The sequence below is a fragment of the Henckelia pumila genome, chromosome 1, assembly GCF_033568475.1.
Source record: "Henckelia pumila isolate YLH828 chromosome 1, ASM3356847v2, whole genome shotgun sequence".
Classification (NCBI taxonomy): Eukaryota; Viridiplantae; Streptophyta; class Magnoliopsida; order Lamiales; family Gesneriaceae; genus Henckelia; species Henckelia pumila.
In genome coordinates, this window is record NC_133120.1 from 77,324,979 (window position 1) to 77,469,157 (window position 144,179).

The 144,179-nt window shown below is 38.1% G+C and overlaps 6 protein-coding genes, 3 long non-coding RNA genes and 1 pseudogene across 18 annotated transcripts; 4 read left to right on the forward strand and 6 right to left on the reverse strand.

Annotated features, from left to right (window-relative positions):
- Positions 1-12,286: 12,286 nt before the first annotated feature.
- Positions 12,287-15,002, reverse strand: LOC140876421 (subtilisin-like protease SBT3). Its single transcript, XM_073280372.1, has one exon. The coding sequence runs from the start codon at positions 14,805-14,807 to the stop codon at positions 12,480-12,482; it is 2,328 nt and encodes a 775-aa protein (XP_073136473.1). The 5' UTR covers positions 14,808-15,002; the 3' UTR covers positions 12,287-12,479.
- A 2,746-nt stretch (positions 15,003-17,748) lies between these two features.
- On the reverse strand, positions 17,749-36,900 carry LOC140876419 (subtilisin-like protease SBT3). Of its 6 annotated transcripts, none has more exons than XM_073280371.1 (4): positions 34,266-36,900; positions 34,142-34,165; positions 33,940-34,028; positions 17,749-17,777 (listed from the first exon to the last, which is right to left on the reverse strand). In XM_073280371.1, exon 1 carries the CDS (start codon positions 36,838-36,840, stop codon positions 34,510-34,512), a length of 2,331 nt encoding a protein of 776 aa, XP_073136472.1. In that variant the 5' UTR covers positions 36,841-36,900; the 3' UTR covers positions 17,749-17,777; positions 33,940-34,028; positions 34,142-34,165; positions 34,266-34,509. The 6 variants fall into 6 exon arrangements, with proteins under 6 accessions (XP_073136472.1, XP_073136469.1, XP_073136471.1 ...); XM_073280368.1 differs by lacking the exon at positions 17,749-17,777 and adding an exon at positions 25,959-26,296; XM_073280370.1 differs by lacking the exon at positions 17,749-17,777 and adding an exon at positions 26,842-27,023.
- On the reverse strand, positions 23,893-25,383 carry LOC140865772 (uncharacterized). The gene has a single exon (XM_073270542.1). It carries the CDS (start codon positions 25,381-25,383, stop codon positions 23,893-23,895), a length of 1,491 nt encoding a protein of 496 aa, XP_073126643.1.
- A 5,385-nt stretch (positions 36,901-42,285) lies between the features above and the next one.
- Positions 42,286-43,264, forward strand: LOC140864856 (uncharacterized). Its single transcript, XR_012144389.1, has 3 exons — positions 42,286-42,411; positions 42,961-43,022; positions 43,102-43,264. It is a non-coding gene; the product is annotated as an uncharacterized lncRNA (long non-coding RNA).
- Positions 43,265-48,792: 5,528 nt separating this feature from the next.
- Positions 48,793-49,626, reverse strand: LOC140865781 (uncharacterized). Its single transcript, XM_073270554.1, has one exon. The coding sequence runs from the start codon at positions 49,624-49,626 to the stop codon at positions 48,793-48,795; it is 834 nt and encodes a 277-aa protein (XP_073126655.1).
- A 3,000-nt stretch (positions 49,627-52,626) lies between these two features.
- LOC140890397 (subtilisin-like protease SBT3) lies at positions 52,627-55,178 on the reverse strand. Its single transcript, XM_073298164.1, has one exon. The coding sequence runs from the start codon at positions 55,120-55,122 to the stop codon at positions 52,765-52,767; it is 2,358 nt and encodes a 785-aa protein (XP_073154265.1). The 5' UTR covers positions 55,123-55,178; the 3' UTR covers positions 52,627-52,764.
- Positions 55,179-81,838: 26,660 nt separating this feature from the next.
- Positions 81,839-88,270, forward strand: LOC140875345 (uncharacterized). 3 transcript variants are annotated; one of them, XM_073279010.1, is made up of 15 exons: positions 81,839-82,023; positions 82,152-82,298; positions 82,706-82,779; positions 82,859-83,003; positions 83,090-83,178; positions 83,269-83,419; positions 83,504-83,697; positions 84,715-84,917; positions 84,997-85,095; positions 85,806-85,927; positions 86,142-86,243; positions 86,829-86,938; positions 87,067-87,154; positions 87,375-87,571; positions 88,035-88,270. In XM_073279010.1, exons 2-15 carry the CDS (start codon positions 82,167-82,169, stop codon positions 88,252-88,254), a joined length of 1,926 nt encoding a protein of 641 aa, XP_073135111.1. In that variant the 5' UTR covers positions 81,839-82,023; positions 82,152-82,166; the 3' UTR covers positions 88,255-88,270. The 3 variants fall into 3 exon arrangements, with proteins under 3 accessions (XP_073135111.1, XP_073135110.1, XP_073135112.1); XM_073279009.1 differs by having other exon boundaries at positions 81,839-81,993; XM_073279011.1 differs by having other exon boundaries at positions 81,839-81,993; positions 82,916-83,003.
- Positions 88,271-88,623: 353 nt separating this feature from the next.
- On the reverse strand, positions 88,624-89,860 carry LOC140876145 (cytochrome P450 76T24-like; annotated as a pseudogene).
- Positions 89,861-92,305: 2,445 nt separating this feature from the next.
- Positions 92,306-120,010, forward strand: LOC140893680 (uncharacterized). 3 transcript variants are annotated; one of them, XR_012153283.1, is made up of 3 exons: positions 92,306-92,831; positions 93,098-93,533; positions 103,809-104,105. It is a non-coding gene; the product is annotated as an uncharacterized lncRNA (long non-coding RNA). The 3 variants fall into 3 exon arrangements; XR_012153289.1 differs by lacking the exon at positions 92,306-92,831 and adding an exon at positions 118,331-120,010 and having other exon boundaries at positions 93,017-93,533; positions 103,809-103,879; XR_012153277.1 differs by lacking the exon at positions 92,306-92,831 and having other exon boundaries at positions 93,017-93,533.
- LOC140893668 (uncharacterized) lies at positions 116,833-118,294 on the forward strand. The gene is made up of 3 exons (XR_012153266.1): positions 116,833-117,384; positions 117,472-117,495; positions 117,763-118,294. It is a non-coding gene; the product is annotated as an uncharacterized lncRNA (long non-coding RNA).
- Positions 120,011-144,179: the final 24,169 nt, after the last annotated feature.

Consider the following 144,179-nt stretch of genomic DNA (forward strand, 5'->3'; position numbering starts at 1 on the left):
TTTTTATTTAGAGTTTTAAAATTTTAGGTTTTATATTTAAAACTTTTAATTATCCTAAAACCTATTTTAATTAAAAAAATAAAACTCTAACCTAATCTACCCCAAACCCTTAACCGATTACCCTGGTAGCCGCCTCCCTCCCCTCTCCATCATCTTCTTCATCGAGCCATCAGCCAAGGAGGTTCCATAGCCGAGTTTTCTTCGAAACTTCGAGTTGTTCGTCGTCCCGTCGTCCCGGAATCGTCGCACACGCCGTTGTCGCTTCAAACCACGGTGCAAGGCATGTTTCCTTTCGATTTTTCTTGCCATGTCAGTTATGATAGTGTGTGTAGTGTTGTGCATCGAAAACTTTTAGTTTTTTTTTTCAGAAAATGTTTGAGTTTGATGAAGGCGTACGGTTTTGGTTGGATTATTAGTTCATGCTCACGTTTTTCTTCTTCCATGGTAGACTAGCTGCTGGTCGAGGGTCCAATGGGTGTGTGTGTGTGACCTGGACTCGAATGGCTCGAGTGGTTCGAGCCAAACAAGTCTAGGAGGCCTGCTGTTCAGATCGAGTTCCCTAGAGGTGCAGTTTAAGGTTGGAGGGAAGAGGGGTCGGCTGGGGCATGCAGGGCCGAGAACCAGCCGACCCATGGGCAGGTTAGGACCGGCAGGACCTTGGGAAGGTCCTGCTGGCGGCGACCGGCCAGTGGTGGCCGGGCTGGAGCGGCAGCAGCCCTGGAAGGGCTGCTGTACGCAACCAAGAGCAGCCGAGAGGGAGAGGGTTCGGGTTTTGGTCTTGTGGCGGGTTCTGGGTCGGGTAGGAGTCTGGGTCGGGTCTGGGCAGTATCAGGGTCGGGTCAGGTGGTTCGGGTCCGGGTTTGGTGGGCCGGGCTCGAGTCTTTTTATTTTTAAAATATTTTATGAATTAATGGGTTTTTGGGTCAATTAATTTGAAATAAAATTATTTGGACTCCCAATTAATTTTATTTGGACTTTTAAAATTTTAATTAAGTTAGTCCAATAATTTTATGGGCTTTTGAGCCCATAAAATTTATTGAGCCAGTCTTTGGGCTTTTGGGCCCATTGGGCCAGTTTAAGTTGTTATTGGGCTTATAATGTTTTAAATGGGCTTTAATTAATTTAATTGGGCTTAGAATAATTTTATTGGGCTTAAGTATGTTATTGGGCCAGTCTCAGTGTTTATGGACCAGATTTAAGTAAATGGGCTTGAGTGTTAGGGCCAGCAGTCCAGGACCATCCATGAGAAAATTGCATGTGTCCTGATTATATATTTAATTATTTTTATGCATTGAAGTTATTTTAATATTTATATGTTAGTAATAAATTTAAATTAAATATATATGAATGACACACATTTTAATTAAGTACATGCATTCATGAAATAATTTTATGCATAATTAAATGTTTAAGGTTGAGCAATAATAAAATATTTTATGTTGGAAGTTGAAGTAGTGTGACAATTTAAGGGGGATTCGTCCCCATATGTGAACTATTGAAGGGCAGTTTACTGCCAATTTAAGAGGTGATTCGTCACCGCCACGTACGTTGGTTTCCACGCTGATCAGTATTTAATGTATGATTTAAGGTTACACTACGGATACAACCATGCGATGTTAGAAAATTAATTGCTCAATAATGTTTATGTATTATGTTATTTAAGTTAAGTTATGTTATGTTATGAAATTTTCAAGTATGCTCATTCATGTATATGTATGTATTAGTATTTAATTGTTTTAAATTATTTTAAACCCTTGTTATGTTAGCATGTTGGGCCTCTAGGCTCACTACACTGGTATGGTGCAGGTGAGTACGTTGAGGATGAGGTTGTACCCACCGTAGGCGAGGATGTATGAGCGGGCATGCAGTGACCCCGTGACCGTGATAGATGTCTGAGTCACATGCATGTTTTTGATTATGTCAACACGTTACACATTTTATATTATTTTTCAGTGGTTGTGAGTTTTGAATATTTTATTGAATATTGTCAGTGCATGCAAATTTTAATCATTTTATTTATGCAGTATTTTTAATTAAATGTTTGACTCAGATATTTATTTTATTTTAAAGAATGCATTTTTATTTAAGTATTTAATTGTTTATTTATTTTTAAATCTTTTTATTCTGTGCATATATGTATGGGCATATATGTACATATTTTATTTAGTAAGTATAAAAAAAAAAAAAATTCCGCATATTTATTTATTTAATAATTATAGAGTTAGGGTCGTTTCATATCTAGTGCATAGAATATACTTATTTCGAAACTTTTCTATAGTCAAACATAATATACACTGAACCGAAATAAAAAGAATCTAAGTTCTAGATCCCATACCATATCATCATATTCATATGCACTTTATGTTCTTATTGATCTAGCTTAATCGCTTCTTATAATCAATCTTTTGCTATTCTGTACTTGGTTATTGCATCTTCATCTATCATGCAACATAAAAAAAAATTCCAAGTACGAACAAAGGCATGTTCCATTTCATTTCATCAAAAACTGTGGCTCAATTCTTCAATTCCATTCACAAATTCTCTTTTCTAATACAGATGTTAAGACATAACAAAGCTTTCAGCTAGCAATATATTTCTTGCACCAATAACGTAAACAGGTTAAAACAAAATAAATCTGTTACCTGCAATCTCATTTTCAGGTGAAACTTGAGTCTGATCCTCTGTATGATTTTGGGACTATTTGTCATTCTCATTTCCTCTGAATATGCGTTGCTTAGAACATATTCTAATACATATGCTTGAAACTTCTCTGCACTACTTATTAGGATGTATCCCTCCGCAATTAGTGCAATAATCACTAACATACTCTGCATTATGACCCAAACTAATCTGTCTCATCCGCTAGAGTTAAAGAAACTACTCCCATATCGCTTGCCTCGTATCTTCTCTGTGATGGAAATTGTGGCTGAAGTTGTGATTATCTCATATACTGTGACATGTCTAAAGTTTCCTTCTCACTTATTGAATCAACTTCAGTTCTCTTGGCTCTGTCTATGGCTTTCGCAAAAAAAATTTCGGTCGCCAACACAGGAATAAATCTCCGAGTTTAAGCCATTAATAAACAGCTCAACTTGAGATTTTTCATTATCAGCAACTCAAGGAATACATCGTAGCAGGCTTGAGGATCTGGTAACTTCTTCCTCGACATTCAAATTGTTCTGTTTCTGATTGGCATATTCTGTTTTCTTGGCATATTCTTTTTTCTTAGTATATTCTTCTTTCTTATCTGTTCTATCTGCTGCGGAAAGGAACCGCTAATAAAACTATGTTCTACACACTTGCCAAGAAATTTATATACCTATGCTCTCTAATAATTTCTTTATAACCATCCACCAGTTGTTTGCTAAGTATTGAAGTTGATATACAATCAGTTTGCTTCTACATTCATCTACATATTCTCAGGATTCAAACAACTAATCAAGCTCTTCGAACCAACTTCTACAAGCAATGACATCTTCTGTACCCGTCAAGATGGGCGGATGATAAGTCTGAATCCTCTCTAGTAATACTTCATTGATGTGAACGTAACATCCAATGATTCTATGGTATGCTGTTCTGTTCACCCGGAGGTGCTTACTTCATCTGAGAAATACGATTCTGTTCAATCTGGGTGCTTACTTCACCCGAAGAACACTGTTCTATTCAATCTGGGGTTCTTACGTCACCCAAGTTATCTTATAACACAATCTATAAGAAACTTAGAAATTTGTAAATCAGTAAGGCATGCATTTCTTCCAATAGGAGATTATAATCGCATGCAATTCATCAAATCAAGTAAAGCAATAATCATGCAATACTATACATACATGTGATGCAATTTACCCCGCTCAACTTCTATCTTAGTCCAAGAAACTTACGCTCTGATACCACTTGTTGTGGGGACCTCGGGTGCTAATCTCCATTCTTATTGGTTGTTGATATTAATAACAATCCAACAAAGAAGTAAGGAAGAAATAATTTTTTTATTTCGGGCGCGGGTGCGTCCAAAGTGGCAGAAAGTTTTACTCATCAGGGCGCGGGTGCGCCCAGAAGACCAGAAAAATTCCACTTTGGCATTTTTTGCTGTCAAAATGCATTTCTAAAGCATAATTGAATATAAAACCATCTCAAGTCAATTCTAACATGATCTAAATACATAATTCAAGCTAAAACATAAATCTCAAAGTATAAGAATCTAATACATAATTTTAGAAATACAAAAAAACAAGTTCAAATCTAGTTCTAAATTCTCAAATCATTTTAAGACTTTAATAACAATAGTTTGACAGCAAAATCTAATTCTTAACCCGAGTCTCCACTTTTAAATCTTTCAATCTCGAGCTATCCAAGTCTAGGCTAACTAGCTCCTGCCTCACCTGTTGTCATGCACACATACAAAACAAGACAAGAGTCGGATAACTCCGATGAGAATATATTTCTCAGTATAAAAGACATATACATGCGTTAAAATAATATCATCTCAACTTCTAACATATCGACTCAAGAATAGAGTAATATAACGCATATATCAAGAATTGATTCATATCAGATCTCTGCCATCAAGATTCGTATCCGATCTTGACATGGATATCCATCTATCGTCGTCACATATGACTCGAAAATAAGGTCGTATCAGACCTTGGAAGTAGAATCAATTCATTTATCATATCATATAAAAACCAAAGATCCACTACCTGAAATGGATCAACAACTTCAAGTTCTAAAACAAGAACAAATAATAAACAAGTATGTGATTTACGGGACAACTCAAGAATCATCATTCTCGAGTATCGAATCTCTGACTCTCTATGTCATCTTATACCTTTCGTTTTGTTGAATCATAGACGCTTCAAATATGAACAATCTACATCAAAGAACATCAATCAAATCTGATCAAGTTTCTTACTCAATCTTCAAGGTAGAAACAACTTCAAGCTTTGATCAAATCTTTATCGGTTCAAAGCTGAATTCTCAAGTCATCAAACTTCATTACCAATCTGAAAAAAAGTGATCATAATATCGAATTATCAATAATGAACTCACATACTTCATAAAAATCATAAAACAGCAACATATCATCAAATCATAACCAATGTCATGAGTTTCGAACCATGTTGGAATTTTCATATCAATTTCAATATATAGCTCAAGACTCAATCAATTCTTGATTCAACTTCAAACACTTCAAACTCGAATTCGTCGATTCGAATTTGATAACCTCAACTAAAATCTGAAATGAAGTGTTTAAAATCAAGAAATATCAGCTGTCAATTCATATAATCTTCAGCTCAATCACAAGACATCAAAACGGCTTCAAATCGTAAACTGGCGGCGTAACGACTGAAAACCGGAAATCCAAACTATATCTAAATCGATCCCACAATCTAATACACCACATATCACAACAATATAAGCATGAAACCCATGAAATTCAGCAATATCAGATATGGAGGATTCTCAAAATTCATAAGAAAAATTATAACAATTCCATACGTCGTTCTTTTCTCGATCCGTCTTTGAATATACAACACATGCTAGCTCAAGAACATATATAATCAATAATACTTTAATTCCATCTTCATATCAAAATTCAAAGTATTATAGAACTTAAGAAAACTTACACCAAAAAGTAGCTCTCGAAGAGGTGATCGCGAATATATGTTCAAATCTGAATTCTGACGGACAGATGAAGAAAAATCGGAGCTTTGGATGGGCTGAAAATGGCGTGAGGTTGCTACTGATTCTTCCCCCTCTTTCTGCCGCTAACTCACGTGAATATGATGATATATCAAGTGGGAGTTTAGATATATATATTGAGCTGAGATATATGTGAGTTCAGTACTGATAATTCAAGATTATGATCACTTGTTTTCAGATTGGTAATGAAGTTTGATGACTCTAGAATTCAGCTTTGAACCGAGAAAGATTTGATCAAAGTTTGAAGTTGTTTCTACCTTGAAGATTGAGTAAAAAACTTGAGCAGATTTGATTGATGTTCTTTGATGTAGATGGTTCAGATTTGAAGCGTCTATGATTCAACAAAACGAAAGGTATAAGATGACATCGAGAGTAAGAGATTCGATACTCGAGAATGATGATTCTTGAATTGTCCCATAAATCACATACTTGTTTATTGTTTGTTCTTGTTTTAAAACTTGATGTTGTTGATCCATTTCAGGTAGTGGATCTTTGGTTTTTATATGATATGATAAATGAATTGATTCTATTGTCAAGGTCTGATACAACCTTATTTTCGAGTCAGATGTGACGACAATAGATGGATATCCATGTCAAGATCGGATACGAATCTTGATGGCAGAGATCTGATATGAATCAATTCTTGATATATGCGTTATATTACTCTATTCTTGAGTCGATATGTTTAGAGTTGAGATGATGTTACTTTAACGCATGTATATGTCTTTTATACTGAGAAATATATTCTCACCGGAGTTATCCGGCTGTTGTCTTGTTTTGTATGTGTGCATGACAACAGATGAGACAGGAGCTAGTCAGCCTAGACTTGAATAGCTCAAGATTGAAATATTTAGAAGTGAAGACTCAGGTTAAGAAGTAGATTTTGCTGTCAACTATTGTTATTAAAGCCTTAAAATGATTTGAGAATTTAGAACTAGACTTGAACTTGTTGTTTTGTATTTCTAAATTTATGTATTAGATTCTTATACTTTGAGATTTATGTTTTGGCTTGAATTATGTATTTAGATCATGTTAGAATTGACTTGAGATGGTTCTATATTCAATTAGAAATGCATTTTGACAGCAAAAGATTCCAAAGTGGAATTTTTCTGGTCGTCTGGGCGCACCCGCGCTGTCCCCGGGCGCACCCGCACCCGAAATTAAAAAAAAATTTGATTTCTTGCTTACTTCATTGTTGGATTGTTATTAATATTGACGACCAATAAAAAAGAAGATTAGCATCCGAGGTTCCCACACCGTAGCCACCACACACACCAGAAAATATCATTTTTTTTAACATATAGCGGAGAGAAAGAAATTGAGCCTGAAAATTATCGAGATGATATCGGGAGACTTGGGCCTCGAAGAAGAGTACCTGAAAGGAATGATCCAAGTGCATTTCTTGACAGTAAGCAATTACCCGTCATGCTTGAACTCAAGCTTGACACTATGATTGCTAAAGAATTTCAATCAAAGTCTCGTAACCATCATATTCTAGGAAGATGTTGAGGTTCTTCAAGTTGATATCCTCCCGATTTGGTGCGCCTCGATTTTGTGTGCTTGTTCCTATGGTTTTCAATTTGAGAGAAATGTGAAGTCATTAGTTATCAATATGATTTAAGGGAGATATAGGCTTTTACTCCGTTATTTTTTAACAGTTCACTGACGGGAGGAACAATTTTGGAAAACATTTTAAAACATTAGGGATCAAATTGGCAGCCCAAAAAGACAAGTGACCATTTTGAGAAAATCGAAAAACAAGAAAGACCAAAATGGACTTTGTTCCCTCTTGTGTATTGTCAAAATATTATGGTATAATTAAGTATGTTATCAATATATTTCGATAAATTGTAAAATAATATTAAATAAATATATATGTTGTAAGACGATCTCACGAATTTATATCCGCGAGATGAGTCGCCTCGATCAATATTTCACATACAGAGTGAAAAATAATATTTTTAACGTAATTTTTTTTTATAAATCGGGTCAAGAAGATATGTTTCACAAAATTAATTTGTGTCTCACAAGAAGACCCATCTCACAGTACTGTATATATTGTAAGATGGTCTCACGATAATATTTTATATATAGAGTGAAAAATAATATTTTTGACATAATTTTTTTCATGGATCGAAACAAGACCTATCACACAAAATTAATCCGTGTTCTCACAAGTTTTTTTTTTTGGCAATATTAAATAAATTGATCGAAATTGTGGCAATTTTCGAGTTGAACTACAATATAGACACTTGTAAAGCCTTTATTTGATGCGCCATTGTCGATTTTGAAGAAATATGACAATTTAATATGAATTAAAATGTTCAATTATTTGAGATGAACGAATTCTTTACTAAGTTGTCATCCAATTTACGTAATTGCGACAAAAGTGGACTCGATATTTTTAAAATATTGAAAGAGGGCATGGTCGGCCTAACAAGTTAAATAGATTCGGCAGTAGCAAGCACATGCAATATATTTAATGGCAGTCTCTTTTATTCTTAAAAGACCCCATCCTATTAATTAACTCCCATCCATTTCCGTAGTACTAAACCATTCAAAAGCCACAAAGTCTTATACTTGAAAGTTGAATCTTAGTTCGTGTTTGGATAGAAAAATTTTAAATATTTTAAATATATTCAAATGTATTTTTTGTTGTATATAGAATTAGTAACATAAATTTCAAATATACTCTTTTCATGTTTATATGATACTTTATGTTAGTTAGGATAAATTTCAAGTCCTTCCAATAATGAATTTATTTGAAATGCATTCTACTTTATATAACTAATGTGTAAATAAGTATTGTATAGATTTAGGATTTGATCTATTGTTTTATTGTTAACAATTAAATAGAATCAAAATTCATGTATTTGAAATCCTTCCATCCAAACGCAAATTTATTGTTTGATAATTTCCCAAGAACCGCTTGCTTAATTCATGAAGAAAAAAAATATACGTCCCACCTAGTGTGTTATGCCAAGTGGAGAACAATCATTGGATGATTTCAAAATACACGAGTCTAGATCCCCTTAATTCAATATCCTATTTTAAGAAAATTATAACTTTTGGACCTAGCTAATCACAAATTTTATGAACATAACAGTAGATTTCAACCTAGCTATGGGTAATATCCCAATGATAGATCTAATGTCTCATGATTTGTCACGTCAACAATATATAATTAATTACGTATATGTGTAAAAATACGAACCGTTGGATGCATGATTTGAGTATTACCCATATGCTAAGATGAAGATAGCCCAAAATTTTAAAAATAAATTAAAACGGGCTCATCAATCTTCTCCCAAAATGAAGGGACCAATATATTAATTACTATACCTTTTTATCAGTTAATGAGACCCTACATTAAGTATATTATCCAAATTATATATCAAATGGTTTATATCAATACACAAAGATATAATTAATGTTATATTTGTGATTTCGCAAACCAAGAGCCGTTAGATCTATTAACGTAATAACCTAAAGATAGGTTGAGCTTTACCTCTTTGATCTCATACAAGTGCTTGACATTTACCGTAACTTATGATCAATACCTGATTAATCTATTTAAAGAAAAAAATATAGGGATTTTCCTTATTCAAGAAAAAGAATTAGCTTGAGGCTTTGACCACTTGAGCGTTTCCTTTCATACCGCTGGATATAATGAAGGAAGGAGAGTTAGTTTGACACTCAACTTATCCAATGATGGTTCCTCTACACACACATGCATATACATATATATATATATATATATATATTGTATTATATTATATTATAACATAAATGTATATATATATATATATATATATATATATATATATATACATTTATGTTATAATATAATATAATACAAAAACCCCAATAAATTAATTAATTACAACCAAAGTAAAGATTCATCTCCCCCAGCCTAATGATATTATATACAGAGCATGCATGTTTGAAAAAGAAGTGAAGCTCTATATTCAAAGTATGGAGTCAATTAAATGCCTTATATATAAATATGTTAGTATTCCTACTATTATTATTATTATTATTATTATTATTATTATTATTATTATTATTATTATTATTATTATTATTATTATTATTATTATTATTATTATTATTATTATTATTATTATTATTATTATTATTATTATTATTCTTATTTTTAAGCATCAACCTTTTTAAAAAAATATTAGAATTTGTTTTTCTAAGTAATTGGGAAATAAATATATAAATATGCTTTAATTTATAAAATTTACCATAAAAATCAATATTTAGTAACTTGGTAATCCGTTCGTAACTATCATATCCTATATATTATCCTCCCTTTTTTCCCCCAGAATCGCTAAGATATTTCTCAGTCTTTAGCAACATTTCTTGAACTTATTAAACACATAAATTATTTTTAAGATTTATATTTTAAAAAATTAATAATAATTAGGATAAGTTTGGATAACTGATGTTGTACGAAATCTTGTTACCCTGAAGATGGACTTTCGTGCGCTCAGTCAATTAGAGTAAACCACACCTTAATTTAGGAAACCAACTGATTCTCGCGTGTCCAATCCAATAAAATAAGAGTCGTCACTTGCGTCATGAAATGATGTTTGAGGCGTCGGAGAATGTCCGACGAAAATCTTTCAACGCTCAAGTCAGCGATCTACCCAAAATATGTACTAAAAAACTAGATAGTTTTTAAAGCATAAATTGTAAGAGCGTATTATCAAATGAAGAATGTCCTCTTATTTATAAAATTTCAAGATGTTGATGGGCTTCATTCCTGGGCTTAATGTCACTTAACTATTTATGGGCTCATTCTTTCTCCCACTATATTATTCATAATTCATGCAATTAATTTTAATATAACTAGAATAATTATAAGAAAAATGATCACTACAGTTTAAAAAATATTTAAATAATTAAATTTTTTTAAAGTGGTTTTATTACATAAAAAATTGATTTTGACATTTGGAAAAATGTTGAATTTTTTTAAAAAAATAATAAAAGCAGAAGTAAAAATCAAAAAACCAAAATTTCTGACTTTTAAAAAAAAACTTAAATAAGTTTTTTTTTAAAAAAAACTGTTTTTTAAACAAATGTCAAAGTTTTAAGAAAAACACTTTATTTTTTCTTTTCTTTTCATTTTTTTTTAAAAAAAAGCTTTTCTTTCATTGACTTTGTAACCAAACACACTATAAGCCCAAAGTCTCGACCGAACACTCTCATTTATCATATGAGATCGCTGAAGATTTTAAGAATCATGCAATATTGGGATATTAATTTGTATCTTTTTTTTTTTTTTTTGTGGTGGGATATTAAGTTTTGGAGTACGAAAATGTATTATCTATACTATTAATAAAAGGAAAGATGCTAATATGCTTTTCTTAATATTCCAAACGCACTTTTAATTAGTTTGTTGTGACTTTTGTTTTTTATTCAACTTTGATTTACTTTTTTTATTTTCTTTAAACTTTATTTTATTTTCTTTAGTGAAAGAATGTTTGAATTTGTTCCAATGTACAATAATCATAAATCATTCAATTTTATATAATCATCTTTTTATTAAAAAAATCGTTCATCCTCTATATTGTATAAATTAATTCTAAGCCATAGACAGTAAAATGAAATTAAAATATTGCTCTCTACAATTAAAAAGTTAAAATAAAATTGCCATTGTTCCATCAATTTTTTTTGCAACTGACAACGCACTTTTATACATGTCCCATTTAAGTATTAGTGGGCTGAAATAGATCTTTATTTTGGGCCGGTTCGTTTGTTTGTAGTCTTTACTTCTTTTTTAGTTTCATATTATTTTATTTTTCAGAGAGATTTGATTCCATTAAATATATTTATGAGTTTTTCGACAAAATTTATTTCAAATATTTTATATGGTTTAGAATTAATAAGGTTTTTTTAAAAATGATTTTGCTTTATGCTTTATTTAAAACTGTTTTTCAAACATAATAAGTTGAGGCGGGAAATTTTAAAAAAATAAAATACACTAATATTTTAATGCACATATCGTGTGCTTATATAGTTTGGCTTTCTCAACCAAAATGATTAAAAAATACATGATTTTTTAAAGAGTGCACAAAAAAACACACGGTTGAAAAACGTGAAAAAAAAAAGGAAACCAAGAAATATGAAAAAAAACAACAAAAAGAAAAACAAAGACACAAAAAAAGGGAAAATAAAAGGCCACACCAAACCTACACACTTTTTCTTATAATAGGCTGATTCTTAATAGATAGTATAGAAGTATAGATATTGAGACGATTTTGGTTATTTTGAATTCATAATATGATCACGTGACATCTTGTAAAAAAATAGTATTATTTCTTATAATTATCCGATGGATATCAGATATTTTTATTTTGAATTCAGATAATTATGCAATATCTAAGCTTGTACAACAGTAGCTAACTGTCCTTATGTGAGCATGAAACAAGTTTGATAATAAAATTTGGGATCATCTTGTACGTTTAAAGAAAACATGAAATTATCCGATGAACGTCGTATATTTTTATTTTGAATTAAGACAATCATGTAATATCTAAGCTTGTATAACAGTAGCTAACTGTCCTTATGTAAGCATGAAACAAGTCTGATAATATAATTTGGGATCATCTTGTACGTTTAAAGATAACATGAAATTATCCGATGAACTTCGTATATTTTTATTTTGGATTAAGCTCATCTTTTATAAACATAGTAATACTTTTTTATGTAAAGCATGAAACACAACCCTTTTCACTATGACATTTTTCAGGAAGTGATTTCAGCAGGATTTATCAAAAACCCAACAAATCGAGTGTTGGAGACACATCGATGGGACTCCTCACAGTGTGATTGCCATTCTCTTCTACCCAAGTGAGCGATCCATATCCAGACACTCCCTTGAAACGAATCGTTAAAGAATAACTCAGCTTCTCATATTTCTTGTTGAATGACAAAATCCTCGGCGAAACTCTGATCTGTATCCCATTCGGTGCTGTTTCCACCTTAGCTTTGTATGTGGCTGCTCCATTCCCTACGTTTGTCACAGTCCTTCGAAACGTCCGGCTTACCGTCTTCTCCCTTTCTTCTGCACCGTATAGAGCTATGAACGACGGGTAGTTGAGGTCCGATGAGGGATTCGAGCAATTGTAGCTTGATCTTATGATGGTTTTCGTTTGCTCCAGAGTGAAGTTCATTGAGCAGACGAGGTTGACGAAATCTTGTGGTGTGGCTTCGTATATTAGGCCTGGATCAAGAGCTCTGTTCGGGTCGACTTGCCCTGCACCGATTCCTTCGGGTCCAACGGTAGATGCATAGTCAGTGGCCATATCCTTGATGGGTTGGTTAGTATTATCAAGTGGATTTGCGGTGGTCATCATGGCGGATTGGATTGCCGAAGGACTCCATTCGGGGTGGGCGGCCTTGAGAAGAGCAGCGGTGCCCGAAATATGCGGGCAGGCCATGGATGTCCCTGATAACAGAGTGTAATTACTTGTTAGTTCCGTGTTGTTGATCCTGGCACTCGGCCTGTGAGGATTGTAGGCCGCTAAGATCAACACTCCTGGCGCCATTATGTCAGGTTTCAAGATGTACTGATAATTCCTGGCCGGGCCTCTTGAAGAATCGTCGGATAAGGCCGGAGCCGGTCTCGGCTTAGTACCAAGAATCGTTTGCTGGAAATCGATGCTGGCCACGGGTTTTGCGTTTTCTTCGGATGCGTAGCGAATCACGTCCAAGGATTCTTTCGGCGTGATCACCACTCCAGGGTGAGAAAATGAACTGGATCGCTGAAGACCGATTTCGTCAGCAATGATAACAACGGCTTTCACGTTCGTTCTGCGTAGATATTCCATCAAGAAGAGGGTAACATAAACTTGGCCAGTCATATTGCATATGATGATGCTGTTACCGGGGGCTTCCGCCAGTAATTCAGACGAATCGCAAGCAGAGAGGGTCCTGTTGTAAACGAGAGGCAAGTTCTTGATCACAGGCCGAGCCGGGAAGGTGCTCCACCCAGCAATTTTTACTCCATTCCCCAATGTTAATGTCCCAGAAAACCATCGATCAACAGTTCCGGATGCCACCACAGTAGCCCAAGGGTACCCTTGTAGCAGAGATGCAGTCTCCGGGCCACGATTCCCCGCTGAGACAGAGACTAAAACTCCCTTCTCCCTGGCGCCGAAGCTTGCTATGGCAAGAAAGTTCTCGTACAACTCGACTACTCTAGTACTTATAGATACCGACAGAATATCAACTCCATCAGCCACGGCTTGGTCGATTCCAGCCAGTATATCAGATTGTTGAGTCCCTCCGGTCCAAAGAACCTTGTAAATGGCCAGCCTAGCGCGCGGTGCTACCCCTCTAGCAGTTCCGGGGGCGTATCCGAAATACGACACGCCTTCGACATAGTTACCAGCGGCTATGGACGCCACATGTGTGCCGTGACCGTCAGTGTCTCTCGCAGAATTCACAGATATCTGTAAGTCGGGATCCGCCGCACGTGCCCCTGCGTTGAAATACCTCGCACCTATGATTTTCTTGTTGCATAACGATGAATTGAATTCATCCCCTTCTTGGCAGATTCCCTTCCATCTTGCAGGAACTTTCGTCATACCATCGTCTTTAAAGCTCGGGCTTTCTGGCCATATCCCAGAATCGACGATACCAATGATCACATCTTTTCCATATTCTGAAGCTGGCCAGAGACCTGCTGCGGTATTAAGGGAGAGAAATTTGTAGGAATGCGTGGTGTCGACTGTAACAGAACCATCCGGATAAGCCAAGAGGAACCCAGGAGACTTTTGTAAAGTTTGGAGTTCATCTTTCGACAGAACCGCGCTGAATCCGTGGACGGCATTGTCGTAGGTGTAAATGAGATTCGGGCCGAGTTTTCGGTCGTCCGATGATGTCTGGGGAACGGATTTTGTGGACTGGAGTATGGAAGAATACCAAAAATGGTGACTGGTGAATGCTTTAGGCATGTAGGATTTGTCCATATGGACAATATATGAAGATCTTTCTGCTGAAGCATTTGGAAGCTGTTGGGACAGAAGAATCCATAAGAATACATACATTAATGTAAGAGCTCTCGTGTCAGCCATTTTCATTTCGTCTCCGAACATAGGCCACTATTTTTTATGTTCTTTCAGCTCAATTATTGGTTTGCATAGTATCAAAATACACTATTTTAACCTTTAAAAAAAATACAGTATTTTCTCTCATCGTGTGATTTGGATCGAAACAGATGGCATCGTTTTGTTGAGATATATGTTAGAGGCGTGGGGTTTTCTTCTCTCATTAATTAGTTCAAATATCACTGTCCTTTCAACGATTTCTCTTCGTGTTTTGGTTTGTTCGTTTTTGAAAAGTAACATTTATTATTCGAACTTTGTAATTGAAAAATTGAAATCTTCAAGTATATTCAAATAGAACAGTGAGGGTAATTTTTAAATTTTTTTTAGGACCAATGTATTTGGCTATCTCGGATTCTCGCGCGTTACATATAACACACACAAGAAAACATTTTTTAGTGACTTGATAATCATTATACATATATTTTTCAACAGCTAATACTTTTTTATTAAACATTTGTGAAAAGATAATCAACACTTATGCCGTTGTGTGGACTGATCAATATTAATAACTGAATATAATTAGGCATAAATTAAATCAATTATCATATATATGAAAACATTACAAGTTTATACCTTGATGCAATCTTTGATACAATAGTCTTCAATCCGTAAGGAGAATTTAAAGGCAGTGGCCCCCCATTTCACCTAACACCCTTTCCCCAGCTTCATCCATTTTAAAGCATGGATAAATTAAAAGCTATCGTGCTCGTCCTCACACCGACACTATATTTTAATACTAAATTATGAATGATAAAATAATAATTGGATAGTACGAGCACCCAAGGAAAAACTTGATCATATCCCCTTTCCAATCCATTGAGCATTTAAATGATTTGTTTAGCGATCGATTTCCGTACTATACAAAACTCTTTTTGAAATATTAGTAAAATAAGATACGTGAGAACACCTTTTATTGTCGATAAATGTTGTTAAATAAATGAGTTGAGATGAGAAGATCAGATTAATGTGAATGTAATTAATGATTTTCATGGTATTTTAATCAATAGTGAAATGAATATGAATTGTGTTGCAAGAAATAAATTTCTTAATGATATTTTCATAATTTTAATGAAATTTTATTTATGATTTTTTCCTTTCTAGACTTGTTATTTTCTAGATTTATAATTATCCTTGATTAATAAGATATGGTCGGTTATTTTATTTAATTATCAAAATATGATTCTTTTGTATTTAAAATAATTTATTTCCTAATGAACTTGATTTCCTTATTGTGTAAGACTCTAATTAAGGTTTGAAGACCTATCTATATAAGGACTACTGCACGCATATTAGAAGATGGATCAACAGAGAAAAGAGTGCAGAACAAATTGAGAGGTTGATCGAGATTTTTTTGAAGAAGTTTTACAGCCGGTCGTTGATGTATTTTTGTGCTGCCGTGCATGCATGGAGTGTTGAAAACACTGAAGACAACATGTAGTGCAAAGAGTTGGTGAAAAACGTTCTCTGGATTATCAGATTTCGGCACCCAAGATTAATACCTATTGGTTTTTCTGTTTAGTTTTTATCTATTTATTTTTAGGGTGTTAATTATTTTCTCATTTTGTTGAGAAAAATAGTTTTTTATAGACAATCACTAGTATTACTTTTGTAATCTGAATATTTTTTTCTACTGATTATTTTGCCATGAGGTACTGCACAAGTACTAGTTATTTGTGCATAATTATCTATGTGTTATTTATTGTTTAAGTTTATTTATTCAGTTCCATGTTGTCTTATAGTGTTGACAACACTGAGAGATAACACTTACTAGAAAATTTTGCAGTTATTAATTCATGTTGAGACGAAAAACCCTTTCAAATAACAAAATTCAATGTAATATAATATGTACAACATGCATTATAAAATGAGTGTGAAATCTTTGTTCAAAGATTTTATGTGTTACAAATCTAATGGAATCTATAGTTTTTTTTAAAAAAATAAAGCCGTCTGTTGTGGGCCCTTGTGGCGGGGGCTTAGGCAGACCCCTACCCGTATATTCCAATAAAAAAGAAAATACAAGAGAGAGACTAGACCAATACCTCTCTAAATCAAATACAATCTAAACAATTTTTGAACTAGTTCTAGTGTAAGGAAGACTAGTTCTATAAAGCTTACAAATGCCCAAAAGTCGACCAATAATCTAATCTGGCATAAAGATTGCCGACCCGTGGAGAATACCCATATTAGCTAACTCGTCAGCTGCCGCATTCGCTTCCTTGAAAAACATGAGCTTTGGATACCAGATAATAAACAAAATATCCTGAATATGAATGAGAGTGTGACTGAGATCCCAACAAGAATTATCTGCATTAATAATGCTCAAGGAAGTTTTGGAATCCACTTCAAGCCAAAGTGGAAAATAGTTAAACTCCTTGGAAATATTAAGACCTTTCAGAATTGCAACCAATTCAGTCCAAATAATGTTGGACTATTCATTCATTAATGTGAATGGAAATGGGCTATTATTTTACCCTACCCTCCATTTTGCATTTATTAATGTCAGTGGGATGTCAACAAAATTGGCTTGTTTCCTCCGCATTTATTTGGCCAGCTGTTGTGAAGGCGCTTTGTCCGGCTGCTGTTTGACCTTTCATTTTCAAATTGCATGCAAAATGCTTGCATGATTGAGTTGTTGCTATAAACTCTCGGCCTTGGCTTCTACTGAAAATAATTCCATTACCTCTCACTTACGATGTCACGCCCCAAGATCGGAACGCAGCATCGGCGTTGTTAACAATTTTAAATCGTAAAACAACAAGCCATGTAGTGTATAAATAGCCTTCAACCAGTCTTTTACAAATCTAGAAATGTTTTTACAATATCAAAACATGACAATAGCGGAAGCAAAACATAAAATATAATAAAACTAATCAGACTGCTAGCATTTTCATAATTTTAGACTTGATCACCAACCCCAGAATGCGTGTTTCTCATCGTCATCCAACTGCTCTTCGGTATCTGGGAAGGGAAGTAAGGTGGATGAGTGTTTTGGGAAACACTCAGCAAGAGGGGGCCAATCGTACATGCAAATGTCGAATATACATATATATGGGAGTTCGAAGGGAGCATGTTCCAACACATGTCGCAACATAAATCAAGACAAGGCAAAACTTGAAACTGAGCATCAACACATATCATGAATGAAACATAAACTTAGACATAACACTGTTATTCATCTCGTTAATCATGGCTACTGATCAGTCCCTAATTTTTACTCCTCTAAGGGGGCGAGGTCTTAAACGGTTATTATAACCCACCGCATCAGGGTCATATCATATCTTATCATGTTTTCGGAATTCCTTATCCATTTCTTAAGTCGAATTCTAACAGTGCATAACAAGGAGTTTCATGGAATAAACATGTACGAAATTCAAAGAAATATGAACCAGACGATGTACGATTGAATTTTTACAAACAAGATCATGAACATTTTTAAAAACATATGTAAATATAAGCCGTCTTACCTTAAGTGATTTGTAAGAAAATCGTGCAGAAACTGATGTTGATGGTAAGCCTCAAACGTGAGCAAAATATAACATAATGCTTGCTTTGAAACTGGGACAGAAACCTTGCTCCAACTCTGGACAGGAATCTGCTTGAACTGCTGCTATCAAACAGGTGTTGCTTCTACTATGCTTCGAAAGTGGCAGAAGGTTGGAACTCGAAAATGTGCAGAGTTTTACTCAGTTTTTGTGCTAAAAAATGGTGTGATTTCCCTTCTGAATCTGCCACTATTTATAAGTATAAAAAGTAGCTGAAGTGTAACGCCCCGTTTTTTATCTTAAATGAGTTTATTTGAGTTAATCGGAGATTGCAGAGTTCGCGAGCCGACTTGATTTTGATCAGGGTCTTTTTTGCAAAAATTGGATTTTTCAGGAACTAAAACGCAATTAATGGATTTTATATATTATCTTGTCTAGTTTGACTTGGTCCATTCTCTCCCTCTCCTTCCCTTTGCACGCATCCTCCATTGAAGACGCTCCATTGAGCTTCCAAGCTTTCTGATTTCAGTCCGAGCTCGATCCGGCCATTGGAATTTATTTCTGAAGGCAGATTAGTGATCACTGCAGTGAGAGCTCCGTTATACCGTAAGTATTTCTCCGATCAGATATGTTTTGTTTTTCGGAGGTTGTTAGAATCGATCTAGATTCTAGTATGTTGTTCTTGGCAGAGTTCTGATCGTTTATTATCTGTCGGTTTTGAATTAGAGCGACGTTCGGATTTGTTGTGATTTTTGGAAGCCATTTTTGAAAGTTTGAGTTTTGAGATTTGTTGGGATTGCCTTGTTGTTGTTGTATTAGCATTGTTATGAGATTATATCGGTATTGAACTGCTGTCTGCGTTTCCGGTTTGTTCAGTTTTTAGCCGTTATGCCGTCGGTTTGAGTTTTGGGATTTCGAACCGTTTTTGAGTTGTTGAACTTGGCTTGTAAGTTGACCATGGTTATTGATCTTTGATTTGTATCTGAACAGATTCGTTTGGAGTTTGTCAAGCCCAGGGTTAACAACATTTGTTCGTTTCAGAGATTTGGACGAATAACGGTATAGATAATTACCTTGAGCCTTGTTGTTGTTTAGATTGGTTAGACTTTGATACAATCTTTTGTTGTAGCTTCCCAGAAGTTGGAACTACTGCCTTGAAAGGTAAAAGCAGTCATCGATAGCGGGATAGCATACTCGGGACAGTTGGTTCTCGAGTTTCCCTTAAAAGCACATACTTGCATCTACACTTGTTCTAGCATGAGGAACTTGTGTCTTGTTGAATTGCTTGAGCTTTTATTATATGGCTATGTTTTATATTATGTTATGCATTCATCTTGAGCCAACTTTGATTTCAGCGGGCAGAATAGCCCTTTTTGTTTAGATGTTTGGGAACTATAATTGAGTGGCCTAGGTCGTAGTCATTTCGCCTAGTGCTAGCATACTCATTATAGTTGCTCAAAGTTTAGAGGAGTGGGATACGTGACACCACCTCGATTGGGAGAGTCGGTGAGTGGTTACGTGATCTCATCCTCGGGATCCCAAAAGCACTGCAGAAATCCCTCGTTTATCAGATTTGATATCCCGGTTTAAAGACATGCATTTCATTTCGTTGTTATTGATTTTGTTGTTGTTTTGAAAGCATGTTTGTTGTTGTATTACTTGTATGTTGCTTTTACTGAGATTATCATTCTCACCGGTTATCCGGCTGTTGCTTTGTTTTGTATGTGTACTTGGCAACATGTGGGGCAGGATCAAGTCAGAAGAGGCATGGTTAGCTTTGAGGGAATGATGTAGAAGTGAGACTCGGTTTAGAAGTCTTGTTAGCATGATAATCTAGTTTATGTTTTGAAGCATGTTAAGAACTGGAACTTGGATTGGAAGTGGTCTTGCTTGTGGTTAGAACTCTTGTATTCTGTATTCGGCTTGTAATAGCTAGCATCGATGCGTGTTCTTCACTTTTATGTATTTAAATGCTATGTTGTTGGATATATATTAGTTGGATCATGTTAGAGTTCTTTTGGTTATGTTATTGCACTTTTGGAGGCTTGTTTTGAGCCAATTCAGCAGGCCATGCGCGCCCGCGCCTCAGGTGGCGCGCCCGCGCGTCCCGCACTTCGTTTCGGAAGTTTTGGGCAGAGCTTCAGGCGCGCCCGCGCCTCGGGTGGCGCGCCCGCGCGAGGGCTTGGGCAGGACGCCATGCGCGCCCGCGCGTTCCTTTTAAAAAAAAATGCTCTTGGCTTTTAATTGCTTACTTATTGAATTACTCCTTTAATTGTTGTTTAGAACCGAGGTCTCACATGAAGGGCCTCCCATTCATGGCCAATAACTTATATTAACAGCCATCATTCTCCATTATTGTGGCTGTTACATTTCTGACTATTATATGCAACATGAATTTCGAAATTAACAACATAATCCATCAGTTTCAGCAGCCACTACTCTCCATCATTGTGACTGTTACCATTCCTTATCTTCAGTTGGTTCTTGCCCCTTTGTATTTCGAAATTCAACATCATTACAGCATCAGTTACATTTGCTTTTATATGACTGATAGAGTTACAGCTTTTGTCTTCAAGTACATGCATATAACCATGGCTTCACATTCCTCCCACCTTGGGAGAAGTTTCGTCCTCGAAACTTGGGTTGGCTTGTTCTGCAAAAAGAAATGGATACAGGTTGCGCATCTTCTCTTCCAATTCCCAAGTGGCCTTCCTCTCCGTGTGATTAGACCATTGGACCTTTACATATGGACTGGTCCTTCGCCTCAAAATTTAATCCTTAGTATCAACTATTCGAATTGGAACCTCTTCGTACTTGAGCCCCTTATTCAGATTTCCTTCAATTACAAGAGGTTCAATTTCAAGGACATGACTGGGATCTGGGATGTACTTTCTTAATTGAGAAACATGGAAAACATTGTGAATCCTTGACATATCTGGTGGTAAAGCCAGTCTATATGCCAAGGTTCCTACTTTGTCCAGAATCTCAAATGGTCCGACATATCTGGGATTCAATTTTCCAGTTTTACCAAATAGAACTACTCCTTTCATGGGTGAGATTTTTACATAGGCCTTTTCACCTACTTCAAATTCCAATGGTCGTCTCTTCATATCAGCCCAACTCTTTTGTCGATCTTGAGCAGCTTTGAGTCTTTCCTTGATGATGGTTATTTTTTCTACCGTTTCTTGAATCAGTTCAGGTCCAGTGATGGCTTTCTCCCCTACTTCATCCCAGTATAAAGGTGAGCGACACTTTCTCCCATATAAGGCTTCGTATGGTGCCATTCCAATACTGATGTGGTAACTATTGTTGTAAGCAAATTCGATTAAAGGCAAGTGTTCACTCCAATTACCACTAAAGTCTAGAGCACAAGCCCTCAGCATGTCCTCCAATATTTGGATCGTTCTCTCTGTTTGGCCATCAGTTTGAGGGTGATAGGCCGTACTGAGAGTGACCTTGGTTCCCATGACATTCTGAAAGCTTTTCCAAAATCTGGATGCAAACCTCGGGTCCCTATCTGACAAAATACTAGCAGGTACGCCATGTAATCTTACGATATTGTCCATGTATAGGGTAGCTAGTTTATCCAGGTTGTAGTTCATGCGGACCGGTAGGAAATGCGTTGTCTTTGTAAGTCTATCTACAATTACCCATATTCCGTCATGACTCTGCCTTGACTTGGGTAAGTCGACAACAAAATCCGTAGAAATGTGTTCCCACTTCCATTCTGGAATTTCCAACGGTTGGAGTAATCCTCCAGGTCGTTGATGTTCAGCTTTGACTTTCTGACAGACCTGACATCGAGACACAAACTCAGCGACATTCTTTTTCATTCCATTCCACCAAAAATTTCCTTTTAAATCTCGATACATCTTGGTGCTGTCGGGATGAACTGAAAATTTTGATTTGTGTGCTTCAGACATTACTTCATGACGAAGATTATCGATGTCGGGTACACACAATCGTCCTTTCATCCACAAAAGTCCATTTTGATCTATTTGGAGATTAGGCGTCTTTCCTTCCTTGAATTGGTCCTTAAGTTTGATTAAAGAAGGATCTTGATTCTATTTCAACTTGACTATTTCTCGAAGACATGGTTGTGCTGAGAGTGAAGCTAGAATTACTTTACCCATATTCTTCCGACTTAACGCATTAGCGACCTTGTTTGCTTTTCCAGGGTGATAGCTTATCGTCAAGTCATAATCTTTCAGTAGCTCAATCCATCTTCTCTGTCTCATATTCAACTCTTTTTGAGTAAACAAGTACTTGAGACTTTGGTGATCAGTAAATATTTCACATTTTGCCCCGTAGAGGTAGTGCCTCCAAATTTTTAGTGCAAAGACTACTGCTGCTAATTCAAGATCATGTGTGGGGTAGTTTTGCTCATACGGCTTCAGTTGTCTTGATGCATAAGCAATTATCCTTCCTTCTTGCATGATTACGCATCCCAACCCTCCTTTTGACGCATCACTGTATATGGTAAAATATTTACCTTCCGTTGGTAGAATCAACACTGGAGTGGATGCCAACTTTTCTTTCAAGGTTTGAAAGCTCTTCTCACACAATTCATCCCAGTTGAATTTAGAGTTCTTTTGTGTGAGTTTTGTGAGAGGTATAGCTATCGAGGAAAATCCTTCCACAAACTTTCGATAATAGCCAGCCAGGCCTAGAAAACTCCGAACTTCAGTTACCATTTTTGGTCTAGGCCAATCCATGACGGCTTCCACTTTCTTGGAATCCACTGACACTACTCCGTCTTTGGAAATTATATGACCCAGAAAAGTTACGCTCTTTAGCCAGAATTCGCACTTCTTAAATTTGGCGTAGAGTTCGTTTTCTCTCAATGTCTGAAGTGTGAGCCGGAGATGGTCTTTATGGTCCTCGTCACTAGGTGAATATACGAGAATGTCATCAATAAACACCACTACAAACTTGTCGAGGAACGGCTTGAATACTCTGTTTATGAGGTCCATGAATGCTGCCGGTGCATTGGTTAATCCAAAAGGCATCACCATGAACTCGTAATGTCCATACCTTGTTCAGAAAGCTGTTTTTGGAACATCTTATGTCTTGACTTTCAATTGGTGATAGCCTGACCTTAGATCGAGTTTGGAAAAGACTGTTGCTCCTTTGAGTTGGTCAAACAGATCATCAATTCTTGGAAGAGGATACTTGTTCTTGATTGTGATTTTATTGAGTTATCGATAGTCAATACACAATCTCATACTCTCATCCTTCTTCTTTACAAACAGTACCGGGGCTCTCCAAGGAGATGCACTTGGTCGTATTTGCTTTTTATCCAACAATTCTTGGAGTTGGTCTTTTAATTCTTTCAATTCTGCTGGAGTCATTCAGTATGGTGCTTTCGAGATAGGTGTAGCACCAGGTACCAGATTAATTTCAAATTCCACTTCGCGGTCGGGAATTACCCCAGGAATTTCTTCAGGGAACACATCCGGAAATTCTTGAACTACTGGAATATCTTCTAATGAAAGTGTAACTTCTTCCTTTGCCTCGCTTACCACTGCTAGGTATACTTCTTCGCCACTTTTCATAGCTTTCCAAGTTTAAGAAGCAGATAAAAGAGACTTCTACTCCTTGACTTTGCCAAGATAAATGACTTCGTCGAGATTTGCAGCTCTCAATTTGACATTCTTCATGCGGCAATCTACTAAATCATGGTTATTTGCTAGCCAATCCATTCCTAAGATGGCATCAAATTCTACCATGTTTAGTTGAATGAGTTCAGCGTGAAATACGTGTTCATTGAGGTTAATTACACAATCTCTGTGTACCCTATGTGTTTCAATTGGGTTGCTAGTGGGAGTTGCTACTCTAAAAGGTTCCACAAGTATCTCAGGAGTAAGTCTTAACTTCTTAGCAAACCTCTTAGATATAAATGAATGTGTAGCACCACAATCAAACAACACATAAGCAGAAGTTTTGTTGATTAGAATGGTACCTGCTACAATGTCATTTGCATTCTCGACCTCCTCTTGGGTTATGGCAAAAACTCGGGCATTCGGCTTGTTCTTCTTTTGTTTATTCGGAGTAGAGCTGCCTTTTGCCTCAGTTTCTTTGCCCTTATTTTCTGGACAATCTGCAATGCGGTGCCCAGTCTTCCCACATACAAAACAGGCGCCACTTGCTCTGCGGCATTCTCCGAAGTGTTTAAATCCACAGGTACTACATGGTTTGAATTCTTGATTACTTGGTTTTGAAGGAACGCTCTTGTTTGTTCCAGTAAATTGATATGGTTTCTTGAATGACTGTTTTCTTGTTGAAGATTGCCCCACAAGAGGTCTCTTGTTCGTGTTCTCGTCTTCCCTTCGCTTGATATCGGTCTCAGCTCGAATTGCAGCTCCCATTAAATCAGCGAAATTTGTGGCATGGTATACTGCTAAAGCTGTCTGAATATGACTGCTCAAACCTCTTTTGAAACTGTGCATCTTCAAGACATCATCAGCCATGATAATAGGAGCATACGTTCCAAGTGAATTGAATTTTGAAGTGTATTCAACCACTGACATATCCTGAGTCTGAGTGAAATTTTCGAACTCACTTAATTTTTGCAATCTGACTTCAGCAGGATAATACTGCTTCAGGAACACATCCTTAAATTGTCGCCACGTGATTGGACCGGCTGCAATCATAGGTGGTGAAACTGCCTCCCACCACTTGGCTGTTTTTTCTTCCAAAAATGGTGTCACGACATCTACTTTAAACTCGTCAGGAATCTCGAGTAGGCGAAGTTGAGTCTCAATATTCTTGAGCCAATTTTGGCCAACCTCAGGATCTGGATCTCCTTTAAAGGTTTGGGCTCGATTCTTTCTCAGTGACACGTAATGATACTTCACCCCTTGCACCTGTTGTACTACCTGTGGTGGTGGATTTCCATTGGCAGGCGGGTTTCCCAACCCTTGAATGGTGGTAGCCACAATGGTTGCTATGACAATCAAATCTGCTTGATTCAAGCCTAACCCTGGTGGTGGTGGTGGTGGTGGTGGTGAATTCCCTTCATTGTTGTTGTTGCGGTTTCGATAGCATGGGTTATGATTGTTGCGTACCGGCCTCTCGTCCATGTCCTACAATCGCGTAAAGTTTCTAAGATTTTGATAGATTTATGTATTAGAAGCATAACTGGACAAGTTGGACACATAGATAATCAAAAGATCATTCATTGAATCTCAAAATAACACTGAATCAAAATAACAACTGATAGTTTTTTTTTGTTGGAATTTAAAACAACAGAATTGGAAATAAGTGACGAAGAAACACAGCTGAATAGTGACTAAAGCATCCATACGAATCTAAGTCTATAACTTCTCCATCCCCCACGGCCTCGACGGGCTTTTCCTCAACCTCTATCTCTTCCGGATCCTCCTCCGGATCTTCCTCGGGTTCTTCCTCAGAATCCTCTTCTTGCAGCTGATTTACAGCCTGAAGTAGAATAGCATTATGATTATTCAATTTTGCTACTGTACCCTTCAATTTATGGACTTGAGCTTCCAGCTGCTGGATACGATGTCGCATCTGTTGATGACGCTGCCCATGTTCTGCGCAGGACTGCTGCCCCAACTGCTTCTCATGCTCCACTTGTTTAGTCAAGTGGCTAACAACACCAGACAGCTCTGCTATGGTGTCCTGTGCTGTCCTCAATCTGTCTTTCGTCTGCTTATGCTCTATCTCAGCTGCCTCCATTTTTCCTTTCGTTTTGTTACGCTCTTCTTCAGACTTAATCACTTGGTTGCGCAGAGCTTTCTCACGGAAGTGATTAAGGTCCATGTCATCACGGAGATATATGTTATCCCCCCTCACTTGCTCTAACTCATAGAAGTACTTGTTGACCCTCTTCTCCCATTCTCGCTGCTCAAGCCTAGCAAGAACAACCTTAGCGCAAAGTCGAGTAATCTTATGCTTCTGGTTATCAATAACCAGTTGCTTCATGCGAAAGATGGAATGGGCACGGGTACGAGGAAAACTGGGCGCCATTTCCTGAAAGAAAACAAATGGAAAGGTAAGGCTTAGAACAAAATATCAAAAATCAGCAATTACACAACACATGAACAGTTTGCAATAATTACAAACGAATCGGGGCTCTTCGAAAAATTTTTCCAAAAATGGAAAATTTTGAGATTTTTAGTTGAGCTGACAGTATCGATTGTGAGAATCGTGACACAATCGACGGAATTGGATTTCGAGTTTTATATAAAAAGTTATAAGCATTCTAAATCTTTCCTAAAACGGCAAAAACGCGATTTCGGAGGCCTAAACGAATTAATTCGGTCGAAATAAGAGTTACCTCATAGCAAAATGTAATTTTGCAATGACTTTGATTTGTGAGATCGTTTTGGAGGGGACTACATTGGCCTTTTGGCCTACTATGAGAAACTGCCAAAAATTTTCTAAGGAATTCCCACCCGGATTATGAACCTGGCAGCTTTGATAGCACAAAAATGTCACGCCCCGAGATCGGAACGCAGCATCGGCGTTGTTAACAATTTTAAATCGTAAAACAACAAGACATGTAGTGTATAAATAGCATTCAACCAGTCTTTTACAAATCTAAAAATGTCTTTACAATATCAAAACATGACAATAGCGGAAGCAAAACGTAAAAGATAATAAAACTAATCAGACTGCTAGCATTTCCATAATTTTAGACTTGATCACCAACCCCAGAATGCGTGTTGCTCATCGTCATCCAACTGCTCTTCGATATCTGGGAAGGGAAGTAAGGGGGATGAGTGTTTTGGGAAACACTCAGCAAGAGGGAGCCAATCGTACATGAAAATGTCGAATATACATATATATAGGAGTTCGAAGGGAGCATGTTCCAACACATGTCGCAACATAAATCAAGACAAGGCAAAACTTGAAACTGAGCATCAACACATATCATGAATGAAACATAAACTTAGACATAGCACTGTTATTCATCTCGTTAATCATGGCTACTGATCAGTCCCTAATTTTTACTCCTCTAAGGGGCGAGGCCTTAAACGGTTATTATAACCCACCGCATCAGGGTCATATCATATCTTATCATGTTTTCGGAATTCCTTATCAATTTCTTAAGTCGAATTCTAACAGTGCATAACAAGGAGTTTCATGGAATAAACATGTACGAAATTCAAAGAAATATGAACCAGACGATGTACGATTGAATTTTTACAAACAAGATCATGAACGTTTTTAAAAACATATGTAAATATAAGCCCTCTTACCTTAAGTGATTTGTAAGAAAATCGTGCAGAAACTGATGTTGATGGTAAGCCTCAAACGTGAGCAAAGTAGAACAGAATGCTTGCTTTGAAACTGGGACAGAAACCTTGCTCCAACTCTGGATAGGAATCTGCTTGAACTGCTGCTATCAAACAGGTGCTGCTTCTGCTATGCTTCGAAAGTGGCAGAAGGTTGGAACTCGAAAATGTGCAGAGTTTTACTCAGTTTTTGTGCTAAAAAATGGTGTGATTTCCTTTCTGAATCTGCCACTATTTATAGGTATAAAAAGCAGCTGAAAGACCTCCCATTCATGGCCAATAACTCATATTAACAGCCATCATTCTCCATTATTGTGGCTGTTACATTTCTGACTATCATATGCAGCATGAATTTCGAAATTAACAACATAATCCACATCAGTTTCAGCAGCCACTACTCTCCATCATTGTGACGGTTACCATTCCTTATGTTCAGTTGGTTCTTGCCCCTTTGTATTTCGAAATTCAACATCATTACACCATTAGTTACATTTGATTTTATATGACTGATAGAGTTACAGCTTTTGCCTTCAAGTACATGCATATAACGCATGCATATAACCGTGGCTTCACATACGAGCCTCTTCATCTTCGTAGACAGAGCATCTTCATCTTCGCATACAAAGCTCTTCTTTCATGTCCTGGGCTCCAACTGATGTGTGCTCTTGTTCGTGATGTCCCTGTGTTCATGCATGCTTATTTAGTGCGTTTGTAGATCTTCATCTACTACATGCTTCAGCTACTGTGTCCCTCATAACTCGTTCATAATCTCGTGATTTTAAGTTTATACGTGATATCGTGAAGGTATATATTCAGTTCGCCAAAGTAGTACCTTGGTGCCAGGTGACTACAGGGTTTTACTGTTGTATCCTGGGAAACAGGCATCCGTCTTGATCCTCCGAGCACATCCGGGAGGGGACGAATATGTTTTAAGAAAACTGTAATTTTACAGGCCTCGGTTATGTTATTCTTGATTTGAAGGAAAATTCATCTATTCTCTCGGCTTCTACAGATTATTGTTGCTTTGGTTTTATTAAGCTTTCGGATATTTTATTTCAAAAGGTGGTTTTGGTTCGTGACAAATTTTGCTACAAATATTGGAACCAATTCCGATGAATTCATGAAATTCCATAAGGGCTGCCCCAAATTATCTCTAATAATCCATCCAATGGCCGAAGAACCATCCTCTTTCGAGCAACCATTAGTATTGAGTTTGTACATTCCACCTGGAGGAGGTAACACCTCACCATTGTAATGAAGGTGGTTCGAGTACATGAAACATCAACTCCAAACAAACTAACCACGTCCTCAATCCCATTCCAATGCTCAACCTTTATTACCCCAACTTTTGATCTAGACAAGATATAATCATTCAGATTTCTTACCACCGTAGCTGTTGATCCAGAACTTCCTCGATGCTTGAAGTCAAGCCTGGCTTTCCAAAGGAATCAAAGAATAAGGAATTGAACAAGTTCACTAATGTGCCCCTTCTTGCGCCAAACATATTTAAATCTCCAGTTACCAAAATTATTAGAGTTCTGAACTAAAAAAATGTGAGAATAGTAGGCCCAAACAAAAGCAATCACAGGTCCAGAAAAGAACAGGTGTTCAAAAGATTCCTGGCTCTTGCAGCAATGACAAATCGATGCAAGTGCCAGATCCCTCGACTTAAGGATATCATCCACCGAAAGTCTCTGATAAAACCATCTCCAACAAAATATAGATGTCGAAGGCCTCATTATAAACTTATTTGTTGTTTCTAGAGATTGACGGATCTTGATTGGAGTTTCATGTTTTGACTATTATTTTGCCTACTATTATTTATTTTTAACAATTTATTTGTGTATTCCTGTTTTGATTGTCTTTCAATTACTTGATCAATAATTGAATTGTTATATTTATTTGAAATCTGGCACTTAGGAGAGGAGATTTTGAATAGGATCATAGGACAACACAACCTAGAATTTTTGTAGAGGTCGAGAGGCCTACAAGTTCCTTTGAGGTCATTGAAAGAGAACTATAATTTGTTTGATTTCTGATAGGGATATCGAAACTAGCATTAGAATAATAACATTTACTCGGCGCTCGGGAGATGCAGTAAATAACAATTAAGGGTTCTTGGCCTATAAATTGGAATAGATGATATAATCAATTGATATGATTTGCATGAATGAAAATCACGTGATATCTTGTATCTAGAACCCGTCTCAGATCGTGTACCTAAAGTCATCCTTCAAATTCTAGATTTTTTATTTTATTTTAGTTTATTGAAATTTAAAACTTTGATTTTCTAAACAAAGTTGAGATTATTTTAATTACAAGACTTGGTGTGAATATAAATTTTCAATCTTAGCGGGAACGATACTCTACTCATCATATATTAAAACTTGACACCGTGCATTTGCGGGCACAAAATTATGCAACATTCTTGCAAAAAAATCAAGTAACTGCTAATCAATTAAGGACGATCAAACGGAAAATCGAGGCAGAACAACAACAAGCTGCCATGGGAACTACAACTCTTCAACAGAAGCGTCCTAGAACTAGCAAGCGCACTATAAATGTTGACTCAAATCTAGATGATGATGTTAGTGACAATGCTCCTTTGGTTCAAGTCTTCGGTGGCTCTTCTCCTTCTCCAAGGAAGAAAACGACTCTCAAGACATCTCAACCGAAACCTAAGAGCATAAAGTTGCTATCAACTGTTCACACTCAAACCTCTCTTTTAACAGCAACCACCATAGCAGTCTCCGCATCGATGAATCTTGCTACTCAGACAGTTCCTATCCCTTAGATGACATCCAAGCCAGCTGAGAGCACTACAGTCACTATTGCACCAATCTCGGTGGCAATATCTTCTTCATCAGTCGATGCAGTCTCCATCATCAGTAATCAAATCCTTTGGGCTCAAGATCCAATTATCAACACTCCAGTTCATCCACTCAAAGGAATCACTCTCACTGAGCCCTTAGCCATAGTTTTCAACAAACCTCGACCGACGTTCAAGGAAAAGGCAAAGACATATTCATAACACCTCCAAAAGCTCTATCTGTTGGAAAAATGGAAGTCTTATTAATCATCTCCGGCATTCTCAGAGTTGTGCGTTTTAGACTTGAAGAATTTGATGAATGGATGAACTATCGCTTCAACGTTTCATATTCTCAGATTCTGCATGAGAACAAGTTGGCATACCTCTCCAGGTTAGAAGACAAAATGTTCATCATTACAGCAACTTCTCATCTTGAAACTGCTCTCAGCAGATATAAGTTGGTTAATGTCCAACTCCGCAATAGCCTCACCCGATACATTCTATTTCAACGGGAACCACATTATCAACCGATGAGCAAAACAACCAAGGATGACAGTGAAGTCATCTTGCGTCTCAAACAGTCTGTAGATGTCACTGACACCTTCTTACGGGAATATAGACTGATGCACTCCATTCCTCACCCAACCGAAGAGTACCAACGAATGTACCGTGAAGAAGTTCAGACGATGATTCCAATTTTGGATTCTCACGATAACTCAGAACCGCATGACTTCATCTTCACCTCAGAGGAACAAAACTTCATTGCAGCACAAGAAGAATGTCCTTCGACATACTTTTCTTTTGTTTCCACCTCTGAAGAACCAACGACATCATGCACTGATACTGATTCAGAACCTCTACTGATCCAACCACTTACATCAGTTGCTGATGATTCTCTTCCTGAGATTCCACTTACTTCAGTATCAGACGTTTTGAAGTTCTTAACTGACTTGGATGAAGTTCAGCCTGTATCTTCTCTTCATGAGATTCACTCTGCTGACTCCTCTCCTCAACCGACTACTGAAGAATCTTAGCCTACTAGTCCAATCAGTCCAGTTGATCAGGCGATTAGGATTGATGCATCCTTCTCATTGGATAACACAACCATAATGCCACCACTTGCTGAGCACACTACCTTATCCCCTGTTACGACTACTACCGAATATCAAGTAATCACGCTCAATGCTTCAGGCAGCGACTTTGACAAACTTGCCTCAGCTGTGTTTGATGAACCAGAATCATTGACTTATGCTCTGAAACGCATCATAGACGAACTTTACTCTACAACGCAGAGCCTTAGCAATCGCATCCAAGGACAAGAAGTTGGCATTGCAAGCTCTAGATCAACAATTAAGTCTCATCTCGACAGTCTATCTTCTGAGATTGACAGATACGTCATCGAACTAAAAAACTACAAGGAACGCAATATTCAAGTCATGGATAATGTTGCCGAACAAGTGTAACAAACTGTTCATGAGCACACCTCCGCACAAATCTCAGTTCTTCAAGCTGACTTGACTCCTCATATTGACTCTCGTATTGACTCTTTCCAAACCACCGTCGGTGCACAACATGGAGAGATCATCTCTCATCTCAACCGTGGTGATGTCAAAAAGGAAAAAGTATCCAGAAAATCAGTTGACACCGAAAGACAAAAGGCAAGATGTCTCACAACAAAGAAAATAATGATATCAGGTATATTTATCATATTCGTTAAAATTACAGTTTTCTTAAAACAGATTCGTCCCCTCTCGGATGTGCTCGGAGGATCACGATGGACGTCTGTTTCCCAGGATACAACGGGCATAACCCTGTAGTCAACTAGCACGAAGGTACTACACCGGCGAACCAAATATGTATCCGAACGATATCACATATAAGCTTTGAAATGAGCACCACCAGTTAGTTGAGTGGTGAAAACAACGAGCACATGATCTGGAACGTGCTTGCATGCAGGCAGCTGCTTGAGAACAAAGGAGAGAGCTGAATGATTATCCATCAGAAAGAATTGCTATATTTAAAGAAGGGCTGCGGGCTTTCATGATATAGGCATGAGCACATGCTGCCACCGACGTTCAAGAGTCAAATAGGCAGACACATCAAACAAATGAGCAGATGGATAATTAATGTTGATGGCCACCGAATTAATGTTGAGGGCCATTGGTGGCAATGGCACAACCTTCCATAATAAAAAAATAAAAAACCGAGCACATGGGGGACACAATTAATAAATTCCATTCACAAATTTTCCAACAATATTTGAGTGCAATATTAAATTCGTTGCACGAGAGTAAGTGTAAATGTAAATATAATATAAATTATGATCTGAACCTTGAAGTATCAAAAGGGCAAATGCGGTTTCTTTATAGTGTTGTATACTAACCTTTTTGGTTGAGAAAATGGAAGGTGTTCGACCCATTATGAATTTGTGATGAGCAAATTGTAGTTGCTGAACTTGCATAATTTATATTTGATGGAATGAGATCTGTGTGTTATGACGAACAATGAAGGATCGGAGAAGGGTTTTTTTTGTTTTTCACTACAAAAAAAATTTGGATTTAGCCACGGTTTGCTGAACTTGCATAATTTAGATTTGATGGAATGAGATCTGTGTGTTATGACGAACAATGAAGGATCGGAGAAGGGTTTTTTTGTTTTTCACTACAAAAAAAATTTGGATTTAGCCACGGAAAAAACCGTGGCTAAATCCACCGTGGCTAGTTAGCCACGGTTTTTTTAAAACCGTGGCTAATTTACCCACGATTTTTAAAAAAACCGTGGATAAATTAACCACGGTTTTTTTAAAAACCGTGGTTATAATTACCACGGTTATTAAAAAACCGTGGGTAAATTAGCCACGGTTTGGCATTAAACCGTGGCTAAGTTAGCTACGGAATTAGAAAAACCGTGATTACAATTACCACGGTTATTAAAAAATCGTGGTTAATTTAGCCACGGTTTGGCATTAAACCGTGGCTAAGTTAGCCACGGAATTAAAAAAAACCGTGGCTAAATTAGCCACGGAATTAGAAAAAACCGTGGCTAAATTAGCCACGGAATTAGAAAAAATCGTGGCTAAATTAACCACGGAAATAAAAAAAATCGTGGCTAATCTAAATTAGCCACGGAAGATCAAATGCATAAAAAGTAATGAATTGGAAGATCAAATGCATAAACAAAGAGTCCAAATCCAAATAAATATCAGGGACAGTAAAAAAAAAAAAAATTTAAAAAAAAATTATGAAATCATACTAAATATATACGCCATTGAATTAAACAAATCCACCACAATTAATCTCAATATGGTAGGGAAATGGTCATGATAACTAGACAAACAAAACAAGACAAAATAAGCTCCAATATCATCCACTAAAATGTATTAAATAAACTCATCCTAAAAATTCCAAAACGCGACAAAATGAAGAAGAAACCAACTACTACATTCTAGCTTCAATTAGAATACAAGAAAATTAACCCAACAGTAGTATCCAAAAATACATAATGCAGAAAACATGCAATGTGCTTCAAGTCGAAGGATTAAATTATACAGAAACCTTATCACCTACCGAAAAAGAGAGTTGCTGATGCTCTATCATAATTCAGATGGATGCAAAAATTTAGGAACTTCGATATAGGGGTGGAGACCAGAGTCAGTCTAAAAAAAAGAAATGTAGAGGTTAACAGCTTTCAGAAATATAAAGGTGAAGACAAAACTTAAAATGTAAGGATGTACCGAAAACTTGAAATTATAATATCGTCGAAATATACCTTGAAGTCGACCGATGGTATAACCTACAACATAAACGACATTAATACATCAATATAGTATCATAAATGAGTTGAAAATGAATAAATTCAAAGCGTTTGATACTCATTTTCGGGTATCCAGTACCTCACAAAAATGGGCAGCAACCAAGATGAATCTAAACTTGTAGCTGTTAATGACGGTTGGCGGTGGTAGCTTGCGGGAATATTTCCAAACACTGCTGAAATCAGCTAAAAAGCAGGCCTGGATCAAGCTAAAAGCCTCACAAAAATATTTTCAGCTAAATATTTAGAAGAAAGAAAAATAGATAGATAGATTACAACTAGAGATTGCAGTCAATGGAATTCATCCATATGTAATGACGCGTACATCAGTGGAAATTGTCCCACCCCGGAGACACCACAAGGGGACTCCTCACCGTATATTTTCCAGCGTCATCAACCCAAGTAACCGAACCCGCTTTCTCCCTAAAATCTTCAGAACTCCTGTATCTGATCGTTAATGAATAGCTTCGCTTCTCATATTTCTTCTGGAACACTAAAACCTTGGGGGAAATTTTCACAGTGGAACCTGCTGGTGTTTCAAGCTTCACTCTATAGGTGGCTGCCCCGTTTCCCACGTTCGTAACAGTCCTCTGGAATTTCCTTGTTAATGGAATGTCCCTTTCGTCAAAGTTATACAGAGCTATGAAGGAGGGGTAGTTCAAATCCATGGACGGGTTCGAGCAGTTGTATCCTGATCTTATGACGGTTTGCGTTTGCTCCCGAGTGAAATTCATGGCACAGACGAGGTTGGCAAAGTCTTGTGGGGTGGCATCGTAAATCAGGCCTGGATCAAGCGCACGGTTCGGATCGACGTGGCCGGCTCCCATGGCTAGTGGCGTTGCGACTTCATAATTTGCACCCGCATCTTTTATCGGTTGTTTCGTGTTATCGAGTTGACTTGCGGTGGTCATCATGGCCGATTGAATCGCGGCGGGACTCCAATCCCTGTGCACAGCTTTGAGAAGAGCCGCGATGCCGGAAATATGTGGGCAGGACGTTGATGTGCCCGAGAAAAGAGTGTAATCGCTGTCTAGAAATATTGTACGCCCAACATTTGTTGTGCCGACGTGAGGGTTATAAGCAGCCAAGATTGAAGTTCCAGGTGCCATAATGTCAGGCTTCAAGATCCCCTGAAAGGTACGAGCCGGACCTTTTGATGAGAAATCCGCCACGGCTGGAGCTGCTCTAGGCTCAGTACCCAGTATCGTTTTCTGGAAATCGATGGTCGCTCTTTGTGTTCCAGAACTGTTTGATGCGTATTTGATGAAATCTGCGGTGGCTTGACTCGGGCTGATGACTACTGCTGGATGTGGGAACCAAGAAGTTCGGAAAGCGAAGGGATCTTCTGAAATGATGATTGCTGCTGCGATATCTGTCTCGGTTAGGTGGTACATCAGCAGCGCGGTGGAAAATTCAGTAGTTTTTTGGGTTTGGTCGCATATAAGGATTGATGGGAAAGGGATTTCTGTGAAGAGAGTCGTGGAGTTGCAGGCAGATAACGTCTCGTTGTAAATGATTGGCAAGTTCCAAATAGAAGCTCTTCCAGGGAATGTGCTCCATCCTGTAATGCTTTTCCCATTCCCCAAAGTTATAATCCCTGCAAACCAACGATCCACGGTGCCAGCAGCAACCATAATAGCCCACGGGACAGACATGATAATCCCCTTCTCCCTCACGATAGTAGAGCCTACATTCCCTGCCGAGACAGACACGATAATCCCCTTCTCCCTCGCACCAAAGCCCGCTATCGCTAGAGGGTCCTCGTACACGTTATTCCTTCGGTAACTCAAGGAAATTGATAGTACATCAACACCATCCGCCACTGCTTGATCGATTCCTGCCAATGCGTCCGACTCTAAACTCCCTTCACTCCAGAGGACCTTGTAAATCGCCAATCTCGCCCGTGGGGCTACTCCTCTCGCTGTCCCGGGAGCATACCCGAAATATGACACACCTTCCACGTAATTTCCAGCGGCAATCGACGCACAATGTGTGCCGTGACCAGTATTGTCTCTTGCAGAATTCATCGTTATCGTTACTCCAGGATTCAAAGCTCGAACTCCAGCATTGAAATACTGTGCTCCGATGAGTTTCTTGTTACACAAAGATGAATTGAATTCTTCCCCTTCTTGGCATTTTCCCTTCCACCTTGCTGGAATCTCAGTCATCCCATCGTCTTTGAAACTCGGGCTTTCGGGCCAAAGGCCACTGTCGACGACACCAATGATAACATCCTTCCCGTACTCAGACTCTGGCCACAGCCCGGAAACAGTGTTGAGAGACAGGAATTTATAGGAATGTGTGGTGTCTGGCGTGACAATGCCATCTTCATAAGCCGTAAGAAATCCACGCGATTTCTTCAAAGCTTTCAATTCGTCTTTGGACACAACCGCACTGAATCCATGGAACGCATTGTCGTATGCATACAATAGCTTCGGCCCAAGTTTGTTCCCGTCCGATGATGCCAGCTGGCTCTCGGATTTCGCAGACTCGAGAATTGAAGAATACCAATAATGGTGACTGGAAAATGCCTTAGGCATTGAAGATTTGTCCATATGGACAATATACGTGGATCGTTGCGCCGCCGCAGATTGATGAGATAATAAAAGAAACCATGAGATCAAGAGAATCAGAGAAAGTGTACAAGGGAGTTCCATTCTCTTCTTGAGTGCAATGCAAACCCAATTTTATGTATTTTGTTATTTAAAAATTTTACTGTTCACCACTAAATTTTAATTTTTTTTTATGTATTTGCATTTGTTAATTTTTTTAAATAAAAAACTTTATAACATAATCATAATTATATTAATATTTTTATGTAAATAAATATTTTATTCAAAAAAATAATATAGTTATCTAAATATTATTAAATAATAATTATATATCTTGCATTGTAAATATTAAATTTTAATAATAATTTGTTTTTTAGATGAAATAATTTTTTTAAGATAAAAGATTGATAATATTTTTACCATTGTTTTAATTATTTTTATGCTATAAACTAATTTTTTTATCCAATTAAGTTTCAAATGATGACAACTAAATTTTTAATTTTCATTATATCTCCATTAAATACGATGAAAATATAATACAGAAAAATTTTAATTTAGTGGAAATATAATGAAAAAATTTAGTGGATATATAATAACATCCAATTAACGTGGATACAAATATCAATTTAAAACAATAAATTAAATATAAGGATACTTTGGACAATACATAAAATTTATTTACACAATGAACTTAAAAAAACACATTTATATTTTATGTTTACACAATAAACAAAAAAGAACATGACAACAACATTTAATTGAACAATGAGAGGCCAAAAATATTTGCAGGATAAAAAAATTATCTAACATGACAATAAATTAATAGGAAAACAATTAAGAAGAAGATACATACGGATAATTTGGACAATACATAAAATTTATCTATACAATGAACTTAAAAAAACACATATATTTTATGTTTACACAATAGATCAAAGAGAACATGACAGCAAAATTTAATTAAACAGTAAGATACCAAAAATATTTTCGGGATAAAAAAATCATCTAACATGACAATAAATTAAGAGAGACAATTAAGAGAAAGACATATAAGGATAATTTGGACAATACATAAAATTTATTTACACAATGAACTTTCAGTTATATTTTATGTTCACACAATAAATCAAAGAGAACATGATAATAAAATTTAATTGAACAGTGAGAGGCCAAAAATATTTTCAGGATAAAAAATCATCTAACATGACAATAAATTAAAAGGAAGACAATTTCACACACCTTCTTTAACATTGACACGAAAACAAAATGGTCATGACACAATTAAACCCTCGTTATTTTTAATATTAACTTTTAATATTGACATAAGAACAAAATGAAGATGATTAAATTCATTTTTTTAAAAGATATATATTAAATATATATATAGATAGCTAGATAGATATTAGATTGGTGTGGAAAAGTCTTCTTTCTTGTAAAAGAAGAAACGATGTGATTTGAACGATGCCTGCCGACATACGTACGTAGAGAAATAAAAAAAGATATATATATGGCTCTCCTGATCTTATCTTCCAAATGATCTGTCTGTGTAACTCCATAAATTGAGTGGCCCTGGTTCAAAAGATGAGTAGGTAAATGTATTCAATTCTGATATCAAGCTAGAGTTTGAATAGTCCACAAAAGGGTTTTTAACAATGTTAACACGTGCTTTCGAAAAAAAAAAAAAAAAAAACAATGTTAACACGTTGTATATCTTTATTTCGGATAGGAGAAACAATAAGTAAGGTATATATAAAATGTATGGATTATTGTTCACGATTCAAACGAACGTTATTTTTCTCTATGAGTTGTTGTATTAGTATCAGAGGCGGATTTAAAATTTCGAGTTTAGGGGAGGAGGGGTCTGCTCACAAAAGATAGACAAAAAGTGAAAAGAGAAAAGACAAAAATTCTATCGATCATATTCATCTAAGCACCAATAGTACATTTTTAACAAAAATATTTTGAGCAAAAAGGAATTTGACGTTCCTTAAAATTTTCAAAGTTTTCAATGATATTATCAATACAAATATTTTTAGCAATTTCTCTTTTAATGAATATCATCAATGCATTCGAGATAAAATCATCCTCCATTTTGCTCTGAAGCTTGGTTTTGACGATATTCATAGGTGAGAATGAACGTTCTTTAGTAACTGTAGAAACTGAAAGAATAAACAAAAGTCCAATCACTCTAAAAACAAAGAATTGATAATATATAATAAGTTTAAAATAACAGTACTTTAAGTTACTATTATAATTTTTTTACTTCTTTATAAAAGTTTATTTTAATTGTTATATTTCTATATTAAATTAATCATATAGTACTTTAACACTTTATAAAGTAATTATATTCTTATAGAAGACAACAAAGTGATATTATATGTAGGACCAAATGTTTTTCGTTTTACCAAAAGTTATAGCTGGTGGTAATGGTGCAACTCAAATCTTTTAACCGCACAGCAACCCAAGTGTCATGGTTCGATCGTTTTATCAAGTAGCGACAATTATTGCACTCCAACAATATATAATAAGTTTAAAATTACAGTGCTTTAAGTTATTATTATAATTTTTTACTTAAAGTTTATTTTAATTGTTATATTTCTATATATGTTAAATTAACGGTAAATTTGGAATAAATCTCCAAAACCAAACATTTTATATTTTTCAGTCCCTAGTCAGTCAATTATAAGTTTGTAATCCCTGAACAAGTTTTTTATTAGTTTGAGCTCCCCATTTCACTGAAAATTACCCATATACCCTTTATTTTTTATAAAATTAACGGATGTGTTTATATCACCATCTTCCTCCCTTAAACATCTTCCTCCCTTTATCTTTAGCCATCCATTTTCACAGCGTAATTCCGTTTTTTCCCTTCATCCATTTTCTTTTGCACATCCATGCGTTCGTAAGCTGAACGATGATGAAGAAGTCCCCTAAACCCAAGAAGGCGCGGAACATGAGAAGTAATAAGAGGAAGAAATCGAGAGATGCTCTGCCAGATCCTAAATCGACAAGAGCTTCTGAACATAATGTTTTTATGATTACATTTGATTAATTATTTTCTATTCTTATTTATTAATGTTGGTTGTTGTCGATGTTATTTCCCAAATTTGTTATATTTCTTATGTAATCCTTTTTCCCAAATTCTAGAGTTTTTCTTGTTCTTTTGTTTGTAAATGTGTATGTTTATATTTTGAATGTATATTTAATTGATCAATGCGAACTTTTTAGCAATATTTAAGAATTTTAGAACTTAGGTTGTGATTATCGATTATCAGTGGGATATCCTCAGTTTCTATTGTATTGATGTTGTTTTAAATTGTAATGTATTTTTGACGTATTTGAATATGAATATCATATCGACATCCTTTATGTTTGTATGTTTGTATTCATGTTGTTTTTTTTATAGTGTTCTTGTTTTCGGAGATCTTGTCATAGTTTTTTTGGTCATATTCGTGTCATTTAGACTGAATTTTAAATTGATGATCACAATTCTTGATCATGTTATTGTTTACTGATATATATATATATATATATATATATATATATATATACGCATATTTATATTTGAATTTAGGAACGACAGTGGAAGAGAATGTTGTTGATGAAGGACAAAACAAGAAAAGTACGAAACTCTATTGTAGTCGATGCTCGCCCAGTTGTTTTAAAGACGCGATGACAGAACTGAAACCAATTCTAGGACAAAAACAATGGATTAGGATAAATGAGACTCCTTTTGCTAATTGGTTTGACATGCCCGAACTTGCTGTTAGTAGTCGTAGAGTTGATTTCATATTGAATAGATTTCAGATTGAATCATGTTCTTTGACTGTGGGTGATGGTATTCTGATTCCTTTTACTCCAGAAGAGTTTTCTATTATTCTTGGATTGCATCATATTGGCCAGCCTGTTGACTTGGATCTGAGAATGGATTCTATATTTGTGTCTCGTCAATTTGGAGGTCAAGTTGGAAAAGCGAAGCGAACGACAATATATAAAAAACTTATTTCTCTTGCAGGCAGTGATGATGACTTAGAAATTGATGATTTCGTTAGGCTTTACATTTTGTTCATCTTCAACTCCATAATATTTTCCACCGGAAATTATTTTACCCCGAGTTTTATATTTCCTTATCTAGACAATCTTACCACATTCTTTGATTATGCTTGGGGAGATGCCGCGTTTCGATTTATTCAGAGAGAAATACGCTTAACTGGGAGTAAAACTTATTTCGATGGATGCACTGTTGGATTAATGGTGCGTATTTTGTTACTTTAGTTATTATTTTATTGTTTTATCGATTAATTGAATATTATTTAATTTTGGTTTAGGCTTGGGTGTATGAGAGAGTGCCTTCTTTAGGTGTACAACGTAGTTTAAAAATGTTCCCACGATTGTTTCGGTGGGGGGACAGCAAAATCCCATTGAATGAGGAGAAAGCTGAATTATTGTTCAAATCCATAGATTCAACCAAGGTAATTTTTTGTTATAATGAATTAAATTGCTCGTTTCAATCTCATGGTTTGACCGACAACATTTTTTGTGATTTTATAATTTTACAGGTCTTGCCGATATATCCTTTTCCCGAGGAGAAAAAGTTCGAAGTAAGTAGTCTGACCTTTTGCCAAATATTTATTTGGAATATGCATAATTGACTGAAAAGTTCAAACCATTAAATAATAGTTGACTTAACCATAGGTGTTGAAATTGGCTGACGGTGCCACTGATGCAGTACGATCAAAAGATGCGAGAAAAAAAATGGCTGAGATTAAGAATCGGATGTGTTTTGAATTAGGATGTGGTAGTGTTAGGCGTCGTAGGAAGAAAAAGATTGTGATTGAAAAAGAAATGATGGATGTTGGAGCAGAATTTAAGTTGCAGAGAAAAAATGAGGTTGGATCTGTGACAGAAGAAGAAGATGATCTTATTGAGAGAAATGATGGGCATGAGAATACTGAGAGAAATGAGGAGGATGAAAATATTAATATAGATGAGAATTTTGAGAGAAATGTTAAGGATGATAATATAGAGAACAGTGAAGATTATTTGCATTTTGTCAAAAACGAGGATGAAGAGAATATTGAAAAGAATGAGAAAAAAATGATTGAAGATGCTGGAAATTCATCTGAGATTGGATCTTCTAATGACCATGACAATTACACTGAGCTTAATTTGGTGGTGCAAAATGTTATAAACGAAATTAAGAATGATGTGGGATTTGAGAAAAATGATGGAACAGCTGAGGAAAGGAAAAGTGTGAGTTGTGTTGGTACCAGTAAAGCAGAGATCATGACCAGCTTTCAATCGTCAATCGTGGATACAGTAAGAACAAGGGTTGACCGCAAGAAGAAAAGAAAAGCTTCGATCTTTGTGACGCCGCCCAGTTCATCGCCAAGACCTAAGAGAAAGGGTCAAAAACGGGTTTGAAATTCTCTTCATCCTTTATATTTTGGTTTTATGTCTTTCCACACACTGACAATTTTTTGTTCTTTTCTATTGTGGTTCATAGTGTATTCGTTTGAAGGAAAAGTACATTGTAGATGTTGATGAGAATGCTAAGAGTCCAATGAAAGATGATCTACATGAATTCAAAGGTAGGACCGATTACTGTGGACATGAGGAAGCAAGTGATGAAGAGAAACAAATTTTGACACACTATCTTTTGATGGAGGAATTGAAGTACGCTTATATTTAATGATTATTTTCATAACTATTGTTGAATTTATAGATTCAGAAAACATTAACTTTTTGTTTTTTATGTAGTGTCGTAATTTGGGAAGACGAAAGTATTAAGTTAGATGGTCGAAAATTTTGCCACTTTGTCTTTGGCCAACCCGTTGATTTCGAAATCATAAATGTTTATATGCGAATTATGCAAGTAAAAAGTAAGGAATATGGATCTGAAATATATTGTATGGACACAACGGTTCAGGTTCGTCTTTGCACCCCGATTATGTACGTTTTATTGTCTTTTTTGACCAAATAAGAAGTATGATATTTTTGCAATCTTTGTTCTGCAGAGAGAAATTTTTAATAGACTGAAAGAATATGGGAGTAGACGTAAGTTGCGGAGCGGTGATTACGGAGATTTTATTGCAAGCTTGACATCTGCGACTAGAGAAAAATTGAAGCACTTAAACGAGGAGCTATTTACAAGATGCAAGTACATCATTTTTCCATTGAATGATAGGTGGCATTGGTTTTTGCTTATATATAAAACTGCAGAAGGTGTGTTCAGTATATGGAATTCCTTGCATGATCCATACGCATCTGGCACCACAAATGTTTTTGTGAGTATTAGTACGACCCTATTTGAATGTTTAAATATAATATTAAGAATGATATCTTGTAACTTTTAAATTTTGATAGGTATCATTTTTGTCTGGATACATGCGGTTCCAATCTGGTTTTGTCTTAGCCAATGAGGAAGTGGTGACAGAAAAGTGTCGCGATCAAGGTCCAACACTTGAGTGTGGTGTCTATGCACTTATGTGGACTGAATGCTTGGCTAAAGACACAGAGGAAATCTGGGCGTATCAAACGGATGTGAATATGAATGCTTATCAAGCTCGTGTTGCAGCTACCATTTTATCCGATAAGAAAGGATTGTTGAAAACCACTTAACTTGTTTGTTATGTTGGTGGTGATTAAGTTTGGATAATTTTGTTGGTTGAAAACTTACACACCTTTTGAAAGACAAATCCTTGTAATTGTGGTTAATGATTATGTTTTGATGCGAAGTTCTTTTTTGAAATGGTAATTCCAATTGTTTTCCTATTTATGTCGTACATTTGTGACATTTATGTAGTTACACGATTGAGTTATGTAACGACAATTGACAAGTTAATCAAAGTACAAAATTGAGTAATTCCGGTACAATTATATCATAATAAGGTACATAACTAGCTGAATAATAAATACATTTTAGAAGTATCCTGACTTGTTACATCAGCCGCTATAAGAAAAAACTTAATTGAAGATGCGAACTAAACAAAAAAAAACTCATATTTATGAGTTTAGACACCAATATTCATAATTTAAGATGTGAACTCTAGGTTCAGCAGATGCTCTAAAACAAGCCGCATATGCGGTGATTCATTCGTTTTATTCTCTGCAACCTCACGCAGATGCATGAGTTTTTCCCGCAGATGCGCCCCTAGCTTCTTCAATTCTCTGCCTGCTTCCGCTTATGCACCATATTTTCATGCATATGCGGTCATTTGTATCTTCAATTCTCTGCCATTTGCCGCATCTGCACTTTCTTTTATCGCATATGCGTTACTTGTTTACAAAGATCTCTGCCCTTTGCCGCTTCTGCACAGATTTCTCATGCATATGCGCCCCTGGCTTCTTCAATTCTCTGCCTGTTTCCGCTTCTGCATCATATTTTAATGCATATGCGGTAATTTGTATCTTCAATTCTCTGCCATTTACCGCATCTGCACTTTATTTTACCGCATATGCGTTTCTTCATCTTTTCAGTTGTTTTATCTTTTCCAGTTCACAATTTGTCAAATAGTCGGATACTCATGTAATTCATAAAAATATATTTCATCATTTGCCTTTCCAAAGCATCGAAGCGGGCAGAATAGTCACTCACTTGAGCAGCATGTGAAGGAAGTGTTGTTGACGGATGAATCAGTGGAGGGGCAGGCTCAGACGGCTGTGGTGGGGGCTGTGCAATATCTGCCTGCTGTGTCTGCTTATGTTTATCCCTTTTCAATGGCCCGACAAGAACAATAGGAGCACGAGTAGGATGAAGTTGCTCAGTGGCATCCCAAGTCACTCCAGCATAACGACAAAGATCCGTAATCAATGAAACATGGACTAAGCTGCTAAGATGAGATTTTTTACTAGCAGCGTAAATGGATTGCTGAAGCACTTTACCCGCATTAACGGTCCTTCTTGTGACTATGCAGTACACCAAACTAGCTCTTTCCACCGTAATTTCAAAAGTGTGACCCGATGGCAACATGCGTGCGGCGACAAACTCATGCCAATTATTGGCGTCCCGGTTAAGAAATCTGGAGTACAATGTAATAGGGGCACCTTTCTTATTCAATTTCCATTCGGCACCCTCAATACAAAGTGCCTGTAGCACGGCAGCGGCTGGGAACTCGTTCTGAGTGAAAAGCGGATAATCGTCAAATGCAACCTTCGGCATTTGATACATTGCGTTGATAGTTTGATCATCAAACGCAACCATTTTCCCTCGCACTTTCACTTTATATTCATCATGTTTTACCATTAGATTGGCATAGAACTCCCGAACAATAGACATGACAGCCTCGGAAGGTTGTTTGACGAATTCTTTCCAATTACGTCACCGTGCTTTAATCAAAGTTTTAGCGTTTAAGTCCCTCATATCCATTCCCCGCTCCTTATACATACTTTTGAGCGACAATTCAACAAAATTCGCCGCCGCGGCAGCATTCCAAAACCTATTTTTATCAAAAGATGGTTGTCCCGAAGACGACGAGGCCGATCCTTTTCCTTTTGTTTTTGGTGGCATCCTGACACTCAATTCAACCAATTATCACAAAATAACCCACTAATCACAAGCAACAAGTGCACAATAAAGATTTCAACAACTCAGCCCCTTCACACTCTTTTACACAATTTATCAAACACCTTGTGTACGTAAGGCTAACTATATTTCCTTCACAATTACTCAATAACAATTCAAGCAACATAAGAGGGATAGCCAAGTACCTACTTCGATGTAGTACACTCGGGCAAAAGCAGAGGCAATTCGGAGACTTTTGTGTAGAGTTTTCACACGATGGCTTCGACCGAAGAGAGTGAAGTATTGCAATTGTCAAGTTTGGATTCCGGAATAATTCTTGAGCACTGGCCGGACCGTGAGCTTGGAAAGAGTAGATCACGCTTCTGAGGATATTGGGGGCGTGAAGGTGGAGTTAGGGATTTTAAAAGTGAAGATGGCCGCTTCTGCGGAATTTTGTACCAGAAAATAAAGAAAATATGCACTTTGCGCTTAAATATTGAAATAACTAACGAGAGTACATATTTCAGAAAATTAGGTACAAACAAGCCTACCATGAAGTACAAATATCCGATAATAGAGTACAAAATGTGGTAAAACAAGCACATTGGAATAAAGTGAGACTTGAGGAATTTCATTTGTAAGATATTAAAAAAGCATTTGGTATCAACTAAATATAGAATAAATGACATATCATCACAAGCATGGCCTTCGATTTATTCACTAAGTTGAGGAGGTGAATATAGGAGATGCATGTGCACTTTGGTTAGTGAATAAAATTTCTTGGTGGCAAATAAATATGCACTTTGCGCTTAAATATTGAAATAACTAACGAGAGTACATATTTCAGAAAATTAGGTACAGACAAGCCTACCATGAAGTACAAATATCCGATAATAGAGTACAAAACGTGGTAAAACAAGCACATTGAAATAAAGTTAGACTTGAGGAATTTCATTTGTAAGATATTAAAAAAGCATTTGGTATCTACTAAATATAGAATAAATGACATATTATCATAAGCATGGCCTTCGATTTATTCACTAAGTTGAGGAGGTGAATATAGGAGATGCATGTGCACTTTGGTTAGTGAATAAAATTTCTTGGTGGCAAATAAATATGCACTTTGCGCTTAAATATTGAAATAACTAACGAGAGTACATATTTCAGAAAATTAGGTACAGACAAGCCTACCATGAAGTCCAAATATCCGATAATAGAGTACAAAACGTGGTAAAACAAGCACATTGAAATAAAGTTAGACTTGAGGAATTTCATTTGTAAGATATTAAAAAAGCATTTGGTATCTACTAAATATAGAATAAATGACATATTATCACAAGCATGGCCTTCGATTTATTCACTAAGTTGAGGAGGTGAATATAGGAGATGCATGTGCACTTTGGTTAGTGAATAAAATTTCTTGGTGGCAAATAAATATGCACTTTGCGCTTAAATATTGAAATAACTAACGAGAGTACATATTTCAGAAAATTAGGTACAGACAAGCCTACCATGAAGTCCAAATATCCGATAATAGAGTACAAAACGTGGTAAAACAAGCACATTGAAATAAAGTTAGACTTGAGGAATTTCATTTGTAAGATATTAAAAAAGCATTTGGTATCTACTAAATATATAATAAATGACATATTATCACAAGCATGGCCTTCGATTTATTCACTAAGTTGAGGAGGTGAATATAGGAGATGCATGTGCACTTTGGTTAGTGAATAAAATTTCTTGGTGGCAAATAAATATGCACTTTGCGCTTAAATATTGAAATAACTAACGAGAGTACATATTTCAGAAAATTAGGTACAGACAAGCCTACCATGAAGTACAAATATCCGATAATAGAGTACAAAACGTGGTAAAACAAGCACATTGGAATAAAGTTAGACTTGAGGAATTTCATTTCTTACATATTAAAAAAGCAATTGGTATCTACTAAATATGGTATAAATGACATATAATCACAAGCATGGCCTTCTATTTATTCACTTAGTTGAGGAGGTGAATATAGGAGATGCATGTGCACTTTGGTTAGTGAATAAAATTTCTTGGTGGCAAATAAATATGCACTTTGCGCTTAAATATTGAAATAACTAACGAGAGTACATATTTCAAAAAATTAGATACAGACAAGCCTACCATGAAGTCCAAATATCCGATAATAGAGTACAAAACGTGGTAAAACAAGCACATTGGAATAAAGTTAGACTTGAGGAATTTCATTTGTAAGATATTAAAAAAGCATTTGGTATCTACTAAATATAGAATAAATGACATATTATCACAAGCATGGCCTTCGATTTATTCACTAAGTTGAGGAGGTGAATATAGGAGATGCATGTGCACTTTGGTTAGTGAATAAATTTTTTTGGTGGCAAATAAATATGCACTTTGCGCTTAAATATTGAAATAACTAACGAGAGTACATATTTCAAAAAATTAGGTACAGACAAGCCTACCATAAAGTACAAATATCCGATAATAGAGTACAAAACGTGGTAAAACAAGCACATTGGAATAAAGTTTGACTTGAGGAATTTCATTTCTTACATATTAAAAAAGCAATTGGTATCTACTAAATATAGTATAAATGACATATAATCACAAGCATGGCCTTCGATTTATTCACTAAGTTGAGGAGGTGAATATAGGAGATGCATGTGCACTTTGGTTAGTGAATAAAATTTCTTGGTGGCAAATAAATATGCACTTTGCGCTTAAATATTGAAATAACTAACGAGAGTACATATTTCAGAAAATTAGGTACAGACAAGCCTATCATGAAGTACAAATATCCGATAATAGAGTACAAAACGTGGTAAAACAAGCACATTGGAATAAAGTTAGACTTGAGGAATTTCATTTCTTACATATTAAAAAAGCATTTGTTATCTACTAAATATAGTATAAATGACATATAATCACAAGCATGGCCTTCGATTTATTCACTAAGTTGAGGAGGTGAATCATGTTCATGATTTGCACACGTACATGATCCACCATAGAAACAATTGGAAGATGACGAGCTGGTCTAACCCAGTTGTTCCAACATTCGGCAATGTTATTATTTATTACACCCCATCGCCTACCAGGAAACAAAGCATTTGCCCAACTTTGTGGATCAGAACTTGTGATAAAAGTACTAGCACGAGGCATGGATTCCAAAATATTATTAATGTGGCGTGTAAATTCTTGTTGTGAAGGGGCATATGCAGCTTTCTTGAACACAGATGACCAATATTTTTTGTTATATAGCGGATAACTTCGCAATACCTTCAATGACAAAAAAGTTAAGACATTTATATGACCGTCAATAAATAATACTATTTGAAGATTTCAAACAAAAAGTTAAATTACTTACTAACCTACTTCACAAAATTATCCACCAAGTGCCTCAAACAATACGCATGGTGACTTCCCGGAAATAATAGCTTAACAGCCTTGATAATACCGGGATGTCTATCTGAGAAAAAAGTGAACTTTTCAAACACCATGATATGTTGCAAAACAAGGACACCTCTCAAATGAAAACAAAACCATTCTCAATTCGAATCATTCTCAGCATCCACTACAGCGTATGCCAATGTAAAAAGATCATCATTGGCATCTTTTGCCACTGCAAGTAGGATACTACCTTTATATTTGTTTTTAATATGAGTTTCATCGAGAAATATCATTGGTCTATAACCAGTAGCAAAACCAACTGCACATTCATTAAAACAAAGGAATAACCGTTTGAAATTATTGGTTACTACATCAATCTCACAATCTGCCACACTACCAGGATTTGTTTCTCTAACTGCACGACAATACCATCTCAATTTGTCATAACACCCCTTATCTGTGCCATGGAGATCATGCATAGCTAATTCCTTGCCCTTCCAAGCCTTGTGATACTCTAAATCTACTCCAAAATCTCTGTGTGCATCTTTCAACATTGCACAGGGACGGTAAGATGGCTCTCCCCTCAATTTATTCTTCATCAAATCTGCGACCCAAGCTAAATCAGCTCTTGGATGTCCTCTACCAGATAAATTGTCCTCTCCACAAGTGTGTTGTAAATTGCATTTTCTGATCCCAAATAGATTGTCTGCCTTATGTCTGGATGCATAAACTCGCCACTTGCAACTATGTTCAGTACAAACAACAATAATCTTATCTCGATCATTTTTGGCATACAAAAATGAGCATCTTATAGCAACAGAATATTTTTTCATATAAATTCTAAATTCTGCAGCATCTTTGAATGTTTGGCCCACCCCACATATGCAATGAAACCAAGAATCAAGGGAATTTTGTACGGGAGCCTCTTCAAGCTCATTATCACTTCTGGATTGTCTGTCATCTTCGTAGTCCCTTATGAATTTCACAACCATAACTTTAGAATTACTTTTAGGATGAATCAACATTAAAAATCACCAAAAAACTATAACGAAGTACAACAACAAAATCACGCTTTCAAACTCTATCTATACATAAAGATAACAAATAATTATTGAAGTAAACAGTATAGACAGTGCAAAAAAAAAAAAGGAACGAGTGAATTATACCTCTCAGTATTTAAACCTCCTGTAAACTGATCTTTTTTCTCGGCCCTCAATTCAATCATAGTTAGCCTCATACACATGTGAAGATGTATCATATTACGGACATCATCATTGTTGTTCAAGGTAACGTACATCTTGTACTGTGGAGCTATGTATTGTAGTGACATAGATTGAGGATTAATTTGTTCATATTTGCTTGACAAACTCTGAAATAAATAATCCAAACTAGATCCACTCATAATTGAAATCACAAATAATTTCTCATTACATTTGCAGCAACCCAAAAAAGCAAGGTTGGAAGAAGACCCTACTCCAGATTCCATTCTACAAAAATAAAAGTAGTTTTCAATCAATAAAAGTTCTCGCATACGATATCAAAATTCGAGAAATATAATTCGAGAAATATAATTCCAACCAACAATTAAAACATCAACACCAAGAAGAAACAAAGCAAAATCCAATATCAAGAAAAAACCGTTCAAGATAGAACAACAAAACATTAGTATCAACAAATAGTCACATATGAAAATCAACTCCGGAACACACGTAAAATCAATGGCAAATCGAACAAAACCTGCATTATAAAACCAATAATAAATTGAACAAAAACCTGCAAAAATTAAACAAAAAGTAAAGGAAAATCAAACAAAAACCTACAACCAAAAAAATTGAACAAAAACCTGCTCTGGAGTCACATACAAGGCCGCCGGCGATATATAAAGATGCCTGAGATTTGTTTCTCTAGCATGATTCCCGATTCCATGAACCGAATCTAGGTGAGAATTTTTTAGGGAATCTAAATATTTTGGTTCGAGAAAATTATTCAACGCAATACTCGAATACGTCGGAATAATTTTTGAAACTAAGAAGGGAAACTAAACTAAGAAAAGGAGGAAAGATTTTTCATAACCAAATAAAAGATCCCAGATTTGTCGATCGGCCTCAGCCTCTGATTATTATCAGAGAGTTATTCCAATACTTCAAAGAAAAATGGAATGAGCTTTCGAAAAAAAAAAAACCAGATCAAGAAAGAACACCTGCTTTGCTTTCCTTCTTCTCTGGAAAATCGGCTTCAGGGTTAGTTCAATTGCTTGAATTCTTTCGTTCCCGATTCCAAATCTTCATTGTGTGGCCATGGATTGTGCGTTCTGTAGTCTTGGAGGAGGTTTCAATCCGAAATGGGTGAGGAAGAGATAAGATAAAAATAAAAAGAAAATATAATTTTAAGGGCAAATAAGTAAAAAACGTGAATTAGGGAGTTTAAGATAAGTTTGGTTTGCATCAGGTACTGCAGATAAAATTTTTATAAGCTAAGGACTGATTTTAAAATTTTGTTTTGGATTGGGAATTTTTGCCCAATTCACCCTTAAATTAATCACATTATAATAAAATAAATAATTGCAAAATTATTATTATTATAATATATAAAATAAGAGTTTGAAATTTTCAAATAAAATATAAAGTAATAAAATATATGACAAAAAATTATAAGCTTAGAAATTTTAGTTATTATGTTATTTGTTAATTATAAACAATAATTTCATATATTATTATATCTAATATTAATTATTACAATTATATCGGATGCTTTGATTTTTCATTGATTTAATTTGGTCATTTAATATTGAGTCAATGTTTTAGAAATCCATTTTCACTTCTTTATAATTAGGTATATATATATGTATGTATCATTTTGTATCCAAGCTCTTAAATGTTTTTACAAGATATTTGATTTTTTAGCTTATGATATATTATGTTCCAAGTTATATATAGACTTACGAGTCAATACTTTTTTCTTAAATTAGATATTGAAATGGATGCATATTGGAATATGCGACATGATTTACAATATATATAACGGGAAAACTGCAATTTTGCTCATGTATGTTTGTCACTTTGCGATTTCGATCATCTATGTTATCATATTTCAATTTTAGTCCTGCATGTTTTGATTTTTGGCTATTTCAGTCCTTTTTTTTCGAAAATGCTTACGTGTCACTGTATACGTCAACTCCACGTCAGCACTGCATCGGTGCCACATTAGAAAAAGAACTAAAATTGCCATAAAAATAAAGATAGCGAACTAAAACTGAAATATGAAAATATAGATGACCGATCGAAATGGCAAAGTGGCAAACATACCGCACAAAAAAAAGCAATTTTCTTTATATATAACACATGTCACTGTATATTTCATTATTAGTAATTGATATAACTAATTCAATTATATAACTAATTGATCATAAAATAAGTGATCTTACGTGTAGAGCACATGCATTTTACTAATTTTTTAAAAATGTAGGAACAAAAAGGAAACTCGATTGACGTGGATATATGTTCAGATCAAAATGGTCATTGTGGAAAGCATAACGAAATAATTGATTACTTGATCAACTTTAATTTGGAACTTGATTAATTGTTTAATTTTCGTTAGTTTACTTTTGCATATCATGATAATTTCATGTCCCTTGTATTTTATATATGATTATGTTTATGTGATTTATATATCTATATCCCGTTCATATCATAAAAATAATATTTTTTAATGAATCGAATCAAATAAAAGACTCATAAAATTAGTCACTGAAATAGTCTCTTGTTAGCTTTTATATATGTTACGTTTGACATGTTATAATTTTTGCATCGATCTCGTTAAGTACGGAATAATTTTTGCCTTCGAGATTATTTTATTTTTCTTAAACTTCCACCAAACGTCGGATGATGTTGGATAATTTACTTATCATCACCTTATCCTGGAAACCAAACAGTGCCTTTAAGTAATATATGAAAGGTGGGAGGAAAAATAAAAACCATAAACATGATAAGCGCCAGTATTTATCAAACATTAATTCAACTTACAGATATAGAATGGCAAAGTTCATCGATCATTATTCTTACATTAGAAAATTATTATAACCGCCAGAGATTGCAGTCGATCGATTTATTCGAGATGTAATAACACGTACATCAGTGGAAATTGTCCCACCCCGGAGACACCACAAGGGGACTCCTCACCGTATATTTTCCAGCGTCATCAACCCAAGTAACCGAACCCGCTTTCGCCATGAAATCTTCAGAACTCCTGTATCTGATCGTTAAAGAATAGCTTCGCTTCTCATATTTCTTCTGGAACACTAAAACCTTGGGGGAAATTTTCACAGTGGAACCTGCTGGTGTTTCAAGCTTCACTCTATAGGTGGCTGCCCCGTCTCCCACGTTCGTAACAGTCCTCTGGAATTTCCGTGTTAATGGAATGTCCCTTTCGTCAAAGTTATACAGAGCTATGAAGGAGGGGTAGTTCAAATCCATGGACGGGTTCGAGCAGTTGTATGATCTTATGACGGTTTGCGTTTGCTCCCGAGTGAAATTCATGGCGCAGACGAGGTTGGCGAAGTCTTGTGGGGTGGCATCGTAAATCAGGCCTGGATGAAGGGCACGGTTCGGATCGACGTGGCCGGCTCCCATGGCTAGTGGCGTCGCGACATGATAATTCGCACCCGCGTCTTTGATTAGTTGTTTCGTGTTATCGAGTTGACTTGCGGTGGTCATCATGGCGGACTGAATCGCGGCGGGGCTCCAATCCCTGTGCACAGCTTTGAGAAGTGCGGCGATGCCGGAAATGTGCGGGCAGGACATTGATGTGCCCGACAAAAGTGTGTAATCGCTGGCTAGAAATATTCCACGCCCAACACTTGTTCTGCCGACGTGAGGGTTATAAGCAGCCAAGATTAACGTTCCAGGTGCCATAATGTCAGGCTTCAAGATCCCCTGAAAACTCCGAGCCGGGCCTCTCGATGAGTAATCCGCCACGGCTGGAGCTGCTCTAGGCTCAGTGCCCAGTATTGTTTTCTGGAATTCGATTGTTGCAGTTTGTGTACCAGAACTGTTTGATGCGTATTTGATTAAACCTGCGGCGGCCGATTGATTGGGGGTGATGACTACTGCTGGATGCGGGAACGAAGTACTTCGAAATGCGCGTGGATCTTCGGAAATGATGATTGCTGCTTGGATATATGTGACGGACTCGGTTAGGTAGTGCATCATGGTGGAAAATTCAGCAGTTTCGTGGGTTTGGTTGCATATAATGATTGTATGGGAAGGGGCTTCTGCGAACAGAGTCGAGGAGTTGCAGGCAGATAACGTCTCGTTGTAAATGATTGGCACGTTCCTAACAGAAGCTATTCCAGGGAATGTGCTCCATCCTGTAATTCTTTTCCCATTTCCTAAAGTTATGGTCCCTGCAAACCAACGATCCACCGTGCCTGCAGCGACCATAATAGCCCACGGGATGCCCCCCAACAGGCTCGCCATACTAGAGCCTCGATTCCCTGCCGAGACAGACATGATAATCCCCTTCTCCCTCGCACCAAAGCCCGCTATCGCAAGAGGGTCCTCGTACACGTTATTCCTTCGGTAACTCAAGGAAATTGATATTACATCAACACCATCCGCAACTGCTTGATCGACTCCTGCCAATGCGTCCGACTCTAAACTCCCTTCGCTCCAGAGGACCTTGTAAACCGCCAATCTCGCCCGTGGGGCTACTCCTCTCGCTGTCCCGGGAGCATACCCGAAATATGACACACGTTCCACGTAGTTTCCTGCGGCGGTCGACGCACAATGTGTGCCGTGACCGCTTTCGTCTCTTGCAGAATTCATGGTTATCGTTACTCCAGGATTCGAAGCTCGAACTCCAGCATTGAAATACTGTGCTCCGATGAGTTTTTTGTTACACAAAGATGAATTGAATTCTTCCCCTTCTTGACATTTTCCCTTCCACCTAGCTGGAATCTCAGTCATCCCGTCGTCTTCAAAACTCGGGCTTTCGGGCCAAACGCCACTGTCGATGACACCAATGATAACATCCTTCCCATACGCGGATGCTGGCCACAGCCCGGAAACAGTGTTGAGAGAAAGGAATTCATAGGAATGTGTGGTGTCTGGCGTGACAATACCATCTTCATAAGCCGAAAGGAATCCGGGCGACTTCTTCAAAGCTTTTAATTCGTCTTTGGACACAACCGCACTGAAACCATGGAACGCATTGTCGTATGCATACAATAGCTTTGGCCCAATTAGTTCGTGCCCATCCGATGATGCTTGGCTCTCCGATTTCGCAGACTCTAGTATGGAAGAATACCAATAATGGTGACTGGAAAATGCCTTAGGCATGGAAGATTTGTCCATATGGACAATATATGTAGATCTTTGTGCAGCAGCAGATTGATTAATATGAGATACTAAAAGAAACCATGAAATCAAGAGAATCAGAGAAAGTGTACAAGGGAGTTCCATTCTCTTCTTGAGTGTAATGCAAACTTTCATGCCATTAAATATATATAAACATGGAAGAAGATACTTAATTAACTTTGTGTGGAAAAGTCTTTAATCTTTCTTGTAGCAAATGATGAAATTAATTAAAAGAAGAAACATTGTGTGATATGAATGAAGCATGCCGACGTACTACGTAGTGAAATAGAAAGATATGGCTTCTCCATCATCTTATCTTCCAATCAGTCTGTGTAATAAACCCCCATGAATTGAGTGGCCCTGGTTCAGGAGATGAGTAGGTAAATGTATTCAATGCTGCAGGGTATCAAGAGTTTGAATCATCCAACAAGGGTTTTAACAATGTTAGCATGTTGTATAACTTTATTTCGGATAAGAAATATAATAATAAGGTATATAAAATGTGTGGATATAATTCATGATTCAACTAATGTTATTTTTTGCTACTAATTAATCATAGAAATAATTTAATGCATGGTTGTCCTATGTTAGTATGAGTATTACTTTTCCGCTTTTTTTCTTCTAGATTGGTCTCCTTGTTTAGGTATGTAAAATGTAAATAGGCCAATAATTTTGTTTGTGATGAGATATTAGGTATTTAAGTTTCATAAAATTGAACTTCTTATTTATTGGTTAATTGACATTTTAATTATATGTAAATTATATATTAAACTTACAAAAATATGTGAATGGAGAAATGAGAATGAAATAATTAAATAAAGAATCACGTGAGGGCCTGGGCCATTGACAAAGCATTCTTGACTTCTTGTTTGTCTCTTTTTTTCTGGATACGATGGTTTTTTGTTTTTTTTTTTAATTTGGATACATCATACATAATTATTGGGTTTGTTTGTTGAAAAAATATTGATTTTTAGTAGATCAAATCTAAGTTTTTTTGTCTTGGTTTTCTTAATTATTTTGTATTTTTGTTGCATTGTCCTAGAGTTTGTTTAATTTCATTTTTTATTAATTATAGTGCATCATCGCCTACACTGAACAAAATTTGTAGCTCCGTCCCCGACTTTATTAGTATCACAAATCCACTATGATGATAGTTGTATATAAATTTTAGGAAAAATTATTTTTTTGGTCATGTATGTTTGTCACTTTGCGATTTCAGTCCTTTATATATTCAGATTTCAGTTTTAGTCCGCTATCTTTATTTTTTGGCAATTTTAGTTTTTTTTCCGACGTGGCGCTGACGTGACACCAATTCAGTGCTGATGTGGAGCTGACGTGTACAGTTTCACGTAAGTATTTTCGAATAAAAAAGATCGAAATTGCCAAAAATCAGAACATACAAGACTAAAACTGAAATATGAAAACATAGAGGACCAAAATCGCAAAGTGGCAAACATACAAGACCAAATTTTCAGTTTTCCCTAAATTTTATAAATTTGTAGTTTGATATCCCGGTAAGATAACCCGGGTGATTCCAAGGACCCGGGGGGTCTGGAGGACCCGGTGACCTTAAGTACCCAGGTAGCTCAATTGGTACCAAGAATTTAAGAATCTTTGTACTTTATCCTGGAGGTGCAAGGTTCAAGTTTTGGGGAGGGCATAAAACCCACTGTCAGGAGTTGGGAGGTCATGAAGTGCGATGCCCATCGAACCATTCGGTCCGAGCTCATGCTATAGGCTAGGGAGGGATGCGGTGGAAGGACGTGGTCGTTACAAATCACGTTTCAACGGTATGAGTTTTTTTCAGAGATTATGGGATGTCTAATCACACGTGATAAATGTCTCATCACATTAAAAATCGTCGGATAACCCATACTTTGTAATCATTAATAACCCCGTCAGACGGGTATAAATATCTATCTTGCACACACTCACTCTCTCAAAAACCTTCATAAGCTCACTCCATACATCTTAACCTGACTTAAGCATCGGAGTGGCGACGCCGAAAACCCCTCCGGCTCACCCCTTACGATATTCTTGTTTTCTGGTGCATAGGAATCTTCCACGGTGAAACCAGGGAGCTTGCTGCTATTTCACCCGGGACCTTACTTGTGAGGGCCCGTTCCTGATTAGTATTTAATGATCATGCAATCAGGATTAATTAATGTAAACAGCGAAAACGAGTTAAAATTTTGCTTTCGGGCCTACCGAAAATTCGGCATGACCTCCCCGTAAATCGGACATACCAGGGAAAATAAAAAACTCAAACAGCAATACAATACTCGAAAATAGTGTCCAATTCGACAACACACAAACCTACAGCCACACAGGCCAGGACTAAACACATGTAAGCCGGCAAGGCTAAACACATCAACAAGCAAATTCCAACGTCGCAAAAATATCAATACAGATACACGGGGCATCTCCCCAGCAAATAAAAGACTCCAATAATAATATATAATAACTGGGAACTCACAACGACTCAATACCCTTCCTGGGCTCCACTGGCAGATGTACCACCAGAGGCAACAGAACCACCTGTATTACCTGCCATGGCAATAACAACAAAACCACAGCAGTCCCGAGGGACAGGGGTCAAACCCCAGTACGAAGATCAAATAAATTACAGCAAAATAAATGATATGTAAAACAACTAATGCAATGTAAGTGAATGATACCAAGGAACATCGGATATCAAAATCTGGATCCAAAGAACAATAGCTAATCTGTGGCCACCTGTGCTAGGGGGACAGTTTCAAACACTGCGCGGCCCTGCATCAGTACGCGTCAAGGGGGACAGTCTGCAGAACTGCGCGGCCCTTACGCTAGTATCAGAGGTGAGAGTCAAAACACCCTCTGATGTCTAAACAACTCATTAAATAGTGGATAAAAATATCAGGAATAAGAGAATAATGGCTCAATATGAATGCAATGCATAATTCATAACAATCATCATATAAACATATAAACAAGCCAATACCTCAAATAGCAATTAGACATTTTACATATCCTCATAAAGGCTGTAAGATAGCGATCAATCCGTACCTTAATTGCCAAATAATTACCAGAGTAATTCTTACAAACTTGGTGCAAATCCTAATTACTCCAAACCTGAGGCAATTACCATTCCATCAATCCTAACATATACTTCAACTTCCAAACAATTCAAATATTCAATTCTAGGGTCGAAATTACCCAAATTAATATTCTGAAAATTTCGATAAATTTCCAAAAATACCAGAACTATTATATATAAATTCTAAGGTATTCCAAGACCCAAATATTCAATAATTCAAGTCAATAATTCGAAAAATCCCTAAACTAAGTAATCTGAAATTTCGAATTAAATTCTGGAAAATTAGGAAATTCGAAGTATACCTCAATTCGGCTCAAATATAGCACCTACAACCAACAAATAATCATATATCAATTATTTGGATTCGAATTCAACCAAAATTTCCCAAATTCAAACCCTAACTCGAAATATACCTCAAAGTTCCGAATTAAAGGTCTAAACAACCGGAATAATACCCCTCCTAGCTCCGGCGACGAACGGCGACGGCAAAGGGCGGCGAATGACGGTGTCGGTCAAAAATGGGTTTTCGGAAAGTGCGAGAAAAGCTTACAAAATTGGTACCAAAAGAAAGCTCTCGTCGCGAGGATTCCGGAACTACGCTCGGAATAATTTTTGGAGCAACGACGGAGGAGATATCGGGGTTTGAAGAAACGAAAATGGAGATGGGAAAGAGGAACTGCGCATCGGCCGAGAGAGAGAATTGTGAGGAGAGAGAAATGATTTTATGCGTGTATGTATATCCATGTGTGTATTTTTTTAATTGAGTCCAAAACTAGACCTGGTTAAATTAATTCCAACTCTTGTGTGCCATAAAATTTAAATATGTATTTTAATACCGTCTATACACCGATATTTTCTAATACATATTTTTAACACACAATTTAATTATCTGGCTTAATTATTTTAATTCACCACTTTAAAATAATTATTATCAAATTTAGCCAAATAATAAGGTAATTAGCATCGGGTCCTTACAATTCTCCCCCACTAAAAGAAGATTTCGTCCTCGAAATCGAACACACACATAATACAACATGCAATGTGGTTTAAACATCTACTACTGATAATACATAGGATAATCAGAGTACATGAAAAAATTAACTGCATTCTCAAACAAGTGAGGCCATTCTTTATGCATCTTTGCCTCGATTTCCCATGTAGCCTCTTCTGTCCCATGTCTACTCCACTGAACCATAACCAAAGGAATGGTCTTGTTTCGGAGTTGTTTCTCTCTATGATCAAGAATCTTCACTGTGTACTCGGCATAGCTAAGGGAACTATCCAACTCTACCTCCTCGGCCCTCAAGACATGAGATGGATCTAGCTCGTACTTCCGCAACATCGACACATGAAACACATCATGTATCGCAGACAAACTTTGCGGCAAGTCCAAACGATAAGCCAAAATACCAATTTTCTCAACGATCACATACGGACCAATATAACGTGGAGCTAGCTTCCCTTTACGCCCAAATCTCATAGTACCACAAAACGGTGAAACTTTCAGGAAAACATAATCACCAACCTGAAATTCTAAAGGTCTACGCCTCTTGTTTGCACAACTAGCTTGGCAATCTTGGGCTGCTTTCATTCTTTTACTGATCAAGACAACTTTTTCCTTCATCTCCTGAACGAATTCAGGCATAGCCAATCGCCGTTCTCCTACTTCTTCCCAGCAAGTTGGAGATCTGCACTTTCTTCCATACAAGGCTTCAAAAGGAGCCATTCCAATCGAAGTATGGAAACTTTTATTGTAGGAGAATTCAACCAAAGATAACGATTCTTGCCAACTGCCACTGAAATCCATCACCACAGCTCTCAACATGTCTTTCAATGTTTGGATGGTCCTCTCTGACTGACCATCTGTCTGTGGGTGATAGGCAGTGCTCATCGCTAACTTTGAACCCAAGGCTGATTGCAGACTAGCCCAAAACTTAGAAGTAAATCTTGGATCACGATCAGATACTATGGTTACTGGCACACCATGCAATCTCACCACATTATCAATGTACAATTTAGCAATTTTCTTATAAGGGCAAGTACGATCATATGGAATAAAATGGGCTGATTTCGACAGTCTATCAACAATCATCCAAATAGCATCGCAACCATGCACAGATCGAGGTAGGTGTGTCACGAAATCCATAGCAATGTGCTCCCAATTCCACTGCGGCACTTCCAGACTATGTAACATACCACCAGGTCTCATCCTCTCAGCTTTAACCTTTTGGCAAGTCAAACATCGTGCTACAAAGTCTGAAATTTCCTTTTTCATGCCTTCCCACCAAAACTGGGATCGCAAAGCATGATACATCTTCCTATTACCTGGGTGAACACTGTATCGACTACAATGTGCTTCTCGCAAGATAGCTTCTTTCAAGTCTATCAAATTTGGAACCACAAGTCTTCCTTTAAAACGCAAAATTCCATCTGAAGTGACATCAAACTTATCTGACTGTCCTTTTTGAGACAATTCTTTCAACTTCTGAATATAAGGATCAGTCCTTTGAGCTGTTTTGATGTCAGAAACTATCTGTGGTTCAACTTGAATAGATGAAACTATAACGTAGTCACCACTAGGTTGGTAAGTCCAACCTGAAGTCCCCAAGTGCTCATGGACTTTAGAGATTGTAAGAGATGTTAACATTGTATTCTGAACTTTTCGGCTAAGAGCATCTGCAACTAGATTCATCTTACCGGGTTGATACTGAATATCACAATCAAAGTCTTTAAGTAATTCCATCCAACGACGTTGTCTCATGTTCAGATCAGATTGTGTTAAAATATACTTAAGACTTTTGTGATCAGAATATATCACAAACTGTTCTCCGTACAGATAATGACACCATATTTTCAATGCAAATACAATGACACCCAACTCTAAATCATGAACTGGATATCGAGTTTCATGAGGCTTCAACTGACGTGATGCATAAGCAATAACTTGCTCATGCTGCATCAAAACACATCCAAGTCCATTTAGAGAAGCATCTGTACAGACGACAAACCCACCTGAGCCCGAAGGTAAAGCTAAAACAGGGGCTGTGGTTAACTTTTCTTTCAAAGTCTAAAAACTAGTTTCACACTCTCTATTCCAAACAAAACGTCAATCTTTCTGTGTCAGTTGTGTCATAGGCTTCGCTATTTTAGAAAATCCTTCGATAAATCGCCTATAATATCCAGCCAATCCCAAGAAACTACGAATCTCAGAAACATTCTTGGGTGTTGTCCAATTAAGGACAGCATCAATCTTACTGGGATCAACAGACTCCTTGAGCTGATATTACATGTCCCAAAAATACAACTCTGTCTAACCAGAACTCACACTTTGAAAACTTGGCGTACAGCTGTGCAGTTCTGAGAGTTTGAAGAACTAGCCTCAAATGATCTCGATGCTCCTTCAACGATTTTGAATAGATCAGAATTTCATCAATGAAAACGATAACAAATCTGTCTATAAACTCTCGAAATATACGGTTCATCAGATCCATAAAAACCGCTGGAGAATTCGTTAACCCAAATGGCATGACGAGGAATTCATAGTGACCATATCGTGTCCGAAACGCTGTCTTTGGAATATCTTCTTCACGGACTCGAAGCTGATGGTAACCAGAACGAAGATCAATTTTTGAGTACACAAACGTACCTTGCAATTGATCAAACAGATCGTCAATGCGTGGTAATGGGTATTTATTCTTCACTGTGATCTGATTTAACTGACGATAATCAATGCACATCCTCATCGATCCATCTTTCTTTTTCACAAACAGTATAGGAGCTCCCCAAGGCGACATACTTGGCCTGATGTAACCTTTCTCCAGAAGATCTTGCAACTGTTCTTTTAATTCTTTCAATTCTGCTGGAGCTATTCGATAAGGTGCTTTGGAAACTGGATTTGCTCCTGGCATCAAATCAATACTAAAATCTATTTCCCTTTGAGGCGGAAAGCCTGGAATCTCTTCGGGAAATACGTCAGGAAATTCCTCAACCACTGGAATATCTGAAACCTTCAATCCCTTGTCTTGAGTAGCATCTACTGCACAGATCAAATACCCTTCATTCCCAGCAGACAATAACCCAAACATCTGCATGGCTGACACTAAAGGAATACGGGATCGAGAATCATCACCATAAAAATTCCATTTGCCACCAACATACGGTCGGAATCTTACTACTCCATGAAAACAGTCAACAGTAGCTCGATAGTTGGTCAAAGTATCCATTCCGATAATACAGTCAAAATCAGACATATACAAAATTTAATCAAGTTGGTTATCATAATACTTTCATCGAAACGGATTACATAGTTTATCACTATCTCACGCGACCTCAAATACACACCGGCAGGGGTAGACACAGACACTGGATCAATCAACAAGGTAGTAGCAATCTCATGCTCAACAATAAATGCAGCAGATAAAAATGAATGAGATGCTCCTGTGTCTATCAATATACGAGCAGGATGATCAAAGATAAAACATATACCTGCTATAACCCCTCCAGGTGCATCCTGAGCCTGGTCATGAGTCAATGCATGAACTCTAGCCTGCTGAGGCCCTGGGAACTGCTGCTGAGGAGGACCTCTCGGCTGGGAGAAACTGGGTTGCAGCGTAAACTGAGGAGTGAAAGGTCTAGGAGCTGGAGCTCGAGGAAACTGGCTAAACTGAGAAGACTGATGCTGCTGTCCTCCCCCACTAGGACAAACCTTTGCATAATGTCCTGGTTGGCCACAAGTACGACAGACTCTCTGAACTCCCACGCACTAATCGGATGAATGCCTTCCTCCATACTTATTGCAAGACTCTCTAGGAACCCATGAAGATTCCCCACCACGAGAACTACCAGAACTAGAGGAAGTGTTAAATGACTTTTTCTTGAATTGTTTTCCCTTAGGCTTAAATCTCTGCGGCCTAGGTTGCTGAAATGATTGCTGGGGTGCAAAAGAGGTGTTTGCTGAAAATGGTGCACTGCCAAAGGGTGCTTGCATAGTATACTGCGGTCGACCCCTTCTTAACCCTGCTTCCTGTCTGATGGCTTTGTCAACCGCATCAGCATAATCAACTGGGTTGCTGGCCAAGACCAAGGAGTAAAAATTTTGATTTAGTCCTTCCATAAACTTTTCAAGTTTAGCCCCATCTTTAGAAGCAATGTGTGGCACATAAGTAAACAATGAAGACAGCTTTCTGGCATACTCTGCAGCACTCAAATCACCTTGAACCAAATTGAAGAACTCAGATGTTTTCTCTGCCACAAAAGAAGGTGGAGCATATTCTTGTCGAAACTTGGAGCAGAAAACATCCCAAGTAACAGGTTTACCAGCCTCAACCAGAGCTGTTCTCATAGCCTCCCACCAACGTTCAGCAGTATCTTTCAGTTGTAGAACCACCATTGTTACCCTTCGTTCAGAATTATAGTGCACCAACCCGAACAGGTTGTTCATGGCTCTCAACCAAGATTTAGCTTTTTCACTGCCTTCATCTCCACTGAATGTGGGTGGATTCAATCTTTGAAATCTAGCGACCACCAACTCCATTTCATCAACTTGATTGCCCAGCTGGTCCACTTCAGCATCAATATCGTTTATTACATTTCTTGCAGGACGACCACGTCTCCCACGCAAGACTCCATCAAGACCAACCTCATTCTGACCGCCAGATTCTTGGACAACATTCTTTCTTTTTCCACCTCGAGGTCTAGGGGCCATCTAAAGAAATCCAAGGTCAAATCTTTAGGCCAAAGATAGCACAAGATGATAACATAATTCTAGGCAAACGAGCTTAACTAAAAGTCAAAGCCTAGTTAACTACTAACTCTAGAGCAAATCATTCAAGTAACAAATAACAGATAAGAGCAAGTAGTCAAACAAATACGCAATCATCTTCATTCGTGCCTAGACTCAAGTGTACTAGACTCTATTTCGAGCATATCCCAGTTTATGCTCTGATACCAAATGTGAGGGCCCGTTCCTGATTAGTATTTAATGATCATGCAATCAGGATTAATTAATGTAAACAGCGAAAACGAGTTAAAATTTTGCTTTCGGGCCTACCGAAAATTCGGCATGACCTCCCCGTAAATCGAACATACCAGGGAAAATCAAAAACTCAAACAACAATACAATACTCAAAAATAGTGTCCAATTCGACAACACACAAACCTACAGCTGCATTGGCCAGGACTAAACACATGCAAGCCGGCAAGGCTAAACACATCAACAAGCAAATTCCAACGTCGCAAAATTATCAATACAGATACACGGGGCATCTCCCCGGCAAATAAAAGACTCCAATAATAATATATAATAACTGGGAACTCACAACGACTCAATACCCTCCCTGGGCTCCATTGGCAGATGTACCACCAGAGGCAACAGAACCACCTGTATTACCTGCCATGGCAATAACAACAAAACCACAGCAGTCCCGAGGGACAAGGGTCAAACCCCAGTACGAAGATCAAATAAATTATAGCAAAATAAATGATATGTAAAACAACTAATGCAATGCAAATGAATGATACCAAGGAACATCGGATATCAAAATCTGGATCCAAAGAACAATAGCTAATCTGTGGCCACCTGTGCTAGGGGGACAGTTTCAAACACTGCGCGGCCCTGCATCAGTACGCGTCAAGGGGGACAGTCTGCAGAACTGCGCGGCCCTTACGCTAGTATCAGAGGTGAGAGTCAAAACACCCTCTGATGTCTAAACAACTCATTAAATAGTGGATAAAAATATTAGAAATAAGAGAATAATGGCTCAATATAAATGCAATGCATAATTCATAACAATCATCATATAAACATATAAACAAGCCAATACCTCAAATAGCAATTAGACATTTTACATATCCTCATAAAGGCTGTAAGATAGCGATCAATCCGTACCTTAATTGCCAAATAATTACCAGAGTAATTCTTACAAACTTGGTGCAAATCCTAATTACTCCAAACCTGAGGCAATTACCATTCCATCAATCCTAACATATACTTCAACTTCCAAACAATTCAAATATTCAATTCTAGGGTCGAAATTACCCAAATTAATATTCTGAAATTTTTGATAAATTTACAAAAATACCAGAACTATTATATATAAATTCTAAGGTATTCCAAGACCCAAATATTCAATAATTCAAGTCAATAATTCGAAAAATACCTAAAATAAGTAATCTGAAATTTCGAATTAAATTCTGGAAAATTAGGAAATTCGAAGTATACCTCAATTCGGCTCAAATATAGCACCTACAACCAACAAATAATCATATATCAATTATTTGGATTCGAATTCAACCAAAAATTCCAAAATTCAAACCCTAACTCGAAATATACCTCAAAGTTCCGAATTAAAGGTCTAAACAACTGGAATAATACCCCTCCTAGCTCCGGCGACGAACGGCGACGGCAAAGGGCGGCGAACGACGGTGTCGGTCAGAAATGGGTTTTCGGAAAGTGCGAGAAAAGCTTACAAAATTGGTACCAAAAGAAAGCTCTCGTCGCGAGGATTTCGGAACTACGCTTGGAATAATTTTTGGAACAACGACGGAGGAGATATCGGGGTTTCAAGAAACGAAAATGGAGATGGGAAAGAGGAACTGCGCATCGGCCGAGAGAGAGAATTATGAGGAGAGAGAAATGATTTTATGCTTGTATGTATATCCATGTGTGTATTTCTTTAATTGAGTCCAAAACTAGGCCCGGTTAAATTAATTCCAACTCCTGTGTGCCATAAAATTTAAATATGTATTTTAATACCGTCTATACACCGATATTTTCTAATACATATTTTTAACACACAATTTAATTATCTGGCTTAATTATTTTAATTCACCACTTTAAAATAATTATTATCAAATTTATCCAAATAATAAGGTAATTAGCATCGGGTCCTTACATTACTCAATACCAGGGGATTCATTTTATGATAATCGCATCATTGGCGCCGTCTGTGGGAAGTGAGTCTAAGGCGTAGATATGACCATCGTCAATGAACCTGAAAATTCCCATCATATTCTAGCAGCCATCCAGGAGCGGATGGATGCCATGATGGAGGCTGCAGTTTAGAGAATTTTGGCTGCACAACGAGGGGAGAAGAGGGCGAGCAGGAGAAGGAGCAGGAGAAGGAACAGAAGAAATAATCAAGGGAGGTGAGGAAATTGGAGGCAAAATGGGAAGGGACTTACAAAATCGTTCGGAGGATTGGGAGAAATGCTTGGTATCTGGAAGACAGTCAAGGCAAGACCCTACAGAGGCCCTGGAACACGGTGCATCTTAAGTCATATTAATCTTGAAACAAGTTTCTTTGTAAATTGTATTTCTTATTATTAATGAAAAATGCAATTTTTGGTCCTATTACAATTTTAAGGTTGTTACGCCTTAAACGCATATAAATCTCGAATTATGAGATTAATGTTTTTAATGCATTAACAAGTCTTATTTCTCTATGTTTTGATGATTAACAAAACTAGGTTAAAATGTTACTAATATTTACATTGAGCTTATTACAGAGTTAAAATTTTCAAGATGAATTAAGACTAAATTCATACTCAAGATCAGAAACAAAATTCGAAGAAGTTTACTGCTACGGGATCGGAACCTCCGATTGGAGATCGGAACCTCCGATCATGATCAGAAGCATCTTCGGAAGCTAAGGGTAGATCGGAAGCTCCGATCATGGTTCGGAAGCTCCGATCTATTTCAGGGAGTTTTATATTGTTCGGAATGAAGAACGGGAGCTACGAAGAACAGGTTCGGAAGCTCCGATCTATGATCGGCAGGTCCGATCATTTTCTAAGGAATATTATATTGTTCGGAAGCAGATCGAAGGCAACGAAGTGAAGCAGATCGGAAGCACCGAACATGATCGGACGTTTCGATCCTGAACGGCCGCCTGATAATCTTGTTCCGGAAGACTTTTGCCCGACACCACATTTATTGCGCCGATCGGAAGCTCCGAATTGGATCGGATGTTCCGATCCAGTACACCCGCGTGTCTCAGAATTCAAATTTCGGAAGCTCCGATGCAGGGATCGGAAGTTCCAATCGATGCCAAAATTTCAGCTATAAAAGGAGGCATTCCGAGGCCATTCAATCCATCCCAAAATCTTCAAGTCTCTCAATCCTCTCAAGCATTATTCAAGCCATTTGTTGAGCAATTTGTAGCCCCTTTTGAGTGTTCAAAATATATTCACATATCGAGTTGTATACGGGGTTGTAAAATCAAGGGTTGTTAGTTTGTGAGTTGGTTGCTCGGTTTTGTAAACACTTGTGTGTGAAGCCAAGTGTATTTTACGAGTGTTGAGGCTATCCTTGGAGCCCTTAAGGCCAAGAGTGTTGAGTTGTATCGGCGCGGTGATCGTGTCAAGTTGTAAGGCTATCCTTTGAGCCATCAAGGCCAAGATGTTCGAAGTGCTAGTGGATCCTTGGTTAATCGACTTAACCAAGAAGGGGAGACATAGACGATTTATCTTCGAACTTCCATAAACATCTCTTATCCCTTTTACTGCTTTATTTAAATTACGCATTTATTTACCGTACTTATTATTTGATTGCTTAAGTCTTCCGCTTGCGTACTTGCATAATCGCTTTAAATTGCTAAAGTTTCCAATAGAACCTAAATCCCCCCCATTAGGTTCTAACAAGTGGTATAAGAGCCACCTTTTTACAAAATATTTTCAAAAAAAAGGCTCTATGGCAAATCTAGCGAGCGACTATGCTCAAGGGCAATCAACAAATCGTCCTCCTCTTTTCAATGGCATAAACTATGGATATTGGAAAAACCGAATGTCCCTATATATCCAATCCGTAGATTATGATCTTTGGAAAGTTACTGTGAAAGGTCCCTACATACCTACTAAAGAGGTTGAGGGTGTCAAAATTCCCAAGGGAATGGACGACTTTTCCAAAGAGGACATGCGATAAATTTCTCAAAATGCTAAAGCCATGAATATTCTTCATTGTTCCTTAGATATGAATGAGTACAACCGGATCTCAATGTGCTCATCAGCTAAAGAGATATGGGACAAATTGGAGATATGCCATGAAGGGACTAATCAAGTCAAAGAGACGAAGATCGATCTACTCCAACTCAAATATGAAACATTCGAGATGGAATCAAACGAAGATGTAGATACTATGTTTCGAAGGCTTACTCAAATTATCAATGAGCTAACCCAACTCGGGGAACAATATCCAACCAAACAAGTGTGGAGGAGAGCTCTACGCGCCTTACCCAAGGAGTGAGATGCCAAGAGGACGGCCATCATCGAGCAAACAAAGGCGACACCGCATCCTACGATCTTGATCAACTACATGGGACTCTAAAAACCCATGAGCTGGAATTATCAACAAGGAAGGAATTAAAGAAAGAAGATACCAAGGCAAAAGGGATTGCTCTATCTAGCCAATCCAAAGAAGATGATGACGATGATGATATGGCGCTCTTTGCAAGAAAGTTCAAACGATTCATGAGAGGAAACAAATTCCAAAAGAAGCCGGACAAAGAAGTTACTTGCTACAACTGTCAACAACAAGGCCACTATGCAAATGAGTGTCCTCTTAAGAAGAAAGTTGACAAGGGAAAGAAGAAAGCACTTCTAGCCACTTGGAGCGATAGCGAAGATGACGAGGAGGAATCCAACATCTGCCTCATGGCTAAAAGTGATGACATCGTCTCCGACGACGATGATGAGGTACCTTCCTATGACGAACTACTACATGCATATAAAAACATGTTTGATATGGCTAAATCTCTTATAAAAGAAAATAGAAAGCTCAAACATGAATTAGAAACTAAGGAGCATGAAAACCTAAGATTAAAGGATGACATAGCTCACTTAGAGAAATCTTTTGATAAATTCAATGTAAGTAGTAATAACTTGAATAATTTACTAAGTATGCAAAAATGTAGTTTTGATAAGGGTGGAATAGGATATGGTAAGAAATCTATAGATTTCACTAGTCTAATTGCTAAAACAAAAATGAGATCACCCCTGCATGTTCTTACTGTTGTAAAATAGGACATACTAGACATAAGTGTAGATCCTTAAAATATCAATATGATAAAAAGAGCTATATGAAATGGAGGCCTAAGAGTACTTAACAACTCATCAGTTGGCATTATGAGATCATGATCTAAGGGAGTTCATCATAGACTGGTTTAAATTGCCTTGATGCGACTGGTCTTCCTGATGAACGCTGCTCTGTCCAAGAAAATAGGTTTTTAAAGAGGCATAGCCCTACCTACTACTGAGAGCACTCTTAGAAAGTGGCGATGATGTCGCTATGAGAGACTGAACTCTTGGAAATCTGTTTTGTATTTTTCTTTTCTAACACTATGGACCCAAAAGAACTAAAGGGTACCAAAATCTCTTCTTGTAGGGAAATAGGAAAATTGTTCTCCCTAGAATATGGTATCTAGACAGTGGATGTTCTAGACATATGACAGGGAACAATGAGCTACTTCAATCAGTCAAACCAAAGGAGAAGTGAACTGTAACCTTTGAAGACAACAACAAAGGAATCATTGAAGGAATCGGCTCAATAGGTATATCTGAATCTTGCTTGATTGATGATGTACTCCTAGTGAAAGGGCTTAAGCATAATCTACTAAGCATAAGTCAATTGTGCGATAGAGGTTATGAAGTCAAATTCACTCCCCAACACTGCACTATATCACTCACGACTGACAAATCCATAAATTTCAAAGGATATAGAAGTGAAAATGTTTACAAGGTTTCTTTAAACAATTTATCTTTATCAAATATTAAAAGTCTTGTATCCTTGAATGTTGATGACAACATTCTTTGGCATAGACGACTAGGTCATGTTGGTCCTAGTACCATAGAAAAACTTTTTAAACTTGATTTAGTTGTTGGTATGCCAAAACTCAATTTAAAATTAGATTCTATTTGTGATGCATGTCAACTTGGCAAACATACAAGAGAATCTTTTAAAAGCAAAAATTTTATATCTACTTCTATGCCCCTTGAACTTCTTCACCTAGATCTATATGGTCCCTCGAGGAACGCTAGCCTAGGAGGGAAGCTTTATGCATTTGTCATTGTGGATGATTTCTCACGATTCACGTGGACATTGTTTTTAGCCCACAAAAATGATGCCTTTGATTATTTTAAAACTTTTGTGAAACGTGTTGAGAATGAGAAAAATCTTTCAATAAAGCAGATCCGTAGTGACCACGGAACTGAATTTTAAAATGAGAGTTTTTCAAACTTTTGTGAAGAGAAAGGCATCGGTCATAATTTTTCTTGTCCTAGGACTCCTCAACAAAACGGGGTCGTTGAGAGGAAAAATAGGACACTTGTGGAGATTGCGAGGACCATGATATGTGAGCATTCTCTATCAAAATATTTTTGGGCTGAAGCAATGAACACTGCCTGTTACATTATCAATCGCGTATCAATAAGGCCAATTCTCAAGAAAACTCCATATGAATTATGGAGAGGGAGAAAGCCTAACATTTCTTACTTTCGAGCTTTCGGTTCCAAATGCTACATACATAACAATGGTAAGGACAACCTTGGCAAATTTGATGCCAAATCCGACAAAGGTATCTTTCTCGGATATTCTACCTCAAGTAAGGCCTTTAGAGTTTTTAATAAACGCACTTTACTTGTTGAAGAATCTATGCATGTTATTTTCGATGAATCTATGTCTACTATTTTTCGCACTAACATTGATGATGTAGAATTACTCGAAGAAGAGTTGGCTTCCTCAAGCCTAAATGATATAGATGTTTCCATTGAGAAAACACCACTTCCGAAGGATTTGACGCTTCACAAAGATCACCCAATGGATCTTATCATCGGAAGTCCTTCGAAGGAAGTAGCCACTCGTTCTTCTCTTAATAATATTTGTAATCATCTTGCCTTTGTTTCGCATGTTGAACCTAAATGCATAGATGATGCTTTGTTAGATGATGCATGGATAATTGCGATGCAAGATGAGTTGAATGAGTTTAAACGCAATGATGTTTGGATTCTTGTTCCTAGGCAGCATGATAGATCTATCATTGGCACTAAATGGGTGTTTAGAAATAAACTTGATGAGCATGGCACTATCACTAGAAATAAAGCTAGGCTTGTAGCTAAAGGATATAGTCAAGAAGAAGGCATAGATTATGATGAAACTTATGCGCCTGTTGCTAGACTAGAATCCATTCGCATGCTACTTGCTTTTGCTTGCTCTAGAAATTTTAAGTTATTTCAAATGGATGTCAAAAGTGCCTTTCTTAATGGTGAATTGAAAGAAGAGGTTTATATTGAGCAACCTGATGGCTTTGTTGATCTTTCTTTGCCTGATCATGTGTTTAGACTAAACAAAGCATTGTATGGTTTGAAACAAGCTCCTCGAGCTTGGTATGATAAACTGTCTACTTTCTTGCTTTCAAATGGTTTTTTAAGAGGAAAGATCGACATTACCTTATTTACCAAGAATGTCAAAAATGATCTTTTGATTGTGCAAATTTATGTTGATGATATAATTTTTGGTTCTACTGACGAAACTCTTTGTCAAGATTTCTCCAAACTTATGCAGAAACACTTTGAGATGAGCATGATGGGGGAACGTAACTATTTCCTCGGATTGCAAATCAAACAGTGTAAAGATGGGTTCTTTGTGAACCAAAGCAAATACATTAAGGAGATTCTAAAGAAGTTTGGGATGGAGAACACCAAATCATCATCCACACCGATGAGCACAACAATCAGACTCGACAAAGATGAAAATGGTAAAACTGTAGATCAATCTTCCTTTCGTAGTATGATTGGCTCCTTATTATATGCTACTGCTAGTAGAACGGACATTATGTTTAGTGTTTGCTTGTGTGCACGATTTCAATCATGTCCAAAGGAATCACATTTGTTCGCCTTAAAATGCATTTTTAAATATCTTTCAAATACTCCAAATCTCGGATTGTGGTATTCGAAAAATTCTTTCTTTGATTTAAAAGCTTATTGCGATGCCGACTTTGGTGGATATAAGGTGGACCGAAAAAGCACTAGTGGAACTTGTTTCTTTTTAGGAAACTGTTTAGTTTCTTGGTTTTCCAAAAAGCAAAACTGTGTTGCGTTATCAACAACCGAAGCCGAATATATGGCTGCCGGTAGTTGTTGTGCGCAAATTCTTTGGATGAAGCATCAATTGCTCGACTATGGCGTCTCTTTTTCAAAAATCCCTATTTTCTGTGACAACACTAGCGCCATTTGTCTTACAAAGAATCCGATTCAACATTCGCGCACCAAACATATTGACATTCGTCATCATTTTATTCGTGACCACATCGAACGAAATAAAGTTGAACTTCAATATGTTGACACGTCAAATCAAATTGCTGATATTTTTACAAAACCACTAGATGAAAATACTTTTATTCGTTTGCGTGGTGAACTTGACATGATTGAGTTGTAATCACTTGTAGGCATAAATTAAATTTAATGTCATATTAAGGGGGAGCTTAATATTAAATTCGAGCAAATTAATTTTGGATAATACAAATCAATTGTATTTATGCAAAATTAAGACGCTCACATTTTTATGTGAATTATTTGCTTAAATGTTAAATAAAATAAATTTTAAAGAGTCGAAATCATGCTTTCTTCCTAAGGCAGATTGGAACCACCGATCCCGATCGGAACCACCGATCCAGATCGGGACTTCCGATCTGTATCCCGCCACTTTTCAACTTGCGCGGTAAATTTTCCCTCTAAGATGCGGATCGGAACCACCGATCACGATCGGAACGTCCGATCCCCATCTGATCCGTCTTTTCAAATTACTTTTCACCGCCTTATCTTTAATTATCGCCTCAGGATCGGAACGTCTGAAGCCTGTTCGGAGCTTCCGATCGACACGTGGCCTTACCTCAGTGGACCGCACGATCGGAACGACCGATCCAGATCGGAGCTTCCGATCGTTCCAATCCCTATAAATATCAGATCGCTCAGTCCGATTTCTTGCACCTAAATTTCTTCTCTTTTCTCTATTTCATCCGATTCCAACCTATAAAAATGCCTGTCAAACGCCGTCGCGATCAGGCGAGTTCTAGTCGCCCTATTATTATCCGTGATCCTACCCAACCAGCTGTTTCTAGGCCCATTCCTGATGATTATTTGCATCGTCAGATTCATCCGGGTCGTATCTTAGATACTACCTACTTGGCCCAATCCCATCTCCTACTGTTGAACTTAATCAATGCTCAACATTGGGAATCCTTTTTTCAGCCATCTGTCCCCGACCGAATCTTTCCTCCATTGATTCACGAGTTCTATGCAAACCTTGAACTCGAATTAGGGCATGGTGATATCACCATTGCCACCATCGTTCAAGGTAGGCATATCATCTTTTCTTCTGCTGATCTGTCCTCCTGGTTTGATCTTCCCAGGAATGGACCCGGTGAATACTTTTCCCAAACTTGGCCACAAAATGATCCAAACTTTGATCGTAATCTCTTTCTTACTACTATTCTCGGTCGACAAGCCACTGCTGCTGACGATCGAATCCATCTCAAGAGTCTTTGTCCTGATTTCCAAATCATTCAAAAACTCATCACCACATCCATAGTTCCCCGCAGTGGAGACCTCTCCACTTGCAAATATCTAGATTTGTATATTCTTTTTCATATCATCTCCTCTCGACCTTTTAACCTTCCGCGCCTTATTATGCAGACTATGCATCACACGGCAATGATGGCTAAAAAGGTTTCCTTTCCTTTTGCCCGGTTTATTAACCGGATTTTGAGTCGTTTTGATATTGATTTTGAGGGGATCCCTTCTCTTGAAATCCAGTCGAGTCATATCATCAACCATCAGTCTATTATCAGGATGGATTTATCTTAGAATCCTGTGTATTCTCGATGGGTTGATGATCCTAGTCGAGCTTTTTCTAGATTTTCTCCTATTTCTGATTTTCATCGAGACTTTTCCTCTCTTCCTCACTCTATCCAAACCAAAGGTTTTCCGGCTGGTCCGCCCAACACTGATATTCCCATCCTCTTCCAGTTTTGAGGCCTTTGCGTCTACCATTGGTGATATTCCTTTCCAGGCTCCTGAGGTTCCTCCTACACCAATAAACCAATTTCCTAGCGACCGACTCTTCGAGACTCTTCATCGCATTGAGACGAGTATGCACACTCATTTTACCGAGTTGACTGCTAGAGTTGCCTCTCTGGAGACTCGATTTGATGACTTCGCCGCTCGCTACCCTCCTCCGCAGTATGATGATGACTCTTAGATTTTTATTTTATTTTTTATTTGTATTTTTTTTCTTGCGTTGTATTAAAAAATTATTATTGTAAATGAAATTGTTGCGTATTTTTTTTAATTCTATGTTTCATTACTTTTTGCTTATCACAAAGGGGGAGAATTAATGGTTAAAATATTAATTGGGATAAAATTTGTTTATCTGATAAAATTTGTTTATCCGTTAAAATCTGTTGCATATAAAAATTGTTTATGATTATCGTATATTTTATCTCCTGTTTTTAACCAAGTTTTGTGATCATCAAAAAGGGGGAGATTGTTACGCCTTAAACGCATATAAATCTCGAATTATGAGATTAATATTTTTAATGCATTAACAAGTCTTATTTCTCTATGTTTTGATGATTAACAAAACTAGGTTAAAATGTTACTAATATTTACATTGAGCTTATTACAGAGTTAAAATTTTCAAGATGAATTAAGACTAAATTCATACTCAAGATTAGAAACAAAATTCGAAGAAGTTTACTGCTACGGGATCGGAAGCTCCGATTGGAGATCGAAACCTCCGATCATGATCAGAAGCATCTTCGGAAGCTAAGGGTAGATCGGAAGCTCCGATCATGGTTCGGAAGCTCCGATCTATTTCAGGGAGTTTTATATTGTTCGGAATGAAGAACGGGAGCTACGAAGAATAGGTTCGGAAGCTCCGATCTATGATCGGCAGGTCCGATCATTTTCTAAGGAATATTATATTGTTCGGAAGCAGATCGGAGGCAACGAAGTGAAGCAGATCGGAAGCACCGAACGTGATCGGACGTTCCGATCCTGAACGGCCGCCTGATAATCTTGTCCGGAAGACTTTTGCCCGACACCACATTTATTGCGCCGATCGGAAACTCCGAAGTGGATCGGACGTTCCGATCCAGTACACCCGCGTGTCTCAGAATTCAAATTTCGGAAGCTCCGATGCAGGGATCGGAAGTTCCGATCGATGCCAAAATTTCAGCTATAAAAGGAGGCATTCCGAGGCCATTCAATCCATCCCAACATCTTCAAGTCTCTCAATCCTCTCAAGCATTATTCAAGCCATTTGTTGAGCAATTTGTAGCCCCTTTTGAGTGTTCAAAATATATTCACATATCGAGTTGTATACGGGGTTGTAAAATCAAGGGTTGTTAGTTTGTGAGTTGGTTGCTCGGTTTTGTAAACACTTATGTGTGAAGCCAAGTGTATTTTACGAGTGTTGAGGCTATCCTTGGAGCCCTTAAGGCCAAGAGTGTTGAGTTGTATCGGCGCGGTGATCGTGTCAAGTTGTAAGGCTATCCTTGGAGCCATCAAGGCCAAGACGTTCGAAGTGCTAGTGGATCCTTGGTTAATCGACTTAACCAAGAAGGGGAGACGTAGACGATTTATTGTCGAACTTTCATAAACATCTCTTATCCCTTTTACTGCTTTATTTACATTACACATTTATTTACCGCACTTATTATTTGATTGCTTAAGTCTTCCGCTTGCGTACTTGCATAATCGCTTTAAATTGCTAAAGTTGTTAATAGAACCTAAATCCCCCCCATTAGGTTCTAACAAAGGTCAGTCGATCTACCACCCTAAAAACCCATGGCGGCCCCATGGTATCTAAGTCTAGGCTATCTACCACCCTGGCACCTAAAAGCCCATGACAGCCCCATGGCATCTAAGTCTAGGCGATCTACCACCCTGGCACCTCAAAGCCCCTGGTAATTCACGACACCAAAGTCCAGACGATCTACCACCCTGGCACCTCAAAGCCCGTGGTAATTCACGGCACTAAAGCCCAGACGATCTACCACACTGGCACCTCAAAGCCCATGGCAGCCCCATGACATCTAAGTCGAGGCGATCTACCACTCTGGCACCTCAAAGCCCGTGGTAATTCACGGCACCAAAGTCCAGGTGATCTACCACCCTGGTACCTCAAAGCCTGTGGTAATTCACGAAACCAAAGTCCAGACGATCTACCACCCTGACACCTCAAAGCTCGTGGTAATTCACGGCACTAAAGCCCAGACGATCTACCACCCTGGCACCTCAAAGCCATGGAAGCCCCATGACATCTAAGTCCAGACGATCTACCACCCTTGCACCTCAAAGCCCATGGTAATTCACGGCACCAAAGTCCAGGCGATCTATCACCCTGGCACCTCAAAGCCCGTGGTAATTCACGGAACCTAAGTCCTGGCAATTTACCATCCTGGTATATATTTAAAAGTTCATAAGTACATCAAAGTACTTGAGATCCCGGGGTTTCCTCTATTCTGGTGCTTGCATAAAGATAAGAGATTCCATATCTTAAGGACGAGGACGACTATTCTTTTGCAAGAGAACCAGTATCTATCTATAAATCTTGTCCAAGGATTTAAGAATTAAAGCAAGAAGCAGAACATGAGAAGAAACTAGCATTCATTACAATAAAATAGCAAGTGTTTACAATGATCAGAATATTACAGATAAATCTATTATCTCCCCCACTCCCTAAGACCCCGGATCGGAAGGATTGACTTCCTGATTAAGTCCTGACTGATTTTCCTTCACCCGAGTAATTTCTTCTTTATTTGAGACCTCGGAGGGTAAGGAGGCAATGACTGTGTTAAAATCTGGGAATCCATCTTGGACCAGCCCGGCTTCTTCATTCTGGGGAGAGCAGAGGTCGAAGCCCTGAGCGAAGAAATCGAAAGATTTATCTATCACTATCTTCTCAAACTCCTTGGAAGATAGGAAGGACTCCCTCCACTCGGCTTCGAAGCTTGAGTGTCTCTCCAGAGCAGAAAGTATCTGCGGCCATTGAGTGATGCAAATCCGCCTCCGTGCAAGCAGTAATCAGTTTAGCCTGCATTTTCTCTGCCGCTACCCGAATCTTCTCTGCCTCTCCCCGAGCCAAGTCTTTTTCTTCCCGAGCCTGGAGAATCTCTTTTGTAATATTTTCCACCTGGGCCTGGAGAGCTTGGGTTTCGCTTGATCGACGGTCCTGAGCTTCGGCTAACCTCAGCCTCCAGGTCTCTTGCACCCAAACTATATCTGCCCGGGAACTTTCCAATGTTCCCCGCAGGGACTGAACTTCTGCCACATGGATCTCTTGCATATTGGTCATCTGTAGGCGGAGCTGAGCAATGCACTTTTCAAAAGAGCCGCTCCTATCACTCTCCCTGACAAGGCAAGAATTGGCCTCATCCAGGGCATTAGCCAGCATGCACAAACCCTGCATCCGAAATCACAGACAGTCAAAATGGGGGAGATAGAATATTATTTGCACTATAAGAGATAGGGACTTACCTTATAAACATGTGAAATACCCTCATAAAGTTTGGAGGTGATGCCCCGGGCCGATAGTAAAGAGTGATCCTCGGGGGACATCAAGCTCTGGATCATGGCCATTCTGGAAGAAGCTGTCCGCGATAGGAAAAGGGGGAACCGAGAACCCCATGCAGAATCCTCCACCCGGCTACCCCAGACACAGCTAGTCTGCTTGCCACTAGGAGCATACATTTCCCAATCCGCCACAGGTGGGACCATAGAAGGATTCAGAGCAGTAGGAGGAGGAATTTCCTTGGAGAGGTTTTCCTCTGTGTCACTCAGGACAACTGTCTCGTGTGCCTGAGTGGCTTTACTCTTATGGTGGGAGAGCGGTATTTCATCTTCTAAATCTTTCGGGGACAAGGACAGTTGGGCACGAGATCCTAGTAGGGGTGGAGCCATTATTATAGCCCTGGTATCCGTGGCCTGAGCACCTACTTGGGGAGGCACAAGCAGGAGAAGTGTGGATTGGACAGGGGGAGAGGAGGTCGTTGTTGGAGGGAGGGATCTCTCCTTCTCCTTTGAGACTTTTTTGGAGGCGCGGTTTTCTTATTCCACCCTGGCCTTTTTTCTCCTTTCTGCCAGAGCCTGAGTTCTTTCTTTAGCAGCTTTTCTCTCCACCGCCCGCTTTGAAAATTCCTCTTTCATCATACTTGATGGGTCTACTGCAAAAGTAACATATAAGCGTAAGCACATAAAGTAATTAGAAGATGTAGAGGGATGGTGACCGAGACAATTACCAGGTTGAGCCCCCGGGGCGCCGTACGCATCAATCACCTGGTTAAGGGGATTTTCCACCCGGGTACCCAACCCATAATAAATCATATTATTGCTCGTTAATAGGAGGGAAGAAGGAAAATTTTTGTTTCCCACTAGTGCTAGGCTACGGATGTATGGTTCCTCGATCTTATAATGATCCGGGAGCTCAGGCTGAGGAGGGAGACTAGATATGAACCCGGTCTTAAAGGAGAAAGTAACTGGGGGATGGGTAAAGAAATATCTCTCTTTTCACCCTTTCACAGAAGATGGAATATCGGAGATGAAGCGGGTATTTAGCCGGGCGGATAGGGAAAAAGCCCCCTCATTAAACCGACAGGTAAAAAAGTAGTGAAAGATAATAGGGGTGATGATCAAATTGTGCATTTTAAAAAAATGTAAGTAGAGGCCATGATTCAAAAAGAGTTCGGATGGAATTGATTAACTGGAATGCCGAAGAAGTCAGCTATTGCTAAGTAAAATGGGGGAATGGGGAACCGGAGACCGTTGCGAATTTGGTCTCGAAAAAAAGGTATGGCAACCTGCCGGGGGAGTATCAGAGGAACTTCTTGGTAGTGGGCGGAATATGGAGTAAGAAAAAGGAATTTCCCCTGAATGGCATAGCTTTTCCGCAGCCTCTTGAGACAAGGTGCTGGGGAGATAAGTGTACCAGCCCAAGGCAGGAGAAGGGGGAACAGATGCGAGGGGTTTAGGATTCTTAACCTTTTTTATCCTTTTATTTTTGGGTCAGAGGAGGAGGCCATGGCCGGTCCAACCCTAGAGCGCAAAGTTTTCTTGGGGTAACGGGGACGGGAAGGAAGAGCAGAAGTGGAGAATGCGTCGCTCGAGCCACCGCTTGGCTCCTCATCTCTAGGATCTTTTGACATTCGCACCAGAGGTAGAAGAAGTTTCGGTAGACATGATGAGAAGAAGAAAAACTTACCAGGAAGAAAAACTACGAAGAAGATGGCAAGGGGTGAGCTCCGAATATTCCAGAAAAGCTGAAGAGGGTAAGGAGAATGCGCAACAAAGAAGACGGTAGGGAAGAAACCAAATAAAAAAACGAATTATATACATAAAGGCTGAAAGATCTAAACCGTACATTTTGAAATGAACGGTGGAGATGTACGAAGCGTGCTCAGGAAGGTGAAGCGACAACGGATAGAATCCTGAAACACACACATACACACACACTACGAAGCGGTTAGGGTTGACGTCAGGCCGGTGATTCACCCAAGCTCACAGTCAAGAGGGCCGTGTGGATGCTAATTTCTCGGGACAGCGAAGCAGGTTCTAGCCCGACTATTTTTGGAAGGTGTGGTGATATCCCGGTAAGATAACCCGGGTGATTTCAAGGACCCGGGTGACCTTAAGTACCCGGGTAATCACTGAGGCCCGGGTAAGTTGCGGAGGCCGGGCATTCAGGAGAAGGGTCCCGGGAACCGAAAGAATAGAGAAGCTGGTGGGACCTGGGTTTTTTCCAAGATTCTAAAAAACATGAAGCGCGTCGAAGCGTGGAGGTCAAGCTTCAAGCTTAAGCGAGCTTAGAACGAGTTTAAGCGTGAAAAAACATTTTTAATTTTTATTATAATTTTAATTATTTTAAGACAAACATTAAATAAAATATTAGATTAACCATAAATATATGATTTAATAGATAATTCAAGTTCTAAACTATAAATATACATATTTATAAAAATCTTTTCATTTTAAAAAACAAATGAAATCTTCCATTCTAAAAAGCGATCACTTAATCGAGCTTAAGCGTATTAAAGCTTAAGCGAGAATAAGCGTCGTTTAAGCGAGCTTTTTAGAACACTGGTTTTTTTTTATGTTTAAGGGTCAGGAAGAGGCCACGCCTACTTTGAGTATGTCAGGTTCTTATTACAGACCAAATCATTACTAATCACGTTTCAACGGTATGAGTTTTTCCCAGAGATTACGGGGTGTCTAATCACATGTGATAACTGTCCCATCACATTAAAAGCCTTCTAGAAACTCATACTTCGTAATCATTAATAACCCCGTCAGACGGGTATAAATATCAGGCTTTGGGGCCTGGCCAAGGTACCTTCATCATCACTCAATACCATTATCTTGCACACACTCACTCTCTCAAAAAACCTTCATAAGCTCACTCCATACATCTTAACCTGACTTAAGCATCGGAGTGGCGACGCCGAAAACCCCTCTGGCTCCCCACTTACGAGCTTCTTGTTTTCTGGTGCGTAAGAATCTTCCAAGGTGAAACCAGGGAGCTTGCTGCTATTTCACCCGGGACCTTACCCACTACCCGGAGATCCATTTTATAATAATCGCATCATAGTTAATTTTAGCAAGCAAGTGTTTGAAACTTAGAATTTAAAAAAAGAAATAATTATCAGATTTTTTTTATCGTATACACATCTATAATTTATTCTTGTGTAGTACGTCTGATTTTATTTTATTTTATTTTGAAAGGGTGTGCGTATGATTTTATAAATACACGTACACACCTTAATTCCAACATATTTCATGTTCCCTTGAATCAAATATATATTTCAAGTTCTTGTTCAGTCTGTTACATCACTTGGTATAATTTTATATACGGATCGAAACTTTTGTGGTTATTGTGATGGACATGTTTAAACGGATGGACTGTTGCATGTAATCTGGGCTTTAAAGCCCATCAACTTATTTGAAAGTTGAAACGCAAATTTTCTGGGTTTGGACTAGGGGTATTATCGAGCCGAACCGAGCTCGAGTAGCACACTACTCGAGCTCGAGCTTTTATATTATATATATATATAAAAATTAAAAATATATAAATAAATAAATAAATAAAATATTATATTATATATATATATATAAATATAATAAATAAAATATTATAAATAAATATATAAATATTATAAATAAATTAATATATAAATATAATATAATATTATATATATTATATTTATATTTATATATATTTATATTATTTTTTAATATATATATATGTGGCTTATCGAATAGCTCGCGAGCTACTCGATCATATAGTTTCAAAGCTCGACTCGAGCTCGATTGTATGCTCGAGCTACTCGAGCTCAAGCTTGAGCTCGGTCAAATCGAGCTCGAGTCGAGCTTTGACCGAGCTACTCGCGAGTTGCTCATGAGTAGCTCGACTCGTTTATATCCCTAGTTTGGACTCTACATATTTTGCAACTTCTAAAAATAAAAATAAGTTTTATGGATTTTTAAAAGTTGCAAATACTATTTTTTTAATATAGTAAGCTTGTAATATTATTAATGAGGAACAATGTCCAAGATTACAAGATTAAGCGCGACATAGAGAATATTGATAATTTATTTATTATGGTATTCACGTATACAAGTTATAAATATATACCAAGGAACAAATATTTTTGATGTTTTATTTGTTTATTGGGCCTGAATGAATGTAAATGAGATCCTATTAGAAAATACATCAACGGAACTCGGCTAGTTTCATCCGATCGAAGGCACAGATAACGGCGACTAACGGCGTCAGGCACAGAACAGAATAGGGAGGGAACATAATAATTCAAGATAGAATCGAGAACCGCGAAATAAATTGGGGAAGATTATGGACATCTGATGGGGATTTTTTTGATTTTAAAGCCCAGGTTCTTTCATTTCTAATTTTTATAATCAAGGTTTAATTTTTATGCTTTTTTTTTTTCTTGTTATCTTGGTTGTGAATTCTGATTATTTTACGCAATTTATCGGAGTTACTTCTCTCTTCTTTCGTATCTAAAGACTATATTTGATGTTTTTTGGTCAGTTGCATTTGAAGAGGATGACAAAGTTCGCTACTTCTACTCAAATGTTTTCGTCGAATGCTATTCAGCTTGGTGGTGGATCAGGAGGTGGTGGTGGTTCAAAGATTTCAACTTCCACTTTGAAGCGGAAAACTCCCTCAGAGTTGCGGGTAATATTTGTGTTATGCAATGTAGACTGCACATACAAGGGTGAGATGAAAGAATATATGATATATATGGAGTGTGATTTGCTGAACGGAATCGACTCTAAGGTAGTGTTTGGAAAAGCTTCAATAAGCACTTGTCGGCTTTTTCTTAACAAAAGCCGAGAAGTGCTTCTCTCCCAAACACTACCTAACAAGATATAGCTTGTAACAGAGTGAACAGTTTTACCGGGGCGAAATCCAGGAATTAGAGCAATGGAAGACTTAAACTTAATGTATAAATTATATATTAAGATGAAAAAAAAAGGTTAAGGAGTGGGCTGAGCTTTGGGTGTGGGAAGGGTGAGATTTAGTAGACTAAGCTATATCTGCCCTTGAGTTTTACAATTATGCCTTTTCCCCCCTTCTGCTAGGGAGAACTACTGAAGAGAAAGAATGTAGTGGAGCTTGTCGACGAATCTCCAGCCCCAGTTCTTAATTCCACGAGGTAAATTTTATTTCTTATTTTTTTTTATAGGTTTCTGTGGATTTCTTTTCATTAGTATTGAGTTCCTTAGTTACTGTAGAAACGCAGATGGAGAGCTTTCCGTGTCTAAGAAATCTAACTCATTTAAAGCACCTAGATATATTGACACGCGGATGGATGAACTGTTTCCAGTCACTAAAAACAATATCATCCTCAAGCTGCTTTCCGGAAATAAAAATACTGAGGTTACTTTGGCTATACCCCTTTTCACTTGCATTACACACCCCTTTTTACTTACATCATATACTTGTTATGAAATTTACACTGGCAGGAAACTGTTTGTAACGAGTATGTTGGCAGCCTGAAGACTTCTGTTGTTCCCATGGATTTGAATGGCAATCATCAAGCTGAAAACTCACAGTACTTTTTGTTTTGAGTTAGCGGTATTGATTGGACAATGCCATTACATTTATGATTAATAATAAATTTATTTTCTGTGTTCCCTCGAAGTTTGGATGATACCGTTGCTCCAGGAAGTAGCAAAAACTACTCAAGTCAAGCGAGCAACACGAGCAAAAAATGTAGCAACATTACTTTTCAGAGTGTTCGAGAGCTTTCATTGGGTGATGATAAGTTAAATGGCTCCTCGTTTGTTGATATGGTAACACTGTACCATAAAGTTCTATGTGAAACAGAAGTTGAGCATTTTCAATAAAAAAATGTTGTGAATCTTTTTCATGTACAGGATAAAGCTTTAAAGGGATTAGTTTCAAATGAACCTCATAGTCTGTCAGCTCAACTAGTTGATTCTGTTGATAATATACGACAAGTTATGCCGAAAAGCTTTTGTTTGGAATTTCATGTACCTGGAGACGATATTCCTCTGGATTTGACCCTTAAAACTACTATGCGAGTAATATCTACATCCTCTGTGAATTGGTGAGTTTATCACTTTATCTATGCATCAATGGATGCTAACCTTGACATTGTCTAGATATTGTTAATTCATACATAATGTTAAAAGTCGGTGTCTAAAAAGAAATTTGACGACCATTATTTAACCATTATTATGAATTATGATGACATGTTAAGGACATCAAAAGTTTGTGGTTTTGAATGCTATGTTAACCAAGTCATCAAACTGTATGTTTATTCATTGTCTAAAAAGAAACTTGACGACCATTATTTAACCATTATTATGATGACATGTTAAGGACATCAAAAGTTTGTGGTTTTGAATGCTATGTTAACCAAGTCATCAAACTGTATGTTCATTCATGTTTAATTGTTTTTTTTGTATGAACTAATATTCGGCTCATATTCTTATTGGTAAACTTTATGATGCCATTTCTTTGAGCTATCAGTTATGTTGGTAACTATGGGTTAAGATGCTTTTTCTCATTGGTGAACCATGTTCTACACAGATCTTTCCGGTTGCTAAGCAGCTTGTAAAACTATGTTTTAATGCTTGCAGCACTTATTTTTATGCATTAATATCTGGTTCTCCCAGTTACAAAAAATAGATTTTTATTTTGATCCCACATTGGGAAACAAAATTCATAACCATTAGGAGTGCACGGCACAAAAGTCAAGACACATGCCTTTCAAAAGTAAGGCACTGTGAGGGAAAAACAATGTATATCAAACAATCTAATCATTAAACTGTGAACTGTAAATCCCAAATGAAGAATTTAAGCTCACTGATTAAGATTATAAATGATAAATTATGCATTTCACCAAAATAATTTCCATAAAGTTTAATAAAGTAATAAATCAATCAATAGATAATTAGTGATTTAGGTCTCAGGAGTTGCCAAACATATAAAAATAAATTTTCTGGGGGAATATGACTGGAAGTTATTTTTTGAAATTGTGTCAACCTGTTTCCCTGAGCTATAGATATTTTATCTTTGCCACAATTTGTGCATTTATCCTCTGTATTTCATGGTCCCACAGGTTTCATAGGTTAACGAATTGTGGCACCTCCAGTGGTTTGTCTCAATTTACATCAGTTCATTGTACTAGTCAAAGCACAGGCTGCACATCTGAGCCTACATCTAACTGCCAATCAAGGAATCCACGGACTTTTCATTCTTGGGTTTACCCTCCATCAATTCTACCTCGTTCAGTTATGGCAGCATTGACCTCTGCTGCAGGAGGTATCACTATAGAAACTCTCACCTTTGTTTTTTGAACTTCTGTATGTTCCCAATCTTAATGTTGATTTTGTTTATCAAGCGCAAATGGGCTTCCTGAGTAATCGGCAGCAGGCATGGGAGGATTCATTTCGATGTCTTTACTATATGCTTCGGAAAAAAATGTGTAAAATATTTTACGGTAATCGACGTTTTGCAGCATTTTTTTTAATATTTGTGTATACACTTCAAGAATTCTTCTTCTTACTTGTGATGCTCTTTATTTCTTGATCACACGAATGCTTTAAATAGACAATGTTCATTATTATTATAATTAATGGGAAAGGTAGTCTGTTTTGAGTTTTTCAGGGTTCATCATTTTTATTTGTTTCGCTATCAAATATGCCTGCAGTTCCAATTTTCATAGACCAACTAGGATTAAACATTCCCAACCCACATTTCGTCGAAATTCCTATAGCCTCAGTCCCGTGGCATAATCCTTCAGAAAAAAAAAAAAATCATGCACCATGGATTCTTTATGGGTTTCATCCTGAAAGAATTTCTGAGGCAGAATCATGTTTGCTGCTTCATGAAGGAGTATAAAATGCACGTGAAAGCAGTAAGAATAAATCACAGTAACTTTTACTCTTGTAAAGATTTCTAAAAGTGACCACTGATTTGCTTGATAATTCTCCATAACTGCTTTCCATGATGTTATAAAGTTTGCTTTGTTAAAACTATAGATATAGATATAAGATATGACAGATATGATCAAGTTAGGAAGGACTATCTGTTATCTTAAAAAAGTTGGAAGGTTGCGATCAGATTTTTTTTGAAGTTTACTATATTTGACTTTCCTCGTCAAGGAGAAAAATCACTTTCATTTTCCCGTTATTTTTTGAACTTTTGCAGTGTGCACTGAGCAGTTTGTAGTTATGTTCACCGGGCTCTGTAGTCCAAAAGAAACCAAGTGCTCTTGCTTGGCCTATGTATCACAATCAACCACAAATTTAAGGTCGCTTCTAAAAGAACATGTAAGGCTATTTTCTTCTAAAGGGACGAATTTGTAGGTTTAGCAGCTATAGTATCAGTGTATCACATTCCTAAGTGCCTTCCTGTTGCAATTTCATGTCTGTTATAAAATTAATGATATTTTCTGTTTATTATGCAAAATTTCATTTTGCTAGTCTTTCATTGTTGATCTGCGACTCAAAAGATTCATTGTTGAATTTGTATATTTGATTGCAGGGTGCATCTTTCTCAATGCCCCTTTGCTACTCGAAAGTGGAAGAAGCTGCTGCAGAAGACCTTGTCGAACTTTCTGAAATAGAAAAATATAATCTCGGCCAGGTTTGCACTTTGTCCATCTTCGTCCAATATAAAAGGTGAAGCATCCTTTAGGAATTATGATTACTTGATAATTCACTGCCAAGGGATCATCATCAGCATTTCTTGTTCAAAAACTTTGAACCATAAGATGTTGCTCTTGTTCATTCCCCACAAACATTTCTTATAGTGGCCAATGAAATTTTACTGCTATTAAATCCTAAGTTTTATGCTTTAGGAAAATGAAATATTAGATAACTCCATTTCAGTCTTTACAATTTATAAAGTGAATAAGGTAGTTTTTGCAAATGCTTAAAAAAAACTATTAGACTTTTCTTTACAAATTTTTCAAAAATTTGCAAGAATAGCGTTTGCAAGTGCTTTAAAAGAAGTGATTATGGACTTTTCTTTACAACTATTTGATGATCACTTAAAAATTTTCAAGATTAGCGTTTGCAAGTGCTTTAAAAGAAGTGATTATGGACTTTTCTTTACAAATATTTGATGATCGCTTTTTTTAAAGCATTTGCAAATCTATATAATTGGGTGAGACTTTGTTGACTTCATTTAAATTATTGTGGTTGCGCTTAATCATAATTTATGCTTCAGGCTCGAGCTGTGGAGACCATGACTGGGATAGATAATACTCCACAATCTTTGCTGATGTTTACTGGGAACAAGAGCGTTCATGCATTATATGATTTTCTTTTGAACTATAGGTCAGTTATCTGGTCAATTTTGGTTATTATATGTCAGCAAAAGGACTGATGCACTGGAATTTGTGATATGAGAACTGAAAACCATTTTGTTCTGTCTCATCAAAATTTCTTGTTTGATATGCTTGCAGATTCTTTATGACCTCTTTGACTGGTGGTGACGTTCCCATGCTGTATTCACCAGTTGCTTTCCAGAATGCTGCTCTTTCTGCTCCCGAGGTTGGTTCCACTGATATGTTTTTTTTCTTTATTAAATCAATTGAAGTTGTAGTTGATTTAAGGCAATCTTCATAGGTTAGATAATATTTAAGTTTTTTTTCTTTATTAAAATTGTTTCATTCATATGAACTGAGAATACCAGGACACAATGACCTGAGTGAATTGATATTTTTGTAGAAGCTGTTGGATCTATAAAATTGTCTCGCCTTCTATGATGCAGGTGAGATGTAGACAACTGCGGAAAGCCGACTACATATCTTTAAAGCAAAAGGAATCTGACATGAATAGTGCTCCTTATAGCGATTCATCGAGCGGCATCTGCTATAGTATTGATATTAGGGACGTCTATCTCCCACCATGGGTGATCGGTGGCATATGCAATGCTTTGTGCTCTAACGGGGTTGATTTTCAAGCAAGGTATACAAATTTTCATCGTTAGAGTTTGACCCCGCTGAAAATTTATTCTTGTTGCTGTTTTGTTAAAATAATAAATCATTTTTCAGACTGGATTAGTATGCCATCGGTTTTTACACAGATCAATTCAGCCATTTGTCACGATAACCTATTGTTCCAATGCCTTTTACCTCTTTGAAATTCTGGGCACCATTAGGGCAAAGTGAAACCATGAATGGAACCAATATATCATGAATGAGTTCCATCTTCTTTCAGAAATAATAAATGTTTTCTTATTCATGTCCGCGTTTGGCATCAGTTTTTGGCTTATTTCTGCAAGAACCAATATATCATGATTGTACTGACGTTCCTCTACTCACTGTCTTGAATACAAATCTATTTTCCCAAAGATTGAGCTTTAGTTATTGCATGGAGCCGATTTCCACAACCGAATGTTCGATTACCTTTTCATCTGATTGATATGCAGCTTTGTGACGGAATCCACGTCAGTTGGCTTGAACATTGGTCTAGGCAGAGCCAAGGAACAACCTGCTCAGCAAGCTGTAGCAGACAAACCATTACAAGAAAGCAGTTACTCTTTCGATATTCCTTACGCGACTCGTTCACGTCACACAGAAAATGCATTTTTAAAAGGATTGAAATACAGTGGCAGTTGTTATACAGCTTCAGTAACACCAGTTGTATAGGTTTACATAATTTATTTCTTCCAATTGCATACCAAAGTGAAGTACTAAATAATTTTTTGTAGCATGATATATGACACATTCACAAGAATTATAAGTGTAAAGATTTCACGCATATCACTGCTATAGTCTCTCAAGGACATGAGGTTGAGAATAAATTAAGCTCACAATATAAAACATATAGTATTTGACTTTAAAAAAAATGTAGTATTTATTTTATATAAATTCCTAACACAACATTTGAATCTAGCAACATGAAATTTATAAAGTTACATATTCAAATGACATCAAGGTAGCCATTTTCTACAATAATTCTCAAACATGCATGCATGCATGTATTTTAAGTTTCAAACATTATTTGAAATTATATTCTCACAGCTTCACAGGAATAACTTTGAGAGGCACTGCCTTCTTCAACGACAAACCGAACTTCTCGTTCAAGTCCATTTCCCCCTCAAGTTTCCAGTCGAACTCAAGGATCAACGTTGCCACCATTAAGTGCACCATATGGTAAGCCAAGGGCAGTCCAGGACACATCCTCCTCCCCGATCCAAACGGAATGAGCTCGAAATCTTGGCCTCTAACATCTATCTTGCTGTCCAAAAATCGTTCAGGCTCGAATATATCTGGGTCCGACCATGCACTTGGATCTCGCCCGATTTTCCATAGATTCACAAGTATTTGCGCATTTTTCGGTACTATATATTCATTCACTTCTGTATCTGCCTCTGCTTTGTGAGGTATTAGCAAAGGCCCCGGAGGGTGGAGCCTGAAGACTTCCTTTGAGTACCGCTCGTAAATATTGAAGATTCGATATATCATATTCTTGTTGCAATCTTTGATCGATTATATCCTTAAAAATTGGCAATACTTTCCCCACATAAGCCTTGCTTTTGCGCTTAATCCCTTGTGGATCAAAAGGCTTCAGAACCGGAAAGTAATCTGCAAGGTTTGGTGTCCCAGCAAGCTCCATCATACCATGCACGAGTTCTTTTAGTTCTTGCGACGAATCAGAGTCAAATTGAGCAAAATCAATCGAGAACAAACTGGCAGATAAGATTAAGCGATGTTGTGAAGGCCGCATCAGCAATATCCACGGCTCGGCTGGTACGGCAGCATTCGTGGATGTATTCGCGCAGTTTCCGAAGCTTTTCTTGGCGTAGGTATTGGCTGGAGTCGAGTCTCGGCAAGGAGAACATGTGTTCTTTGCATGTTTTACGAAGGAACCGCCATCGGGAGGTGGTGGGTTACGTATCCATGCTATCGACACCTTGCTGTGGTCGTAAACTTCCGATGCCGCCGGGTTGGTTCGTCCCGAGAAAACATTGTCGTGTTTTTGAAGCACTTGTTTTGCTAGTTCCGGTGATGACGCCACGATCGTGTTCACGCTGCCAAGCTTGAGATGCAGTATGGGCCCATATTGTTCGGATAGTTTGGCGAGGGATCGGTGCGGGTGTTGACCGAGTTCGAGGATGTTTCCGATGATCGGCAATGGGTACGGGCCCGGAGGGAGCTTACGACGCCGATGGGAGGTGGATCTTATTACAAGGACATACAAACATGTGAATACAAGAATGGATAGGGAAACAAAGGATAGCAAAAGATCCATTAGTACTTGTGATTAATTGCTTGTTCAGGAAATTAACTTGGGATCGTTGATTATGTAACATTTTTGGACCCGTAATACAATTATATAAGTTAAAAATTATTATGAATTTGATCGAATGCATATTGATACCCCGGTGAAATATCCCGGGTTATCACCAAACCCAAGTGGTTGTCAAGAGCCCGGATGCGGAATGGTTTCTAGATTGATGGGCAAAAGAAGGGCAAAAGAAGACTGGGAAAAAGTAGAGCCCAAACGAAGTAGGGAGGAGTCTTTCCTTGCCTTGCCAAGGGCTGTCTTCCCTTCCCTTGCCAAGAGGTCTTTTCCCTTGACAAGAGGTGTCCTCTCTTGCCTTGCCAGGAGGAGTCTTCCCTTGCCTCCCAGCACCCTGGCGTCCAGCACCCTGGCCTCCCAGCACCCTAGCATCTAGCACCCTGGCTCCCAGCACCCTGGCCTCGAGCACCCTGGCCTTGAGCACCTCGTCATCCAGGCTAGAGGACCCTTCCCAGGCCAAATCATAACATGGGTCCCACAACATGGGCACCATATGAAAGTGACAAAGAATAATAATGAGTAGGCATGGGCTTTATCCAGAAATTGCAGAAAACATCTTGTCACCTTTAATGTTGTCAGGAGACCCATTCCATTCAATCATTACTCTTCCTCAAGAGTTCCCTATAAATACCAGGTCCCTGGGTCTGGTTAAGACATGTTTTTTATGTTCTTTTACGTTCATCTACATCTTCATATTCATACTCAATTTCTCTAAATATCGTAAGCCCACTCCATACATCTTAATCTAACTTAAGCATCGGAGTGGCGATGCCGGTGAACCCTCCGGTGCCCCCACTGACAAGTTTTCTTGTTTCTTGGTGCGTAGGCTTCGTATTCTGAGGAACGAGAAAGCTTGCTGTTATTTTACCCGGGTCTTATACCCACCACCCGAAGAACCATTTTATGATAATCGCATAATTGGCGCCGTCTGTGGGAAATTGAGTTTGAGGCGTAGATTAAATTTCTCCCTATCTCTCTCGTTTGATAAAAGAAATAGCGTAACTTTGAGATTTCTGAATCCCCTGCTGCTCTATCAGGTTTGCTTCGCGAATTGCAAAAATTTTCTTGGAAGGTTGCTGGTATGATTTTCTTGCTTGGGTATTGTTTGTTTGGGCTTACCTATCCCATGGTGGTATGTTTCAGCAGCGGAGCTTTGGGTGTTTCTTGTACGCCTTGTGGGATTTTTTTGGTTTTGGGTATTACTCGCCTTGTTCATCTTATTTGTCAGGCCTTCTTCTTCGAGTTCGGAGACCTCTGTTTTGATTGTAGTTACTCCGGGATCACTCTTTGGTGGAGAGTTACCCAGGCATAACCAATGAGAACTCCAAAGGCGGCGGAGGATGATATTCGTGCTCGGCCTCAAAGAACCAGAGGTGCCCGGGTTAGAGAACTTGGGAATTGGTGTGCGGTTCCTGAGTTTGAAGCGCCCATTTTCCGATACAAACATTCCCTCACCTCGGGCGAGAGAAATTTGTGGTTGGAGAGTTTCCATCACTACGTTGATGGGTGTAGCTTGGGAACCCGGGATATAATGTCACTGGCCTCGGGCTGCTGTCAAGTTTTTAGAAGAGGGAGTGCCAAAGTTGGAACAATTTGAGTTTTAAACCACATAATATGAAAGAGATGGAGCAGAGTATCTCTGTTGGATGCTTTGTGAGGTTCAATGCCAAAAATCCGAGCGGCCACCGTATAATCCCACTGGAGAAGCTTAAAAGTGTTGGCATCCTCCTTCCGGGCTGCGCTTCGCATCTATGCCGAGTACCGGTCCCCAATGATAGCTATGACTGAGTAGCTCGAGTCCGCGATGAGCCACCCGAGTCTACTAAATGTATAATCACAAGCCCGGGCCGACTTGTTTCTGCCAGGGCTAAGTAAGCCACCTCCTCATAAACAACATCGGAGGTAGAACTCCTTCACCTACTAAAACAAACACCGCACTGGTAACTCTACCACCTCTCACAAGTCAGTGAGGAATTGGTGTTCGTCGTGCCGTGTTCATGTTTTCCCGGATCTTGAGGAAAAAATGCTTCACCAAGCACATCATCTTTGTCGACCTGCCGACCTCATCAACTCACGTACAAGTACACAGCCTACTGTCACACGATCCTGATTAGAACTCCATTCGAAGATGACTTGCGGAGACTCCGTCATGTTGAGGCCCGAGAGCTTTTCTCCGCGGCCCGCCTCAACTCGTTTCCACATATTTGAAGAGAAGAAGCCGGGCACCTGGTATGTAAGGACCCGATGCTAATTATCCTATTATTTGGCTAGATTTGATAATAATTATTTTAAATTGATGAATTAAAATAATTAAGCCAGATAATTAAATTGTGTGTTAAAAATATGTATTAAAAAATATCGGTGTATAGACGGTATTAAAATACATATTTAATTTTTATGGCACACAGGAGTTGGAATTAAATTAACCGGGTCAAGTTTGGACTCAATTAAATATACAACACACACAAAAGCATACAATATATTATTACATTCATTTCTCTCTCCTCCCAATCTCTCCCTCTCGACCGTGCGCTCTGCTCTTCTTTCCCTTTCATTTTCTTTCAATTTTCGTTGCCTTTGACTGGCGATATCTCTTCCGTCGTTGCTCCAAAAATTATTCCGAGCGTAGTTCCGGAATCCTCGTGACGAGAGATTTATTTTAGTACCAATTTTGTAAGCTTTTCTCGCACTTTTCGAAAACCCATCGCACCAGCCGCCGCCTTCGCCGCCCCTAGCCGCCGTCCGACCGCCGCCTGAGCTAGGAGGAAGGTTGTGTGAGTTGTTTGGACCTTGAATTCGAAACTTTGAGGTATATTTTGAATTAGGGTTTGAATTTGGGAATTTTTGGTTGAATTCAAATCCAAATAATTGATATATGATTATTTGTTGGTTGTAAGTGCTATATTTGAGCCGATTGGAGGTATAGATCGAATTCCCTATTTTTATGGAATTATTTTAAAAAATTCAGTATGTGTATATTAGAGATTTTCGAATTTGGTGTTGAATTATTGAATGTTTGGGTCTTGGAATACCTTAAAATTAATATATAATAGTTCTGGTATTTTTGGGAATTTATCGGAATTTTTCAGAATATTAATTTGGGTATTTTCGACCCTAGAATCGAATATTTGAATTGTTTGGAAGTTAAAGTATATGTTAGGATTGATGGAATGGTAATTGACTCAGGTTTGGAGTAATTAGGATTGCACCAAGTTTGTAAGAATTACTCTGGTAATTATTTGGCAATTAAGGTACGGATTGATCGCTATCTTACAGCCTTTATGAGGATATGTAAAATGTCTAATTGCTATTTGAGGTATTGGCTTGTTTATATGTTTATATGATGATTGTTATGAATTATGCATTGCATTCATATTGAACCATTATTCTCTTATTTCTGAGATTGTCATTCACTCTATAATGAGTTGTTTAGACATCAGAGCCGAGGGTGTTTTGACTCTCACCTCTGATACTAGCGTAAGGGCTGCGCAGTTCTACAGACTGTCCCCCTTGACGCGTACTGATGCAGGACCGCGCAGTGTTTGAAACTGTCCCCTAGCACAGGTGGCCACAGATTAGCTATTGTTCTTTGGATCCAGATTTTGATATCCGATGTTCCTTGGTACCATTCACTTGCATTGCATTAGTTGTTTTACATATCATTTATTTTGCTGTAATTTATTTGATCTTCGTACTGGGGTTTGACCCCTGTTGAAACGACCCTAACTCTATAATTAATAAATAAATATGCGGAATTTTTTTTTTTTATATATACTTACTAAATAAAATATGCACATATATGCCCATACATACATGCACAAAATAAAAAGATTTTAAATAAATAAATAAATAACTTAAATAAAAATTGCATTCTTTAAATAAAATAAATATCTGAGTCAAACATTTAATTAAAAAAATACTGCATAAATAAAATGATTAAAGTTTGCATGCACCGACAATATTCAATAAAATATTCAAAACCACAACCACTGAAACATAATTAAAAAGTGTAACATGCTGACATAATTAAAACATGCAATGTGACTCAGACATCTATCACGGTCACGGGGTCACTGCATGTCCGCTCATATGTCCTCGCCGTCGGTAGGAGTTACATCCTCCTCTACGAACTCACCTGCACCATACCAGTGTAGTGAGCCTAGAGGCCCAACATGCTAACATAACAAGGGTTTAAAATAATTTAAAACAATTAAATACTAATACATAACATATACATGAATGAGCATGCTTAAAAATATCATAACATAACATAACTTAAAATAACATAATACATAAACATTGTTGAGCAATTAATTTTCTAACATCGCATGGTTGTATCCGTAGTATAACCTTAAATCATACATTAAATACTGATCAGCGTGGAAACCAACGTACGTGGCGGTGACGAATCACCTCTTAAATTGGCAGTAAACTGCCCTTCAATAGTTCACATATGGGGACGAATCCCCCTTAAATTGTTACACTACTTCAACTTCCAACCTAAAATATTTTCTTTTGCTCAACCTTAAACATTTAATTATGCATAAAATTATTTCATGAATGCATGTACTTAAATAAAAATGTGTGTCCTTCATATATATTTAATTTAATTTCTTACTATCATATAAATATTAAAATAACTTCAATGCATAAAATAATTAAATATATATTCAGGACACATGCAAATTTCTCATGGATTGTACTGGACTGCTGGTCCTAACACTCAAGTCCAATTTCTTAAATCTGGCCCATTAACACTGAGACTGGCCCATTAACATACTTAAGCCCAATAAAATTGTTCTAAGCCCAAATAAATTTATTAAAGCCCATTAAAACATTCTAGGCCCAATAACAACTTAACCTGGCCCAATGGGCCCAAAAGCCCAAAGACTGGCTCAATAACTTTTATGGGCTCAAAAGCCCATAAAATTAATGGACTAACTTAATTAAAATTTTAAAAGCTCAAATAAAATTATTTGGGAGTCCAAATAATTTTATTTCTAATTAATTGACCCAAAAACCAATTAATTCATAAAATACTTTAAAAATAAAAAAACTCGAGCCCGGCCCACCAAACCCAGACTCGGACCAACTTAACCCGACCCACTACCCTACTGACCCAACCCGGACCCAACTGAAAACCCTAAGACCCGTCGCCCTATCCCCTTCTCGGCTGCGGCCGTGAGCAGCAGCCACGGAGCCTGCTCCGGCCGCCCCTGGCCGGAGCGCCGCCGCCCAGACGTAGCCCACGTCTGGGCGGACCTGACCTGCCCCAGCCCCATGCAGCCTGGACCTCCTCGCCGAGCCCTCCCTTCTCAAAACCCTAATCTGCGCACCAAGGGAGCCCGATCGAACCAGCTCCAATTCTAGGCACTTTTGGCTTGAACCATCCGAGCCAATCGAGCCTAGACTCACCTTATACCTCCTAGGGACCTTGACCAGCAGCCTAGACACAACCATGGCTAAGAAACATGAGCATGGCAATCAAACTCACACTACAAGCCACAAATTTCATGAAAGCCGAAACTTTTCTGGAAATTCTTGAAAGTTTTTGATGCATACACAATACACACACTAAAATATCTGATAGGCACGAAAAATAGGGAAAGAATCATGCCTTGCACCGAATAAATCGATTGAGCAACGTACGTAGAACGTTTCCGGGACAACGGGACGACGAACACTCGAAGTTTCGAAGGAACTCGACTATGAAACCTTCTTGGAGATGTCTGGCCGAGGAAGATGATGAAGATGGTGGGGTGAGGCGGCTGAGTGAAGGGAATCGGTTGTGGGGTTTGGGTAGATTAGGTTAAGTTTTTAATAAAATAGGTTTTTAGGAAATTAAATATATTAATAAGGATTTTAATATATAAAATATATAACTTAAAAATCTAATTAAGAAAAAAAATCTGATAACAAAATTTAAAAATATAAAAATCCCGAAATATTAATTTAGGGAAATTTTAAAGATAATAAAAAGTCATTATTTTGGCTTATTTTGAATAAAAACGGACTCCTAAAATTATATAAAATTAAATACTAAAATTTTTGAGGAAATAAAACTGAAAATAATATTTTTGGGCTCTAAAAATACTCATGGAATAAATTGGCTAGAAAATTGTCATCTCGTCCGTCCACGGTCTCGTCTACGTGATCAAAACAATTAAAATACTAAAAAATCGTAAAAATCACTAATTATGGGTTAAATGCTTAAAAATAAATTAAATCATGCACAAATAATTCACATAATTATTTAACCCATAAATCTAAAATTTAAATAATTAAATATCCTAATTATGCATGCGGATTTACGTATTTAAAATACCGGGTGTTACAATTCTCCCCCCCTTAAATTGAATTTCGTCCTCGAAATTTAAAGTACTTACCCGAACAACTCCGGGTAGCGAGTCCTCATATCTGCCTCGGTCTCCCAAGTAGCTTCCTCCTCTGAGTGATTCAGCCACTGGACTCTGACCATCGGTATGACCCGCGTCCTAAGCCTCCGCTCCTCCCTAGCCAAGATCCGCACTGGCCTCTCCTCATAAACTAGATCTGGTGGCAACTGCAAGGGCTCGAAATCCAACACATGCGACGGGTTAGAGACATATCTCCGAAGCATGGATACATGGAAAACGTTGTGCACTGCCGCTAGCCCTAGTGGTAGAGCTAAACGGTAGTCCAACGTGCCAACTCTCTCCAAGATTTCGAATGGCCCTATATACCTCGGATTAAGCTTGCCTCTCCGGCCAAAACGCTCTACTCCCTTCATAGGTGACACGTTCAAGAATACGTGATCACCTACAGCGAACTCCAAATCTCGTCGTCTGGTATCTGCATAACTCTTCTGACGACTCTGAGCAGTCCTCATCCGATCTCGAATCTGAGTCACAATGTCAGCTGTCTGCTGCACAATCTCAGGACCCAGTAAAATTCGCTCACCAACCTCATCCCAATGCACAGGAGATCTGCATCTCCTCCCATACAATACTGCATAAGAAGCCATACCTATAGACGACTGAAAACTGTTGTTATAGGTAAACTCCACTAATGGCAGTCTAGTCTCCCAAGAGCCCGAAAATCAATGACACAAGCTCTCAGAAGATCCTCGAGAACCTGGATCACCCTCTCAGACTGACCATCTGTCTGGGGATGGAATGCTGTGCTGAACAAAAGCCTAGTCCCCAAAGCTGTGTGCAGACTCTTCCAAAACGCAGATGTGAATCTCGGATCTCTGTCTGACACAATAGACACTGGTATGCCATGCAGTCTAACAATCTCTCTAATGTAAAGCTCTGCATACTGTGTCAAAGAATAAGTAGTCCTCACCGGCAAGAAATGAGCTGACTTGGTGAGTCTATCCACAATCACCCAAATCGCTGTGCAACCTCTGGCACTCCTCGGTAAGCCAACCACAAAGTCCATCGTAATATTCTCCCATTTCCATTCCGGAATAGGAAGAGGTCTAAGAAGTCCTGCTGGACGCTGATGCTCTGCCTTGACTTGCTGACAAGTCAAGCACTCTGACACCATTCTTCCGATGTCACTCTTCATCCCGGGCCACCAATACAATAGCTGCAAATCTTTGTACATCTTCGTACTTCCGGGGTGAATGGAGTACGGAGATGTGTGAGCCTCTGCTAAAATCTCAGCTCTCAACTGATCGACGTTCGGTACCCACATCCTACCACGGTACTGAACGATGCCATCCACCACTGTATACAAGAGGTTACCCCTAACCTCATCTCTCTGTCTCCATCGCTGCAACTCCTCATCAGTAGATTGTCCATCCCTAATCCGATCTCGCAGAACTGGCTGCACCGTCAACACTGACAAGCTCGGTGCATGACCACTCGGATAACACTCCAAGTCAAATCTCTGAATCTTGCTCTGTAGTGGTAACTGTACAGTCAAATATGAGACCACTGACGACTTCCGACTCAAAGCATCTGCTACTACATTAGCTTTACCCGGATGGTAGCTAATGTCACAGTCATAATCTTTCACCAACTCCAACCATCGGCGCTGTCTCATGTTCAACTCCTTCTGTGTGAAGAAGTACTTGAGACTCTTGTGGTCTGTGAAAATCTTGCACTTCTCGCCATACAGATAGTGCCTCCAGATTTTCAAAGCGAAAACCACTGCTGCCAACTCCAAGTCATGCGTCGGATAATTCTGCTCATGAACCTTCAGCTGCCTCGATGCATACGCAATAACCTTGTCACACTGTATAAGTACTGCGCCTAAACCCAGCTTAGACGCGTCGATGTACACCACTAACTCCTCGTGTGGTACTGTCACTGCTAACACCGGTGCAGTAGTGAGTGCTTCCTTCAGCTGATCGAAGCTCCTCTGACAGTCTGAACTCCAGATAAACTTCGCATTCTTCTTGGTTAAGGAAGTCAAGGGTACTGTAATAGAGGAAAAACCCTTGATGAACTTCCTATAATACCCTGCCAAACCCAAGAAACTGCGAATCTCCGAAGCATTCTTCGGAATACCCCAATTCTGCACTGCCTCAACCTTCGACTGATCAACTGCAATCCCATATCTCGAAATAATGTGGCCAAGAAATGCCACCTGCTCAAGCCAGAACTCGAACTTGCTGAACTTGGCATACAAATGATGCTCCCTCAAGGTCTGCAAGTCTATCTGAAGATGCTGTCTATGCTCCTCGATGCTCCTAGAATAGATCAAGATATCATCTATGAAGACTATGATGAACTGATCTAGATACGGCTGAAAGACTCGGTTCATGAGATCCATGAAAACCGCTGGAGCATTGGTCATCCCAAATGGCATCACTAAGAACTCGTAATGCCCATATCGTGTCCTGAAAGCAGTCTTGGACACATCTGTATCTCTAACACGCAACTGATGATAACCAGATCACAGGTCGATCTTGGAGAACACCGAAGCTCCCTGCAACTGGTCAAATAAATCCTCTATCCTCGGCAATGGATACTTGTTCTTCACTGTGACCCTGTTGAGCTCTCGGTAATCGATGCACAGTCTCATACTGCCATCCTTCTTCTTCACAAATAACACCGGAGCCCCCCATGGAGAAAAGCTAGGACGAACAAAGCCTTTCTCTAACAACTCCTGAATCTGCTCCTTCAACTCTTTCATCTCGGTAGGAGCAAGTCTGTACGGTGCCTTAGAGATAGGCACGGTGTCTGGCACCAAGTCGATGCTGAACTCCACATCTCTCACTGGTGGAATTCCTGCAACATCCTCCGGAAAGACATCCGGAAAGTCACGAACCACCTCTATCTTTGATAATGATCTGCTAGACGGCTCTGAAGTCGTGACGATGCTCGCTAGAAACCCCTGGCAACCCCGTCTCAACAACTTCCTCGCCTGGATAAGAGATATCACTTGAGGAATATCACTGCTCTGAGATGCATGAAAAGTGAACGGGTCGCCTACTGTAGGTCTCACTGACACTGATCTCCGACGAAAATCAATCGAAGCTCCATTGACTGTCAACCAGTCCATACCCAAAATCAAATCGAATCCACTCAATGGCAAAACCACCACATCTGCTCGAATGGAGTGTCCCTGCAGCTCCAACTCCAGTCCTCAAATAACCTTCGAGGTAGAAATAATCTGCCCTGACGGCATAGTAACATCATACCCACTGTCAATACTCTCAGGTGTGATGCCTACCCGCCTGATAAACTCCAGGGAGATAAATGAATGCGTAGCCCCTGAATCTAGCAACGCAAACGTGGAGTTGCCTCCAACTAGAATTCTCCCTGCACGCAGAAAATTCCCAACAATTTCATACCACTACCAAATTTTCCCCAACGAGTCACTACTAATTCTTAATTCTAATCACAAGTAAAACATGCTTACTATTCTAACATGCAGTTAAATAACCCAAATAACAACAATTCCAAAATAAAGATGAAATTTTAACCAAAGGAAAATTATTAAAATGTTAGGGGTAAGATATACCGGTGATCAAGGAGGTGTCTGGATCTACCTCCTCGGCCTGCATCACAAACACTCTACCAACGGTGTTTTTCTTCCTCGGGCAGTTAGCTATCTGATGCCCTGGCTCCCTACAGTGGTAGCAAACTCCTGCTCCCAATAGACAAGGTCCCGAATGCATCTTCTGACACTTCGGGCAAGTAGGATAACTTATGGCATTAGGGGCCCCGCCCCTCTGCTGGTGTGGCCTCTGCTGTGGATTCGGGCCCTTAACCGGCCCTGTAAACTGCTTCTTTGCAGGAGGCTGCGAAGATGGTCGCTGATACCCAGCCTGAAACTGCCTCTTCCCCTGCTGCTCCCTCTGGATCTCTCTCCGACCCTCCTCGGAACGCAAGGCTCTACTGACTGCAGACTCATAAGTAAGGACGTCTGCCATGCGAACATCATGCTTGATATCCGCCTTCAAACCCTCCACAAACTGCCTCAACTTCTCTGGTGGACTATCTGAAATCAGAGGCACAAAGCGACAGCCCCTCTCGAACTGTCTCACATACTCGACCACTGTCTTGTCCCCCTGACGGAGACTCATAAACTCCCGGATTATGCGACTGCGCACATCCTCAGTGAAGTACTTGGCGTATAAGATACGCCTAAACTCTGTCCATGTCAGTGTAGGAAGGTGAACTCCCCTGGCAGCACCCTCCCACCAAAGAGCTGCGTCACCCCTCAGCATGTACGTCGCACAGTTCACCCTGTCGGTATCTGTGATCCCCATATAAGCAAAGATGGACTCCAGAGATCGAATCCATCCCTCAGCCACCAAAGGATCGGTGGTACCAACAAACTCCTTGGGTCCCTTCTTCTGGAACCTCTCAGCAACGTCCTCCTCATGGGACAACCTAGGGCGAGTAGCCTGCTGCTCTAACAGAGCAGTAATCCCTGCCATCATATTCGCATTGGCCTGCTCCAATGCTGCTAGAGGGTTCTGCAGAGGTGGAGGTGGAGGTGGAGGTGTAGGTGTAGGTGTAGGTGGAGATCCCCCACGTCTGTTCATCGGTCTGGGAGGCATTCTGCACCACCACATATTTCTTTACGTAAATCGCCATGCATAACTAAGTGGTTTAAAAGTAATGCTAACTTAAATCCAAAGAATTAAATCATACTATAAACACTTAAAACTTACAGACCGGTAGCGTGGATTTCTGAGCTCGCATAGCAGTAATGACCCCTCCAAGGACCGTGCTCTGATACCAACTGAAACGACCCTAACTCTATAATTAATAAATAAATATGCGAATTTTTTTTTTTTTTATATATACTTACTAAATAAAATATGCACATATATGCCCATACATACATGCACAAAATAAAAAGATTTTAAATAAATAAATAAATAACTTAAATAAAAATTGCATTCTTTAAATAAAATAAATATCTGAGTCAAACATTTAATTAAAAAAATACTGCATAAATAAAATGATTAAAGTTTGCATGCACCGACAATATTCAATAAAATATTCAAAACCACAACCACTGAAACATAATTAAAAAGTGTAACATGCTGACATAATTAAAACATGCAATGTGACTCAGACATCTATCACGGTCACGGGGTCACTGCATGTTCGCTCATATGTCCTCGCCGCCGGTAGGAGTTACATCCTCCTCTACGAACTCACCTGCACCATACCAGTGTAGTGAGCCTAGAGGCCCAACATGCTAACATAACAAGGGTTTAAAATAATTTAAAACAATTAAATACTAATACATAACATATACATGAATGAGCATGCTTAAAAATATCATAACATAACATAACTTAAAATAACATAATACATAAACATTGTTGAGAAATTAATTTTCTAACATCGCATGGTTGTATCCGTAGTGTAACCTTAAATCATACATTAAATACTGATCAGCGTGGAAACCAACGTACGTGGCGGTGACGAATCACCTCTTAAATTGGCAGTAAACTGCCCTTCAATAGTTCACATATGGGGACGAATCCCCCTTAAATTGTCACACTACTTCAACTTCCAACCTAAAATATTTTCTTTTGCTCAACCTTAAACATTTAATTATGCATAAAATTATTTCATGAATGCATGTACTTAAATAAAAATGTGTGTCCTTCATATATATTTAATTTAATTTCATACTATCATATAAATGTTAAAATAACTTCAATGCATAAAATAATTAAATATATATTCAGGACACATGCAAATTTCTCATGGATTGTACTGGACTGCTGGTCCTAACACTCACGCCCAATTTCTTAAATCTGGCCCATTAACACTGAGACTGGTTCATTAACATACTTAAGCCCAATAAAATTGTTCTAAGCCCAAATAAATTTATTAAAGCCCAATAAAACATTCTAGGCCCAATAACAACTTAACCTGGCCCAATGGGCCCAAAAGCCCAAAGACTGGCCCAATAACTTTTATGGGCTCAAAAGCCCATAAAATTAATGGACTAACTTAATTAAAATTTTAAAAGCCCAAATAAAATTATTTGGGAGTCCAAATAATTTTATTTCTAATTAATTGGCCCAAAAACCAATTAATTCATAAAAAACTTTAAAAATAAAAAAACTCGAGCCCGGCCCACCAAACCCAGACCCGGACCAACTTAACCCAACCCACTACCCTACTGACCCGACCCGGACCACATACCCGACCTGGACCCAACTGAAAACCCTAAGACCCGTCGCCCTATCCCCTTCTCGGCTGCGGCCGTGAGCAGCAGCCACTCCGTGGCTGCTGCCGGCCTGCTCCGGCCGCCCCTGGCCGGAGTGCCACCGCCTAGACGTAGCCCACGTTTGGGCAGACCTGACCTGCCCCAGCCCCCAGCCCCATGCAGCCTGGACCTCCTCGCCGAGCCCCCCTTTCTCAAAACCCTAATCTGCGCACCAAGGGAGCCCGATCGAACTAGCTCCAATTCTAGGCACTTTTGGCTTGAACCATCCAAGCCAATTGCGCCTAGACTCACCTTATACCTCCTAGGGACCTTGACCAGCAGCCTAGACACAACCATGGCTAAGAAACATGAGCATGACAATCAAACTCACACTACAAGCCACAAATTTCATGAAAGCCGAAACTTTTCTGGAAATTCTTGAAAGTTTTTGATGCATACACAATACACACACTAAAATATCTGATAGGCACGAAAAATAGGGAAAGAATCATGCCTTGCACCGAAGAAATCGATTGAGCAACGTACGTAGAACGTTTCCGGGACGACGGGACGACGAACACTCGAAGTTTCGAAGGAACTCGGCTATGAAACCTTCTTGGAGATGTCTGGCCGAGGAAGATGATGAAGATGGTGGGGTGAGGCGGCTGAGTGAAGGGAATCGGTTGTGGGGTTTGGGTAGATTAGGTTAAGTTTTTAATAAAATAGGTTTTTAGGAAATTAAATATATTAATAAGGATTTTAATATATAAAATATATAACTTAAAAATCTAATTAAGAAAAGAAATCTGATAACAAAATTTAAAAATATAAAAATCCCGAAATATTAATTTAGGGAAATTTTAAAGATAATAAAAAGTCATTATTTTGGCTTATTTTGAATAAAAACGGACTCCTAAAATTATATAAAATTAAATACTAAAATTTTTGAGGAAATAAAACTCAAAATAATATTTTTGGGCTCTAAAAATACTCATGGAATAAATTGGCTAGAAAATTGTCATCTCGTCCGTCCACGGTCTCGTCTACGCGATCAAAACAATTAAAATACTAAAAAATCGTAAAAATCACTAATTATGGGTTAAATACTTAAAAATAAATTAAATCATGCACAAATAATTCACATAATTATTTAACCCATAAATCTAAAATTTAAATAATTAAATATCCTAATTATGCATGCGGATTTACGTATTTAAAATACCGGGTGTTACACCTGTCCCTCGGGACTGCTGTGGTTTTGTTGTTATTGCCTTGGCAGGTAATACAGGTGGTTCTGTTGCCTCTGGTGGTGCATCTGCCAGTGGAGCCCAGGGAGGGTATTGAGTCGTTGTGAGTTCCCAGTTATTATATATTATTATTGGAGTCTTTTATTTGCCGGGGAGATGCCCCGTGTATCTGTGTTGATATTTTTACGACGTTTGGGATTTGCTTGTTGATGTGTTTAGCCTTGCCAGCTTGCATGTGTTTAGTCCTGGCCAGTGCGGCTGTAGGTTTGTGTGTTGTCGAATTGGACACTATTTTCGAGTATTGTATTGCTGTCTGAGTTTTTGATTTCCCTGATATGTCCGATTTACGGGGAGGTCATGCCGAATTTTTGGTAGGCCCGAAAGCAAAATTTTAACTCGTTTTTGCTGTTTACATTAATTAATCCTGATTGCATGATTATTAAATACTAATCAGGAATGGGCCCTCACATTTGGTATTAGAGCATAAACTGGGATATGCTCGAAATAGAGTCTAGTACACTTGAGTTTAGGCAAAAATGAAGATGATTGCGTATTTTTTGACTACTTTCTCTTATCTGTTATTTGTTACTTGAATGATTTGCTTTAGAGTTAGTAGTTAACTAGGCTTTGACTTTTAGTTAAGATCGTTTGCCTAGAATTACGTTATCATCTTGTGCTATCTTTTTTCCTAAAGATTTGACCTTGGATTTCTTTAGATGGCCCCTAGACTTCGAGGTGGAAAAGGAAAGAATGTTGTCCAAGAATCTGGCGGTCAGAATGAGGTTGGTCTTGATGGAGTCTTGCGTGGGAAACGTGGTCGTCCTGCAAGAAATGTAATAAATGATATTGATGCTGAAGTGGACCAGCTGGGCAATCAAGTTGATGAAATGGAGTTGGTGGTCGCTGGATTTCAAAGATTGAATCCACCCACCTTCAGTGGAGATGAAGGCTGTAGTAACCCATATTCCATTTTAAGATAATAATATAATAAACATAATTAAGGGTTGGTAATTAATCAATTTCGGAGTGTTATTGGACTTCGGAAGAGAATATGGGCTTTTGACTTTGGGCCGGATCGGAAGCTCCGAACCCAGATCGAAAGCTCCGATCCTAGCCACTTCGGAACCTCATCGGAAGCACAGAGATCGGAAGCTCCGATCCTGGAACGGACGTTCCGATCTCCAGCTGCCAGTAATGCTCGATGACTCAGCCGCGAGTTTTGACAAGTGTTGAACGTAGAGCAGATCGGAAGCTCCGATCACCCGATCGAAAGTTCCGATCCCGACGTGTCACACATGCATGCAATGAGCTGGATCGGAAGCTCCGATCCTGAAATCGGAAGTTCCGATCCTGGCCGGGAATTTTGCCTATAAATAGGGCTTCTCAAATTCATTTCTAAATACGAATTCCCGAGTTTTTTTCTTCAGTTATATAGTGTGAGATATACACTTGAGGGCCCTATCGATTATAATAGAAGTTCTGGAATAATCAAGGTGTGGTTATAGTCATCCGGGACTAGCGACTCCAAAGAGCTAACTACGGACGAAGGTATGGTTCGGGAATCTATTTAAGTTTTGGGAGTACTTATTAGCTTAGTTAAGGTTTATAGAATTTATGTAGTGATACGGTGAACTTTTGAATATAGGCTTGGAACCTAGGATCCTACTTTACTTAAACTAGCCTAGAGGTACGTACACATTGACTGAGATTGCCAGCGAGTATACATGTTTATATGTTGCATTTATTTGGCATGATGTATGATTTACCGTTTTCTATACTCATATGTCATGTGCATATACACGTTGAGCCTATACCTTGTTATACCTGACTATAGAGCCGCTCAGCTCTATACTCGATAGTCTGTCACTAAGAGTACCGCGACAGCGGGGGCATTTATGTCTGTCTACTCTGGTGTACTAGATGAGTGTGGTTGCACCCAGAGGTTGATCCGTGCGGTGGCAGCACTCATGTGGCGCCGGTTCTGAGCATGATTTTTCAGATGACCCTGTACCAGTCATCATGTTTCATGCATTATATACATATGTTTACTCATGTCTATGTACTGGGCGTTAGTGCTCACGTCCTAGTTGTTATCTTGGACACCCTATTCCATGGGACAGGTCGCAGGATGGACGGAGCTGGTAGTTCAAGGCAGGACTAGGAAGCAGGAGCCTTGAGGATTTTTTTATACAACAGGATTCGATATAGCTGTATAATGTTTACTGTTTAAGGTTTCGATTTGGATGTATCACTACAGATTTAAGCCTGGATTTTATTACAGCTGATATGTATTTTATGGTTTTGTTTCCGCATGTTTTACTCTGTTAAGTTATTTTGCTGTATTAAGTCTAATGCATGCTATTAGTTTCCAGTTAGTAGGTGATACCATGCAGGGTCACTACATTTTTGGTATCAGAGCATGCTTAGATTTTGGGATTAGTACTTGGGATTTAGTCTAGTAATTCTTGCGCATTTGGGATTTTAATGTGCAATTCTTTTCAGGATATGGCTGACGAGAGTCACGGTAGTGTTGGCCAGGGAGGTGGTCATCATCATCGTCATCATCGCCATCATGATGATCAACATCGTCATCATGAGGATAGACGTCGCTACTCTATCAATAAGTTCATGCAAGTAGGATCGAAACCCTTGGTGGGAGGCGAGAATCCTGAACAAGCTAGAAGCTGGATGTCTAAACTCGAGAGTACTTTCCGAGCTTTCGATTGTACTGAGGATCAGAAACTGGAAGTTCTAGAATTCGTTCTAGAGGATCGAGCACGTTTTTGGTGGGATGCCAAAGCTGCTCAGGCACGTACTGAGAGAGGACAGGTGACTTGGGGGGATTTCTGTCGGGAGTTCCAGAAATTGTATTTTCCTCCAGCTGTTTGCCAAGCACGATCTATGGAGTTGCTTACTCTGAGGCAAGGATCAATGACTATTGATCAATATCAGCAACGATTTCTTGATCTGCTACCTTTCAGTCCTCATATTAATGAGAGTGATGAATCAAAGTATGATATCTTTCTACAAGGTTTGAACCAAGATATCTACTCTCAGGTTGTCGTCTGTGATGACCCGGTATCTTTTGAGACTTTGGTGAACCGTTGTCGTCTTGTGGAGACTAGCAACAGGCGGGCACAGTTGATGATGCCAGGACAGCCTAGTGGATCTTTTGAGCCTCGAGCTCAATCTTTTGTGCAATCTGTACCTACGTCTTCTTCTACTCCTACTACTTCATCTGGATCTCGTGGTTCATGAGGTATGTTCCGTTTTGGGAAGAAGAAGAAGAAGGAGGATTTTTGTAGTTATTGTGGAGGGAAGCATCCTGTAGCATCATGTCGAAGAGCTACTGGTGCTTGTTATATTTGCGGTCAGCAGGGACATCTGCGGAGGGATTGTCCTCAGCGTATGGGTTCTGCTAGTGGATCGGGATCACAGGTTGGATCTCAGGCTTCTACTTTTCCACGTCAGCAGCCAGCACCATAGAGTTCTTCTGGTTATCGTTCCCAGACTCAAGGGCAGATGTTTGCTCTGTCTCAGGAGCAGGCTACAGAGGGAAGCGATCGCATGTTGGCAGGTACCTTTTTGTTATGTGGTATTCCTGCACTTGTATTAATTGATACTGGAGCATCGCATTCCTTTATTTCTAGTTGCTTTGTTAAGAGACATAGATTACCTTATGTATCATTAGATATGGATTTAGTTGTATCTACTCCGTTGGAGCAAGAGATAGTAACTAAGCGTCTAGTGATGGGTTGCCTTCTGGAGTTTGAGGGTAATGTGTTAGCAGCTAATTTGATGATATTAGCGATGACAGATTTTGACTGTATCTTGGGAATAGATATGCTGACTTTGTATCACGCTACTGTGGATTGTTATCAGCGTCTGATACAGTTTCATCCTGCTAAGGGTGAAAGCTGGTATTTTTATGGTGAGGGTGCGCGACCTCCGATGCCACTTGTTTCGGCTCTGAAGGCATGTCATGTCTTAGAGTCAGGTGGGGAGGGCTACCTTATCTATGCAGTTGATATGTCCATGAGTAGTACGGGTATTGATCAGTTACCGGTAGTCAGTGAGTTTCCTGATGTATTCCCTGATGAAATTCCTGGTTTTCCTCCGGTTCGAGAGGTTGAATTTGGTATTGATCTAGTACCAGGAACTACGCCTATATCCCGAGCACCTTATCATCTGGCACCATCAGAGATGAGGGAATTGAAACAGCAGTTACAGGATCTGCTTGATAAGGGATATATTCGTCCGAGTGTTTCTCCGTGGGGAGCACCTGTTTTATTTGTCAAGAAGAAGGATGGATCGATGCGATTATGTATTGATTACAGGCAGTTGAATCGTGTCACCATCAAGAATAAGTATCCTTTGTCGCGGATTGATGATCTATTCGATCAACTACAGGGTACTTCTGTTTACTCGAAGATAGATCTGAGATCTGGATACCACCAGATGCGGGTACGAGACTCAAATATTTCTACGACTGCTTTTAGGACCAGATACGGGCATTATGAATTTCTGGTTATGCCATTTGGTTTGACGAATGCACCGGCAGTCTTTATGAATCTGATGAATCAGGTATTTCGAGAGTATCTGGATAGATTTGTCATCGTCTTCATAGATGATATTCTTGTCTATTCTCATGACAAGGATGAGCATGCACAACATCTAAGGATTGTTTTACAGACGTTACGAGATAAGCAGCTGTATGCGAAATTGAGCAAGTGTGAATTCTGGCTTGATCGGGTAGTGTTTCTCGGTCATGTGATTTCTAATGAAGGGATATCTGTTGATCCTAGTAAGATAGAGGCAGTGCTGAACTGGTCTCGTCCGACGACGATTGCTGAGATTCGTAGTTTCTTGGGTCTAGCGGGATATACCGTTGGTTCATCGAGAATTTTTCACAGTTGGCCAGGACTTTGACTCAGCTTACTCGGAAAGATGTTTCCTTTATATGGTCCTCGGATTGTGAGGAGTCATTTCACGAGCTGCGTAGACGTCTTACTACTGCACCTGTGCTAGCTCTACCCTCTAGATCAGGAGGTTATGTTGTCTATACTGATGCCTCTGGTCAGGGGTTAGGATGTGTTCTGACACAGCATGGACATGTTATTGCCTATGCACAGTTGAAGACGCATGAAAGTAATTATCCAGTACATGATCTCGAGTTAGCCGCCATTGTATTTGCGCTCAAGATTTGGAGGCATTATCTTTATGGCGAGAAATTTGAGATGTTCACGGATCACAAGAGTTTGAAGTATTTATTCAGTCAGGCGGAGTTGAATATGCGACAGAGACGCTGGCTGGATCTTCTGAAAGATTATGATTGTGAAATCAAATATCATCCAGGTTTTGTTAATCTTACTGCTGATGCCTTGAGTCGGCAGGTGAGACTTTCTGCACTTCAGACTAGTGAAGTATCTCATATGATTCAAGAGTGCTGTTCATTGAGTTTTACGCTCAAGCACAAGAAAGGGAGGAATGGGATTTGTTTGTATACTATTCTATCTGAGCCAGCATTGTATTCTCGGATTAGAGATGCTCAGATATCTGATGTTAAGACTCAGCGTTTGGCATGTCTAGCCAATGGAGTTAATACATCTGGATTCCATTTTCAGGCAGATGGTTTATTGTGCCTATCTAATCGAGTGGTTGTACCTAATGATGCGGAGCTCAGGAATAATATTCTTTCTCAAGCTCACAGGAGTCGATTATCAGTTCATCCTGGTAGCATGAAATGTATAAGGACTTGCGAACTAGATTCTGGTGGAAAGGGATGAAGAGGAGTGTGTATCAATTTGTTTTGAGATGTTTGGTATGTCAACAGGTCAAGGCTGAACATCGATGGCCAGGTGGATTATTGCAAAATTTTGAGATTCCCGAATGGAAGTGGGAGCACGTGACTATGGACTTTGTTACCCACTTTCCTATGACGTCACGTCAGTGTGATGCTATCTGGGTCGTTGTTGACCGTTTGACGAAATCAGCACGCTTTATTCCTTATAATTGGGAGTATTCTTATGATCGCATGGCACGCTTATATGTCCAGGAGATAGTGCGATTACATGGGATTTCAGTGAGCATAGTTAGTGATAGAGACCCGCGATTTACCTCACGTTTTTGGGGTAGTTTTCAGCAGGCGTTGGGTACCACTCTGAGTTTGAGCACTGCATATCATCCGGAGACTGACGGACAGTCAGAGCGGACGATTCGTACATTGGATGATATGCTACGTTCTTTTGTTATGGATTTTGGCTTATCTTGGCAGGATCAGTTACCTTTGATCGAATTTGCTTACAATAACAGTTATCATCGTAGTATTGATATGGCACCTTTCGAAGCATTGTACGGTCGACAATGTCGTACTCTGTTATTCTGGGATGAAGTCGGGGAACGGCATGTCGAGGGTCCTGAATTGGTGCAGCAGATTGTAGACAAGGTAGATTTGATCAAGCATAGGATCAAAGTTGCTCAAGATAGACAAGCCAGTTATGCTAATATTCGTCGCAGGCCACTTCAGTTTGAGCCTGGTGAATATGTGTTCCTTCAAGTATCACCTTTCAGGAAGGTGATGAGATTCGGCATGAAAGGCAAGTTGTCTCCTCGTTTCATTGGGCCTTTCCAGATACTGGAGAAGATCGGAGATGTTGCATATCGTTTGGCTTTACCGCCAAATCTTTCCAGTATACATAATGTTTTTCATGTGTCGTTACTTCGACAGTATATAGCTGATGAATCTCATGTGATTCAGTCTACTGATATTCAGCTAGAGCCAGATCTGTCTTTTGTTGAACGACCAATCTGTATCCTAGACAGGAAGGAGAAAGTTCTTCGGAACAAGACTATACCACTTGTGATGGTACAGTGGCAGCGCGAGGCGTTGAAGAAGCAACTTGGGAAACTGAGAATCGTATGCAAGCAGAATATCCTGAGTTGTTTGCTTTGTATTTTTGATTACCATGTAGTTGTAATTACAGTTGTTGTAATAAAACATGGTTTGAACGTTTCATATTGTTATCTTGATTTGTCTTTAGATGTTATTTCGCGGACGAAATATCTAAAGGTGGGGAGAATGTAGTAACCCAGATTCCATTTTAAGATAATAATATGATAAACATGATTAAGGGTTGATAATTAATCAATTTCGGAGTGTTATTGTACTTCGAAAGAGAATATGGGCTTTTGACTTTGGGCCGGATCGGAAGCTCCGAACCCAGATCGGAAGCTCGGATCCTAGCCACTTCGGAACCTCATCGGAAGCACAGAGATCGGAAGCTCCGATCCTGGAATGGACGTTCCGATCTCCAGCTGCTAGTAATGCTCGATGACTCAGCCGCGAGTTTTGACAAGTGTTGAACGTAAAGCAGATCGGAAGCTCCGATCGCCCGATCGGAAGTTCCGATCCTAATGTGTCACACATGCATGCAATGAGCTGGATCGGAAGCTCCGATCCTGAAATCGGAAGTTCCGATCCTGGCCGGGAATTTTGCCTATAAATAGGGCTTCTCAGATTCATTTCTAAATACGAATTCCCAAGTTTCTTTCTTCAGTTATATAGTGTGAGATATACACTTGAGGGCCCTATCTGTTATAATAGAAGTTCTGGAATAACCAAGGTGTGGTTATAGTCATCCGAGACTAGCGACTCCAAAGGGCTAACTACGGACGAAGGTATGGTTCGGGAATCTATTTAAGTTTTGGGAGTACTTATTAGCTTAGTTAAGGCTTATAGAATTTATGTAGTGATACGGTGAACTTTTAAATATAGTCTTGGAACCTAGGATCCTACTTTACTTAAACTAGCCTAGAGGTACGTACACATTGACTGAGATTGCCAGCGAGTATACATGTTTATATGTTGCATTTATTTGGCATGATGTATGATTTACCGTTTTCTATACTCATATGTTATGTGCATATACACGTTGAGCCTATACCTTGTTATACCTGACTATAGAGCCGCTCAGCTCTATACTCGATAGTCTGTCACTGAGAGTACCGCGACGACGGGGGCATTTATGTTTGTCTACTCTGGTGAACTAGACGAGTGTGGTTGCACCCAAAGGTTGATCCGTGCGGTGGCAGCACTCATATGGCGCCAGTTCTGAGCATGATTTTTCAGATGACCCTGTACCAGTCATCATGTTGCATGCATTATATACATATGTTTACTCATGTCTATATACTGGGCGTTAGTGCTCACGTTCTAGTTGTTATCTTGGACACCCTATTCCATGGGGCAGGTCGCAGGATGGACGGAGCTGGTAGTTCAAGGCAGGACTAGGGAGCAGGAGCCTTGAGGATTTTTTTATACAGCAGGATTCGATATAGCTGTATAATGTTTACTGTTTAAGGTTTCGATTTGGTTGAATCACTACAGATTTAAGCCTAGATTTTATTACAGCTGATATGTATTTTATGGTTTTGTTTTCGCATGTTTTACTCTGTTAAGTTATTTTGCTGTATTAAGTCTAATGCATGCTATTAGTTGCCAGTTAGTAGGTGATACTATGCAGGGTCACTACAAAGGCAGTGAAAAAGCTGAATCTTGGTTGAGAGCCATGAACAACCTGTTCGGGTTGGTGCACTATAATTCTGAACGAAGGGTAACAATGGTGGTTCTACAACTGAAAGATACTGCTGAACGTTGGTGGGAGGCTATGCAAACAGCTCTGGTTGAGGCTGGTAAACCTGATACTTGGGATGTTTTCTGCTCCTAGTTCCGACAAGAATATGCTCCACCTTCTTTTGTGGCAGAGAAAACATCTGAGTTCTTCAATCTGGTTCAAGGTGATTTGAGTGCTGTAGAGTATGCTAGAAACCTGTTTTCATTGTTTACTTATGTGCCACACATTGCTTCTAAAGATGGAGCTAAACTTGAAAAGTTTATGGAAGGACTAAATCAGAATCTTTACTCCTTGGTCTTGGCCAGCAACCCAGTTGATTATGCTGATGCGGTTGACAAAGCCATCAGACAGGAAGCAGGGTTAAGAAGGGGTCGACCGCAGTATACGATGCAAGTACCCTCTGGCAGTGCACCATTTTCAGCAAACACCTCTTTTGCACCCCAACAATCATTTCAACAACCTAGGCCGCAGAGATTTAAGCCTAAGGGAAAGCAATTCAAGAAAAAGTCATTTAGCACTTCCTCTAGTTCTGGTAGTTCTCATGGTGGGGGATCTTCATGGGTTCCTAGAGAGTCTTACAATAGGTGTGGAGGAAGGCATTCATCCGATCAGTGCGTAGGAGTTTAGGGAGTCTGTCGTACTTGTGGCCAACCAGGACATTATGCAAAGGTTTGTCCTAGTGGGGGAGGACAACAGCATCGGTCTTCTCAGTTTAGCCAGTTTCCTCGAGCTTCAGCTCCTAGAACTTTCACTCCTCAGTTTGCGCCACAACCTAGTTTCTCCCAACCGAGAGGTCCTTCTCAGCAGCAGTTCCCAGGGCCTCAGCAGGATAGAGTTCATGCATTGACTCACGACCAGGATCAGGATGCACCTGGAGGGGTTATAGTAGGTATATGTTTTATCTTTGATCATCCTGCTCGTATATTGATAGACACAGGAGCATCTCATTCATTTCTATCTGCTGCATTTATTGTTGAGCATGAGATTGCTACTTCCTTGTTGATTGATCCAGTGTCTGTGTCTACCCCTGCCGGTGTGTATTTGAGATCACGTGAGATAGTGGTAAACTATGTGATCCGTTCCGATGAAAGTATTATGATAACCAACTTGATTAAGTTGTGTATGTCTGATTTTGATTGTATTATCGGAATGGATACTTTGACCAACTATTGAGCTACCGTTGACTGTTTTCATGGAGTAGTGATATTCCGACCGTATGTTGGTGGTAAATGGAATTTTTATGGTGATGATTCTCGATCCCGTATTCCTTTAGTGTCAGCCATGCAGATGTTTGGGTTATTGTCTGCTGGGAATGAAGGGTATTTGATCTATGCAGTAGATGCTACTCAAGACAAGGGATTGAAGGTTTTAGATATTCCAGTGGTTGAGGAATTTTCTGACGTATTTCCCGAAGAGATTCCAGGCTTTCCACCTCAAAGGGAAATAGATTTTAGCATTGATTTTATGCCAGGATCAAATCCAGTTTCCAAAGCACCTTATGGATTAGCTCTAGCAGAATTGAAAGAATTAAAAGAACAGTTGCAGGATCTCCTGGAGAAAGGTTACATCAGGCCAAGTATGTCACCTTGGGGAGCTCCTATACTGTTTGTGAAAAATAAAGATGGATCGATGAGGATGTGTATTGATTACCGTCAGTTAAATCAGATCACAGTAAAGAATAAATACCCATTACCACGCATTGACGATCTGTTTGATCAGTTGCAAGGTACATCTGTGTACTCAAAAATTGATCTTCGTTCTGGTTACTATTAGCTTCGAGTCCGTGAAGAATATATTCCAAAGACAGCATTTCGGACACGATATGGTCACTATGAATTCCTCGTCATGCCATTTGGGTTAACGAATGCTCCAGCGGTTTTTATGGATTTGATGAACCGTATATTTTGAGAATTTATAGACATATTTGTTATCGTTTTCATTGATGACATTCTGATCTATTCAAAATCGTTGAAGGAACATAGAGATCATTTGAGGTTAGTTCTTCAAACTCTCAGAACTGCACAGTTGTATGCCAAGTTTTCAAAGTGTGAGTTCTGGTTAGACAGAGTTGTATTTTTGGGACATGTAATATCAGCTCAAGGAGTGTCTATTGATCCCAGTAAGATTGATGTTGTCCTTAATTGGACAACACCCAAGAATGTTTCTGAGATTCGTAGTTTCTTGAGATTGGTTGGATATTACAGGTGATTTATCGAAGGATTTTCTAAGATAGCGAAGCCTATGACATAACTGACACAGAAAGATCGACTTTTTGTTTGTACTAGAGAGTGTGAAACTAGTTTTCAGACTTTGAAAGAAAAGTTAACCATAGCCCCTGTTTTAGCTTTACCTTCGGGCTCAGGTGGGTTTGTCATTTGTACAGATGCTTCTCTAAATGGACTTGGATGTGTTTTGATGCAGCATGAGAGAGTTATTGAGTATGCATCACGTCAATTAAAGCCTCATGAAACTCGATATCCAGTTCATGATTTAGAGTTGGGTGCCATTGTATTTGCATTGAAAATATGGCGTCATTATCTGTACGGAGAACAGTTTGTGATATATTCTGATCACAAAAGTCTTAAGTATATTTTCACACAATCTGATCTGAACATGAGACAACGTCGCTGGATGAAATTGCTTAAGGACTTTGATTGTGATATTCAATATCAACCTGGTAAGATGAATCTAGTTGCTGATGCTCTTAGCCGAAAAGTTCAGAATGCAATGTTAACATCTCTTACAATCTCTAAAGTCCATGAGCACTTGGGGACTTCAGGTTGGACTTACCAACCTAGTGGTGACTACGTTATAGTTTCATCTATTCAAGTTGAACCACAGATAGTTTCTGACATCAAAACAGCACAAAGGACTGATCCTTATATTCAGAAGTTGAAAGAATTGTCTCAAACAGGACAGTCAGATAAGTTTGATGTCACTTCAGATGGAATTTTGCGTTTTAAAGGAAGACTTGTGGTTCCAAATTTGATAGACTTGAAAGAAGCTATCTTGCGAGAAGCACATTGTAGTCGACACAGTGTTCACCCAGGTAATAGAAAGATGTATCATGCCTTGCGATCCCAGTTTTGGTGGGAAGGTATGAAAAAGGAAATTTCAGACTTTGTAGCAAGATGTTTGACTTGCCAATAGGTTAAAGCTAAAAGGATGAGACCTGGTGGTATGTTACACAGTATGGAAGTGCCACAGTGGAATTGGGAGCACATTGCTATGGATTTCGTGACACACCTACCTCGATCTGTTCATGGTTGTGATGCTATTTGGGTGATTGTTGATAGATTGTCGAAATCAGCCCATTTTATTCCATATGATCGTACTTGCCCTTAGAAGAAAATGGCTAAGTTGTACATTGACAATGTGGTGAGATTGCATGGTGTGCCAGTAACCATAGTATCTGATCGTGATCCAAGATTTACTTCTAAATTTTGGGCTAGTCTGCAATCAGCCTTGGGTTCAAAGTTAGCGATGAGCACTGCCTATCACCCACAGATAGATGGTCAGTCAGAGAGAACCATCCAAACATTGGAAGACATGTTGAGAGCTATGGTGATGGATTTCAGTGGCAGTTGGCAAGAATCGTTATCTTTGGTTGAATTCTCCTGCAATAACAGTTTCCATACTTCGATTGGAATGACTCCTTTTGAAGCCTTGTATGGAAGAAAGTGCAGATCTCCAACTTGCTGGGAAGAAGTAGGAGAACGGCGATTGGCTATGCCTGAATTCGTTCAGGAGATGAAGGACAAAGTTGTCTTGATCAGTTAAAGAATGAAAGCAGCCCAAGATCGCCAAGCTAGTTATGCAAACAAGAGGCGTAGACCTTTAGAATTTCAGGTTGGTGATTATGTTTTCCTGAAAGTTTCACCGTTTCGTGGTACTATGAGATTTGGATGTAAAGGGAAGCTAGCTCCTTGTTATATTGGTCCGTATATGATTGTTGAGAAGATTGGTATTTTGGCTTATCGTTTGGACTTTCCGCAGAGTTTGTTTGTGATACATGATATGTTTCATGTATCGATGTTGCAGAAGTATGAGCCAGATCCATCTCATATCTTGAGGGCCAAGGAGGTAGAGTTGGATAGTTCCCTTAGCTATGCCGAGTACCCAGTGAAGATTCTTTATCGTAGAGAGAAGCAACTCCGGAGCAAGACCATTCCTTTGGTTATGGTTCAGTGGAGTAGACATGGGACAAAATAAGCTACATGGGAAATCGTGGCAAAGATGCGTCAAGAATGGCCTCACTTGTTTGAGAATGCAGTGAATTATTCCATGTACTCTGATTATCCTGTGTATTATCAGTGGTAGATGTTTAAACCACTTTTTATGTTGTATTATGTGTGTGTTCCATTTCAAGGACGAAATCTTTATTTAGTGGGGGAGAATTGTAAGGACCCAATGCTAATTACCCTATTATTTGGCTAGATTTGATAATAATTATTTTAAATTGGTGAATTAAAATAATTAAGCCAGATAATTAAATCGTGTGTTAAAAATATGTATTAGAAAATATCGGTGTATAGACGATATTAAAATACATATTTAATTTTTATGGCACACAGGAGTTGAAATTAAATTAACCGGGTCAAGTTTGAACTCAATTAAATATACAACACACACAAAAGCATACAATATATTATTACATGCATTTCTCTCTCCTCCCAATCTCTCCCTCTCGACCGTGCGCTCTGCTCTTCTTTCCCTTTCATTTTCTTTCAATTTTCGTTGCCTTTGACCGGCGATATCTCTTCCGTCGTTGCTCCAAAAATTATTCCGAGCGTAGTTCCGGAATCCTCGCGACGAGAGATTTCTTTTAGTACCAATTTTGTAAGATTTTTTCGCACTTTTCAAAAACCCATCGCACCAGCGGCCGCCTTCACCGCCCCTAGCCACTGTCCGACCGCCGCCTGAGCTAGGAGGAAGGTTGTGTGAGTTGTTTGGACCTTGAATTCGGAACTTTGAGGTATACTTAAAATTAGGGTTTGAATTTGGGAATTTTTGGTTGAATTCGAATCCAAATAATTGATATATGATTATTTGTTGGTTGTAGGCGCTATATTTGAGCCGATTGGAGGTATAGATCGAATTCCCTATTTTTATGGAATTATTTTTCAAAATTCAGTATGTTTATATTAGGGATTTTGAATTATGGTGTTGAATTATTGAATGTTTGGGTCTTGGAATACCTTAGAATTAATATATAATAGTTCTGATATTTTTGGGAATTTATCGGAATTTTTTTAGAATATTAATTTGGGTATTTTCGACCCTAGAATCGAAGATTTGAATTGTTTGGAAGTTAAAGTATATGTTAGGATTGATGGAATGGTAATTGACTCAGGTTTGGAGTAATTAGGATTGCACCAAGTTTATAAGAATTACTCTGGTAATTATTTGGCAATTAAGGTACGGATTGATCGCTATCTTACAGCCTTTATGAGGATATGTAAAATGTCTAATTGCTATTTGAGGTATTGGCTTGTTTATATGTTTATATGATGATTGTTATGAATTATGCATTGCATTCATATTGAGCCATTATTCTCTTATTTTTGAGATTGTTATCCACTCTTTAATGAGTTGTTTAGACATCAGAGCCGAGGGTGTTTTGACTCTCACATCTGATACTAGCGTAAGGGCCGCGCAGTTCTGCAGACTGTCCCCCTTAACGCGTACTGATGCAGGGCCGCGCAGTGTTTGAAACTGTCCCCCTAGCACAGGTGGCCACAGATTAGCTATTGTTCTTTGGATCCAGATTTTGATATTCGATGTTCCTTGGTAGCATTCACTTGCATTGCATTAGTTGTTTTACATATCATTTATTTTGCTGTAATTTATTTGATCTTCGTACTGGGGTTTGACCCCTGTCCCTCGGGACTGCTTTGGTTTTGTTGTTATTGCCATGGCAGGTAATACAGGTGGTTCTGTTGCCTCTGGTGGTGCATCTGCCAGTGGAGCTCAGGGAGGGTATTGAGTCGTTGTGAGTTCCCAGTTATTATATATTATTATTGGAGTCTTTTATTTGCCGGGGAGATGCCCCGTGTATCTGTATTGATATTTTTATGACATTTGGGATTTGCTTGTTGATGTGTTTAGCCTTGCCGGCTTGCATGTGTTTAGTCCTGGCCAGTGCGGCTGTAGGTTAGTGTGTTGTCGAATTGGATACTATTTTCAAGTATTGTATTGCTGTCTGAGTTTTTGATTTCCCTGGTATGTCCGATTTATGGGGAGGTCATGCCAAATTTTTGGTAGGCCCAAAAGCAAAATTTAACTCGTTTTTGCTGTTTATATTAATTAATCCTGATTGCATGATCATTAAATACTAATCAGGAACGGGCCCTCACATGGTATCTAGCCTCAAGAAAGTTTCACGCCCTAGATTCTCGAAGGCAAGGCCCGCAGAGCTTGAAATGGGTAATTGAAGGAAGCTGGACTTTCTCTTATTCTTTGAATCCTAAGAGCCCGGCTCATATTCCCGAGATGAGAGAACTTGCTATTTTATCAACCGGGTCCTATACTCATCACTTCGGAAAATCTTTTTATGATCCTCGCCTCAACCGGTGTGAACCAGGAAGGGGTCCTCGATCACAGATGGAGAAGCCAGGGGAGCATGCATTTCAGCCTGGGAATATCAACTCCAAATCTCATTCGGGTTTGTCAAGCGTTTGGACCAGGTATATTTATTTACTTGTTGGAATATCTAAATTACTTTGTGGAGGAGTCTGGGCTGCTGGACATGGTGAGGTTTGGGAGTGGAAGGCGACGTGTGAGGAGGGTGAGAGAATATAAAATTATAAATGGATGGGGAGAGGCAAATGGGTCTTCAAATATTAAAGTATGATACATAAATAAATATCTTGGCATTTCGGCTTGGAGCAGTCGGGCCCCTGGGCTTGAGATGGACACTAGGAGGAAGCCGGACTTTATTTCATTTTCTGAATCCTAAGAACCCGGCTCATGTCTTTGAGGCAAGATAAGTATTTTTATTTTTACATCATTTGAATTTATTCAAGTATTATATGGAACGAATAAAGCCACAGATGGTTGTGGAAAGGGGAAAGAGATGAGAAACGCATCACCATAAGTTGCAGAAGGTGATGGGCGATCTGTAATGCTTAAAAATATTATATTCGGTGGGCTTAAGTATTAATTAAGATGTCAAGTTGGTTGGTGGATGTCAATTGGTGTTTTCACGTTGATGCGATTATCATAAAATGGGTACCCGGGGGTGGGTGAATTCCCGAGCAAAATAGAAGGCGAGTTCCTTGTCTTCTTGGAGATGAAACCTATACACTGAAAAACAAGGAAACTCGTCAGTGGGGAGCCGGAATGGTTTCCGGCGTCGCCACTCCGATGCTTAAGTTAGATTAAGATGTATGGAGTGGGCTTATGATATTTAGAGAAATTGAGAGTGTAAATGTGAAGATGTCAAAGAACGTAAGAGAACATAAAAACATACCATGACCAGGACAGGGAGCCTGGTATTTATAGGAATTCCGGAGAGATCCCAATAATTGTACGTTATGGGTTTCTGACATCTATTAAATGTGATTAGATGTTTTTCGTGATTTCTGGATAGTGTCCATGACTACACATTATTATTCTCTGTCACTTCCAGATGGTGCCCATGATGTGGGACCCGTGTTATGATTTGGCCTGGAAAGGGTCCTCTAGCCTGGATGACGGGGTGCTCAAGGCCAGGGTGCTGGGAAACCAGGGTGCTGGACGCCAGGGTGCTGGGAGGCCAGGGTGCTCTGGGTGGTAAGGTTCTGGGAGGCCAGGGAGCTGGATGCCAGGGTACTGGATGCCAGGATGCTGGACGCCAGGGTGCTGGACGCCAGGGTGCTGAGAGGCTAGGGTGCTGGACGCCAGGGTGCTGGGAGGCCAAGGTGGTGGATGCCAGGTTGCTGGACGCCAGGGTGCTGGGAGGCCAGGGTGCTCGGGGCCAGGGTCCTGGATGCCAGGATGCTGGGAGGCCAGGGTTCTGGACGCCAGGGTGCTGGGAGGCCAGGGTGCTCGGGCCAGGGTCCTGGATGCCAGGATGCTGGGAGGCCAGGGTGCTCGGGGCCAGGGTGCTCCGGAGGGTTCTCTGCCTAGGAAGGGAGGATACCTTTTGGCAAGGCAAGAGACCTCTTGGCAAGGGAAGACTCCTCCTGGCCAGGGAAGGGAGGACACCTCTTGGCAAGGAAAAAGACCTCTTGGCAAGGCAAGACTCCTCTGGCAAGGGAAGGGAAGACACATTTTCCCTGTTTCGTTGATCTTCTCTTGCCACCAACCTAGAAACCATCTCGCGTCCGGGCTCTCGATAATCACTCGGGTTTGGTGATAACCCGGGATATTTCACCGGGGTATCACCACACGTACATATCCTTTCTTATTTATGGTTTTTATGAAATTAATGAGGCTTGTGATTTTATGGGTTAAAACTCACTCTACGTGGCATTATCACCATTTGACTTTTTCAAAATCTTAAATTCATTTAATTGGCTCACTTGGGTATGCTTGAAAATAATTGGTGACATATTTCCCAAAATCAAATGAAGTGCATCAGACAGAGAAGGATTTGGAGTTTTGAAATATTCTTTAGCCGGGGTAATATTTGTCTGGCATGCAATCTAGCAGTAAGGTCCTGACATCTTTATTACAAAGCCCAGACGATCTACCACTCTGGCACCTCAAAGTCCATGGCAGCCCCATGGCACTTAAACCCGAGTGGTTGTCAAGAGCCCGGATTTGGAATGGTTTCTAGATTGATGGGCAAAAGAAGACTGGGAAGAAGTAGAACCCAAGCGAAGTAGGGAGGAGTCTTTCCTTGCCTTGCCAAGGCTGTCTTCCATTTCCTTTCCAAGAGGTCCTTTCCCTTGACAGGAGGTGTCCTCCCTTCCCTTGCCAAGAGGTCCTTTCCCTTGACAAGAGGTGTCCTCCCTTGCCTTGCCAGAAGGAGTCTTCCCTTCCATTGCCAGAAGGAGTCTTCCCTTGCCTTGCCAAAGAGGTCTCTTGCCTTGCCAGAAGGAGTCTTCCCTTGCCTCCCAGCACCCTGGCGTCCAGCACCCTGGCCTCGAGCACCCTGGCCTTGAGCACCCCGTCATCCAGGCTAGAGGACCTTTCCCAGGCCAAATCATAACACGGGTCCCACAGCATGGGCACCATCTGGAAGTGACAGAGAATAATAATGAGTAGGCATGAGCTTTATCCAAAAATTACGGAAAACATTTTGTCACCTTTAATGCTGTCAGGAGACCCATTCCATTCAATCATTACTCTTCCTCAAGAGTTCCCTATAAATACCAGGTCCCTGGGTCTGGTTAAGGCATGTTTTTTATGTTCTTTTACATTCATCTACATCTTCACATTCACACTCAATTTCTCTAAATATCGTAAGCCCACACCATACATCTTAATCTAACTTAAGCATCGGAGTGACGACGCCGGAGAACCCTCCGGTGCCCCCACTGACAAGTTTTCTTGTTTCTTGGTGTGTAGGCTTCGTCTTCTGAGGAACGAGAAAGCTTGCTGTTATTTTACCCGGGTCTTATACCCACCACCCGAAGAATTATTTTATGATAATCGCATCACGGTACATATATATACACTAGGAAAAATAACGTGTGTTGTACGTGAAAGATTTTCTTATATAAATGTTATTTGATTGAAGTTATCAGCATTTTAGTAAAAAAGTCTTCTGGTACGTACACATTTTTGCATCTCTGGATGACCAAAATAAAATTAACTTCTTATACATCATATTTTTTTCGGCCAAAGAAAATTGAACAACATTATGAAAATAGAAAAACATAACATAAATATGACATAATATTGATTGCTACTGTCATGGTATTTTGTTTTCTAACCAAAACAAGATTGCAAATCGGTTGAACCAAGTCGCTACTATTATAACTAAATACTTAATTTGTTTCTATCATCGATCTCTTTTTCTACTATTATTTTGTTGTGGTTTTTAGTTATTGAAATATGTGAAATTAGTGCGGAAACAAGCGAATATGGTTGCTCATTTACTTGCTCGGGCGTCCAATTTTCATGCTAGTCTTTGTGTTTTTTATAATGCTCCTATCTTTATTATTGATACCCTAGTTTCGGATTGTAATAACTCTACTTTCGTTGAATGAAAATTCCGTTGTTTGGGCTAAAAAATAAATAAATATACGTGACAATATAAATTTCTTCTAATGATAACACTGAATATAAATTAAAATCATATTCATATGCTAATAATCTTCTCATACAAAAGTAATTCGATAAAATATTTGTTAATATGATAAAATGTTTGTCCTGATCACCTTGATTCAAACTTACTCTCATGTGAGTCATGTTTTTAGATAAAATCAAATGACACATCTATTTATGATTTCACTATACTTGTATTAGTAATTTATTTATTGGTTTCTTTTGGAACAACAGTTAAACTTGCATAAAGTTATATCTAAGAGTAGTACTCTAACTATGAGAGCATGTCCAACGGTGCGATCAAGTTGGGGCGATCAGCCCAACTTGATCGCCCCCCTCATCACTCGCCCCTCCAAGGGGCGAGGAAATCGCACGCGGATGTTATCCGCGTGCGATCAAGTTGTGGGCCCCGCGCGGAGCCTCTCCGCGCGGTCAAGCTCACCCTTCTTTATTTTTTTTAATTTTTTTTTCATGTGGGCTCCACCATTATTGGTTTTCTTTTATTTTTTTTAACTTTTTTTAACGCGGGGCCCACCAATTAATAAATTTTTTTTTTTTAAAAAAAAATCAACGGCCAGATATTTCTGGCCGTTGATAAATAAAGGGCCAGAAAAATCTGGCCCTTTTATTTAAAAAAAAAAAGAAAAACGGAACAAAAAAAAAAAAAGAAGGGTTGGAATGATTTGGCCGTTGATCAATTCCAGCCTGATTTTTTTCATAAAAATTATTAATAATTCAAAAAAAAAATTTAAAAATTTTTGAATTTTTTTAAAAATATTCTGAAAAAGTACAAACGACCATAATTTTCAAAATCCATGAAATTTTCTATAAATATACTCATTTTTATTTCATTTTACACATTCGCTACTTTGTTTAAACATATTCACACACTAAATCTTCAATATTTTTTATGGCATACATGAGTTCTTCATCATTAGACGATGAAATTATGTCACATGATCCGATGATGGACGACTTTATCTCCCCACCACGTTCAATAACCCAGAAATTAATAATGAACGTTTGTACGCTTCAATCAGGGGAGTCAAGTCGCGTACGTGGCTACAAACGGAAATCAAAAAATCGAGAACGTGTTGCCGGGGCTCGAAGATTATTTAAAGATTACTTTGCCGACAGTCCCGTTTACAGCGAGCATGATTTTCGAAGACGATTCCGTATGAGAAGACCTTTGTTTTTGAGAATTATGGAAGCTCTACAGACCAATGTACCTTACTTTGTCCAACGGAGGGACGCAACCGGTAAACTCGGGTTGTCATCACTACAAAAGGTTATGGCTGCTGTTCGAATGCTTGCATATGATGTTGCAGGCGATGCTGTTGATGAATATTTGAGGATAGGTGCATCGACAGTGCTGGAGTGTTTGAAAACATTTTGCAGGGGGATGCATGAGATATTTTCTGAACAATATTTGAGGCAACCAACATCTGAGGAAGTTGCTCGGCTAAATGTTGAAAATGCTAGAAGAGGATTTCCCGGGATGCTTGGAAGCATTGATTGCATGCATTGGGCTTGGAAAAATTGTCCGGCAGCTTGGGCAGGGCAATATCAAAGTGGACATCAAAAAGAACCTTCAATCATACTACAAGCAGTTGCATCAAAAGATTTATGGATTTGGCATGCATATTTCGGCGTATCAGGATGCAACAATGACATCAACGTACTGGAGAGGTCCAACTTGTTCTTAAATCTTGCAAAGGGAGAAGCCCCTCCAGTTCAATTTGAGATGAACGGGAATGAATACAACATGGGATACTATTTCGCTGACGGTATTTATCCATCTTGGGCTGCCTTTGTCAAAACTATCCCTCGACCCCTCTCGCAAAAATATAGGATTTTTGCACGATATCAAGAGGGGGTGAGAAAAGATGTTGAGCGAGCCTTTGGTGTACTCCAAGCACGCTGGCATATAGTGAGAGGTTCATCTCGCTTGTGGGATCCAATTGATCTAGATTATATAATGAAAACATGTATCATTCTACATAACATGATTGTGGAGGACGAAAGGGAGGATATACTCGAAGATTACGATTTTCCAACTAGAGATGATGAACATGTGCCACCAAACGTTGTCCCTTCAAGAGATCCTACTGTAGAGTTCAACGCCTTTTTAGAACGATTTGTCAGTATTCAAAACCGAGAATTGCACCACAATCTTCAAAAATACCTGATCGAACATATTTGGAATTTATATGGGGATGCATAGTGGAACTTGTCCACTTTTATTTACTTGTGTTAATTTTAATTGATGTACCTTTTTTTCTTATGTGCTTTTTAGTTTGGAATATTTTGTGCTTAATTTTAATTGATGTACCTTTTTTCTTGTGTGCTTTTTAGTTTGGAATATTTTGTGATTTTAATTTTTTTTATCGGTATTTTTAAACAATGTTTTTTAATTTGTTATATTTATGTGCATTTTTATTATGTAATTATCAAATTTAATTATGTATATTTTTAATTTGTTAATTGTATTTTTATTATGTTTTAAAATCATTGTTTAATAGATTAAAAAATAATATTTCAACATCACCACTACAACATCACCATACCACTGTACAAACATGCAATGAAGTCATCTATGCTGACATCATCATGCGATCGAGTTATCAACTTGACCACACCAACTTCCTCACATCCTTGTACATTATCTCATCACATTTTCACCAAATGATTTTCAAATTTCAGTTACTTCTTATATGTTTTTATCGACGGTTTCAACTGTTAGGTGTCTTGTCATTGATGATTCATTCCATATAATTAAATGTGTTTATCTAACAACTCTGTCATGCAACTTTGTTTTGTAATTGTACAACAGCTTTTTTAATGCAAAAAATCTTCTCATGAATACACGCGACATTTGAAATATTAGATCTTAATTTAAAATTTAAAATTTAAAATTACTTTGATCTAATTTTAATAAATTATTTGTCTGCGCAGTCCCTTTGGAAATGGAACATATACATCCATTAACAACGTAGAAATTAAATAATCAAATGAAGTAGGTCATCTTATGGACTCTTGTAGTTTTTTATGCCTTATGTTTTGATGTACTTTTGTTTCCTTTGGAGAGGTCTTGGTCTAGTCCCCTCTTTTCAGGGCCGATCCTAAAGGTTTTTAGGCCTGAGTCGATCTTTTTTAAAAATGGCTCTTAAATGACTTAAATAAGCATAATATGTGTTAACGTTTTTTTAGTTCCATGTTAATATTTTCAATTTAAATCAACAAATTTAAGAGAATATAAATAACTAAACAATACTAATTCAAACTATTTTTTTTTTGTTTGAAACAAAGTACTTGTTGATATCTCCAGCTTGACTTCGAATTTGTTATTCAATATTTAGCGTTTTTTTTCTTTTTTGAAACCCCGACATGTATTTAGGAGGTATCATAAACCTAAGAATTTAACAATTCAATGAAAATTTTAATAAATAAATCACACAGAGAAATTATATACACCTCTTCTTTATTGAAAATTTAAAAAAAATAAATCATAATTTTCAACTCACATTAGATTTCCTAACCATAATTTATATCATGTGATTGGAGAACTAATCAGAAGTTGAACTAAAATACCACAACTATTTTTCAATTTTTTTTGTGACAGTGTATTACCGAGAAAGAAAGAAAAGAAATTTTTTCATACCAAATCTTGCCAAGGACTTCTTTTGGAATCTGAGTGACTATATGGTATATATGGACAATCAAATTCACAGTTTTCAATTATCATTCTTTTTATGAAAAATATAATCATTGTTACCATAAAACTAATTCAAACATTTCATCAAGCAATTTACGTACAATAATTCAAACGTTTCATTCAAATAATTATACATTAATCCATTAAAATATCTCTATATCTAAATCTAGTTATGAAATAATCAAATAAACAAAAAAATTAGGAAAATATAAAGCACGAGAGAATTGAGAAAAAAAAACCTTCGAAAGAAATATAATTCCTGTCGTGAAATTTGAATATCTAATTTTTTCTACCGAATCGCCGACTTCCGTTTAGCTTTGGAAAATGCTGGATAAATAAATTTTGATTGGGCTATAATAGTTCTCTCTATACTACTAGATTTTTTAAAAAAATTATGGGCCCCCAAATTTATTGGGCCTAAGCCAATGGACTCTTTTGACTCGCTAAAGGAACGGCCCTGCCTCTCTTTTTGGTATTTGTGCTGCTGTGTTATAAAATAAGTGGCTATGCCATCTTTTTTTAAAAAAAAAATAAATAAAAATCTTCGGTGATATATTTTTCTTTATATCAGATTTACAGCATTTAACCAGCGAATGAAATTTTTCCCCACTCCAATAACCGGTTTTCCCTATCACACATTATTTTGAGGAAAATATATGTTCTAATACTCTAATGTATAAATTCTGTAGATATATATAAGATGTCAAGTATTTTTTTCAATCTTAACACCAAATTAACTAAAAGAAAATATGTTATAAATTCAAATTCTTTTTCTAAACTGAATAAACTCTTTCTATGTCGTGTTCCAATTATTATAACAGAAGTATCTGTTTTAATACTTTGATTGTTTGGTTTGATGTATTATTAATCTATGTATAACTTATCCTAATCAATTTCGCCTTATTTTCGTCATATTATTTATCTATTTATTAATTAATAATTTTACATTAATTAAATCAAATAAATTATAATTTATCCATCAAATCAAATAATGTATTAACTATTTTTTCTTATTTGTTTTTAATTTACATTATATTGATAAAAGTTGTTAAGAGACACGACGTACGGGAAAAATTATTTCATCCCATTTCATATAAAATGCATTTTTTTTTTTGCAATATTAAAAATTATTAATATCTTTTTAAATGAACATAAATTACATGCGAATTTTAACATGCATGGATCACCAGTATACATTTTTTTCGAACACCTTTTAACAAAAAAAAAACATGATTTTAAAATGCAAAACGATATTTTATACAAGTTTTTTTTTTTTTGATCCCATATTTATACAAGTTTTGAAACATATAAAAAGAAAAAAAAAAGAAAAGAAAAGAAAAGAAAGAAAATTATATTTTAAAATTTTTATCAGGTCACTCGGCCTTTGGCTAACAAAAGGAACCCGAATAAGTGGGCTACACAGTTTAGGGATGGTATTATATCAGGATATGATTCTTATCAGGGGTGGTTTTTCGTTATACCGAAACAAAAATATCGATATGAAAAAAATTCATACCGATACCGAAATTTTAAAATTTTGGTATGGAAAAAATCCATATTGATACCGTATAGATACTAAAAAAATTTTCGATATACCGAAAAAATGTCTGTAAATCGAAAAAATTTCGGTACGATATCGATATAAGTCGGTATTTTTGTATGATATATCAGCCCTAATTCTGACGGGTTGAATACTATTCAACCAGAATGTTCGGGTATAAAAAAAATGGGTACGGGTTTAGTAATGAGTCTTGTGGGACCTAAGTCCTAACTTTTTTTTTTTTTTTTTTTAAAAGTCCTAAGTCCTAACTCATCAGAGTTTAATGCTAATATATTTATTATTATTATTATTATTATTATTATTATTATTATTATTATTATTATTATTATTATTATTATTATTATTATTTTATCTTATATCTTAAAAGGGAATTTAAACTATGAGAATATTTTTTATATCTTGACAGAATACTATTTTTCAAGTATCAAAAAATCCCTATCAAATTACGTACAAAAATCTCAATTTTTATGTGTAGTAAAAAATATCATGAAAACCATTCAATTAAAAATTTGTAACTTATCGATAACAGCTTACATATCTTAACAACTTAAAAAATATTTTAAATGTTCCTTCAATTTTTTTTTTAAATGTCTAAGTATTTATTCATTTTATCAATATTATTAAATTTTTACATTACCATATTACTCATAATTAAGAAAATATGAAAAAATAATTAATTTGAACATAATAAAGAGAAAACTTCCAATTTAGTCATTGAAAGAACGTGCATATCAAGTTTTATTATTTTAGATTTTGCCTTTTCTTGACATGTGTTTAAATTGATCTCATGAGTTTAAATTGATCTTATCATATTTATCTTATCATGAATTTAATTGAATAACTTATCTCTTGTTTAAAGATATGAGTTATATCTTATCAAGTTTGTTGATCAAATATTTTATCCTAACAACTTTTGTGTTTGAATTTTTTAGTAGGATTTCTAAGAAGATCTATTTAAGAAGACTATCCTACAGAACGAGAATGTGACTGAGAACGAGAATTGCAGAAGAATAAAGGCAGGCCATTGAAGAAGTTCTGAAGCGTTTTTCATATCGAGATCCAGTGTTGCCGAGGAGTGTTGAGGACACTAAAGAGCACACGAGTGAAGAGTGTTCTGAAAGTTGGATGATTTGGTTCTTTTGTCCTCGGCTGATTGTGAAAACGTCCTATTGGTTTTTGTTCTAGTTTTGACTAGTTTTTAGGATGTTTTATTGTTTTCTCAATATGTTGAGAAAAATCTATTTTCGTAGGCAGTCGCTAGGTGTTTTTGTAAATTGATTTATTTTACTAGTGATCTTTTTGCCATGAGGCACCGCACAAGTATTTATTACTTGTGCATAAATATCTGAGTAATTTATTTTTATAGTTTTAATTTTTCCGCTGCATAAATGTTTTTGATGTGTTGTCAGCACTGCAAATAACACTACCTCTGAAATTTTATATTTGGTATTTCTGTAATTGAGACGTCAAATCCTTTCAAGTGGTATCAGAGACCAACACTTAACGATACTAAGTGAGATTCTGGTTTTTGTGTTTGACATAGCTTATTATGGAAATACCATATTCTGGTACTGCTCAACGACCACCAACCTTGGATGGATCCAATTATGCTATTTGAAAATTTAGGATGTGAGTCTACATCAAATCCATTGATGAAAAAGCTTGGCAAAGTGCTACAAGGCTGCAGTCCACCCAGGACAATTGATGGTGAAGGAGACTTTCCACTCAAACCAGAAATAGAGTGGAATGCTGACAAAACAGCTGCTTCAAACATGAATAACAAAGCCCTTAATGCTATATTTACTTCTCTTGATTCTAACATGTTTGCACTAGTTACTAACTGTGTTTATGCTAAACAGACATGGAAAAAACTTCAAATGCATTGTGAAGGATCTAAAAGTGTGCGTAGAACCAAAAGAAAGATTCTCACTACTCAATTTGAAAATTTGAGAATGGAAGAAAGTGAGACGATTGATGAATATGAACGCCGCTTGAGGAAGATTGAAAATGAAGCAATCGATCTAGGTGATGCTATATCTAATGAACGCCTTGTAAGCAAAGTGCTGCGATCACTGCCCGAAAGATTTCAAATGAAGATATGTGCTATTGATGAATCTAAGGATACATCAATTCTGAGTTTGGATGAACTGATGAGTTCACTGCGTACATATGAGTTAGATACGAACATGGCGAAAAAGGAAAAAGGTAAGTCTATAGCCCTACAAGTTTCTCACGACTCATACAATGATTTTGTTGATCTGACACAGGGAGTAAATGCGTCTGACTTAGGAGATGAATCCATTGCCCTTCTTACCAAACAATTTGGTAACTACTTGAAAGAATGAGAGACCCAAAGAAATCTGGACAGAAATCTAAAGATTCTATCAATCCTGCTGGTGGAAGACCCTTGAGAATCGGTGGACCAGATCAGAATACCATCTCATCTAAGAGTCAACCTCGAACACAAAAGGAAGGAAGTACTCAAACTATTTCGAAGAGGATTGATTTTGTAAAGTGTCATGAATGCACAGGTTTTGGTCACTATGGAAATGAGTGTCCAACTATACTTCGAAGAGAAATGAATGCTTCCTTAAGTGATCATGAAGATGAAGAGGGTATAGAACAAGGAGAAAAAGAAGTAAGTCACAATGCACTTGCTGTTCTGAAGTTGAAGGAGAGCAGTGTTGTCACAGGTGTCTCAAAACTTGGTCACAACACTGTCCAAAATCTGTTCTGTTTGAATATATCTGTAACTGAAAATTTGAAAGAACAGGATGATGGTGAGGATGAGCTTTCTCTCGAAAATGTCCAGAAGATGTATGAAGAGTTGTTTGCTGATTGGGTGGTGAGGAACAAGTCAAACTCTACTCTAACAAAGGAAAACAGGGAACTGAACATAGCAGTGGCAAGACTTGAAGTTATTCTGAGCAAGAAAGATTTGGAGTTGTACAGAATAAAAGAGAAACTTGGAAAAGCTACAGCTACACTTGCCAAGTTCAACTCAAGCAAAGCCAAGCTGGATTCAATGCTAATGATGGGACAGAATGATAGAACTGGACTAGGATTTGAGAATAGCAAGTTTGAAGTTGGTGAGTCATCTAAAATTGTGTTTATTAAGGAAAACAGTCACCCTGCTAGTAGCCCAATCAGCCCTCCAAAAGAAAATTCAGTCCCACCAAAAACACAAGTTCCTACAGTTCAGAGGGCCAAGCAAAAGAAGCGTCGGTATATCTGCCACCACTGTCACAAATCAGGTCACATCAAACCCTATTGTTTTAAGCTCATGTATGAATATATGTACATGAATGAAAGAAGAGTGCTGCATCCAGTGTTTCCAACACTGCACCAGAACACTGCCAAGAAGAAAAATACTGAGAAAAACATTTAGGTACCAAAAACTAAATCCAATTGCAATGTTGTTTATACTTCCATGAAAACTAATGTTGCAGGTAGTTGGTACTTTGATAGTGGTTGCTCACGCCACATGACAGGATCGAAGGAGTACCTTGTTGATTATGTTAAACAGGATAAAGGAAAGGTGACATATGAAGGAGGAGCCCAAGGAAAAATTGTTGGAAAAGGCACTTTGAACGTGGAAGGACTGCCCAGACTTCAAAATGTCTTGTATGTTGAAGGATTGAATGCTAATCTAATTAGCATCAGTCAACTTTGTGATGATGATCTTTATGTCAAATTCAATAAAACCCTTTGTGAAGTGTTTGATAAGAATAATTTGTGTGTTTTGACAGGTTCCAGATCATCTGACAATTGCTATCAACTTGGAGAGGATATTGCATGCAAGCATACCAAAGTGGATGATTTGGATCTATGGCATCAAAAGTTAGGACATGCTAACTTTAAAGCACTGGAGAAATTGAGAAAATTTGAGGCTGTACATGGGATGCCAAACCTTACTTCTGGAGTTCCATACGTGTGTGGACCATGTCAAAAAGGAAAGCAAACTCTGGTGTCACATCCAGTGTTGCAACACTTCGGGACAACACGCTGTCTTGAACTCCTGCACATGGACTTAATGGGACCCATGGAGATTGAAAGCTGTGGTGGTAAAAGGTATTCTCTTGTATGTGTTGATGGCTTTTCAAGGTACTCATGGGTAAGTTTTTTAAAAGAAAAGTCGTAGACATTTGATGCTTTCGTAAAGTTGATAAAAAGGATCACTAACTTGTATGTTTTGAAGGTTATCAAGATACGAACAGACCATGGTAAGGAATTTGAAAACTCCTTATTTGATCAGTTTTGTGAAAAGGAAGGGATTTCACATGAACATTCATCACCAAAAACACCCCAACAGAATGGCATTGCAGAAAGGAAAAAACAGAACTCTGCAAGAAATGGCAAGGGTTATGTTAAGCTCAAAAACATTGCAAAAAGATTTTGGGCTGAAGTTTTGAATACTGCATGTCATATTTCCAATAGATTCTATTTGAGAAAAGGTTCTACTATGATATCCTATGAAATCCTCATGGGAAAGAGGCCTAATCTCAATTATTTTCATATATTTGGGTGTATCTGTTATGTGTTGAATGACAGGATGCATCTGGCCAAGTTCAATTCAAAAAGTGATAAGGGTCTATTTCTCGGTTATGCCTTAAATAGTCAAGCTTATCGTGTGTTTAATTTGAGAACAAGAACAATTATTGAATCTATTAACGTGGTATTTGATGATTATGCAGATTTGAAAGGTAAAACAGTTGAAGATAATATGGATGATCTACTGGATACTGCCACTCCACACATGGATTCCAGTGTTGTTTCTAGTGTTGTCCCACCTGCCACAACACTGAGCACAACACCCAACTCAAAACTTACCTCGAACTCACCTGAACAACATGTTGAACAGGTTACTGATGAACAAGAAGGTTCTGAAGAAGAATTACATGATGATGGATATGATGTTCCCAGTCGAATTCAGAAAAATCAGCCGACATCTCAAATCATTGGAGATGCTCAAGGAAGCAGGAAAACCCGAAGAAAGGAGAAAGTTGATTACAGGAAAATGGCAGGATTGGTATGCATGAGCTCTGCATACTCTCAGGTAAGGAACTCTTGTTTTGTGTCAAGCATTGAACCAAAAAATGTTGTTGAAGCTTTAAAAGATGATTTTTGGGTCGATGCAATGCATGATGAACTTGAACAATTTGTGAGAAATGATGTTTGGTATTTGGTTCCTCCACCTAATCACTGTAATGTCATAGGAACAAAGTGGATTTTTAAGAATAAAACTGATGAATCCGGAAATATTGTAAGGAACAAAGCTAGGTTGGTTGCTCATGGATACACACAGGTTGAGGGGGTGGACTTTGATGAAACCTTCGCTTCTGTAGCCCGCATTGAGTCTATCCGACTATTGCTAGCCATTGCATGTCACTTGAAAATGAAACTTTTTCAAATGGATGTTAAGAGTGCGTTTTTGAATGAAATTTTGAATGAGGATGTGTATGTGAAACAACCAAAGGGATTTGAAGATCCACACAATCCTGATCATGTTTATAAGCTGAAGAAAGCACTATATGGATTGAAACAAGCACCTCGTGATTGGTATGGAAGACTTACTGAATACTTTCTTACCATTGGATTCAAAAGAGGTGAGGTAGACAAAACTCTTTTTGTGCAAAAAGGTCAAGGTAACTTTTTCATTTGTCAAATTTATGTTGATGACATAGTTTTCTGTGGTTCATCACAAAAACTTGTGGATGGTTTTGTTTAATGCATGTCTAGTACTTTTGAAATGAGTATGGTTGGTGAAATGAATTATTTCTTAGGCTTGCAAGTGAAACAAATGAGTGATGGTATTTTTCTGTGTCAAAGCAAATATGCTAGGAATTTGGTGAAGAAGTTCTGTTCTGATAATACTAAACACATGAAAACACCAATGGGATCAAATGCAAAAACTGTGCAAAGATGGTGTTGCGGACAGTGTTGACAACACTCTGAACAGAAGCATGATTGGTAGCTTACTGTATTTAAGTGCGAGTCGACCTGATATTATGTTCAGTGTGTGTTTGTGTGCTCGATATCAATCTAATCCTAAATTCACACATTTGAAAATTGTAAAAAGAATTTTAAGATATGTGGCAGACACTTTAGAATTGGGTTTGTGGTACACTAAGGTAACTAACACAAATTTGGTAGGTTATGATGCAGATTGGGCAGGGGATGTTGATGAGAGAAAAAGTACCACGGGGGGTTGTTTTTACTTGGGAAATAACTTGGTGTCATGGTACAGCAGAAAACAAAATTGCGTGTCTCTTTCAACTGCTGAATCTGAATATGTGGCAGCTGAAAGTTGTTGCTCTCAATTGTTATGGATGAATCAAATGCTAGAAGACTATGGTCTAAAAAGTGAAACTCCAATTGTGTACTGTGACAACTCAAGTGCAATAGACATATCTAAAAACCCAGTACAACACTCTCAAACTAAACACATTGACATTAGACATCACTTTATTCGAGATTTAGTTGAGAAAGACATGATTCATATGGAGTTTGTTTGAACCAACAACCAATTGGCGGATGTTTTCACAAAAGCATTAGACTTCGAGAGATTCTCTAGTTTTAGGAAATCTCTCAGCATGTGTTCTTTATAATCACTCAAGGTTGCTGTTCATAAGTGTTGCCAACACTGAAGGACAACACCAAACATGCATGTGCATTTTTAGGACTTAGGCATACTGCATTTTTCATTTTGTTCCTTGTCTTGCACTGGTTGTTAACATTAACTAGCATGTTGTAGTGTTCTGCCAAAACTCTTTTGAATCACACTTGCCATGATAATTTGCTCTAACTAAACCACGAAGTAGTTGAGGGATGTTTGTGTATTCCATGATCTTGTCCCATGTGAAAAGTGGTTTCGCAAATTTAGAGTATGCTCTAACTGAACCATGAAGTAGTTGAGGGACGTTCGTGTATTTCATGATCGTGTCCCATGTGAAAAGTGGTTTAGCAAATTTAGAGACTATTTCAAATATATCAGAAGAAAATTTGAAAAAGCTACCTAAAAGAGTCCAAGGAAGACAGTTCTTTTAGTGTGCTGGCTACCACTTCTGAACCAAAACAAAAATTGTGATACATGGCTCTGTAAGTGTGAAAAATTCATCAAAATATTTTGAAGACTACAGTGTTGTTGGGAAATGTTGCCAACACTAATGCCTAACATGTTCTGTGCACACACTGCATATTTTTTTGATCTAGTTGCATCATATTCTGTTTTAGACATAAATCTGGTCATGCATATCTCATTAAGTATGAATACTTATCTGCCAAGGGTTAAAAGTTCATGAACAAGCAAAATTTGAAAATTGCCCTACTTGCTAAAATTTGAATTGTTTGAGGTTAAATATGTTTCAGTGGTGTTAATTCGACATGGAGTTAATTTTGGGCAGATAATGATTTATAACATTAAGTTGATCGGGTAAATATTGTAAGTGAGGATTTAATTTTCAAATTGAAAATTTTACCCGTTGGCACTTATCTTTCTTACCGTTGAGAGACAGAAGCCCAATCAAATTAGGAGTCTGAGAGATTGATTATGATAGGGTTTGTTACTGTTTAAATCTTAAATTCCCTATTTATTGGATTTACCTTGTGGTTTCATCATCGTCATCCCAAACCCTAATCACTCTCTTTCTCTCTGAAATTCTTACACCAACTCTCTAAAATGGCAGGCAAAGCTTTTGATGCTCACGATATTCGCTCGGAGATGGGGCATAAGGAAGCAGATTAATCATCGCATAAACCCTCAGAAAAACGCTCTCTCTCGATCGTTTCTGCTGCTGTTCAACCGGAACCGCTTGATTTCATTGCCCCTGGAGAACCTGGGAATGCGATTGACATTAAAAATCCCCCAGATTTTTCAGTGTTGAATCGCGTGTTTCTAGCACTGCCAATCCTACGAAGATCCAAACGCAAAGCAGGTTACGACCCAGATTTCACTACCACCAAGAGATTTCGAAACAAGGGGGAGACTTCGAGACCTATTTTGGATGACCCGGACTTCTCATCTGGAGATGATTCTGAGGATCATAATTTTGAGTTTGTGGAGAGGCCAAAACCATCTGATGCAAAAGAAAAGGCGAAGGTTTCAAGTTCTTCAGATGATGAGTCTCACTCGACTGATGCGGGACCTACTGAAAAAGAGCCATCTAAGGCTACTGTTACTACTGATCCGAAGCCCCAATCAAAGACTATTGATACAACTGCTCACAGTACGTTTACTTTCTCTGAAGAGGATGAAGTGTCTCTGGCGTCTTTCATGGATAGCATTCGGAAGGCCAGAATTGAAGCAACTGCTCCAAATCCCTCTGATGATGAACCAAATGCTGAAATGATACAAGAATATGAGAACAACAGGCCTCAAAAGTCTGATGATACATCTTCTTCGAGTTCTGAGGAAGAAGAGTATGAAGCAGCTGAGACAGAGAGTTTTGCAAGTGAGGATGAACTGGCTGCAGAAGACAGTGTTGCCAACACTGAGGACAACACTGCAGATGACTTTGATAGTGAGATTGATTCTACAAAAGCTTACAGTTTCAAATTTTACTCAAAAGAGTCTGCTGATGAATGGAAAGTACATTCTACTCGAGAATGTTGGGAAGAAAAGAACATCGATTTGGAGGCCTTCAACAAGCAGAATTTGGCAAGTTTTCTGCAAAAATAAGAACTGTTATCTATAGTTACTACTGCTGCACCATTTTCCAGGAAGGCCGTACTTGAATTTTATAGTAATCTCAATACAAGTACGTGGAATGAAGAGTCTGCCAAGTTTGGTCAAGTGTATGTTCGAGGCAGAGTATATATGTAAGGCCCGAAAATATTAAGTTAGTAATTACGGGATTTAAGATTTAAATTCCAAATATGAGAAAATATGAATTGGAGAAAGGTCAGAATTAGAGATTTACATTTCGGGTCGAAAATATTTAATTTGAGGATTTTTCGGATTTTCAAATTTTAATATCCGGAATTCTTAAATTAAAAGATTAAAAATATTTGAATTGATATTTATGGAATTTAAGATGTAAATTCTAAGATTATAAATATCAAGGATTGACTTTGAGGATGAAATCCGAGCAAGGGTCAATTTGCAAATATTGAGAAGTTCAAGGACTAAAATGCGATAAGGTCCAAAATAATTTAATTTTAATTCGAGAATATTTAATTTGAGAATATTTAGAGTTTAAAATTAAATTCTAATATTCTTAAATTATTTAGGATTGAAATTGAATTAAATCGCTTGTCCGGGGACTGATTTGCAATTAGGTCAAAGTTCAGGGACCAAAGTGCAATTTGCCTTGCAACTTTCCATTTAAACGTGTAAAAGGGATGGAAGGCATCAGAATCTCAGCCCACTCAGCCAAGAAAACCAAAGGTGTTTCAAGCCATTTTTTATGTTTCAAGCTCCCGTAAAAATTGATTCGCCCGATAGAATTTCCGATTGATCATATAATTGCGATCACGGCTCCGAGTGCTACGTTTTGACGTAAGTTTTATGAATTTATATCATGTTTGAATTTTAAGATGTTGTTAGAATTAAGATTTGATTATATGAACGTGTTCTAGTATATACGACGATATCATATTTAAGACGGATCGAGAAAAGATCGTCGTTTGAACATGTTTTGAATTTTTCGAAGATTTTTCTGAAATCTGAAATTTGGGAATTGTTTGGACGTGTATAAGCTGCTCATGTGGTGATGATATCATGTTTAGATCATAGTATTGAGTATGTTTATGCTTTAAGAATTTCCGACTTTAAACCGTTACGCCGCCGGTTTGCAATTTAATCCGATATCAGCTATAGACTGAACTTAGCAATAAATATCAGATTGATAATGATATTGAGAATGGTTTACACTTAATTTCAGTTGGGAATGGAAGTTATCGAAGTCGAATCGACGAGTTCGAGTCATTTGAACAATAAAAGTTGAATCAAGACTTTGAGCAATTATCAATTAGATGAGCAAGCGTGAAATGAACAGAAGTTTAGATACACCATCAGATTTGAATCTAGCAAGAATGAATATGTCAATATGACGATTGAAAGGTATGATTCGACATTATCTTCGCCAGGTAGAACAACTCGAGAACGTGGTGGTTTTCGAGTTTTCCTAAAATCACATACTTATTTGTTTAAGTGCTCTTATGTAATTTATTTGCTATTGTTGATATGAATGATTATTAAATTTTGTGTTCAAGATGTTTATCAGTATGTTTATGATTTAATGCATCAAGATTATGTTGCATTCATCTTGAACCCTACCTTGAAAAGCACAGAGGGCTGATTGGCCTAGAGTGCATATGACATTTGGAGGGCTGTAGTTGAGTGGCACGAAATGTAGATTTAATTTCAGAGCTAGAAGACTCACTATAGTTGCACCCAAGTCAGGGAAATTGAGATATTTAACGCCACCTCGATTGGGTAAGTTGGTGGTCGGTTAAAGATTTTATTTCCCCAGGATCCCAAGAACTAAGATTTATTTGTATCAGATTTGATAGCCTATTTCTTGAAACATGCATTGCATTTATGCATTAACCTAGAGATTTTTATGGTTTAGAATATGCAATTATAAATGCTAGAATGTTGTGATATGTCATTCTAGATATGAATGTATTGATATTCTTGATATGAGATTGCTAAAGATGAAAGGATATGCTATAAAAAATGAGTATGCGTTTATGAACTTACATGTCCTTACATGTTGGGAAATAAGATAGCATATATATTTATTATGCTTAAATGAATGTATATGTATGTCTTTTATACTGAGAATTATATTCTCACCGGAGTTATCCAGCTATTGCATTGTTTGTATGTGTGCATTGCAATAGGTGGGGTAGGAGCTGGTCAGAATTGACATGGAAAGCTCAAGAGAGAGTTTTAGCACGTGGTGACTTCGGGCTATGATTAGAGTTGTTGCCAAATATTGTATTGCTTTTAGCTGGACCTTTCTTGTACATAGAATAAACCTTGTCGAACACTTGGTTTTGTTTGTATCTAGCATGTGTTTATGTTTGGTACCAACTTTGGAAAGATTGAGGTAGCAATACATGGTTAGTTTGTACTTTTTCTATGATCATCCTTTAGATATTATGTTTGGCATATATAGAAGCATTTATATCAGCAAAACAGGAAAGAATAGCAAAAGAGAAAAGATTCAGCAGTCCGGGCAGCACCCAGCTCGCTCGAGCACAGCCTGAGCTCGCTCGAGCGAGCCAAGGGGTCATGGACCCGAGTGGTGCTCGCTCGAGTGCAAGCTAGGCTCGCTCGAGCGAGCCACCATAGTAAAAAAAAAAATTTGTTCTTTTTGGGACGTGATTTTGCGTCGCCAAATATATAGTTTTGTGTCGCCAAATGTTCTGGTTAATTTTATTCAGATTGTATTATTATTGTTTAATTATTGATGCTTATTCGTTAATTGGCCCTTAAGATGAGATTAGCACCCGAGGTCTCCACAATAGGTGGTATCAAAACGTAAAGTCTTGGATTAAGATAGAAGTTGAGCGGGGTAGATGGAGCCGCATGCGTTTATAGTATTGCATGATTATGCTTTACTAGAATTGAGCAATTGTATGTGAACATTATATATTGATTGAACACTGCTTGCTTGTGGGGACCTCGGGTTGCTAATCTCATCTTAAGGGAATTAATGAACAATTAACATTCATTAAACATAAAATAAAGAAACCAAGAGCAAAGTAAAAAAATTAATTTTTTTTTAAAATCAGTGCCTCGCTCGTTCGGTGAAAAAGCTGAGCTGAGGGCTCGCTCGATCGGGTGTTTTTCCCCGATCGAGCGAGGTGTTCACTTTCAAAAAAAAAATTTTTTTTTTTTTAAACTTTGTTTAGACTTTGATTCTTTGTCTATTAATTATGATTTGATTAATGAGAGATTAGAACTTGGGTCGTCACAACAGGTGGTATCAGAGCCCTAACTCTCAGCTGATGGTATCCAGATCTCAGATCGATCTTGCAATACACAGAAGAACCCTGCAACTGGTCAAATAAATCATCAATACGAGGCAAAGGGTATTTGTTCTTTACCGTTGCCTTGTTCAGTTGCCGGTAGTCGATGCACAATCTCATTGAACCGTCTTTCTTGCGTAAAAATAATACTGGAGCACCCCAAGGAGAAACACTGGGTTGAATGTAACCCTTGGCCAGTAAATCTTCCAACTGATCTTTCAACTCTTTCAATTCCACTGGTGCCATTCGATAAGGTGCTTTAGAAATCGGTGCAGTACCTAACATCAGTTCTATGTTGAAATCAATCTCACGATACGGAGGTAATCCTGGAATATCATCAAGGAAAACATCTGCAAATTCACTAACCACTGGCAAATCAGCCAGGTTCGGGCTAGTTTTCGAAACATCAACTGCATATACAATAAATCCCTCCGCTCCTTTCTGCAAAAGTCGGGTCATTGATAATACAGAAATCAGAGGAATCTTAGAACGAGAACCCTTACCATAGAATTTCCATTCTCAAGCCATCTCAGGTCTGAACCTCACAATCTTCAGAAAACAATCTACGGTAGCTCTGTACTTGTTTAGCATATCAATCCCAATAATGCAGTCAAAATCAGACAAACCAAGTACAAAACAATCTATCTCTATCTCATTACCGTCATACTGTAGCACACAATTCTTAACCATCTGAATAGATATAAGACCTCTCCCCAAAGGAGAAGAAACAGATACTACAACAGGTAATGTTTCAACAGGCAAAGCATGTAAGGATGAAAATCGTGCAGAGATAAACGTATGGGATGCACCTGTATCTATCAATACATATGCAGGATAACCATAAAGAGAACAGTTACCTGCAATCACGTCATCTGGTGCTCCCTATGCCTGTTCCTCCGTCAGTGCAAAGACATGAGCCTGCTGTCTCTGTGGCTGACTGCCTGTCTGACTTCCTCCTGGCCTTGACTGTTGCTGTGGATGTGGTGGTTGAAAGGAATGAACAGAAGAGGCTTGTCTCGCAGGTTGAGCCACTGATCGTGATGACTCTGCACCTCGTGACTGTCCAGAACCTCTCTGAGGACACACCCTCGCAAAATGACTAGTCTGATGGCATATATGGCACCTCCCAGATACACCTCAACACTGATCGGTTGGATGACCTCCACCACAACTGTTACAAAACACTCCTGTCTTTGGTTTCGTGCCACTGGAACTCGAAGAACTGCTCCCTGACTTTTTAAACTGTTTTCCTCGAGCTTGCAAAAATCCTTTCTTGCCACTGCTGCTGCCACCACTTTCAAATCGAGGAGGTTGTTGTGGAATGGAAGCTGAGGTTTGTGACTGCCTCGGAGGCTGAGCGATATACGAAGCTCCTCGCTGTTGTATCAAACCAGCTTCCGCTCCTTTGGCACTGTTCAAAGCATCAGCAAAATTATTCGGTCGCCTTGTGTTCACCAAAGTAAAGACCTCCGGAGTCAGTCCATTAATGAACTGATCAGCCATTGCCTCGTCACTATCAGCAACATGTGGAGCAAAACGTAGCAATGTAGTGAATTTTGCAACATAATCTTCAATATTTAAGTTTCCCTGCCTCAGATTTGCAAATTCTGCACCTTTATCTTTGCGGTAAGACACTGGAAAGAAGCGTTGGTAAAACTCAGTTTTGAAGACATTCCACGTCAGTACAGTTGCTCTACGCTCCAAAGATTTCTTGGTCGTGGACCACCAACTCTTTGCAACCTCATGCAACTGATGTCCAATGAGTCTGACTCTCCGCTCATCACCATAATCAAGAGAATCAAATAACATCTCTGGAAACCGTTGCCTCATGTCTGATTCTGTCTCCCAAGTTGCTTCTTCAATACCATGACGACTCCACTGGACTTTCACAAGCGGAATAGTCCTCGTTCAAAGTTTCTTCTCCTTACGATCAAGAATCTGAATTGGCTTCTCAAAATAACTCAAGTTTTCATCGAGTTCAGCCTCATCAGGTTGAAGCACATGAGATTCATCAGCAAGGTATTTTCAAAGAATTGATACATGAAAGATATCATTTATTCCATGGAGGCAAAGCTAATCGATAAGCAAGATTGCCTATTCTCTCCAGAACTTCATACGGACCGATATAACGTGGAGACAACTTCCCTCGCTTTCCAAATCGTACAGTGCCTCCCGATCGAGCGAGCACAATTGCTCAACTCTCGGATGGAACATAATTTGGCCTCGCTCGATCCGTCAACTTCTGCGGATCGAGCGAGCCAAAAACTCAAATCTCTGTTTTGCAAAATACAGGGCTCGCTCGATCCGTTAACTTCTGCAGATCGAGCGGGCTTCAAATTCCAGAAAATCTGCAGATCACATTTTGCTGTCAAACTCGAGCACTATCACTTCCAATCACCAAATTCGATCCAAACATGATATATCAACTCCAAAACATGCATCTACATATAAACAAGGTTATAAGCATTTATACATGCATTTCATTACATCAACAAGTCGCTAAAGATCGTAAACGACAACAACTATATCAAGTTTCATACATGTATTCCAAAACCAACATAACTAAAGTTTAGTGCTTCTAAAGTTCGAGACATCATCTACAAACCGAGTCCTCACGTGCTAGACTCTCTCCCAGCTGTCAATGACGTTGATGACTAGCTCCTGCCCCTTTTGTTGTCATGCACACATACAAAACAAGACAACAGCTGGATAAACTCCGGTGAGAAAATATTCTCAGTATAACCAACATATAGAAAGCGTTAAATAAATCATCTTGACTCTATTTAAACTCGACTCAACAAATAGAGTACGTAAACGCTTTACAAATGAATTGATTCACATAACTTCAAAGCCATCAAGATTCATAACTGATCTTGATATGGATATCCATCTAACGAGTTCGTAACCGACTCGCAAATAAGGTTAACAACAACCTTGGCATAGAATCAATTCAATATAGCATCATATCAACTCGAATATAAAGATCCACTACCTGAGATGGATCGAAAACATCACAATCAAATTAAAACATAAACAAGTATGTGATTTTTGCGGGCCAACTCAAGATTAGTCGTTCTTGAGTTTCCAAGTCCCTACTTCGCGATGTCGTCATTATACCTTCGTTTATATCGGTTCTGAACTCTTCAAATCTGAAAGATACAACCAAAATACATATATCAAACTTCATTTCAATCTATCGTTTTAGAAACGAGTCAAAACCATCAAGAATTCATCAATCAATCGCATTTCAAACCTCAATCCACTTTCTTCGGTTCAAGTCGGCGTCTTGAGTCGTTGGCCTTCCAAACTCGACTGAAACGGAAGAATAAAATTCCATAACATTCACATCATCAAGATAAGTGTTTCAGCTTAGCTATCGAATATCAAAACAGTCCAAAAACTCTATTAAACGGCGTAGCGAGTGAAATTCGATAACCGACGTAAATCCCGACTTCGAAACTTGTAACTCAAATTCATATATCAGCATATATCTTATAAAACTCGGTCACATAACATCATATCAGCAGCTATACTCATCGGTATACATGCTAGAAGTCATATCCACAACATTCAATCATTCAACTTTGATCCGGTTTCAAAAATAGAAGCGATACAAATGCAAGAACACAATCAATAACCAAACATCTGATATCTGCCCTTTATTGGTTTCGAAATCCAAATATCATAACATAAAACTTACACGAGATCGAATCCCTCGTCGTAAGGATTCCAAAACAATTTACGGAATCGAAATCGGATAACCGGTGCAAAAGTTATAAGAATTTGAAGATCGGAAAATCAAAAGAAACAAAAGATCTCGGCTTGCTCTGTTCTTCACTTCTAAATTATCTACCAACAATACACGTATCATGCTGATAATTATAATTAAAATCAGATAACTTCCAACCAAAATTGCACTTTAGTCCCTCAACTCTTCACTATTTGCAATTTGGTCCTCAGCCCTTATTTTAATTCAATTTCAATCCTAAATAATTTAAGAATATTAGAATTTAAATCAAAACTCTAAATATTCCCAAATTAAATATACTCGGATTAAAATCAAATTAAATTTGGATTAATTTCTAATTAATCCCGGGCCTTACATTTCTCCCCCACTAAAACATGAGTTCGTCCTCGAATTCATAAACAGTATAGATATGCAGTCCGCATGCTCATAAGAATAAAGAATAACTGAAAACTGAATAAGAACTCACATCAGTGAAATAGAAAAGGAAATCGTTGCTTCATATCTTCTTCGACTTCCCAAGTTGCTTCTTCAACTCCGTGTCGACTCCATTGAATCTTCACCAATGAAATA

Coding starts and splice junctions, on each gene's coding strand:
- LOC140876421 (XM_073280372.1), bottom strand. CDS start 14,807: ATGTTCGGAGACGAAATGAAAATGGCTGACACGAGAGCTCTTACATTA.
- LOC140865772 (XM_073270542.1), bottom strand. CDS start 25,383: ATGGACGAGAGGCCGGTACGCAACAATCATAACCCATGCTATCGAAAC.
- LOC140876419 (XM_073280371.1), bottom strand. CDS start 36,840: ATGGAACTCCCTTGTACACTTTCTCTGATTCTCTTGATCTCATGGTTT.
- LOC140865781 (XM_073270554.1), bottom strand. CDS start 49,626: ATGGTTGTGAAATTCATAAGGGACTACGAAGATGACAGACAATCCAGA.
- LOC140890397 (XM_073298164.1), bottom strand. CDS start 55,122: ATGAAAGTTTGCATTACACTCAAGAAGAGAATGGAACTCCCTTGTACA.
- LOC140875345 (XM_073279010.1), top strand. CDS start 82,167: ATGACAAAGTTCGCTACTTCTACTCAAATGTTTTCGTCGAATGCTATT. Junction 82,299..82,705: donor AAACTCCCTCAGAGTTGCGG/GTAATATTTGTG, acceptor CCCTTCTGCTAG/GGAGAACTACTGAAGAGAAA. Junction 83,420..83,503: donor GCTCCTCGTTTGTTGATATG/GTAACACTGTAC, acceptor TTTCATGTACAG/GATAAAGCTTTAAAGGGATT.